We start from the raw sequence: 144179 nt of genomic DNA on the forward strand, positions 1-144179 counted from the left end.
TTGCAGGAAATCACGCACAGAACAAGCAGTATGGCTGGTGGCATTGTCGTGCTGGAGGGTCATGTCAGGATGAGCCTGCAGGATGGGTACCACATGAGGGAGGAGGATGTCTTCCCTGTAACGCACAGCGTTGAGATTGCTTGCAATGACAACAAGCTCAGTCCGATGATGCTGTGACATACCGCCCCAGACCATGACGGACCCTCCACCTCCAAATCAATCCCGCTCCAGAGTACAGGCCTCGGTGTAATGCTCATTCCTTCGACAATAAATGCGAATCCAACCATCACCCCTGGTGAGACAAAACCGCGACTCGTCAGTGAAGAGCACTTTTTGCCAGTTCGGTATGGTCCAGCGACGGTGGGTTTGTGCCCATAGGTGACGTTGTTGCCGGTGATGTCTGGTGAGGGCCTACCTTACAACAGGCCTACAAGCCCTCAGTCCAGCCTCTCTCAGCCTATTGCGGACAGTCTGAGCACTAATGGAGGGATTGTGCGTTCCTGGTGTAACTCGGGCAGTTGTTGTTGCCATCCTGTACCTGTCCAGCAGGTGTGATGTTCGGATGTACCGATCCTGTGTAAGTATTGTTACACATGGCCTGCCACTGCAAGGACGATCAGCTGTCCATCCTGTCTCCCTGTAGCGTTGTCTTAGGCGTCTCACAGTACGGACATTGCAATTTATTGCCCTGGCCACATCTGCAGTCCTCATGCCTCCTTGCAGCAGGCCTAAGACACGTTCACGCAGATGAGCAGGGCATCTTTCTTTTGTGTTTTTCATAGTCAGTAGAAAGGCCTCTTTAGTGTTCTAAAATGTCATAAATGTGACCTTAATTGCATACTGTCTGTAAGCTGTTAGTGTCTTAACGACCGTTCCACAGGTGCATGTTCATTAATTGTTTATGGTTCATTGAACAAGCATGGGAAACCGTGTTTAAACCCTTACAATGAAGATCTGTGATGTTATTTGGATTTTTATGAATTATCTTTAAAAGACAGGGCCCTGAAAAAGGGATTTTTCTTTTTTTGCTGAGTTTATATATATACACAGCTGGCTCCCCAACTGGCTACGAGTTCATTTTCAGCCAAATATGTTAAATTCATAGTTTATGCAGTGACCACCCAGTGGAGAAACAAGTACTCAATTGTCATACTTGAGCAAAAGTAAAGATACCTTAATAGAAAATGACTCAAGTATAAGTGAAAGTCATCCAGTAAAATACACTGCTCAAAAAAATAAAGGGAACACTTAAACAACACAATGTAACTCCAAGTCAATCACACTTCTGTGAAATCAAACTGTCCACTTAGGAAGCAACACTGATTGACAATAAATTTCACATGCAGTTGTGCAAATGGAATAGACAAAAGGTAGAAATTATAGGCAATTAGCAAGACACCCCCCAAAACAGGAGTGATTCTGCAGGTGGTGACCACAGACCACTTCTCAGTTCCTATGCTTCCTGGCTGATGTTTTGGTCACTTTTGAATGCTGGCGGTGCTCTCACTCTAGTGGTAGCATGAGACGGAGTCTACAACCCACACAAGTGGCTCAGGTAGTGCAGTTCATCCAGGATGGCACATCAATGCGAACTGTGGCAAAAAGGTTTGCTGTGTCTGTCAGCGTAGTGTCCAGAGCATGCAGGCGCTACCAGGAGACAGGCCAGTACATCAGGAGACGTGGAGGAGGCCGTAGGAGGGCAACAACCCAGCAGCAGGACCGCTACCTCCGCCTTAGTGCAAGGAGGTGCACTGCCAGAGCCCTGCAAAATTACCTCCAGCAGGTTACAAATGTGCATGTGTCTGCTCAAACGGTCAGAAACAGACTCCATGAGGGTGGTATGAGGGCCCGACGTCCACAGGTGGGGGTTGTGCTTACAGCCCAACACCGTGCAGGACGTTTGGCATTTGCCAGAGAACACCAAGATGGCAAATTCGCCACTGGCGCCCTGTGCTCCTCACAGATGAAAGCAGGTTCACACTGAGCACATGAGCACATGTGACAGAGTCTGGAGATGCCGTGGAGAACGTTCTGCTGCCTGCAACATCCTCCAGCATGACCGGTTTGGCGATGGGTCAGTCATGGTGTGGGGTGGCATTTCTTTGTGGGGCCGCACAGCCCTCCATGAGCTCGCCAGAGGTAGCCTGACTGCCATTAGGTACCGAGATGAGATCCTCAGACCCCTTGTGAGACCATATGCTGACACATCCACATTTGTGGAGGTAGCGGTCCTGCTGCTGGGTTTTCGGCCTCCTACGGCCTCCTCCACGTCTCCTGATGTACTGGCCTGTCTCCTGGTAGCGCCTCCATGCTCTGGACACTACGCTGACAGACACAGCAAACCTTCTTGCCACAGCTCGCATTGATGTGCCATCCTGGATGAGCTGCACTACCTGAGCCACTTGTGTGGGTTGTAGACTCCGTCTCATGCTACCACTAGAGTGAAAGCACCGCCAGCATTCAAAAGTGACCAAAACATCAGCCAGGAAGCATAGGAACTGAGAAGTGGTCTGTGGTCACCACCTGCAGAACCACTCCTTTATTGGGGGTATCTTGCTAATTGCCTATAATTTCCACCTTTTGTCTATTCCATTTGCACAACAGCATGTGAAATTTATTGTCAATCAGTGTTGCTTCCTAAGTGGACAGTTTGATTTCACAGAAGTGTGATTGACTTGGAGTTACATTGTGTTGTTTAAGTGTTCCCTTTATTTTTTTGAGCAGTGTACTACTTGAATAAAAGTCTAAAAGTATTTGGTTTTAAATATACTTAAGTATCAAAAGTAAATGTATAAATCATTTCAAATTCCTTATATTAAGCAAACCAGATGGCGGAATATTTTTTTAAATTTACAGATAGTCAGGGGCACTCAGAGATCATTTACAAACAAAGCATTTGTGTTTAGTGCGTCCGCCAGATCATAGGCAGTATGGATGACCAGGGATGTTCTCTTGATTAGTGTGTGAATTGGACCATTTTCCTGTCAAATATAACAAGTACTTTTGGGTGTCAGGAAAAATGTATGGAGTACAAAGTATATTATTTTCTTTAGGAATGTAGAGTAAAGTAAAAGTAAAAGTTGTCAAAGTAAAGTAAAAGTTGTCAAAAATATAAATAGTAAAGTAAAGTACAGATACCACAACAAACCACGCAGTCATGGGTGAACAGGGAGTACAGAAGGGGGCTGAGCACGCACCCTTATGGGGCCCCAGTGTTGATGATCAGTGGGGTGGAGATGTTGTTTCCTACACTCACCACCTGGGGGCGGCCCGTCAGAAAGTCCAGGACCCAGTTGCACAGGGCGGGGTCGAGACCCAGGGTCTCTAGCTTAATGACGAGTTTGAAGGGTACTATGGTGTTAAATGCTAAGCTGTAGTCGATGAACAGCATTCTTACATAGGTATTGCTCTTGTCCAGATGGGTTAGGGCAGTGTGCAGTGTGATTGCGTCATCTGTGGACCTATTGGGGCAGTAAGCAAATTGGAGTGGGTCTAGGGTGACAGGTAAGGTGGAGGTGATATGATCCTTGACTAGTCTCTCAAAGCACTTCATGATGACGGAAGTGAGTGCTACGGGGCGATAGTCGTTTAGCTCAGTTACCTTCGCTTTCTTGGGAACAGGAACAATGGTGGCCCTCTTGAAGCATGTGGGAACAGCAGACTGGGGATAGGAATTGATTGAATATGTCCGTAAACACACCAGCCAGCTGGTATGCGCATGCTCTGAGGACGCGGCTAGGGATGCCGTCTGGGCTGGCAGCCTTGCGAGGGTTAACACGTTTAAATATTTTACTCATGTTGGCTGCGGTGAAGGAGAGTCCGCAGGTTTTGGTAGCGGCCGTGTCGGTGGCACTGTATTGTCCTCAAAGCGAGCACAGCACAAGGTGAGTCCAAAAATGCATTGTATGCCACTGCATAATTTATGTAATATGCCATGGTGTCACGTTCCTGACCTATTTCTGTTAGTTTGTTGTATGTGTTAGTTGGTCAGGACGTGAGTTTGGGTGGGCATTCTATGTTGTCTGTTTCTATGTTGGTTTAGGGTTGCCTGGTATGGCTCTCAATTAGAGGCAGGTGTTTGGCGTTCCTCTAATTGAGAGTCATATTTAGGTAGGTTGTTTCACAGTGTTCGTTGTGGGTGGTTGTCTCCTGTGTCAGTGTTTGTCGCACCATACGGGACTGTTCGGTTTGTTTGTAAGTTCGGTCTTTTGTGTAGTCATTTTCCTGTTCGTGAGTTCTGCGTTTTATGTAAGTTCGCATGTCCAGGTTTGTCTTCTCCGTTTTGTTGTTTTGTTAGTTATTAGTCAAGTTCGTGTTTTCGTCTTTTCTGTAAATAAATATGTCATCACAACCCGCTGCGCCTTGGTTCAATCACTACTCATCCTCTTCGGTTGAAGAGGAGGAGGAATACCGTTACACATGGATATATGAATACTGTAGCTAAGAAAGTAATACTTACTGTATGTTGTGTAGTAAGATGTTACTAGTCCATGTGCCTCACCTTAATAATTTGGTCTATTTACCGCTCTTAATTTCACCTACTGTTCTGACTTGGTGGTGCACATGTAGCCTATAGCCTGTTTTAGAGAAATGTAATCATCGAATATTGTAAGAGCTTTCATTGTATATATTGTATCACCCTTGTATATATCTTTTTACATCTTTTTCTTCGCATATCTTTTAAAAATACTTTCTTAAACCTCAACTTCTAAATACTCTCCTGCAACCCGCCTCACCCAATGTGGCGTGGATCTGCTTTTTTCTAAAGTATTTCTATTTACTTCTGATCTGGAATCCATCTACTGAAGATAGCCAGCTAACTGCCTACTAGCTATCAGTTAGCAAACCATTGCTAGCGGTCATCAGCTAACCTTTAGCTCGGAAAGCTCTCGCTAGTTCGAACAACGTGACTAAAACCAGAGCATAACGGACCTATTTCTCTCCATATCCCCGGATTCCTACCGCAAACTCTGAACATTTTCATCTGGATCTTCGCAACTAGCTAACCACAATCCCGGGTGACCACTCCTGGCTAGCGTTTCCATCCGGAGCAGGCACCGGAGCAGGCACCAATTAGCCTGAAGCTAATTGGCTAGGGCTCCTGTGCTACCACTGAAGCCCACTCCTGGGCTACAAGACCCGGACCCATTTACTGCCGGTACGGAGCACGGAACCCCGCCTATCCTCTATGACTGGAATACCGACATAATCTGCCCGGGGACTCCAACAGGCCCCTCAGGCGTGACGCCCGCTGAAGGCCCATTCTGCTAACCTACTAGGCCTGTTAGCTACCTAGAGCTACCTGGAACCCTGCTAATTTCACGACTGGTCTATCGACGTCACCGCACGAAGAGGCAAAAACAGACTTCCCCCCCATCACGACGTCCCCCAAAGGCTAACTTGCCTGCCCCGGTCTGCTAACTGCTAGCTTATCTTGCAGCTAGCGCAGCCAGGAAGCTAGCACCAGTTAGCAAACACAATTCTACAATTCACAACCTCTCTTTCGCCATCGCTATCCGGCTTGGATTCTCTGTCGACACGACCACGTCTGGTTTGCAGACGTGCCCTCAACCGGTGCCCTCAACCGGCCTCCGTCTGAGCAGACCCCCTCCGTCTGAGCAGACCACCCCCCCGGGCTACTAACTTTAAACGCGTGCTAGCTTAGTGGAGGCCTCACTACTCCATCTACGGCTGCCCCCTGGACACTATGATCACTTGGCTACATAGCTGATGCCTGCTTGACTGTCCATTAATTCACGGTACTCCATTCTGTTTATTTGTGTTTTATCTGTCGGCTCTGTGCCTTAACTCAGGATCTGTGTGTAGTTAATCCGACCCTCTCTGCCCAGTCGTCGCCATTTTTACCTTCTGTTGCTGTGTTAGCTGACTAGCTGCTGTTATCTCACCTGCTGTTTTAGCTAGCTCTCCCAATCATGACCTGCAATCACTTTATGCCTTATTGTATGTCCCTCTCAAATATCAATATGCCTTGCATACTGTTGTTCAGGCTAGTTATCATTGTTTTGGTTTGCAATGGACCCCGTAGTTCCACTCTCCGTACCTCTGATACCTCCTTTGTCCCACCCCCCACACATGCGGTGACCTCACCCATTGAGACCAGCATGTCCAGAGATACAACCTCTCTTATCATCACCCAGTGCCTGGGCTTGCCTCCGCTGTACCCGTGCCCCACCATACCCTGGTCTGCACATTATGCCCAGAATCTATTCTACCACGCCCATAAATCTGCTCCTTTTATTCCTTGTCCCCAACGCTCTAGGCGACCAGTTTTGATAGCCTTTAGCCGCACCCTCATCCTACTACTACTCTGTTCCTCGGGTGATGTGGAGGTAAACCCAGGCCCTGCATGTCCCCAGTCACCCTCATTTGTTGACTTCTGTGATCGAAAAAGCCTTGGCCTCATGCATGTCAACATCAGAAGCCTCCTCCCTAAGTTTGCCTTACTCACCGCTTTAGCACACTCTGCCAACCCTGATGTCCTTGCCGTGTCTGAATCCTGGCTTAGGAAGGCCACCAAAAACTCTGAGATTTCCATACCCAACTATAACACTTTCCGTCAAGATAGAACTGCCAAAGGGGGAGGAGTTGCAATCTACTGCAGAGATAGCCTGCAAAGTTCTGTCATACTTTCCAAGTCTATGCCCAAACAGTTCGAACTTCTAATTTTAAAAATTAATCTCTCCAGAAATAAGTCTCTCACTGTTGCCGCCTGCTACCGACCCCCCTCAGCTCCCAGCTGTGCCCTGGACACCATCTGTGAATTGATCGCTCCCCATCTAGCTTCAGAGTTTGTTCTGTTAGGTGACCTAAACTGGGATATGCTTAACACCCCGGCAGTCCTACAATCTAAGCTTGATGCCCTCAATCTCACACAAATCATCAAGGAACCCACCAGGTACAATCCTAAATCCGTAAACATGGGCACCCTATTAGACATTATCCTGACCAACTTGCCCTCCAAATACACCTCTGCTGTCTTCAATCAAGAACTCAGCGATCACTGCCTCATTACCTGTATCCGCCACGGGTCCACGGTCAAACGACCACCCCTCATCACTGTCAAACGCTCCCTGAAACACTTCTGCGAGCAGGCCTTTCTAATCGACCTGGCCCGGGTACCCTGGAAGGATATTGACCTCATCCCGTCAGTTGAGGATGCCTGGTCATTCTTTAAAAGTTACTTCCTCACCATATTAGACAAGCATGCTCCGTTCAAAAAATGCAGAACCAAGAACAGATATAGCCCTTGGTTCACTCCAGACCTGACTGCCCTCGACCAGCACAAAAACATCCTGTGGCGAACTGCAATAGCATCGAAGAGCCCCCGTGATATGCAACTGTTCAGGGAAGTCAGGAACCAATACACGCAGTCAGTCAGGAAAGCAAAGGCCAGCTTTTTCAAGCAGAAATTTGCATCCTGTAGCTCTAACTCCAAAAAGTTCTGGGATACTGTAAAGTCCATGGAAAACAAGAGCACCTCCTCCCAGCTGCCCACTGCACTGAGGCTAGATAACACGGTCACCACTGATAAGTCCGTGATAATCGAAAACTTCAACAAACATTTCTCAATGGCTGGCCATGCCTTCCACCTGGCGACTCCAACCTTGGCCAACAGCCCCGCCCCCCCCACTGCTACTCGCCCAAGCCTCCCCAGCTTCTCCTTTACCCATATCCAGATAGCAGATGTTCTGAAAGAGCTGGAAAACCTGGACCCATACAAATCAGCTGGGCTTGACAATCTGGACCCCCTATTTCTGAAACTGTCCGCCGCCATTGTCGCACCCCCTATTACCAGCCTGTTCAACCTCTCCTTCGTATCATCTGAGATCCCCAAGGATTGGAAAGCTGCCGCTGTCATCCCCCTCTTCAAAGGGGGAGACACCCTGGACCCAAACTGTTACAGACCTATATCCATCCTGCCCTGCCTAGCTAAGGTCTTCGAAAGCCAAGTCAACAAACAGATCACTGACCATCTCGAATCCCACCTTACCTTCTCCGCTGTGCAATCCGGTTTCCGAGCCGGTCACGGGTGCACCTCAGCCACGCTCAAGGTACTAAACGATATCATAACCGCCATCGATAAAAGACATTACTGTGCAGCCGTCTTCATCGACCTGGCCAAGGCTTTCGACTCTGTCAATCACCATATTCTTATCGGCAGACTCAATAGCCTCGGTTTTTCTAATGACTGCCTTGCCTGGTTCACCAACTACTTTGCAGACAGAGTTCAGTGTGTCAAATCGGAGGGCATGTTGTCCGGTCCTCTGGCAGTCTCTATGGGGGTACCACAGGGTTCAATTCTTGGGCTGACTCTTTTCTCTGTATACATCAATGATGTTGCTCTTGCTGCGGGCGATTCCCTGATCCACCTCTACGCAGACGACACCATTCTGTATACTTCCGGCCCTTCCCTGGACACTGCTATCTAACCTCCAAACGAGCTTCAATGCCATACAACACTCCTTCCGTGGCCTCCAACTGCTCTTAAACGCTAGTAAAACCAAATGCATGCTTTTCAACCGCTCGCTGCCTGCACCCGCACGCCCGACTAGCATCACCACCCTGGACGGTTCCGACCTAGAATATGTGGACATCTATAAGTACCTAGGTGTGTGGCTAGACTGCAAACTCTCCTTCCAGACTCATATCAAACATCTCCAATCCAAAATCAAATCTAGAGTCGGCTTTCTATTCCGGAACAAAGCCTCCTTCACTCACGCCGCCAAACTTACCCTAGTAAAACTGACTATCCTACCGATCCTCGACTTCGGCGATGTCATCTACAAAATAGCTTCCAATACTCTACTCAGCAAACTGGATGCAGTTTATCACAGTGCCATCCGTTTTGTTACTAAAGCACCTTATACGACCCACCACTGCGACCTGTATGCCCTAGTCGGCTGGCCCTCGCTACATGTTCGTCGTCAGACCCACTGGCTCCAGGTCATCTACAAGGCTATGCTAGGTAAAGTGCCGCCTTATCTCAGTTCACTGGTCACGATGGCTACACCCACCCGTAGCACGCGCTCCAGCAGGTGTATCTCACTGATCATCCCTAAAGCCAAAACCTCATTTGGACGCCTTTCCTTCCAGTTCTCTGCTGCCTGTGACTGGAACGAATTGCAAAAATCTCTGAAGTTGGAGACTTTTATCTCCCTCAACAACTTTAAAAATCTGCTATCCGAGCAGCTAACCGATCGCTGCAGCTGTACATGGTCCATCTGTAAACTACCCACCCAACTTACCTACCTCACCCCCATACTGCTTTTATTTATTTACTTTTCTGCTCTTTTGCACACCAGTATCTCTTCTTGCACATGATCATCTGATGATTTATCACTCCAGTGTTAATCTGCTATATTGTAATTATTCGATTTATTGCCTACCTCATGCCTTTTGCACACATTGTATATAGATTCTCTTTTTTCTACCATGTTATTGACTTGTCTATTGTTTACTCCATGTGTAACTCTGTGTTGTTGTCTGTTCACACTGCTATGCTTTATCTTGGCCAGGTCGCAGTTGCAAATGAGAACTTGTTCTCAACTAGCCTACCTGGTTAAATAAAGGTGAAATAAAATAAATAAAAAAAAAAAAAAATTGTCTGCTTATATGCCCCCTTTATTTATCCTACGGTTCCGACTTGGTGTAAAGGGAGAACACTAAGAACGGCCCATGTTCTGAATTCTGTCGCTGTACATTTCAAAAGTGCTAAACAAATAGTTATATTGACTACGTCTGTCCTAGCTCGCTCAATGGCTTAACCGAAATTATGAACTGCCTCTTATCCGCTTGTCGTCCCCTTATTCCATAGTTTCTACATCTCAATTATCATTAGAAACCACATTTCTTTAAACAAGTCAGCCATATCAGCTGTTTTTTTAAAGGCAATAAATGAGGCTGAATTGAACCATTTCGCTGCCAGATAAGGCTCCGCTGAGAGCCAGGTGTAGCAGCGGTAAGATGTTGGGACATCTTTATGTAGGCCGTTTGTGGACACTGTCACTGTTATAATGAAATGAATGTACTGTTTAGTGGCTTTGCTGGCATGCATCCCACATTTTTGTGCCCCACCAAGATTTACATGCTAAAATCGTCACTGCCTATTTGATAGATTTGGGTTAACTTGCTCATATCAAGCAACACATACCAGTTTGTGGAAAGGTAAAAATAACAAGTGATCGTTTTTTGAATGATCGGACAGCGAAACCAAAATAAATTGGTTGCTAGCTGGTGAGACTTATTTATTTCTCAATTAATTTGGTGATGAAGCTGAAGCTGGTTTCCTAAGTCGTTCAGACGGTGCTAACTGCTCATGCCGGCGACGAACTAGCTAAGCATATGGCTCTGTAGAGCATCTGTGAAGTCACACACTCAAGAAGGCTCAACCAATCACCCAACAGGTACTATGTTGACTGATGAATATTCAGGATATTGACTGCACCCTTCTCATTCAACCAGTTTTCAACCCACTAAAAAGTAAGAAATTCAATACAAATTATTTTGAATGTCATTCCTTTATTACTAAAGTCTCAAAATCACAAATGAACACAAGCATGCTTGAATCATCACTGAACAAGTTTATGGTTTCAGATCAGGTTCAGTTATGTGCTATAGGGTAAAGGTGAGTACATAAGGTCGAAGTACATAAGTATGTCTCTTTGGCTGCACTGCATTAACAAGTATTAAAGGACAGGCATAAGAGCAGCACAATCTTCTGAACGTTCTAAGCAGTGCATTAGATTAGTTTTAGAGCGACATTTTGAAATGAACATTAAAAATAGAAGTCTATTCAATCAACATGCAAAGATTATAAACTTCAGAGCCTTCAATTTTCATTCCATATTTTTTTTTTTAGGAATGTTTGATCTGTAGCGAAGGCAGCGGTAGAAGTCCCAGTACTACAACGTTTCAGAAAAACAGTCTGTCCATGTACATATCAGAATAAAATAGAGACTTGAAGCTTTGCGCCAGTGTATGAAAAAGACATGGACATTGAAGAAAAAAAACTCCTCTTAGCTTGATGAAACACCAAGAGGTACTTAATAACAAAACATTTAAAATATTAAAACATTACTTTAAGTTTCTCAAAATCAAGTGCTTTAAAACATAAATATTCCAGCATATACTACTGCCCACCAAAAGCTCATGAACTGTGGCGCAGCGGTCTAAAGCACTGCATCTCAGTGCTAGAGGTGTCACTACAGATCCTGGTTCGATTCCAGGCTGTATCACAACCGGTCGTGATTGGTAGTCCCATAGAGCAGCGCACAATTGGCCCAGTGTCACCCAGGTTAGGGTTTGGCCGGGGTAGGCCATCAATGTAAATAAGAATTAGTTCTTAACTGACTTGCCTAGCTAAATAAAGATTAAATAAAATAAAAAACTGAAGACAGACCAATAAACTGTGGTGTGCAGAACAGTTCAAGTGCTGTCCAGTAGAGGGAGTCCCAGTGCAGTCATTACTTGCAGTCCTCAGTAGAAGCGAAGCCAAGGACTGACTAACTCCTACAGAAGGCATACATTTCTGTGTACAATTGGCACAATAGTTTCTACAATAACTGTTTTAGTATTTACAATCAGCTTGTTTGCTTTTTTAAATCAAATAGAAGGAATTAAACAAATTGAATGAAGTAACGTTTAACTGTTTTGTCGTTACATTGTTATTAAAGGAAGGATAGGATAAGTAAGCGAGGCCTTGGCGTGGCAGTTGTTATTATCACTGCCTAATTAAATTCTTATCGGAAGAGCCCTTTAATAAATAAATAAGCTAAGAATAGCGTCATGTAAAGTGACAGTGGAAAAAGTAATGTTTATATTATGAAAAACAATGGACATAGTATTTTTTTGGTTATAGTGATGCATATTATACAGTTGGCTTTGTATACAAAGAAATATTAATTCTATATAGGGATACTCTACAGTTGGCCTTCTCAATACGTAGCTATCCATACCCCTTGTGTAATCTATAACATGGCATAAAGGCAGTGTACACAAAAATTCCTCTGAATAACAAGCTGTCCCAACAGAATTTGTTTTAGAAAATCTAATGAAAATGTAGTACACTTGCAACCTTTAGATCAACTACAAAAGACAATAGAATATTGGTTCTTCAGGTAGAGCAGACAGGACATTGACCTGATCACAGATGTGTTGCTCCACCTAAAATACCTATTCCATACCCCTGCACTTGTATCAAGTTTGGCAACAATTTGTAGAACTTTTGCAACAACTCAAACAAGACAAACAAAATCAGCAGACACCTTGGAACTTGGCATTAAAAAAAGAGAACATTAAACATGTATGGCTAAGTAACCATCAATAAAGACCTAAACCCTACATCACCCTCATGAACATGTCAATCAATTGGATAAACACTAAATCACTCTTTTGTAATGAGTACTTTGTAGTGAGTACTGAATATTAAATCTGCTCTCTAATAGTAAACTCTAAGCTATCTTACTGGGAAGTTCAGACTCAGAGTATGATACATGTTATTTTTACATGTGAACTCCCCACTCCTATTTAGAAACTCAAAGAACGTTTTTGGATGTTGTAAACTCAGTTCTGAACATTCTGAGAGCTTTTGGGGAGTTTCTGTCCCGAGATGTCAATAATTCCAAGAGCACATGAGTGCAGCATAACATCTCAAACAGAGAGCTGAACTCTAACTCTAGTCAACTAATGGAAGATTACATCATGTTGAAAAGGGATGCTGGACACGGGACATGCAAAAGTACAGAATTGGCTACATTTATTATGTAACAGGCCTAAAGGGTTTAGGGAAGAAATCTATTGAGTCATTTGTTATGGCTGAGATAAAGGGAGAAATTCAAGAAAGAAATATGCCTCCATTTCAACATCCCCCATTTATATTTTTCTCACCTTATCTGGCTGCAAGTTCTGATGCACACAACAATAGAGCAAGGAACAAGCAGCACAAGAAACAAAACTGCTTCTCTCTCCCAATCTCTCTTACAGCTGTTTAGTTAGGAAATGAGCCATACATTTGGACAGAATTGTAGAAGCCCATAAACCTTAACAGCAACAAGTGCTTTGTTTGAAAAAACACACTCCCCTGCTTGATGCGTGAGTGAAAGGGCAAGGTCTTTCCATACCCATAGCAGATGGCATGATGACCACCACAAGCTTCCTATGGACTAACATTCACCCAGAGCCATCCCAACAGAGTCCCATACACCCAGGTTCGGACATAGAGTTTCCTGCCAGACTCCGTCAACAGCATTGGCAGTGTTAGCCCCCCCAAAAATAGCAGCGATGGCAATGTCTTCATAATACTCAGATGGGACCTTTGACCTTCTCCAGGGAATTTGCCTTTTTTGTCTGGATCCTCAGACTCATAGAAAGTAGTCAACATCCTGTGGAGAAAGAGAAGGTTCATTTTAGAGTTAACACATATTCCCAGTTTGTGTATAAAATTAGCCAATCATACCAATTTATAACTCTAATTGTCAGTTCTAGGTCTGCAAATTTTCACTAATTCTGAGATTTTCCAGAAATTATGGTTGAAAGATTCACGGCATCAAATGAGAATAACCAAGAAGCCCGGAATCCTCCAATCAGGTTTTCCCGTAAAACTGGATATTCTGTGCACACTTTTATTGTGTAGTCAGGGCACTCATATGATTGAATGAGCAATCAAAACAGACCAGCTCTAACATCCTTAAAATTAACATTGCAGTCCACCATTTGAAGTGGTGGCAGCATTTCTGATACATTTTCCTAACATGAACTGAACCTTGACCTACATGTGGAAATTGTGTATAGCAGGTTGGTCAGTGTCGTATAGTCAGACAGGGTTAGAGAGAGGGGGTAAGTAAGAGGATACTCACTGATCCTTGATCTCAAATCGCTTGTGCAGCCACCCACGGAAAATCACGGACTCCGGAGGAATTTCCTTCATGTCCACACGTTCAAAGTGGATGTGAACTCTTGGAGATTCCTTACACAGGAATTCTATCAAACAGAGAAAACATGAATGAGAGACAGAATAACATGAGTAAGAGCATAGGGCTTAGGCCATGTAGTCAGCCATCAAATCAAAAGTGTGTTCAACAGGTTGTTAATGAGGCACCATGTAGGTTCAGAAGATTATGGATGTGACCCTAAATTCTTCCGTCCTCTAACTCCAAATTAAGCGACCACAATTTGCACTCAGGTGGTTTTCCCCATAATTTCCAAAACATTATAATCTGAGCATAATTTGAATGCCCAGTTTAAGAAACTATAGAATCATCAAGAGCCCTGCTGTGTGTTTCTTACAGGCCCTCAGATTAGCCTATAGGCCTATTCTTAATCATAGCACTTATTTGGCATTTTCATATGACTCAACCAATCAGCCAGATCCACGAGGGCAAAGCAATCATTAAAATCATTATTGCACACTACTAGATGGATTGTATCATGAAAACCTCCTGAGATATAAGAAATCCCAAGTCACATCAGCCCAGAAGAGTCAGCCTTTGCTGTGGCCGCACTCCTAGTCTCCTTCACGCTTTTCAGATTACGAACATACCAGTACCGAATCTTTCTCCATGTTTCTTTGATATCGGTGCTCAAATTTCATGATCTCTCTCCAGCTATCGTCTTTTGCTTGCTTGTCCGAATACAACCGCATTGAGGGGTTCTCGTATCGTCTCACCAACTCACACAGACACTCCTCCAAACTGGACAGACAATGGCGCTAAGCAAACCTCAAAATAAACGTCCATCTCTTCTGTGTTTATACCAGAAGGGATACCGGAAAAGATGTGATGTAGACACAGGGCCTGGACTTACTCAATACTGCCGGTCAGTCTTTATAAAGAAAAAAATTACAGTGTGTACACATGCTGCTCCAGGGCCAGTACAGTTCTTCCTTCAAACAAGCATGCATCAACATTTTGTTAATTTGCAATGTCTCTTGTTCACATTCACTTGTAAATGTTAAAACAAAAAAAATGACATTCGGTTGCTCCTACCTACACTACCGTTCAAAAGTTTGGGGTCACTTATAAATATCCTTGTTTTTGAAAGACTCTTTTGTCCATTAAAATAACATCAAATTGATCAGAAATACGGTGTAGACATTGTTAATGCTGGAAACAGCAGATTTATTATGGAATATCTACATATGCGTACAGAGGCACATTATCAGCAACCATCACTCCTGTGTTCCAATGGCACATTGTGTTAGCTAATCCAAGTTGATAATTTTAGAAGGCTAATTGATCATTAGAAAACCATTTTGCAATTATGTTAACACAGCTGAAAACGGTTGTACTGATTAAAGAAGCAATAAAACTGGCCTTCTCCCCAGGTGGCGCAGTGGTCTAAAGGCACTGCATCGCAGTGCTAACTGTGCCACCAGAGATTCTGGGTTCGAGCCCAGGCTCTGCAGCAGCCGACCGGGAGGCTCATGGGGCAACTCACAATTGGCCCAGCGTCATCCGGCTTAGGGAGGGTTTGGCCGGCAAACCCTTGTCTCATCACACACTAGCGACTCCTGTGGCGGGGCGTGCGCAGTGCACGCTGACCAGGTCGCTAGGTGTACGGTGTTTCCTCCGACACATTGGTGCAGCTGGCTTCCGGGTTGGATGTGCGCTGTGTCAAGAAGCAGTGCAGTGCTCAGTCTCAACGTCAACAGTGAAGAGGCGACTCCGAAATGCTGGCCTTCTAGGCAGAGTTGCAAAGAAAAAAAACATATCAGACTGGCCAATAAAAAGAAAAGATTAAGATGGGAAAAATAACACAGACACTGGACAGAGGACTCCAGCATCCCGGAGTCACCTATTCACGTTGAGATTGGTGTTTTGCGGGTACTATTTAATGAAGCTACCAGTTGAGGACTTGTGAGGCGTCTGTTTCTCAAACTAGACACACTAATGTATTTGTCCTTTTGCTCAGTTGTGCACCGGGGCCTCTCACTCCTCTTTCTATTCTGGTTAGAGCCAGTTTGCACTGTTCTGTGAAGGGAGTAAAAGGTTTTTATTTTTATTTGACCCTGCTGGTCATCTATGAAGGTTTGAACATCTGGCCTTAATGGCCATGTACTCTTATAATCTCCACCCGGTACAGCCAGAAGAGGTCTGGCCACCCCTCAGAGCCTTGTTCCTCTACAAGGTTTCTTCCTAGGTTCCTGCCTTTCTAGGGAGCATTTCCTAGCCACTGTGCTTCTACATCTGCATTGCTTGCTGTTAGGGGTTTTAGACTGGGTTTCTGTATGAAGCACTCTGTTACATCTGCTGATTTAAAAAGGGCTTCATAAATACATTTGATAACAGGGCTGCAGTGGAGCAGGTCAAAATCTTCAAGTTCCTCGGCCTCCAAATCACAAAAAAATTACAAATAGTCAAAACACACACTCCTCCCCCTCAGGTCGAAAAAGTTTGGCATGGACTCTCAAATCCTCAAAAAGTTCTACAGCTGTACCATTGAGAGCATCTTGACTGGGCTGCATCACTGCCCGGTATGGCAATAGCACCGCCCTCGATTGCATGGCTCTACAGAGGATGGTACGGACAGCCTAGTACATCACTCGGGCCGAGCTCCCTGCCATCCAGGACATCAATATCAGGCAGTGTGGAAGGAAGGCTCGGAAAATCGTTAACTCCAACCCCCCAACCCATAGACTATTCTCTCTGCTTCCACATGGCAAGCGGTACCGTTACATCAAGTCTGACACCAACAGGCTCTTGAACAGCTTATATCCCCAAGGACTAAGACTGAAAAATAGCTAACAAAATAGCTACACAGACTGAGTTAACCTTGTATCTTTATTGACCTTTTAGTATTGCACTCACTATGCACACTCACAGGACCTTACACACACACCATCATCTCCTCACTCACACATAATATGCGCATACCTTTATACTGACTCTCCACACACGCACACCTACTCACATACAAGCTGCTGTTACTCGGTTTATCTTAAATCCTGTTGCCTAGTCACCTTACCCCTATACATATCTACCTCCATCACTCCAGTATCCCTGCACATTGTAAATATGGTATTGGAACTGATCCTGTATATAGTTGAAGTCGGAAGTTTACATGCACCTTAGCCAAATACATTTTAAACTCAGTTTCACAATTCCTGACATTTAATACAAGTAAAAATTCCTTGTCTTAGATCAGTTAGGATGACCACTTTATTTTAAGAATGTGTAATGTCAGAATAATAGCAGAGAATTATTTATTTTAGCTTTAATTTCTTTCATCACATTCCAAGTCGGTCAGAAGTTTACATACACTCAATTAGTATTTGGTAGCATTGCCTTTAATAGTTTAACTTGGGTCAAACGTTTCAGGTAGCCTTCCACAAGCAATGAGTTGGGTGAATTTTGGCCCATTCCTCCTGACAGAGCTGGAGTAACTGAGTCAGGTTTGTAGGCCTCCTTGCTCGCACACGCTAATTCAGTTCTGCCTACAAATTCTCTAGGATTGAGGTCAGGGCTTTGTGATTGCCACTCCAATACCTTGATTTGTTGTCCCCAAGCCATTTTGCCACAACTTTGGAAGTATGCTTGCGGTCATTTGCGACAAGCTTTAACTTCCTGACTGATGTCTGGAGATGTTGCTTCAATATATCCACATAATTTCCTCATGATGCCATCTATTTTGTGAAGTGCACCAGTCCCTCCTGCAGCACATCAGAATCTTCTACAGCTTCTAAATCCTCTACATCCTTTTCAGGAATTTTCCAAGCTGTTTAAAGGCACAGTCAACTTAGTGTATGTAAACTTCTGACCCACTGGAATTGTGATACAGTGAATTATAAGTGAAATAATCTGTCTGTAAACAATTGTTGGAAAAATTACTTGTCAAGCACGAAGTAGATGTCCTAACCGACTTGCCAAAACCATAGTTTGTTAACAAGAAATTTGTGGAGTGGTTGAAAAATTAGTTTTAATGACTCCAACCTAAGTGTATGTAAACTTACAACTTCAACTATATATATGTGTGTGTGTGTGTGTGTGTGTGTGTGTGTGTGTGTATATATACATACATACACAAACACATACACACACATACACATACAGTACCAGTCAAAAGTTGGCACCTACTCATTCAATGTTTCTTCCTTTACTATTTTCTACATTGTAGAATAATAGTGAAGGTATCAAAACTATGAAATAATACATATGGTATCATGTAGTAACCAAAAACAGTGTTAAATCAAATTACATTTTATATTTGAGATTCTTCAAAGTAGCCACCCTTTGCCTTGATGACAGCTTTGCACACACTTAGTAAATAGTAAAAATAATTTCAAACCCTTGAATACATGTGTCCAAACGCTTGACTGGTACTGTATATATAATACATAAAACGATGCCAGCTGATTCCTGATTTCGACAGGCTGAGAAATGCTGCCTGCCAGTCTGTCTCATCCTGACACATTCATTACATTACAGCTGGAGATCGAATTTGAATACTGAAACAATCTTGCAAATGTCAGAGGCAGACAGCAAGGTTTATATAAATCGCCGCTGTTGAAAACTAAATATTAGTCTAAAAGAAATGTGAAATAATGTATAGATGCTTTTTACAGTGGAGATCAAGTAAATAAATTGGGGTTTTAGGCTGGGTTTCTGTACAGCACTTTGTGACATCAGCTGATGTAAGAAGGGCTTTATAAATACAATTGCCTGGCTGGACTGATGAGACAGTGGATTGCAAAGTCAGATGGAGGTAAATAGGCATTTTAACGTCGTAGATTTAGCTGGTGGTAACTTGTGGAATAGACACTGGTTAAAACCGCATTCCAGCCTATCGGCATTCAGGATCAGAACCACCTTTATAAAAGAGTAAAAACACCAGGAAATCTGCTCCAAGTGATTTTAATTTAAGAAATCTGCTCAAGTATTCCCATACATAATAGAAAGACACGTTAACGTATACAAATGTAAGCAAGGTTTGAAATGATTGTCTTAGTCAAATATATGTTTGGGCTTCTTGGTCAATTTTCAGTCTACAAATGATTTGTAATTATATTGGAGAGATGGTGAGGATACAGCACAAAATACCAGCGGATGGTGGCTGTATTACATACACTCAGCAGTTCCTGTCAGTCTGTCTTGATGGCGATGTATTGGACGTGTCACTTCTTGGTAGAAGAGGTTACTGAAATTTTTCTTGATTATACATTGTTTGAAAGCTAACAGTAGTGGGTAAGTGCTCAACATATATAATAAGTAACCTATAACGATCATTATCACAAGCGCTGTTTGGCGCAATGGTAACGCATTTGAATCGCAGACATGATTCATGAAATCTCATTCTAACCAAAAACAGGGCATGCTAAATATAAATACATTATGATTTAGTTTCCGTATCAGAATCTCTTTTATGATTTTGTTTGCAGTGCATACACTCTGGCAGCTAACCGCCAGTTCACCCTATGAACACAAGGGAGAATTGGACGAGGTGTATGGCGTACCATCCCTGCGCATGCCGTCTCTTCCATAAAGCGCAAGTGGCATTTACATAGGGGTTGAGTTTGAATAAAACCAGTTCATTTAGTAAATCTACCCTGCTCTAATGTTTTCAAGACATAGGCATAATTTGAGAGTGGTTACATTTCTTCAGCCGCATCCCTCAGCTTTTTACCGAAAGAGGAGCAGGAAGAACACTATTGTTATTATTTCAACTGCCGACTGCCGCTTTAAGATAAATTGCAGATTAAATACCAAAATATGTTACAGATACTATAAAAATGTCACATTACTCACTGTTAGTGAATACACAGCATAGCAATTTTACAAATCCCTTTTAACATCAAAATAATAACCAGTGGTTATAGAGGGTGCAGCACTTCACCACCTCAGGAGCAAATGTCAGTTGGCTTTTCATCGCTGAGCATTCATAGGTCCAGACAGCAGGTCCGGGGGTAGGAGGGCGAAAGTGTCGAAACCGCAGGTCCGGGACAAGGTCGCACATCTTTTGAAACAGGTAAAAAAAAAAAAAATCTGTATAAAAACAATTCCACTCAAATTGCCTCTACGGATGGGTGTATCGTTGAATTGGCTGTTGAATGGCCTGCTCCTTCTCCACTTTCAGGAACATCAGCCCGCTTCCCCAAAGTGACCATCACTCTTTCTCTTTGGGCACTCAGGAGAGTCTTCTGGGATGGTCCTAGAGACAGATAAAAGTTACACAAATAATTTTAGCTAATTTCTCTCTCCATGTCTACATCTGACATACAGTCGTGGCCAAAAGTTGAGAATGACACAAATATTATTTTCACAAAGTCTGCTGCCTCAGTTTGTATGATGGCAATTTGCATATACTCCAGAAAGTTATGAAGAGTGATCAGATAAATTACAATTAATTGCAAAGTCCCTCTTTGCCATGCAAATGAACTGAATCCCCAAAAAACATATCCACTGCATTTCAGCCCTGCCACAAAAGGACCAGCTGACATATCAGTGATTCTCTCGTTAACACAGGTGTGAGTGTTGACGAGGACAAGGCTGGAGATCACTGTCATGCTGATAGAGTTCAAATAACAGACTGGAAGCTTCAAAAAGGAGGGTGGTGCTTGGAATCATTGTTCTTCCTTTGCCAATTATGGTTACCTGCAAGGAAACACGTGCTGTAATCATTGCGTTGCACAAAAAGGGCTTCACAGGCAAGGATATTGCTGCCAGTAAGATGGCACCTAAATCAACCATTTATTGGATCATCAAGAACTTCAAGGAGAGCGCTTGATATGTTGTGAAGATGGCTTCAGGGCACCCAAGAAAGTCCAGCAAGCGCCAGGACCGTCTCCTAAAGTTGATTCAGCTGCGGGATCGTGGCACCACCAGTACAGAGCTTGCTCAGGAATGGCAGCAGGCAGGTGTGAGTGCATCTGCACGCACAGTGAGGTGAAGACTTTTGGAGGATGGTCTGGTGTCAAGAAGGGCAGCAAAGAAGCCACTTCTCTCCAGGAAAAACATCAGGGACAGACTGATATTCTGCAAAAGGTACAGGGATTGGACTGCTGAGGACTGGGGTAAAGTCATTTTCTCTGAATCCCCTTTCCGGTTGTTTGGGGCATCCGGAAAAAAGCTTGTCCGGAGAAGACAAGGTGAGCGCTACCATCAGTCCTGTGTCATGCCAACAGTAAAGCATCCTGAGACCATTCATGTGTGGGGTTGCTTCTCAGCCAAGGGAGTGGGCTCACTCACAATTTTGCCTAAGAACACAGCCATGAATAAAGAACGGTACCAACACATCCTCCGATAACAACCTCTCCCAACCACCCAGGAACAGTTTGGTGACGAACAATGCCTTTTCCAGCACCTTGCCATAAGGCAAAAGTGATAACTAAGTGGCACGGGGAACAAAACATCGATATTTTGGGTCCATGGCCAGGAAACTCCCCAGACCTTAGTCCCATTGAGAACTTGTGGTCAATCCTCAAGAGGTGGGTGGACAAACAAAACCCCACAAATTGACAAACTCCATGCATTGATTATGCAAGAATGGGCTGCCATCAGTCAGGATGTGGCCCAGAAGTTAATTGACAGCATGCCAGGGCAGTTTGAGAGGTGTTGAAAAAGAAGGGTCAACACTGCAAATATTGTCTCTTTGCATCAACTTCATGTAATTGCCAATAAAAGCCTTAGACACTTATGAAATGCTTGTAATTATACTTCAGTATTCCATAGTAACATCTGATAAAAAATATCTAAAGACACTGAGGCAGCAAACTTTGTGGAAATGAATATTTGTGTCATTCTCAAAACTTTTGGCCACGACTGTAGGTAGCGGTGAAGTGACTATGCATAGATAATAAACAGTGACTAGCAGCAGTGTTATGGTTTGCAGGTAGAAGATGTTAAGGAGCCTTTTGGTCCTAGACTTGGCGCTCTGGTACCGCTTGCCGTGCGGTAGCAGAGAAAAGTCTATGACATGGGTGGCTGGAGTATGACAATTTTATGGGCTTTCCTCTGACACCGCCTATTATATAGGTCCTGGACTGCAGGAAGCTTGGCCCCAGTGATGTACTGGGTCATACGCACTACCCTCTGTAGAGCCTTGCAGCCGAGCAGTTGTCATACCAGGGCAGTGATGCAACCAGTCAGGATGCTCTCTGGTGTAGAAACCTTTGAGGATCTGATGTCCCATACCAAATATTTTAAGTCTCCTGAGGGGAAATAGGTTTTGTCGTGCCCTCTTCATGACTGTCTTGGTGTGCTTGAATCATGTATTGACACTGCTTGTTTGAAGGTTCGTCGGATGGCATAGCGAGATTTCTTACAGGCATCCAGATTAGTGTCCCGCTCCTTGAAAGCGGCAGCTCGTCTTTAGCTCGATGCAGATGTTGTCTGTAATCCATGGCTTCTGGTTGGGATATGTACGTACGGTCACTGTGGGGACGATGTCATCGATGCACTTATTGATGAAGCCGACGACTGTGGTGGTATACTCCTCAATGTCATTGGATGAATCCCGGAACATTATCCAGTCTGTGCTAGCAAAACAGTCCTGTAGCGTAGCATCAGCGTCATCTGACCTCTTCCGTATTGACGAGACTCTGGTACTTCCTGCTTTAGTTCTTGCTTGTAAGCAGGAATCTAGAGAATATAATTAGGGTCAGATGTGCCAAATGGAGGGCGGGGGAGAGCTTTGTATGCATCTCTGTGTGTGGAGTAAAGGTGGTCTAGAGTTTTTTTCCCTCTGGTTGCACGTGTGACATTTTGGTAAAAGTGTCTGCATTAAAGTCCCCGGCCACTAGGAGCACCGGTTCTGGGTGAGCATTTTCTTGTTTGCTTATGAGCTTATAGAGTTGGTTGAGTGCGGTCTTAGTGCCAGCATCGGTCTGTGGTGGTAAATAGACGGCTACGAGTAATACTAAGTACTTCCCCGCACAAAACACACTGGGCGATCCTCGTTATTTCTCAAAGTTTGTATGAAAATGAGAGAGTAACTCATCACTGTATTTGCGTTCCATGGCGATCGAGCTCAGTCAGAACATGTGGCTAGCTTGAGTCCATTTGATGAGTGGTGAGTGCTGGCAAGAGGGAATGACAAGTCAGTGGCTGACAGCGCATCCTCTGCTGCTGAACGATAGCGCTGCAGCGTGTGGGTAGCGGAGTGATCTTCAAGAAAACTGCCTGGGGGAAAATCTGGTAAAACGCTTAGCGGGCATCTACCTCTCCCGCAGCTGCCAAACTGAGCAGAGAGCGCACTGAACCGTGAGCGCAGTTGCACTTGCCCAAATCAATTAAATAATTATACATTTACTCCGACACATCGCAACCCACCATTAACAGGTCAACGACCCACTTTGGGTCGAGACCCTTACTTTAAGGCTGCCACAGACAATTTGATGATTCCTGCCAGTGACTCACTGGCATCAGTCATTACTAATGCAATTTAAAATGGCGCTGACCATAGCTCAAATAAAAAGGAAAGGGGGATACCTAGTCAGTTGTACAACTGAATGCATTGTGAAATGTGTCTTCCGCACTTAACCCAATCCCTCTGAATCAGCCTTGTCGATAATCAAAATACTAAATATAGAGCGTTTGTTAAATGCACATGTTTAGTATTAGTGGATTGAATACATCGCTTTGCTTAGTTTTGCTTCCTAAAGTGTTTCCATTCCCCTTAAATACCTGAAAGAAATGAATTGTCTCGAACAACTTCATACCTGGCATGGTTGGGGCAGGTTGTCTATCACTGCTTTTGCCCAGTGTTGCCTCATACACAACAGTGATATCATAAACCGCATCCAGGTGATCCCTCATGGTCTCTATGGCAACGTGAGAGGCTTTCATTCTTGGGGTCAGAACATGGTCTAAGGCAGCCAGCCCTGAGGGAAATAAACAGGAGAGCATTGGTTAACTCTGATGTGCCAGGCAACATGCAGTGGTAGTCCTTTACACTCGTACCTGTATACATGTTGAAAATGACAGATTTGGGCACTAATATGTGTCTCAAATGGAACGTAGTAACTGTACAGTAACATGCTATACATGAGGTCAGAGCTCAGGCTCTGTGCTTCACAGTGCTGTATGGTTTTTGATTGACGGCTGTTCTGAACTTGAGCGTGACAAGTAGTCCCCCTCCTCCCTCCCAGTAATTGGGCAACTTTTTTGAGTGAGGGAAATGCTGTAAATTAAGAGGACTCAAAGTATTTTGAAAGATGAGACAATGAGAATTATAATAAATATTGCTTTGATGTCATACAAGCCAAACACCCGTGAGTCCAAATGTGCACTGTACATTTCCAAATCATTAAACCCATGTCATACAGTTGAAGTCAGAAGTTTACATACACCTTAGCCAACTACATTTAAACTCAGTTTCACAATTCCTGACATTTAATCCTAGTAAAAATTGTCTTAGGATCACCACTTTATTTTAAGAATGTGAAATGTCAGAATAATAGGAGAGAGAATGATTTATTTCAGCTTTAATTTCTTTCATTACATGCCCAGTGGGTCAGATGTTTACATACACTCAATTAGTATTTGGTAGCATTGCCTTTAAATTGTTTAACTTGGGTCAAACGTTTTGGGTAGCCTTCCACAAGCTTCCCACAATAAGTTGGGTGAATTTTGGCCCATTCCTCCAGACAGAGCTGGGGTAACTGAGTCAGGTTTGTAGGCCTCCTTGCTCGCACATGTTTTTTCAGTTCTGCCCACACATTTTCTATAGGATTGAGGTCAGGGCTTTGTGATGGCCAATACCTTGACTTTGTTGTCCTTAAGCCATTTTGCCACAACTTTGGAAGTATGCTTGGGGTCATTGTCCATTTGGAAGACCCATTTGCGACCAAGCTTTAACTTCCCAACTGATGTCTGGAGATGTTGCTTCAATATATCCACATAATTTCCTCATGGTGCCATCCATTTTGAAGTGCACCAGTCCCTCCTGTAGCAAAGCACCCCCACAACATGATGCTGCCACCCCCGTGCTTCAGTTGGGATGGTCCTCTTCGGCTTGCAAGCTTCCCCCCTTTTCCTCCAAACATAACCATGGTCATTATGGGGCCAAACAGCTCTATTTTTGTTTCATCAGACCTGAGGGACATTTCTCCAAAAATTACAATCTTTGTCCCCATGTGCAGTTGCAAACCGTAGTCTGGCTTTTTTAAATGGCGGCTTTGGAGCAGTGGCTTCTTCCTTGCTGAGCGGCCTTTCAGATTATGTCGATATAGGACTCGTTTTACTGTGGATATAAATACTTTTGTACCCGTTTCCTCCAGAATCTTCACGAGGTCCTTTGCTGTTGTTCTGGGATTGATTTGCACTTCTCGCACCAAAGTATGTTCATCTCTAGGAGACAGAACACGTCTCCTTTCTGAGCGGATGGCTGCATGGTGTTTATACTTGCGTGCTATTGTTTGTACAGAAGAGCGCGGTACCTTCAGGCGTTTGGAAATTGTTCCCCAGGATGAACCAGACTTGTGGAGGTCTACAAATTTTTTTCTGAGGTCTTGGCTGATTTCTGTTGATTTTCCCATGATGTCAAATAAAGATGCACTAAGTTTGAAGGTAGGCCTTGAAATACAGCCACAGGTACACCTCCAATTGACCCAACTTATGTCAATTAGCCTATCAGAAGCATCTAAAGCCATTACATTATTTTCTGGAATTTTCCAAGCTGTTTAAAAGGCACAGTCAACTTAATGTATGTAAACTTCTGACCCACTGAAATTGGGATACAGTGAATTATAAGTGAAATATTAGTTGTGTCATGCACAAAGTAGATGTTCAAACCGACTTGCCAAAACTATAGTTTGTTAAGAAATTTGCGGAGTGGTTGAAAAACAAGTTAATGACTCCAACCTAAGTGTGTATGTAAACTTCTGACTTCAACTGTATATATTTTCAACATTCAGTTACAAGATATCATGTCATACCCTGGGTTGTTCTGAACATAATTAGCCTGTTCATTGTGAAGAAAACTTGCTGCGGCGCATGCACTGGACTCCTTTCTACGCACATACAAATTACAGAATCGGTTTCTCAATTGCCTAAGATTGTATTTCACAACTTAGCTTTAAAATCATGCACAAGTGACCCAGATTGCGATTTTATAATGGACATTTTTAGATTGCGAAAAAAACAAACAGAAATTGTGTGATTGGGGGGGGGGGGGGGGGGGCAAGGTTGTGTTCCAAACAAAACTACAAGTGTGCTTGTTCTAGTTCCTCAATGGCACAGCTGGGAGACCTAAAAAATGACCTTATAGTTGAAGACTTCTTTGAGTCAAAAGTGCATTGAAATGGCTTAGGAACTGTGCACACTTTGTAGAGGTGCATGGCCACTTGGAGACACCAGTGCTCTCACTCAAACCCTTGTAGTTTGTTTATTTTATTTAACCTTTATTTAACTAGGCAAGTCAGTTAAGAACAAATTCTTATTTACAATGAAGGCCTACCAAAAGGCCTCCTGCGGGGACGGGGGATTGGGATAAAATGATTTAAAAAATAACATACAATATAAATATAGAACAAAACACATCACAACGAGACAACACAACATAAAGAGAGACTTAAGACAACAACATAGCAAGGCAGCAACACATGACAACACAAAACATGGTACAAACATTACTGGGCACAGTCAACAGCACAAAGGTCAATAAGGTAGAGACAATACAACTGTTACGTTCCCCAGTTTCTGTGTTCTGTTTTGTATTTGAGTGTGTGTTTCAGGAGATGGCTTCCTGAAGTACTCTCCAACCAGCTGATTGGTCAACCCCAGGCTAATTGGTGATTGGAGCTGACCCCGCCCCCTCGTCAAGAAGCAGCTGACTCTAATCACCATTGCCACCTGAAGATAAAAGCCAGTGTTCTGCCCAGGAGAGAGATGAGATAAGGAGTAGAGATTTGGAGATTGAGAGAGAGAAAAATTAGATTGTGATATAGTGTGGGTTGTGTATCAGAAAGTGTGGTATGTACTGTTGTTGTTGGTAGCAGTTTTTCTATGTCCTGTGTTTGTGAGTGTTTGTGAAATCATTAATAATTACTCTGTTTCATTTGTTCCCAGGGGGGAAGGAGAAGGCACTTTGGGAGTGCTTAGGCAAGAGGCCCGCGGGCATACATATACCCGTAGTATATTTACTGTCTAGGCACATTAGGTAAGACCTGGGCGGACCACCCCCTGTATTTTGGTTAAGGCACCAGACGGTGCTAAGTGAGTTAAGTTAAGTGGGTAGGCAGGTTAGATAGGAGAGGGGGAACTTTGATATTTACTTTCTTTGCTTTGGTTCCATCCAGCCCCTTTTCCCCATATTACCGTGTAAGAAAATAAATCCAAGTAAACGGTCAAATCTGCTTTTGTGTTATCCTTGCTCGCACCTACAGTCCATACCTCTTGCACTTCAGAGAGTTGAGTTATAGCAGGGAGTTGCGTTCCCTCTTCTCAGAGGCGTGCGTAACAACAACACACAAAGCAGCCACAACTGTCACAAAGTGTCCATGATTGAGTCTTTGTGACTGTCCAGTTTGAGTATGTTGCAGCTCGTTCCAGTTGCAGTGAACTGAAAAGAGGAGCGACCCAGGGATGTTGGTATGTTGCACCTAGAAGAAAAAGAAACGCACATCTATTTAGGTGAGGTGCTGGCTAGCGGAGTAGAAAACTTGAAAATAAAGGAGAGCCGAACACTATGAGCTCAAATGCAAAAATTTAATATCCAACGTTTCGACAGTCTTCATCAGGGTATAATCACAACCACTGCGGGATGACTCGTTTATATAGCATCAAAAGACACACAGGTGTCTGTAATCATGGCCAAGAGTGGCCTAATATCATTGGTTAATTCTCAAATATTAAAATGGCATACAAAGAACAGCATACAAAAAACAAATGGATAGCATACCATCATAGATTCATTTTAGACTACACAAGCTTACAAACAATTACAATGGCAAAGTCACAATAATCACAAGAATGGCTTCAGATCAAAGTCCACGTTGAGACCGAAGGGAGCAAGGGGTCTTTAAGTTAAAGATCCAGGCAGCCTCTCGTTTTAACAATAAATTATCAAGGTCACCCCCTCCTAGGGAGGGTGACATGTTCGAAGCCAATATAACGCAGAGACGAAATTGAGTGGCCTGCCTCCAAAAGTGGGCCGCAACTGGGTAAGTCAAGTTTTCACCTAATGGTGCTACGATGCTCTGATATATGTATTTTTAATTCACGCTTTGTTTTACCCACAATTTTTACCACAAGGACGAGTTATAAGATAAATAACTGCCTTAGTGGAGCACGTAATAACACCTTTGCTTGGGATCAATTTCCCTGTTTGTGGGTGTTTGAAGGATCTGCATTTATAAGTGCCATTGCATTGAGCATAGCCATTACACTAGTAATTTCCATCCAGTAGGGGCGCAAATAGACGTTCTTCAGGAATATCTTGGGGTGGTAAATCAGAGTGTAACAATTGGTCTCTGAGATTTCTGCCCCGCGAGAATACGACCAAGGGAAGGTCCGAAAACACATTACAGAGACTATCATCGGATTTTAGAATGTGCCAATGTTTGTGAACGATTCCCTTAATTTGTTCAGAGCGCTTTGAATAGCGGGTAGTTAGAATGCAAGAATGCGTCTTTTTGCGAGACTGCCCGTGAAAAAGGTAATGTTTTGAATTGTATCCCCGCTCCTTGAATGTTTCTGTCAATCTGATTTTTTTTTGCAAATTCTTTTGATTTGACAGAATTGGCTTTAGGGCAAACTATTTTTCAAGGGAAGTGGGTGACAACTGTCAGCCCTCAACAAACTGTTACGATCAGTAGGTTTCCTGTAAAGATCAGTGTATAGAACATTATTTTCACACAAGATCAGAAGACCAAGAAAACTGATTTGACGTGTATCAGATTGCATAGTAAATCTCAAATGTTCAGAACAGGAGTTAAGAAAAGCATGGAATGCCTGGAGCTGTTTTGCATCACCCCTCCATAGAACAAAAATATCATCAATATACCGTTTCCAAATAATGATGTTAGGCTAGAAAACATGCACCTACCCCACATTTTCCAGGAATATTCCTCATGTATCCAGAGTATTTTCAGATTTTGCTAATGAAAATGAAAAGTACAGTAAATATAATAATTTACCACTACAGTAAATGTAATAATTGTACCACTATCTCCAAACTATTCCCTTTCAATTGCTACCATGGTTATGCATATGCTCTTTGGATCTTTCAATAAAAACTAACAGCAATACAGCACTCCATTTCAATAATCAAGTCACATATCTGAATGGTAGACAGTGGACAAATTGCAGGATCAAAGGACAAACGAGCCCATACTTCACTGAGAGGTGACTAATGTAGTCTTTCAAAATGTCACCCGGTTGTTGTAATCACTAAAATCATTAAGAATGTCGGCTGGACTTGAGACCAGCAATTATCTAAAAACATATACGTAATGGCGCCGGAGGATGGCTGCCGTTTCATGGGCTCTTAACCAACCGTGCTATTTATTTATTATTTTTGCATTTTTGTAACTTATTTTGTACATAATGTTGCTGCTACCGTCTCTTATGACCGAAAAGAGCTTCTGGAAATCAGAACAGTGATTACTCACCTTGAACTGGACGAAGAAACTCTTTAACGAAACGGACGAGAGGGATTTACTCCAGACACCCGAACAGGCCCTCATCTCTGTCATTCGCAGGAGAAAGAGATGGAAAAGATATCGCGGAAAGAGATCAGGGTGCCTTGTGAGGATCTGCCGACGAGTGGCTAATCTTCCCTTGCCATCCGTACTCCTGGCCAATGCACAATCGCTGGAAAATAAACTGGACAAGCTAAATGCACGTTTATCCTACCAGCAGGACATTAAAAACTGTACAACTAATGCACGACGACATGATTAACATACAGCTGGCGGGTTACACACTGCATCGTCAGGATAGAACTGCAGCCTCTGGTAAGACAAGGGGTGGCGGGCTATGCATATTTGTAAACAGTAGGAAGTCTCAAGGTTTTGCTCACCTGAGGTAGAGTATCTCATGATAAGCTGCAGACCACTCTACCTAGAGAGTTTATCTGTATTTTTCGTAGCTGTCTACATACCACCACAGACTGATGCTGGCACTAAGACCGCACTCAATGAGATGTATACCACTGTAAGCAAACCGGAAAAAGAGGCGGCGCTCCTAGTGGCCAGGGACTTTAATGCAGGGAAACAAATCTGTTATACCCAATTTCCATCAGCATGTTACATGTGCAACCAGAGGAGAGAATAAATTAATAAAAACAAAAACTCTAGCGATCCCCTTTACTCCACACACAGATGCTTACCAAGCTCTCCCTCGCCTTCCATTTGGCAAATTTGACCATAATTCTATCCTCCCGATTCCTGCTTACAAGCAAAAACTAAAGCAGGAAACACCAGTGACTAGATCAATAAAAAAAGTGGTCAGATGAAGCAGATGCTAAGCTACAGGACTGTTTTGCTAGCACAGACTGGAATATGTTCCGGGATTCCTCCGATGGCATTGAGGAGTACATCGTATCAGTCATCGGCTTCATCAATAAGTGCATTGACGACGTCGTCCCCACAGTGACTGTACGTACATACCCCAACCAGAAGCCATGGATTACAGGCACTGAGCTAAAGGCTAGAGCTGCCGCTTTCAAGGAGCAGGACTCTAACCCGGAAGCTTATAAGATATCCCGCTATGCCCTCCGACGAACCATCAAACAGGCAAAGCATCAATACAGGACTAAGATTGAATCATACTACACTGGCTCTGATGCTCGTCGGATGTGGCAGGGCTTGCAAACTATTACAGACTACAAAGGGAAGCACAGCCGAGAGCTGCCCATTGACACGAGCCTACCAGACGAGCTAAATTACTTCTATGCTCGCTTCGAGGCAAGTAACACTGAAACATACATGAGCACACCAGCTGTTCCAGATGACTATGTAATCCCGCTCTCCACAGTCGATGTGAGTAAGACCTTTAAACAAGTCAACAATCACAAGGACGCAGGGCCAGACGGATTACCAGGACGTATACACCGAGCATGCGCTGACCAACTGGCAAGTGACTTCATTAACATTTTTAACCTCTCCCTGTCCGAGTCTGTAATACCAACATGTTTCAAGCAGTCCACCATAGTCCCTGTGCCCAAGAACACCAAGGTAACCTGCCTAAATGATTACCGACCCGTAGCACTCACGTCTATAGCCATGAAGTGCTTCGAAAGGCTGGTCATGGCTCACATCAACACAATTATCCCAGAAACCATAGACCCACTCCAATTTACATACCGCCCCATCAGATCCACAGACGCACTCCACACTGCCCTTTCACACCTGGACAAAAGGAACACCTGTGTGAGAATGCTGTTCATTGACAGTAGATCAGCATTCAACAACATAGTGCCCTCAAAGCTCATCACTAAGCTAAGGACCTTGGGATTAAACACCTCACTCTACAACTGGATCCTGGACTTCCTGATGGGACGCCCCCAGGTGGTAAGGGTAGGGAACAACACATCCTCCACGCTGATCCTCAACACGGGGGCCGCCCAGGGGTGCGTGCTCAGTCCCCTCCTGTACTTCTGGTTCACTCATGACTGCACGGCCAGGCACGACTCCAACACCATCATTAAGTTGGCCGATGACAACAGTGGTAGGCCTGATCACCAACAATGACGTGACAGCATATAAGGTGGAGGTCAGAGACCTGGCCGTGTCGTGCCAGGACAACAACCTCTCTCTCTCTCTCAACGTGATCAAGACTAAGGAGATGATTGTGAATTACAGGAAAAGGATGACCGAGCACACCCCCATTCTCATCGACAGGGCTGTAGTGGAGCAGGATCAGCGCTTCAAGTTCCGTGGTGACCACATCACCAACAAACGAACACGGTCCAAGCACACCAAGACAGTCATGAAGAGGGCACGACAAAACCTATTTCCCCTCAGGAGACTTAAAAGATTTGGTATGGGACATCAGATCCTCAAAAGTTTCTACACCAGAGAGCATCCTGACTGGTTGCATCACTGCCCTGGTATGACAACTGCTCGGCTGCAAGGCACTACAGAGGGTAGTGCGTATGGCTCAGTACATCACTGGGGCCAAGCTTCCTGCCATTCAGGACCTCTATACCAGGCAGTGTCAGAGGAAGGCCCCCAAAAAGTTGTCCGACTCCAGCCACGCTAGTCATAGACTGTTCTCTCTGCTACCGCACGGCAAGCGGTACCGGAGCACCAAGTCTAGGTCCAAGAGGCATCTAAACAGCTTCTACCCCCAAGGCACAAGACTACTGAACATTTAATTAAATTGCTACAAAGACTATTTTCATTGTCGTCCACCAGCGGATATTGCTGCAGTCAGCATGCCAATTGCATGCTCCCTCAACTTGAGACATTGTGGCATTGTGTTGTGTGACAAAACTGTAGATTTTAGAGTGGCCTTTCATTGTTCCCAGCACAAGGTGCATCTGCGTAATGATCATGCTGTTTAATCAGCTTCTTGAAATGCCACACCTGTCAGATGGATGGATTATCTTGGCAAAGCAGATATGCTCACTAACAGGTATGTAAACAAATTTGTGCACAACATTTGAGAGAAATAAGCGTTTTGTGTACAAACAATTTCTGGGGTCTTATGTCAACTCATTAAACATGGGACCAACATTTTACATGTTGCGTTAATATTTTTGTTCAGTGTAGTTAAATATGTTGCTATGCAAACATAAGACTGCAGTTTATCGAGTGCCACATTGGGTATATATTGCATTCCATTTCATGGTGATATGGCTGTGATGGCCAAAGCAGTTAATTGAGAAATCAGCAATTGCAAATGTTATAACTTCAGAAGCGGCTCACACAAGGAATTATGATCTAAAAAGACCCAAAGCAGCAGTTTCTCAATATCAAACAATTTCTGGGTAACAAACTAAGTACCTAATTGTTTTCAATTAAAATGGTAAAAAAATAAACAAAAATAGCTTCTTAGCAAAGAGCAATTTCTCAAGCTAGAATTTTGCTAGGACATTCTGGGAGTGGTCCGAAAGGAGAGGAAACCTAGCTGTTATTGGCAGAAGTTTGGAACTCTCGTTCTTATTGGTCTACTAACTAATTAACTGCCTGGTAAGGTCACCAGGCAGGCCAAAACACCATTCCACCAAAACAGACTGAAATTCCAGGCAATCTTTTCAAACAGCTCATACACTTTAAGGGCATTATCATTTTCACAATATTATTAATAAAATTAAGCTAATGCTTAAGATAAAATGCCCTGTGCAGTCAAGTGATATTCTTGTGTTTTAATATTTCCACACTGTGGTTGGAATAATATTGTAAAAATGATAATGCCCTTAAAGTGTATGAGCTGTTTGAAAAGTATTAATATATTTTATAAAAAATAAGTACATTATTGTAAACAAGAAGTATGTGGACACCCCTTCAAATTAGTGGATTTGGCTATTTTAGCCACACCCGTTGCTGACATGTGTGTAAAATAGAGCACCGCCATGCAATCTCCATAGACAAACATTGGCAGTAGAATGGCCTTACTGAAGAGCTCAGTGACTTTCAACATGGCACCGTTATAAGTTGCCAACAAGTCAGTTCGACAAATTTCTGCCCTGCTAGACTGCCCCGGTCAACTGTAAGTGCTGTTATTGTGATGTGGAAACGTCTAGTAGCAATGTTTCAACCGAGAAGTGGTAGGCCACAAACGCTCACATAATAATGGGACCGCCGAGTGCTTCAGCGCATAAAAATCGTCTGTCCTCAGTTGCAACACTCACTACAGAGTTCCAAACTGCCCCTGAAAGCAACGGCAGCACAATAACTGTTCATCGTGAGCTTCATGAAATGGGTTTCCATGGCCGAGCAGCTGCACACAAGGCTCAGATTAACATGCACAATGCCAAGCGTCGGCTGGAGCAGCGGAATCGCGTTCTCTGGAGTGATGAATCACGCTTCACCATTTAGCAGTCCAACTGACAAATCTGGGTTTGCCGGATGCCAGGAGAACACTACCTGCCCCAATGCATAGCGCCATCTGTAAAGTTTGGTGGAGGAATAATGGTCTGGGGCTGTTTTTCATGGTTCGGGCTAGACGCATTAGTTCCAGTGAAGGGAAATCTTAAAGCTACAGCATACAATAACATTCTAGACAATTCTGTGCTTCCAACTTTGTGGCAACAGTTTGGGGAAGGCCCTTTCTTGTTTCAGCATGACAATGCCCCCGTACACAAAGTGAGGTCCATACAGAAATGGTTTGTCGAGATTGGTGTGGAAGAACTTGACTGGCCTGCACAGAGCCCTGACCTCAAACATTTCGGAATAAATTGGAACGCCGACTGCGAGCCAGACGTAGTCGCCCAACATCAGTAGCCAACCTCACTAATTCTTGTGGCTGAATAGAAGCAAGGTCCCGCAGCAATGTTCCAACATCTACTGGAAAGCCTTTCCAGAAGTGGGGAGGCTTTTATAGCAGTTAAAGGGGGACCAACTCCATATTAATGCCCATGATTTTGGAATGAGATGTTAGACGAGCAGGTGTCCACATACATTTGTCCATGTAGTGTGGAAGTCGGCTACCAAACGAAAATATCTTACTTTATGAAACAAAAGGTCTTAAACAAGAAGCCATTTCAAACCTTTCAACTTGCTCTTGCGAGTTAGGTCTAGCAACATAAATCACTTATAAGTCAGCAGTAACATACTTTTGTAATCACAAATGAACATTTTGCCCAATTTATAAGCTACAGCCTCTGAAATATTTAATTAAAAGGAGCTCACTGGTCCAAGCTGCCAAGCTCTTAGCACTGTACCAGCAATCCACTGACGAGGATAAAAAAAATAGAACAGCCAGGTGGCGTTTCATTTTGTCTAAGGTTCCACTCTCATGCGGTCAACAAACATTTGGGTTGTGAGATTTTGACAAGAGATTGCAAAAAGTTAGTTGGGAGGGTGGGTAGATTGTATCCGCTGTCACGGTAAATGTATCTTGCTTTAAAAAGTTGCAAGTTGTATTTTTCAAAACCTTATTACCAAATACCTCATGATCCAAAAACCATTATACAGTTAAAAAAAAAGTTTGGGATCGAGTCCTCCTCTGTATTCTGCCACTGAACATGGTCAATGCGAAGTTGCTGAGTTTCAGAGATTAAAGGTTGAAAAAGAAAGCAGTGCTACAACAATCACTTTCAATGTGGGATAAGGAATCCATTAAGCATGGGAGTGGAAGGTGAAGTACCCGTTCCAATGCATTACCCCTACATGACCCCCATTCGTTAATCCTCCCCAAAGCTTTGCTATTAGTCATGAAAGAATACACTAGCGTGGAATTTATAAATCAATGTGAAAGTATGAAAGAGCACCTTCTTTAGTGGCAAAAGCCTGACTGTCGCTGATCATCTTCTTGAGTTCAGGGTTGTATCGGGTTCCTTCTGGGAAGATGACAAGATACATCTGCACAGAAATCAAAACAAACGGGGGTTGAGTTACAGCAAGTGAAGTCTTGCAGGGGAGATCAGCACATCATTTCTCGTAAGGTAAGTAGTCTAAGACTATGTTTCTACACTCTACATACAGAGCATTCGGAAAGTATTCAGAGCCCTTGACTTTTTCCACTTTGTTACGTTACAGCCTTATTCTAAAATGGATTAATCTACAGCCTTGAGTCTTCTTGGGTATCACACTACTAGCTTGGCACACCTGCAGATCCTCAAGCTCTGTCAGGTTGGATGGGGAGCGTCGCTGAACAGCTATTTTCAGGTCTCTCCAGAGATGTTCGATCGGTTTCAAGTCCGGGCTCTGGCCACTCAAGCACATTCAGAAACTTGTCCCGAAGCCACTCCTGCGTTGTCTTCACCGTTTGCTTAAGGTCGTTGTCCTGTTAGAAGGTTAACCTTCGCCTAAGTCTGAGCACTCTGGAGCAGGCTTTCATCAAGGATCTCTGTATTTTGCGCTGTTCATCTTTCCCTCAATCAAGACTAGTCTCCCAGTCCCTGCCACTGAAAAACATCCCCACAGCATGATGCTGCCACACCATGCTTCACTGTAGGGATGGTGCCAGGATTCCTCCTGACGTGATGCTTGGCATTCAGGCCAAGTTAAATCTTGATTGTATCAGACAAGAGAATCTTATTTTTCATGGTCAGAGTCATTTAGGTGCCTTTTAGCAAACTCCAAATGGGCTGTCATGTGCCTTTTACTGAGTGGCTTCCATCTGGCCACTACCATAAAAGACCTGATTGGGTGAGTGCTGCAGAGATGGGATAACCTTCCAGAAGGACAACCATCTCCACAGAGGCAATATAGAGCCTTTTCAGAGTGGCCATCGGGTTCTTGGTCACCTCCCTGACCAAGGCCCTTCTCCCCTGATTGCTCCGTTTGGGCGGGCGGCCAGCTCTAGGAAGAGACTTGATGGTTCCAAACTTCTTCCATTAAAGAATGATGCAGGCCAGTGTTCTTAGGGACCTTCAATGCTGCAGAAATGTTTTGCTACTCTTCCCCAGATATGTACCTCGACACAATCCTGTCTCGGAGCTGTACAGACAATTCCTTCGACCTCATGGCTTGGTTTTTGCTCAGACATGCACGGTCAACTGTGGGACCTTATATAGACAGATGTGTGCATTTCCAAATCATGTCCAATCAATTTATTTAACAAAGGTGGACTCCAGTCAAGTTCTAGAAACATCTCAACGATAATCAACGAAAACAGGATGCACCTGAGATCAATTTTTAGTCTCAATTCAAAGGGTCAGAATACTTATGTAAATAAGCTGTTTTTCAATTAACAAATGTGCTAAAATTTCTAAAAACCTGTTTTCGCTTTGCCATTATGGGGTATTGTGTGTAGCTTGATGAGGAACAGGCTGTAACATAACAAAATGTGGAAAAAGGTCTTAATACTTTCCGAATGCACTGTACCCATGCACATATGAAAACCTGGGTGTCATGAAGACAAGACTAGTCAGAAAATCATGACAAAATGCAAGAACAGAAGCCCAGGGACAAAGGGTAGCCCAAAAGCTCAAACAACAAGCTGTGGATCTTAGTGTCCTGGGAATAAGTTATTTGGCAACAGCAGTCCTTCCTGATATAGACTAGGCACAGGGAAACATTTAGAGCGGACATGCCAGTGACCAAAACAGCCTTTATAGATATTTATTTCAGTTGGTTTCATGTATATTTTAGAATAGCAATGCTCTTCAAAGAATGACAAATTGGGATAAAGTAAGAGCACTTTCATGGTATTTCACTGACAGCCTCACAGCCCATCAATAGAATCCATTGAATGAAGTGACAGTATTAAACATCAGTTTTGTTGGCAGCCATGTAAAAAGTTATTGGCTGCGATGCAAGAAATAACATGCTTATCACCAAAAATGCTTTTGGGAGTAAATAACATTCACAAAATCAGACAGTTTCTGTCAGTGTGCTCCTTAAATACTTACTGGTGTTCCCAACACTGTTTGTGAAGAGAGCTTCTTTTTCATTGCATTCTCGTCAAACTTTGCGCTTCGCTTCACGTAGACACCGCCATGCTAAAAATGAACATTTGATTAAAAAATTGATACCAAATAGGATTAAATCGCTCTTACCAATAAGCACAATATATATTATAGCATCTAACAGTCCAAAACTTTTAGATAAATATATTACCTGAGAGAAATACCATCCGTATAATGGGAGCCATTTCAGCCCATCTTTTAGGACGTATCTCACATGTCCAAGTGCTTCCTGCCTAATGGCTAACATGTCAGCAATGATCCAGTCCGCTGTATGACAAGAGAAAGCAAGGGTTTTAGTCCAACTGCATCATGTGCCAAACTTGAACTAACAAATTATTCTCGCTCAGAATGAACAGAAATTAATTAGTTAAGCATTTTGTTGAAAAGGAACAGCTCACCTGTGCATTGATGGTTGGAAAGGTAGACTACATTCTCTTTCATCTTTGGCACGTCTCCATAAATAACAATCTAAAGAAGAATGAACATCGTTTTACTAGGCCTAAAAGACTTAAGGGCATAATGACAAACAGAAACAAAATGGAAGAAATTTGGGTGGCAACCAAACTGAAATTATTTGTGCGAATGTTTGTAATTAGACATACACCCAGGATTTTGTGGAAAATCCACAGTGTTGAGGACGCCAATGGCAAGCCAACTGTGTCTTAAGTGTTTTGTTCATAAAAACGGGTCTCATCATCTTAACCTTTTAGAAGCTGTTAATGAACCAACTTCGCCACTTGTTAAAACACCACAACTCAGAAGTGTTGGTGTGCTTCATAAAACAAAGGGTGTTTCTCAATATGCATACTAATCTCAATATGCATACTAATCTCAATATGCATACTAATCTCAATATGCATACTAATCTCAATATGCATACTAATCTCAATATGCATACTAACATACTCATGCTCCGAGTTAGTTCGCCAATGACGTTCTTGTGAGGACGAGAGGGTTGAGAATGCATTAACATTAGAATTTGTGAAGCGAGCTATATGTGAATCGTATTAATATAGCTAGCTTGACAGTTTGATTTGGAGTCATTCTCTGACCGTTGCATGCTCCAATTTGCTTGCTTGGAGCACGGTATAATGCATATTGAGAAACACCCCAAAATGTTTGAAAATAGTAGGGAATTCCAGGTCTTCAACGTGTCTACTGGTATTCCTACTGTCGGCCTATGTGAAATATCATTTAGAAAGCCATATCCAAGAACACCCATAATAAATAAAGTCATCACCAGACTAGGCCTAAATAGCAAACAAAGCTGAACCACAAAAGAATGTCTTAGAAGTTAAGTCATACATAAATCAGATAACATTGGCAATAGGCTAGATTTGTTCCTACCAACCTAAGGATTCATTTCATAACCCGCATGTAGCAATAGCTCAAACACAGACCAAATCGAAGCTTACTTTGTAAGTTGTTTGGTGAAAACGTTGTGTAAGATAAACCTGGGCGGTATACCGTATTTTACTATAACGGTATTGATGCACGGACTGGTTTGGGTTTTTACTTTACCTTCTATAATAGTATTTAAATGTTTGTTAAATGTGATACGCTATGTGTAATGGTCAATGCAGCACAAGCAACAAAGTTGTTTCCACTTTAACCTTAATATAAATCCACAAGCTTTCTATAATTACAATATTAGTTTGTGTTTCTTACATCAGCAAACTCGTGTTAGCCACTAATGCTAATCGCTAGTCAGCTGGCTAAAAGTCAGAGCAAATGTAGCTAGCTAACCAGTGCTGGTGGAGGCCTAAATCAGCATGTTTGTGCAACAGTATCGTCTAAATCAAAGAGGAATAGGCGAAGCATGACCATGTTGGCTACATGAATAAAGATTTAATGTAGCCAAAGATTATAGGGTCCCCTAGGCAACACTGAACATCACTTTGGTTCCTACCCTGTCACAATAACTCATCCATAGCATTTTTCATTCGTTGTCATGTTAAACACTGTATTCAAAGTGCCCACTATTATTAGTATTCTAACTATAGAATTATAATAAACATTCTATTTCCATAATGCCAACAGTTCACCCAAGTGTTTTGATCTAAATCGCAACATTTGGTTAAAAATAAGGCCTAGTTTTTTTGCCCATATCGTGGCAGTGTGGAAATGAGTGCAGGAAATGCAGAAATTGATGGAAATGCAGGAAATTATGTTAAAGTTGAACAGTATAAAACAATCAGAATGCAGAAAGACCCATTGAAATAATTTAGAATATATATGTTGCCTAGGGTCACGCACTACTCAAAGCAAATGTAGAACTTTTATTAATCAAAAACATAAAATACCGTTGAATTTGAAAAATACCATATGATGTTTTGGCCATATCGCCAAGCCCTAGTGTAAAATATTTTTTTGACTCTGGTGGTGGTCAATAGCGGTAGGTCACAGACGGACAAATAAGACATCCCCCATGATCTGTGGAGTCCCGGATTTCGATGTGATTCAACGTATTCTGTGTTTATTTTGTTTATGCTTTCGCAATCCTAACCGGAAAGTAGGTAGCAGCAATCTTGAAATGAGGTCATCGGCTCGGCCTGCTCTTAACTACCATATATGGGAATATGAATGTAAGTCACACCAACGATTTTAAGGCACAGATCAATAGCCAAGATACTCAGCTTTTTGCAGATAGGGGCTACTGTTCTCATACCAGACGGAATTGAATAAAAACAAATCTAACATGGGGACTTTAAATTTAAGAGGCGTGGTGCCACATAAAATAAACAAATAAATAAAACAGCATACCACAGGTAAAACTGGATGCCTAATGCAATGTTCCAGACTCATAAAGCACTAAAACGTATACAGACCACATTCACACGTTTTTAACTAGCCATTATTTTGCTCCCTAGAGGACTGGTGAAGTAGTCCAACACTAATGACAACCGGTTCGGTTTCAGTTAGATTCTTCAAAATAACCCGTTTTCGAGAAGAAGAAAAACGATAGTGTCCAAACCGTTTGGGCTACACACTAATATGACCCCTCTGTGCAAAGGTGAGACTCTCACGAACACTGTTGTTTTGCTCTAAGACGCCTACAGGCCTCACAAGACTCGTCTGATGGACACCCAGTAACAGTTGAAAAATTAATGGAGGTATATATGGAGACTGTTTAGTTCCAAAAATGTGTCCTGATCTTATCTCTCAGATATAGGTCAGACACTCAGAACAAACTGCCTTAATTTTGAGGGGGGATTATCTGTTGTTCCATGTAGTGAATATGTTATTCAATGAGTTTGCATGGGCTAATAGCAGTAAGGCCAAATAAAATGTTTAATCAAAAACTTTTATATATTTTATACTTCAAGGGGTCTTCAAATTGATCCATTTTTGGAATGACCTTTAACACAGAATAAAACTATTAAAGGGTAGTTACCATAAAATGTAACTACATGTAACATATGGATTTGCATTAGTATACACATCAAAAGTCCCAAAGCAAAGCCACACCTCATTTTTCAATTTTTCAAGGTATTACTTAAACCAATCAGAATTCCCAAAGCCATGTCGGGAATTGTTTGAGGTGATATAATATTTCCTGTAATGTAAACTCCAACTGAAATAATATCAAATATATAACTTCATTTTCAGCCAACAAGCAAATAAATTCATAAAGTATTGTTACAAATCAACTTTACATTAGCAATTGCCTGACTTGTGCAGTGCAATCAACCCCTGGCTTACAGCTACATTAAAGTAAACCAAAGTTTGGGAAATACATAACACTATCTAACCAGTTAGCTATATGCAGTAATCCTAGCCAGCTAGCTAATTTTAGCCATTTAACCAAATAGCTATTAGCCTCGCCAATCACCACAGTTATGGTCAGCAAGCCAGAGCCCAACAACTGGAGACCAGCTAGACCACCACAACTAAAACATAACCACAGATCAAAAGCAAAGAGAGCAGAGACTTACAGATTGTTGGCTGGGGCTCAGCCGATGATAAAACCTTTCAAAGAGTGCAGGTTGAGTTAGCTACAAAAGCAAGGGGGAGGCGGGCACTTCACCAAGCTGAGTGAAATCTAATAGCAAGAAAATCTAAATTAGATAGATCCCAGATGTCAGTCAGCTAGCGTGCTAGCACTAAGCCAAAGAGGGAAAAGTTACAAAACTCCCATAGCCAACTCAACAGAGAACATGGTGAAAAGGTGACCAAAAAAGAGAACAGACAAAGTGCTACACAATTAAAGCAATTGGTTGGAGCCCACGGCAAGAAGGCACCAGAGCCTGCCATGCAAACGGGTTCCGACTAGATAACACAGCCACAAAGTCTGAAGAGTATGAGGATGCTAACCGTAGCCAGCTACAGAGCTAGCATACAAACTTGGTAGCACAGAGTAGATCCTCCATTTGACGTTGATAAATACTGCAGTGGGTAGTCAAGATACCCGAAAATAAGTTAATACATTTGTAATAACCCAAAAACCAGATCGTGACTACAACTAAGTTACTAACTCTGACCACATTGTTGTTACTTTGGTGAGTAAAAACTCATGCTTCCTACCCTTTAATAAGAGCCCCATAATGGTAGTGACTGCCCATTACTGCTTATCACTTATTAACCATAATTTGTAAGCATTACTTTAAGTAATATACTGAAATATTGTTATTTTTACTTTGAAGCAAGGTAAGACTTTACATAAATGAGCAAAGTAGCCTAGCCAAACTCCAACCACAGAAAGGGAGGCAATTATTTTATAAAGACTTCCTATTGGTTTTCATAACTTTCTTTCATTGTCCAGAAGCCAAAGGCACAATCCTAGTCATTATCAACCAATCCTAGTTGTTACTATTAGATCCCCTCTCTTAACTGAGATTCTCATCTCTGTCACATATGGAACTACTCGCATTAGGTGCGCTGTTTAGAACAGTGGTTTCCCGCGAATTGCATTTTGGCAAATGTTTGAAAATGACTTAATAGCTGCTTCATTACACAGGAGTAGCATGTTCAATAATAGGCTATAGCCTTTTGACCAATATGATAGGCTTGCTATTGTTGCATGTTCAAGATGGCTTTGCTACACAGAAAGCAGCAATTGGCTACTCCATTGTCACTGACTAAATCAGCAGACCTATAGTGCATTCGGAAATTATTCAGAACCCTAGACATTGTCCACATTTTGTTTTGTTACAACTTTAGTCTAAAATTGATTCAATAGTTTTTTTTCTCATCGATCTACACGAAATCTTACGCTATAGCACACAATGACATTCTAGACAATTCTGTGCTTCAAACTTTGTGGCAACAGTTAGGCCCTTTCCTGTTTCAGCATGACAATGCCCCATGCACAAAGCGAGGTCCATACAGAAATGGTTTGTAGAGATCGGTGTGGAAGAACTTCACTGGCCTGCATTGAGCCCTGACCTCAACCCTTTCTTAAACCCTGGGGATGAATTGGAAAGCCAAATGTGAGCCAGGCCTAATCTCCCAACATCAGTGCCCGACCTCACTAATGCTCGTGGCTGAATGGAAGCAAGTCCCTGCAGCAATGTTCCAACATCTAGTGGAAAGCCTTCCCAGAAGAGTGGAGGCTGTTTTAGCAGCAAAGGGGGACCAACTCCATTTAATGTCCATGATTTCTTAATGAAATGATCGACAAGCAGGTGTCCACATACATTTTGTATGTAGTGTAAGTAGTTTGGAGGTGCATTTTCAAAATGGTACAGTATAAATGCTTTTAGTACATAAAATCGATAGTGGAGTAGTTGTAATACTTTATGTAAACTCAATTGATTCATGTATTTGAAACAGTATTTTAATTGAGTCTTTAATAGGGATGAATGGCATTATCGCTTATGTGATGCAAGTATGTTTGGAGGGGTGCATTTCCAAAATGGTAAAGTAAAAATGCTTCTTGTGCATAACAGATAGTGGAGTATTTGGAACACTGACCTGTTCACTGGATGTGCTACTTTGTCCCGGACCTGCCGTTTCTACCCCTCTCTACCTCTGAATGCTCGGCTATGAAAGGCAAACTGACATTTACTCCTGAGGTGCTAACCTGTTGCACCCTCGTTAACCACTGGTATTATTATTTGACCCTGCTAGTCATCTCTGAATGTTAGAAAATCTTGAAGAACGATCTGACCTTAAAACCTCTTGATGCTAGGGGTCTGATTATTATTATTATTATTTTTAAAATAACGTTCCCAAGGTAAACTGACTTTCTCAGGTCCAGATCGTAGAATATGCATATAATTTACAGATTGGGATAGAAAACACTCCAAAGTTTCCAAAACTGTCAAAATATTGTCTGTGAGTATAACAAAACTGATTCTGCAGACGAAAACTTGAGAAAATCTAACCCGGAAGTGATATATACACTGCTCAAAAAAATAAAGGGAACACTTAAACAACACAAAGTAACTCCAAGTCAATCACACTTCTGTGAAATCAAACTGTCCACTTAGGAAGCAACACTGATCGACAATAAATTTCACATGCTGTTGTGCAAATGGAATAGACAACAGGTGGAAAGTAGAGGCAATTAGCAAGACACCCCCAATAAAGGAGTGGTTCTGCAGGTGGTGACCACAGACCACTTCTCAGTTCCTATGCTTCCTGGCTGATGTTTTGGTCACTTTTGAATGCTGGCGGTGCTTTCACTCTAGTGGTAGCATGAGACTGAGTCTACAACCCACATAAGTGGCTCAGATAGTGCAGCTCATCCAGGATGGCACATCAATACGAGCTGTGGCAAGAAGGTTTGCTGTGTCTGTCAGCGTAGTGTCCAGAGCATGGAGGCGCTACCAGGAGACAGCCCAGTACATCAGGAGACGTGGAGGAGGCCGTAGGAGGGCAACAACCCAGCAGCAGGACCGCTACCTCCGCCTTTGTGCAAGGAGGAGCACTGCCAGAGCCCTGCAAAATGACCTCCAGCAGGCCACAAATGTGCATGTGTCTGCTCAAACGGTCAGAAACAGACTCCATGAGGGTGGTATGAGGGCCCGACGTCCACAGGTGGGGGATGTGCTTACAGCCCAACACCGTGCAGGACGTTTGGCATTTGCCAGAGAACACCAAGATTGGCAAATTCGCCACTGGCGCCCTGTGCTCTTCACAGATGAAAGCAGGTTCACACTGAGCACGTGACAGACGTGACAGAGTCTGGAGACGCCGTGGATAACGTTCTGCTGCCTGCAACATCCTCCAGCATGACCGGTTTGGCGGTGGGTCAGTCATGGTGTGGGGTGGCATTTCTTTGGGGGGCCGCACAGCCCTCCATGTGCTCGTCAGAGGTAGCCTGACTGCCATTAGGTACCGAGATGAGATCCTCAGACCCCTTGTGAGACCATATGCTGGTGCGGTTGGCCCTGGGTTCCTCCTAATGCAAGACAATGCTAGACCTCATGTGGTTGGAGTGTGTCAGCAGTTCCTGCAAGAGGATGGCATTGATGCTATGGACTGGCCCGCCCGTTCCACAGACCTGAATCCAATTGAGCACATCTGGGACATCATGTCTCGCTCCATCCACCAACGCTACGTTGCACCACAGACTGTCCAGGAGTTGGCGGATGCTTTAGTCCAGGTCTGGGAGGAGATCCCTCAGGAGACCATCCGCCACCTCATCAGGAGCATGCCCAGGCGTTGCAGGGAGGTCATACAGGCACGTGGAGGCCACACACACTACTGAGCCTCATTTTGACTTGTTTAAAGGACATTACATCAAAGTTGGATCAGCCTGTAGTGTGGTTTTCAACTTTAATTTTGAGTGTGACTCCAACTCCAGACCTCCATGGGTTGATAAATCTGATTTCCATTGATAATTTTTGTGTGATTTTGTAGTCAGCACATTCAACTATGTAAAGAAAAAAGTATTTAATAAGAATATTTCATTCATTCAGATCTAGGATGTGTTATTTTAGTGTTCCCTTTATTTTTTTGAGCAGTATATATATATATATATTTATCTTTGTTTCCTGGCCTGTCTTTCTTCCATTTAAAGGGGTATCAACCAGATTGCTTTTCCAATGGCTTCCTCAGGCTGTGACCAGGCTTTAGACAGTTTCAGGCTTTTATTTTGAAAAATGAGCTAGATTTTTCAGAAGTAGTCAGGTGTCCTCTGAATAGTTCCTGCGCGCGAGAGGAGAGTTCTCCATTTTCTTTTTCTCTCTTATTGAATAGGTTACGGTCCGGTTGAAATATTATCGATTATGTTTGCTAAAAACAACCTGAGGATTGATTATAAAAAACAGTTGACATGTTTCTACGACCATTACGGATACTTTTTGGAATGTTCGAACGGAACGAGGCTGTGGTTTTCTGAACATAACGCGCAACCCAAACGGCGTTTTTTTCTTATAAAAGTAATATTTATCGAACAAAAAGAACATTTGTTGTGTAACTGGGAGTCTCGTGAGTGCAAATATCCGGGGATTATCAAAGGTAAGCGATTAATTTTATTGCTTTTCTGACTTTCGTGACCATGCTAATTTGGGGCTAGATGTTCTAGCATTGATTGATACACTCACAAAAGTTTGGATTTCTTTCTCTGTAAAGCATATTTTCAAAATCTGACACGATAGGTGGATTAACAACAAGCTAAGCTGTGTTTTGGTATATTTCACTTGTGATTGCATGATTATAAATATTTTTTGTAATATTTTGCACCCTGCAATTCAGTGGTTGTTTAGGAAAATGATCCCGTAAAAGGGATCCGTGCGCAGAGAAGTTAATGGCCATGTACTCTTATAATCTCCACTCCGTCCAGTCAGAAGAGGACTGGCCACTCCTCGGAGCCTTGTTTCACTCTGTCTTCCTAGGTTCCTGCCTTTCTAGGGGAATTTTTACTAGCCACTGCTTCTACATCGGCATTACTTGCTCTTTGGGGTTTAACCTCCCTTGGGTACGTGAGACGTTAGCGTCCCACCTCTTCAACAGCCAGTGAAACTGCTGGGCGCCAAATTCAAATACAGAAATACTCATTATAAAAATTCAGAAAACAAAACATATTTTACATAGGTTTAAAGATGAACTTCTTGTGAATCCAACCGCGGTGTCAGATTTTTAAAATGCTTTACGGCGAAAGCATACCTTACCATTATTTGAGAACATAGCCCAGCAGACAAATCATTACAAATAGTAACCAGCCAAGTAGAAGAGTTACACAAGTCAGAAATAGAGATAAAATTAGTCCCTTACCTTTGATGATCTTCATATGGTTGCACTCAGCAGACATTCATTTACTCAATAAATGTTCCTTATGTTCGATAAAGTCTCTTTATATCCATAAACATCAGTTTTCTTCACGCTTTTTCTTCAGTAATCCACAGGCTCAAACGCAGTCAAAACAGGCAGACAAAAAATCCAAATTGTATCCGTAAAGTTCATAGAAACATGTCAAACGATGTTTATATTCAATCCTCAGGTTGTTTTTGCCTAAATAATGGATAATATTTCAACCGGACAATAACATCGTCAATATAAAAGGTAAACAAGAATTACACTCTCTCAGTCGTGCGCATGAAAAAGCTCTGTGACACTTTAGGGTCCACTCAGACTGCTCTTACTTCCTCATTTTTCAGAATACAACCCTGAAACAATTTCTAAAGACTGTTGACATCTAGTGGAAGGCATAGGAACTGCAATTTGAGTCCTAAGTCAATGGATACTGTAATGTAAATGCCATAATTACAAATGCAATGTATGTATATTTTCAAAATGGTACATACCGTATTTGAAAGAGTATGTTAAACTTTCACTGAGTCTCAAATACAGGATACATATTTTTGGAATATGAGATGAAACTAACCCGGTAATTACTTGTATTGGCAATCTATTTGAATTAGCTCTTCAATAAAAAAATAACCATTCAAATATTATACATGCTGATATTTGACAATAGGATATGATTAGAAATTCCAATCGTGGCTATACTAATCCGAATGATTTTAAAATCAGACCCGTGCCTTTATAAAGTAGTTAGATGTTTCTTTGCAGCAAGACTATTCCTGACCTAACTTATGTGATGACATCCAATTGCAATCATAGTTAAGTGCAATCTCAATCACTAAAGATGGTCTACCCGAACTACCGTGTGTTGTTTACGAAGCGAAACTAAAAAAAGGTGAATAATGTACCAAGGTAAAGACAGTTTCAGGTTGGATATTCAAAAGATATACTCGCCTGTAGTTTTCCTTACGTCCACCAACAGCAGTTAGGGACCGTAAACATGGTGACAAATCACATTTTTTAAATTTCAATAGCTCTTTAACCATCACTCCAAACACTTTGAAAACTGGTTGTAGCTAACCCGATGGCATAGACACACATTGCATAGATGGCATAGACACACATTGCACACCCTTTAGTTTGTCCATTTTTATTTCACATGGTTTTACATGAATTTTTCAAAATGTAGAATTTCAATAGCTCCTTGGTCATGTGACCTAATGACTTCAAACAAGGTTCAGAATGTCCACTGACTATGCCTTCATATTGCACACTCTGATGTTTGTCTACTTTCATCTCATGCTATTAGACTTAAATCTGTTAAGCTTTGCAGGCCTTCATTTTACATGGGCGTTTAAAAAAAAAACTTTTAAGTCAACAAATGTTCCATCCTCGCAATAACTATCGTTCACATGGACACTGAAAAGATCCGCAAATGGCTGTATGTGGAATGGATCAAGGACAGGAGAGGTGTTCAAACAGAGGTGCTTAAAGGAAGGCGCTCAGGTAGGCCTCATGGAAAACAATGTTTCATATGCTCTTTATAATCACAGTAATAGGCAGGGATTTGTCAGTCACAGTGAGCTTGATAACGTGAAATAATCCTTTTTATAGCATCACTTTCATATACTGTACATTAAGACAAATCCTTCTACGTTGAGAATTAGAACGCAGTTTATATAACCTGAAAATGACTTGATATTTGAGTGCATTCACAACATACCACCTGCAGACAACTTACAAAATGCAATATTGCATTTGAGGGTTTGTTTTTCTGATGAAAATAGTTATTTGATGCATGGCCTACTATTTCTAACTGGGAAAATAAATTCCTATGTCTTTTGTGAGTAAAATCCTTTTTCCAAAATTGATTTACGTCATTTTTGTGAAGAGGTATGAGGGTTGTGATACGGGTCATTTAATAGTAAAATCATTTAAGGAATCAATACATTTCTATATTGCTTCCTTAGTATCTGCATGAACCATCAGGCCAAGTGTTTTTGGTTGACCTTGTTGGACAGAAAGAGAAGGAGGAATTGGAACACGCTGCATTCAAATTCTGGTCTTAGTTATTCCATTGTACTGGATCTAATATTAATATAATATCTAATATTAGCATTTTACATACATTCATAAGTGTAATACTTTTTTATGACATACTGTGAAAAACTTGGCTGCTGGCTCTGTCACTTTCAGACATGCGCAGAGCAGACATGAACCACAGGGGTTCTGTGTAAAGAGAGAGTAATCCAAAAGGAACAGACACACCCCTTGACTTTCAATTGGCACCGTTGACCTGTATGTATTTTCTCCTGATTGGCTCTGTGGTGCACAGTCTGTCAAAGTACCAGAGGTATGAGGAGAGACATCCTCCTTTGTATTTATGATAACAAATATTTCCTAACACTGTGGATCCTATTTTTGGACAGTTAGAAGACACAATGCATCAATGCAAAAAAAATGTATTACTAATTACTGTCCATGAGTAACCTCAACCTTGTGGGTCTATGGGTGTTTGGGCCAATAAAGTGCCAACTCAATTCTACCACTGACTAGTCTCTCATGACCCTATGAACGGGGACACAGGAAAATAGTAAACCAGCACTTTTTTTACTCGAGTACACTAACCAGCACTTTTTTTTACTCGAGCACACTAACCAGCATAAACCAGCACTTTTTTTACTCGAGTACACTAACCCCTAATTGGGTCTCTTTTCTTGACACATAGTAGCAGTTTACCAGATAAGTCAAGAAGAACAAAAAATAGATTATTGTAAGGGTGTATTACATCCTGTGCTGGCCCCATTGTCACGTCCATTCTGGATTCTGAGTGGTAAAAGCATAGCTGAAAAATGCCTTTATGCATGTGTATACATTTTCCACCAAGACAGAACTGTCAAAGGGGGTGGAGTTGCAATCTACTGCAGAGACAGCCTGCAGAGTTCTGTCATGCTATCCAGGTCTGTGCCCAAACAGTTCGAGCTTCAACTTTTAAAAATCCACCTTTAATAAGTCTCTTACTGTTGCTACTTGTTACAGACCCCCTCGGCCCCCAGCTGCGCCCTGGACACCATATGCGAATTAATTGCCCCCCATTTATCTTCAGAGTTTGTAATGTTAGGTGACCTAAACTGGGACATGCTTAACACCTCAGCCGTCCTACAATCTAAGCTAGATGTCCTCAATCTCACCCAAATTAACCTACCAGGTACAACCCCAAATCTGTAAACTCAGGCACCCTCATAGATATCATCCTGACCAACCTGCCCTCTAAATACACCTTGGCTGTCTTCAACCAGTTTCTCAGCGATCACGGCCTCATTTCCTGCGTCAGTAATGGGTCCGCGGTCAAACAACCACCCCTCATCACAGTCAAACGCTCCCTAAAACACTTCAGCGAGCAGGCCTTTCTAATCGACCTGGCCCGGGTATCCTGGAAGGATATTGACCTCATTCCGTCAGTAGAGGATGCCTGGTTATTCTTTAAAGGTGCTTTCCTCACCATCTTAAATAAGCATGCACCGTTAAAAAAATGTAGACCCAGGAACAGATATAGCCCTTGGTTCACTTCAGACCTGACTGCCCTTGACCAGCACAAAATCTTCCTGTGGCGTACTACATTAGCATCGAATGGCCCCCACGATATGCAACTTTTCAGGGAAGTTAAGAACCAATATACACAGGCAGTTTGAAAAAGCTAGCCTTAGCTTTCCTAACAGAAATGTACATCCTGTAGCACAAACTCCAAAAAGTTCTGGAACACTAAAGTCCATGGAGAATAAGAGCACCTCCTCCCAGCTGCCCACTGCACTGAGGCTAGAAAACACTGTCACCACCGATAAATCTACAATTATCGAGAATTTCAATAAGAATTTTTCTAAGACTGGGATTGGTTTCCACCTGGCTACCCCTACCCCGGTCAACAGCTCTGCACCCCTCACAGCAACTTGCCCAAACCTCCCCCATTTCTCCTTCACCCAAATAGCTGATGTTCTGAAAGAGCTGCAAAATCTGGACCCCTACAATTCAGCTGGGCTAGACAATCAGGACACTCTTTCTAAAATGATCTGCCGCAATTGTTGCAACCCCTATTATTAGCCTGTTCAACCTTTCGCATCGTCTTGAGATCCCCAAAGATTGGAAAGCTGCCGCAGTCATCCCCCTCTTCAAAGGGGGAGGACTCTCTAGACCCAAACTGTTACAGACCTATATCTATCCTACCCTGTCTTTCTAAGGTCTTAGAAAGCCAAGATAACAAAACAGATCACCGACCATTTCGAATCCCACCGTACCTTCTCCGCTATGCAATCTGGTTTCCAAGCTGGTCATGCGTGCACCTCAGCCACGCTCAAGGTCTTAAACAATATCATAATCGCCATCGACAAAAGACAATACTGTGCAGCCGTATACTTCGACCTGGCCAAGGCTTTTGACTCTGTCAATCACAGCATTCTTATCAGCAGACTGAACAGCCTTGGTTTCTCAAATGACTGTCTCGCCTGGTTCACCAACTACATCTCAGAGCTCAGTGTGTCAAATGGGAGGGCCTGTTGTCCGTACCTCTGCCAGTCTCTATGGGGGTGCCACAAGATACAATTCTCGGGCTGACTCTCTTCTCTGTATACATCAATGATGTAGCTCTTGCGGCTGGTGATTCTCTGATCCACCTCTACGCAAATGACACCATTCTGTATACTTTTGGCCCTTCTTTGGAAAGTGTTAACTAACCTCCAAACGAGCTTCATGCCATACAACTCTTCTTCCGTGGCCTCCAACTGCTCTTAAATGCAAGTAAAACTAAATGTATGCTCTTCAACCGATCGCTGCCCGCATCTGCCCACCCGCCTATCATCACTACTCTGGACGGTTCTGACTTAGAATGTGTGGACTAGAGGTCGACCGATTATGATTTTTCAACGCCGATACCGATTATTGGAGGACCAAAAAAAGCCGATTTTTAAAATGTATTTGTAATAATGACAATTACAACAATACTGAATGAACACTTATTTTAACTTAATATAATACATCAATAAAATCAATTTAGCCTCAAATAAATAATGAAACATGTTCAATTTTTGGTTTAAATAATGCAAAAACGAAGTGTTGGAGAAGAAAGTAAAAGTGCAATATGTGCCATGTAAAAAAGCTACCGTTTAAGTTCCTTGCTCAGAACATGAGAACATATGAAAGCTGGTGGTTCCTTTTAACATGATTCTTCAATATTCCCAGGCAAGAAGTTTTAGGTTATAGTTATTATAGGACTATTTCTCTCTATACGGTTTGAATTTCATATACCTTTGACTATTGGATGTTCTTATAGGCACTTTAGTATTGCCAGTGTAACAGTATAGCTTCCGTCCCTCTCCTCGCACCCTACCTGGGCTCGAACCAGGAACACCTCGACAACAGCCACCCTCGAAACATCGTTACCCATCGCTCCACAAAAGCCACGGCCCTTGCAGAGCAAGGGGAACAACTACTTCAAGTCTCAGAGCGAGTGACGTCAACGATTGAAAAGCTATTAGCGCGCACCCCGCTAACTAGCTAGCCATTTCACATCGGTTACACCCGCCTAATCTTGGGAGTTGATAGGCTTGAAGTCATAAACAGCTCAATGCTTTAAGCATTGCGAAGATCTGCTGGCAAAACGCACGAAAGTGCTGTTTGAATGAATGCGTACGAGCCTGCTGCTGCCTACCATCGCTCAGTCAGACTGCTCTATCAAATCATAGACTTAATTATAACACACAGAAATACGAGCATCCGAGAATCCGGAAATTATCATTTCGAAAAACAAAACGTTTATTCTTTCAGTGAAATACGGAACCGTTACATATTTTATCTAACGGCTGGCATCCCTAAGTCTAAATATTGCTGTTACATTGTACAACCTTTAATGTTATGTCAAAATTATGTACAATTCTGGCAAATTAATTACGGTCTTTGTTAAGAATAAATGGACTTCATACAGTTCGCAACGAGCCAGGCGGCCCAAACCGCTGCATATACCCTGACTGCTTGCACAGAACGCAAGAGAAGTTACACAATTTTAAGAAATGCATGTTAGCAGGAAATATTAACTAAATAGGCAGGTTTAAAAATATATACTTGTGTATTATTTTAAAGAAAGGCATTGATATTTATGGTTTGGTGCAACGACAGCGCTAAATCATCACCCGTTTGTCGAAGTAGGCTGTGATTCCATGAGAAATTAACAGGCACCGCATCGATTATATGCAACGCAGGACACGCTAGATAAACTAGTAATATCATCAACCGTGTGTAGTTAACTAGTGATTATGTGAAGATTGATTGTTTTTTATAAGATAAGTTTAATGCTAGCTAGCAACTTACCTTGGCTTCTTGCTGCCCTCGCGTAACAGTTAGTCAGCCTGCCATGCAGGCTCCTCGTGAAGTGCAATGTAAGGTAGGTGGTTAGAGCATTGGACTAGTAACCGGAAGGTTGCAAAAACAAACCCCCGAGCTGACAAGGTAAAAATCTGTCGATCTGCCCCTGAACAAGGCAGTTAACCCACCGTTCCTAGGCCGTCATTGAAAATAATGTGTTAACTGACTTGCCTAGTTAAATAAAGGTGTAAAAAAAAAAAAATAAATAAAAAAAAATAAAAAAAAAAATAAAAAAAAAATCGGTGTCCAAAAATACCGATTTCCGATTGTTATGAAAACTTGAAATCGGCCCTAAATAATCGGCCATTCCGATTAATCGGTCAAGCTCTAATTTGGACAACTACCTAGGTGTCTGATTAGACTGAACTCTCCTTCCAGACTCATTAAGCATCTCCAATCCAAAATTAAATCTAGAATCGGATTCCTATTCCGCAACAAAGCATCCTTCACTCAGGCTGCCAAACATACCCTCGTAAAACTGACTATCCTTGACTTCGGCAATGTAATTTACAAAAAGCCTCCAACACTCTTCTCAGCAAACTGGATGCAGTCTATCACAGTGCCATCCGTTTCATCAACAAAGCCCCACATACTACCCACCACTGCGACCTGTATGCTCTCGTTGGCTGGCCCTCGCTTCATATTCGTCGCCAAACTTACTGGCTCCAGGTCATCTATAAGTCTTTGCTAGGTAAAGCCCCGCCTTATCTCAGCTCACTGGTCACCATAGCAGCAACCAACCGTAGCACACGCTCCAGCAGGTATATTTCACTGGTTACCCACAAAGCCAATTCCTCCTTTGGCCGCCTTTCCTTCCAGTTCTCTGCTGCTAATGACTGGAATGAATTGCAAAAATCACTGAAGCTGGAGACTAATGTCTCCCTCACTATCTTTAAGCGTCAGCTGTCAGAGCCGTTTACAGATCATTGCACCTGTACGTAGCCCATCTGTAAATAGCCCATCCAACTACCTCATCCCCATATTGTTATTTATTTATATATTATTTGCCCCTTTGCACCACAGTATCTCTACTTGCACATTCATCTTCTGCACATCTCACTCCAGTGTTTATTTGCGAAATTGTAATTATTTCACCACTACAGCTTATTTATTCCCTTACCTCCGTAATCTTACTTAATTTGCACACACTGTATATAGACTTTTGTATTGTGTTATTGACTGTACATTTGTTTATTCCATGTGTAACTCTGTGTTGTTTGTCACACTGCTTTACTTTATCTCGGCAAAGGTTGCAGTTGTACATGAACACTTGTTCTCAACTGGCTTACCTGGTTGAATAAAGGTGAAATAAAAAAATATTGTATGTGGGAATGTCTTATGTCCGTCCTACATGTAGTGTTGGTACATGGAGTATTCCTCAACTGCACATATCATAAATTGCTATTACAAATAGAAGTATTATGTTCAACAACTGACATATTCAGATATTATTTTGACAAACACACTTTGGTGCTTACAATTCGTTCTCTATTGTTTTGGGCACTGTCATCTGTGATATGACTTTCTTTAAGCATGCACTGATGAAACTGTCACTTAATATTTTTTTCTTAAAGTCTACAAAACACTCTACAGTCGTGGCCAAAAGTTTTGAGAATGACAAATATTAATTTCCACAAAGTTTGCTGCTTCAGTGTCTTTAGATATTTTTATCAATGTTACTATGGAATACTGAAGTATAATTACAAGCATTTCATAAGTGTCGAAGGCTTTTAACAATTACATGAAGTTGATGCAAAGAGACAATATTTGCAGTGTTGACCCTTCTTTTTCAACACCTCTCAAACTGCCCTGGCATGCTGTCAATTAACTTCTGGGCCACATCCTGACTGATGGCAGCCCATTCTTGCATAATCAATGCTTGGAGTTTGTCAGAATCTGTGGGGTTTTGTTTGTCCACCCACCTCTTGAGGATTGACCACAAGTTCTCAATGGGATTAAGGTCTGGGGAGTTTCCTGGCCATGGACCCAAAATATCGATGTTTTGTTCCCCGAGCCACTTAGTTATCACTTTTGCCTTATGGCAAGGTGCTCCATCATGCTGGAAAAGGCATTGTTCATCACCAAACTGTTCCTGGATGGTTGGGAGAAGTTGCTCTCGGAGGATGTGTTGGTACCATTCTTTATTCATGGCTGTGTTCTTAGGCAAAATTGAGTGAGTGAGCCCACTCCCTTGGCTGAGAAGCAACCCCACACATGAATGGTCTCAGGATGCTTTACTGTTGGCATGACACAGGACTGATGGTAGCACTCACCTTGTCTTCTCTGGACAAGCTTTTTTCCGGATGCTCCAAACAATCGGAAAGGGGATTCATCAGAGAAAGTGACTTAACCCCAGTCCTCAGCAGTCCAATCCCTGTACCGTTTGCAGAATATCAGTCGGTCCCTGATGTTTTTCCTGGAGAGAAGTGGCTTCTTTGCTGCCCTTCTTGACACCAGACCATCCTCCAAAAGTCTTTGCCTCACTGTGCGTGCAGATGCACTCACACCTGGCTGCTGCCATTCCTGAGCAAGCTCTGTACTGGTGGTGCCACGATCCCGCAGCTGAATCAACTTTAGGAGACGGTCCTGGCGCTTGCTGGACTTTCTTGGGCGCCCTGAAGCCATCTTCACAACAATTGAACCGCTCTCCTTGAATTTCTTGATGATCGAATAAATGGTTGATTTAGGTGCAATCTTACTGGCAGCAATATCCTTGACTGTGAAGCCCTTTTTGTGCAAAGCAATGATGATGGCACGTGTTTCCTTGCAGGTAACCATGATTGACAGAGGAAGAACAATGATTCCAAGCATCACTCTCCTTTTGAAGCTTCCAGTCTGTTATTCGAACTCAATCAGCATGACAGAGTGATCTCCAGCCTTGTTCTAGTCAACACTCACACCTGTGTTAACAAAAGAATCACTGACATGTCAGCTGGTCCTTTTGTGGCAGGGCTGAAATGTAGTGGATTTTTTTTTTTTGCCGATTCAGTTCATTTGCATGGCAAAGAGGGACTTTGCAATGAATTGCACTTCATCTGATCACTCTTCATAACATTCTGGAGTATATGCAAATTGCCATCATACAAACTGAGGCAGCAGACTGAGAAAAGTAATATTTGTGTCATTCTCAATACAGTCGTGGCAAAAAGTTCATTTATTCACTATGTGATAGGGTTGGATCCTATATGCTACTTTTATTGTCCTGTAAATGGTTCAGTGCCTATCATTTAGGCTGTGGGTAGAATAGGGCATTAAGGAAATTACATCTACTATTAAATTACTACTAGATTATAGTGATAAGGAAAACAGCATACAAATGTGGCTTGTGTATTCATTTGCCTATAACTAACCATAATTCCATTATTTTTACATAAAAATAAGAAGATCCCGCCATGGAAAAGACTGGCCGGACATAAAGTGTAAAGGAGGGGAAATAACTCACACCATGCAGCAGGACACCTTCAGCTGTGGGGTCTTTGTCATGCAGGTTTGATAGTTATATTTTCAATAATGAATGGTTAGCTGTTATGTGACAATTAGGTAAAAAACTATTTTTAATTTTGTAGATGGCCAAGGAAGTTGCACAGAACTTCCAACATCCCCTCCCAAAATGATATGGAACCTAAAAGAACACATGGAGCAACTGCGAAAAGAAATGGCTGAGGATATGCTAAAAATGTCTGGAATGTAAATACATTTAATTCAAAGTAAATGTAAATTCTTTATTTCTATGTAGTTGTGTGGGACAGCCATATGTTCAGTTCATACCTATGATTTCAGAGTTCAACAAAGCCAACAACTGCTTCATGTGTGCCACTGATAAAGAACCTGGATGTGGCCCAAAGACTGACTGGGTTAGTAACTTTATTTAACATGTTTATAATCTTCTGACAACAGTGGCGGTATGTAAGACAATTTATGGCTAATATTTGATATTATTTATAACGTGTTACACTTTATTTGGTTTTGATTGAATGTTTTGCATGCCAACTGAGGTTCCATGTGCTGTGCCTAGGAATGAAGACAAAAGAGTTCAGAGTAAAGAACACAAACTGGAAGTGCAGTCTTTGTTGTTGAAAATGTATGCTATACCCCATCCACACTGAAGAGGCTCTGAAATATACATCAACCAGGGATAAAGAGAACCAGGGATAAAGAGAAAGTTAACACTGAAATGTTTCATACTTAATTGAAGTTAAGTGTCTGTTGACATGTTGGAAAATATTAAAGGTATACAATTTCTTTAATTTGTCAATATTACATTTTTTATTCATCGATTTACTTGCCACAATTACTGTGGTTACTTACCTGTTCAGCATATGTATTGACCAGCAAACCACTGCAGTCTACCTCACTAGCTCACTCTCCATCCCTGCTTTGGACAATTAATAGCATGACTCTCGTACTTTGCCCTTTTCCTTTATGGTTGATATTAACGACAAAAGGAGATATCTGTCTCTCTCCTATTGTGTACCACTGTTAAATACTGTGGGAAAATAAAGAACAGGGAAAATAAATACTTAGAACTACCAATTATTGTAGATAAATATTAAAGAAAAGGGTAAACACTGGACCCCGTAATTGTCATACTAATAATAATGAAAAATTCATATAAAACCACGTGAGATGAAAATTGACAAACTAAACGGTGTGCAATGTGTAGGCCCACTGAGTGGACATTCTGAACCTTGTTTGAAGTCACCAGGTCACATGACCAAGGAGCTATTGAAATTCTAAATTTAAAAAATTAATGTAAAACTATGTGAGATAAAAATGGACAAACTAAAGGGTGTGCAATATGTAGGCCCACTCAGTGGACATTCTGAACCTTGTTTAAAGTCACTAGGTCACACGACCTATGAGCTATTGAAACTTTACATTTGGAAAAATTAATGTAAAATCTTGTGAGATGAAAATTGACAAACTAAAGGGTGTGCAATATAGAAGAGTAGTCAGTGGACATTCTGAACCTTGTTTGAAGTAAGTATGTCACATGACCCACGGGGGGACCAGGATGAATATGTATGAACTTTCCCATTTGTAAGTCGCTCTGGATAAGAGCGTCTGCTAAATGACTTAAATGTAAATGTTATGACCAAGGAGCTATTGATATTTGAATGTAAAAAAGTTTGTACTTTGTTCACACTCCCTAACTAGTTCAACTAGGAATACAAAACACTGCTCACAATACCACATGTTTATTAGCTTTGGAAAGCAAATTAATGTCTAAATCGTAAAAATAAGACCTGTGCAATGTTGTGCGCAATTTTTCCAACACCATGACACTTATTTGGAGTCTTGAGGTTTGAAAGCGATATACGTCGAATATCGAACTTGAAACTGTCTTTACCTCGGTGAATAAAGTCAATACAAATTCACCTCACTTTTTGAATCAAGTAACTGGATGTAAACATCACGTCATCATACAATTCACTGGCAACACTAAATATGAGGTTCAGAAGAGGTTCATAGATCGGAGATTCTCTCCTTTCAAGCATATTCCGCGTGATACCATAATGTGTAGTACATGCGCGCACTTAAATTCTACAGGTCGTATAGCTTGACCGATCATTTCCAGGATAGGTTGACTGCAGTGAGGATTCACCACGTGCAATCAGCTATCGTATAGCAAGCCAGGAGGCAATACAGGTTGCATGTATTTCCATTTAGGACCTAACAGTTCAATGTGAGTCCTTCAAATGAAATACAGGCCTACTCACCTCCACCCCGGTATAGTTTTCGAAGAAAAATAGGACGAGGCTCTGGTAGATGTTATAGAGGTGGTCGTCCATCCTGCGATATAGTCTTGATGGTAAGACAGCGGTAAGCACACGACATGCACCCCATGACAGCACATAAGCCGGAGCTGTGCCTAGCATTACCACTGCAGGAAACCAGTACCGCAACGAGTATGTGTGCACAACCAGGGAGAGCAGCATTCTGTACTACTGCACACTTATAGCTAGTTCAATTAGCTATAACTATAAGATATCTGCACGTTCACTTCTCGGTTGACTGTTTCCTGTTGAAAGTAAGCTAGGATGAGAAGTTGCAAATATAGCTTATACAACGGCCACATAGTAACACCACATGTCAACGTTATGCATATCGCAAACGACCTCGAATCTCCGATAGCTAGCTAACTTTACCTAGCTAAGCTAATTTACTTTGTGGCTAAACACTGCTCAACCGGCACATGACCCAAACGAATGGTTTCGTACAAAACCACGGTTAAAACAGCAGTGGTAAATCACTATATGCTTTGCATATAAATTCTCCTCGGTTTAACAGTGGAAGTTTTAGTTCAAAAACTACCTCTACCAAAGTCACACACACGCCTCCTCATGGACTCAATGGGGAATCGCATTCTCCTCGCCTCCTCAAAACCCATTGGAGGAGTAGGTCGGAGGGGCGGGACTTCTGTCTTTCTTATCCAATGGAGTTTGAGGAAGCAATTGCGATTGGTCCGTGCTATCCGGGATCATTGGGACCCCTCCACCCCACTGAAGTTAACATTTTAAATTACATTTTAAATGAATACGGTAGGGGTTAAGGTAGGGACATCCCAATGATCCCGCATAGCACTGGCTATTGAAATTCTATCCATGTTTAATAATGTTTCATGCTATCTGAGGTCATTGGGGCTTCTGTACCCTAAACTTAACCCGCACATGGGTAACCCGTACTACGCTGCAGTATAGAACGACCAGTTGAAACACCGGAAGGGTCGCTACTTCCCTTTAAATACGTAATTCATTGCTTAAAGCCATACCCACCAAACGGGAGCAAACGTACCTCAAACGCCTTGTTCACACTGACAGGGTATTGGGACACCAGAAGTACATTACACATGATCACACCGACAGCATCATTGCATTTTGGTACACTAGTACATTCAATTCCAATGGAATGCTGAGTTTGCCTTGCAGCATTGTGTTGCAGAGGCAGTTGCAGTATGTTCTGTGGTGCATATGTTGAATTTGTCTTCTTTCTTTTTTTGCATCAAACTATGCATAGAAATGGTAGCAGAACGTGAATGTTGAACTTCTGTTGCAGGCATATCCAGATGATGCTGCATACTATTTTGCGCAAAGACACTGTAGGTGTGATCAAGGTGTTTGCCTTCCAGCATTGAGTTGCAGAGGCAGGTGCAGTGCATTCTTTGTGCCACTTACCTTGTATTTATCAAACATATATATATATATATAATTGTATGCTGTAGACAGCTTGATGTTGCGTACCAATTTGCGCAATGATGCTGTAGGTGTGATCAAGGCGAAAGTCTGTTCAAGAAAGTACAAGAACGTTTTGGGGAAACTTGTCATACAGTCCAAACCGGTCCCGCAAAGTAGCAAACTGAACGCACCTCTAGTGTCATGTCAGACGGCGTCACTCATATGCTACGCTCGTCCCTCATCATCATCATGCACTACTCGAAACTAGGAAACTCAGAAAATGTCCGACTTGCTAACTGGTTGAAAGTGGCAGTGGCACCTGTATAACTACAATCATTTGGCAAGTCGGAAAAGTCAGTTTCCTAGTTCCAACTACCACATAAATGCGGAATCTGTGTAGACTGCGGTCACGCTATCTGACTGAAGACAATGACCCTAAACCCTACCCTTAAGCCTCGATCACACCTACAGTGTTTTGCGCAAAATGGTACGCAGCATCATCTGGATATGTGTGCAACAAAAGTCCAACATTCACCTTCTGCTACCATTTCTGTCAAGCTGCCGATTTATACAATTTGATGCATACTTCGATAAAATCCAACATATGCACCACACAGAACGCACTGCAGCTGCCTCTGCAATGCAATGCTGCAAGGTAAACGGAACGGAGCATTCCATTGGAAATGAATGTACATCTGGTGTACCAAAATGCAATGACACTGTTGGTGTGATGGAGGCTGGAGGCGTAAGCCATTGGCCAACATTGTGCAAGCTGATTGGTTTAAAGAAGAGTTCTGAGACTGGGGGGTTGCTAAGGGTGGATGACAGTTGCTAATGTGCTGGTGTCAGGGACAAGTCTAAACGGGATACTTGGGACATCACATCTCTGACATCACCCCCATTTAAGTTGACATTTAAAACGTTATAAAGGTTCCAATGCAATCATTTTTTTTATTTTTTTTATCTCAATTTCAAATAATTTCTGGGTAACAATTAAGTACCTTACTGTGATTGTTTTCAATAAAAAAATGGTAAATAAAATAGCTTCTTAGCAATAATTTTGCAAGATGTCTGGGAGGGGTCTGAGTGGGGAGGAGAAAATGGAAAATGATGTTATTGTCCGAGAGGTTTGGAACTGTTATTTGTAACTAATTCCCCAGGCAGGCAAAAACTATACCCACCAAAACAGGCTGACATTTCAGGCTGTCTTTTCAAACAACTCTTACACGAAAAGGGCATTATAATTTTCACAATTATTCTAACCTCACTGTGGAAATAAAAAAAATAGGGAAATCACATTTTTTGGCTGCACTGGGCCTTTAAGGTTAGGGTAAGAATGTCCCAAGGACCCGGCATTGAACTAACCCTGGTGTCAGTGCCAGCAGCAGTAAAGCAAGATCTGCCGAAAACTAAGGCTGAGTTTTAAAGTTATTTAGATAGTAGTGTGTGTCTGATGAAACCTGACAAGTGTGTGACCTGTGCTATCCAGTATAACTTAACAGTAAATTACTGAGTGAATTGTTAAATAGACACTGTATAAGCACTAGCCTAGTCCCAGATGAGTTTGTCGTATAACCAGCTATCTTTGATGCATAGTAAACTCCTAAGACATTAAAGCACTGCTTTGACAATAGACTCATCTTTGAATTGGAACTGTGATGAGTGGATGGACTGACATGACTAGTTTTGTGACAAATAATCACAAATAGAGATGTCCTTATACTTCAGTCTATATCAAACAAAAACCGGCAAAGTTATGCTGCGATGAACATTCTTACAAGGTAAACGTTTTATTAAATAGAATGCAAAAACAGTAGAATGTCAATTCACATTCAAGGGGGAAAAAAGCCAAAACGATTTCCATGTGTGTTCTCTCCATGTTTGAGTCCAACTTCAAATTACCCGGACTTCCATTCCAAGTCATACTTCTCATATGGAAGTTGCTTGAGATGTGTGATACAATCTAGAAGAAAAAGGAAGTCAATGAATGCCATTGTTAAAGAAACATAATGAGACAGAGGGTAAAAACTTCAATTTACATAAATATTCTAAGCTAAAGCCAAATGTAACACCACACAATCCAAAAACAAATCACAACATTTAGTAACATAATACAAATATTCATGAACATTTGGGGTAGGTGCAACATGAGAAACTGAAAATGTCAAGGGTTTGAGTGAGAGTTGTCTCCAAGTGGCTATACAGCTATTCAAAGTGTGCACAGTTCCTAAGTAATTTCAATGCACTTTTATAACTCAAGGAAAGAGCCTTCAACTATTATTAGATGCTTTCTGGAGCTCTCCTAGCTGTTCCATTGAGGAACTGAATGAGCACAGTTTTTTGTTTGGAATGCAGCCATGCACCCCACCTTCACGCAATTACTGTTGTTACGCAATCCAAAACCAGCCCATCACAAATCGCAATCTGGGTCAGATGGGCATCATTTGAAAGCGTATTCTATTGCCAACATGACTAGTGAAGTTATAAAATACGACCTTGCAGTGTTAGGCTTCCCAAGGTACTTCAGAGAACAATACAATTTTGGTGCCTATGGAATGTCATGAGTGCATTCAGGTGAGTCTTCCATGGCCATTTTCTTCACAACACAGAGAACATAGGCCCATTTTGTTCAGAATAACCTGGGGTATGACGCAATGTCATTCTTGTAACTGTAAAGCATCATTGCGATCATACATTTCGATGCTGTAAATGACATGAGTTGGAAATGTGAAGTGCACATTTGGACTCATGGGTGTGTGGTTTGCTTGTGTGACAGACATATTTATAATTTTCGACTTCTCATCTTTCTGAACACATCGAGTGCTCTTGATTTACAGCACTCCCCTTACTGAGACAACACTACAATGTGCAAATGTAACCCAGTTTGCGGGAAGGATGGGGGCATCTTGTTGCGGGTGATGCTCCGGCCTAGAACTTGAACTCCCATACATCGCAGTAAAGCGGTGACCCAGAGCCTGACAGCCACTGTGTTCCAATTTAAGTGCTTATCAGTGACGTAATCTACATTTTTCAACCTGTATATGGGATGGAGAGTAAAAGGGCTACACATGAATTAACACTGGGCTGACATCTTACCCAGCACCCACTGCTCGGAGAGAATCCTGCTCCCTTCTGGTCTCTTGCCGTTGTACTCCCCTATGCAGAGGCCTGTCTGCCGGACCGTTTTACAGACTGTGCCCCCACACAGCTGGATGAGCTCCACCAGGCTGTGGGTGGGGGGCTGGGTGTTCCGGGAGACAAACATTGCAGGCTGACCCAGGAAGAGGTCCTGCTGGTGCTCCCCTGCAGACAGGTGCTGCTGCAGACGGCAGATCTGGGAGGAGAGACATGGTATGGTCTTAGATGGGATGTATTTTCAGGAAGAGTGGAGTTGCTTGCAGCGGTGTTTTAAAAGAGCTCATCTTAATATAGCTAAATGAGTAGTTATTCAGAAATGTACATTTTGTATATGTATTGTGCGTTTGCCTGACCATTAGTTGTCACAACTCAAGTGTGTTGCAGTGTTCTCTTTTCACAAGGAGAGGGCAGAAAAACACCTTGAATTTGTAAATACATTGAACAAAAATATAAACAATATTATCCAAGATAATCCATCCACCTGACTGGTGTGGCATATCAAGAAGTTGATGAAACAATATGATCATTATACAGGTGCACCTTGTGCTGGGGGCCATAAAATGCCACAAAAAATGTGCAGTTTTGTCAACATAATGCCACAAATGTCTCAAGTTTTGACGGAGCGTGCAATTGGCATGGTGACTGCAGGAATATCCACCAGAGCTTTGCCAGATAATTTTATATTAATTTCACGACCATTAGCTGCCTCCAACGTTGTTTTAGAGAATTCAGCATTATGTCCAACCAGCTTCACAACCACAGACCAGGTGTATGGCATTGCGTGGGTGAGCGGTTTACTGATTTCAACGTTGTGAACAGAGTGGCGGTGGGGTTATGGTTTGTGCAGGCATAAGTTACAGACAACAAACACAATGGCATTTTATCGATAGCAATTTGAATGCACAGAGATACCGTGATGAGAACCTGTGGCCCATGGCGAGGCCCATATTTTAAAAAGTATCTGTAATCAACAGTTGCATATCTGTATTCCCATTCATGTGAAATCCATAGATTAGTGCCGAATGAATTTATTTCAATTGACTGATTTCCTTATATGAACTGTAACTCAGTAAAATCTTTGAAATTGTTGCATGTTAAGTTTATTTTAGCCACATTTCATACAAACAGAGTTGCTGTTGTCATTATCTGTACAATCAAATGCCCCCCAAAAAGCTTAACCGAATCTGACTCCAAATCACACACCATCTACCATTTCCCCACTTGAAGAACAATTTACTAACTTGGTATCTTGACAAGTGCAGAATTAAAATAAAATGTGTGTGAAATACAACACAATATGAGGTTAGAATTATAAATAAATGTGTCTGCCAGAGTGAACCATAACAACCCTTAGCAGTATAACATTCACTACCAGTCAAAAGTTTTAGAACATTTTTAGATCACACTCATTCAACGTTTTTTCTTAATTTGTACTATTTTCTACGTTGTAGAATTATAGTGAAGACATCAAAACTATTAAAATAACACATATGGAATCATGTAGTAACCAAAAAAAGTGTTCAACAAATCAAAATATATTTTATATTTGAGATTCTTCAAAGTAGCCACCCTTTGCCTTGATGACAGCTTTGCACACTCTTGGCAGTCTCTCAACCAGCTTCATGAGGTAGTCACCTGGAATGCATTTCAATTAACAGGTGTGCATTGTTAAAAGTTAATTTGTGAAATTTCTTTCCTTCTTAACGTGTTTGAGCGAATCAGTTGTGTTGTGACAAGGTGGGGGGTATACAGAATATAGCCTTATTTGGTAAAAGACCAAGTCCATATTATGGCAAGAACAGCTCAAATAAGCAAAGAGAAATGACAGTCCATTACTTTAAGACATGAAGGTCAGTCAACACGGAAAATTTCAAGAACTGAACGATTCTTCAAGTGCAGTCGCAAAAACTATCAAGCGCTATGATGAAACTGGCTCTCATGAGGACCGCCAAAGGAATGGAAGACCCAGAGTTACCTCTGCTGCAGAGGATAAGTTCATTAGAGTTACCAGCCTCAGAAATTGCAACCCAAATAAATTCTTCAGAGTTCAAGTAACAGACACATCTCAAATTCAACTGTTCAGAGGAGACTGTGTGAATCAGGCCATCATGGTCGAATTGCTGCAAATAAACCACTACTAAAGGACACCAATAATAAGAAGAGACTTGCTTGGGCCAAGAAACAGAGTCAATGGACATTAGACCGATGGAAATTTGTCCTTTGGTCTGGAGTCCAAATTTGAGATTTTTGGTTCCAACCGCCGTGTCTTTGTGAGATACGGTGTGGGTGATCGGATGATCTCTGCATATGTATTTCCCACAGTAAAGCATGGAGGAGGTGGTGTTATGGTTTGGGGGTGCTTTGCTGGTGACACTGTCTGTGATTTATTTAGAATTCAAGGCACACTTAACCAGCATGGCTACAACAGCATTCTGCAGCGATATGCCATCCCATCTGGTTTGGGCTTAGTGGGACTATCATTTGTTTTTCAACAGGACAATGTCCCAAAACACACCTCCAGGCTGTGTAAGGGCTATTTTACCAAGAAGGAGAGTGATGGAGTACTGCATCAGATGACCTGGCCTCCACAATCCCCCAACCTCAACCAAATTGAGATGGTTTGGGATGAGTCGGATCGCAGAGAGAAGGAAAAGCAGCCAACAAGTGCTCAGCATATGTGGGAATTCTTTTAAGACGGTTGGAAAAGCATTCCAGGTGAATCTGGTTGAGAGAATGCCAGGAGTGTGCAAAGCTGTCAAGGCAAAGTGTGGCTATTTAAAGAATCTCAAATATAAAATATAAAATATATTTTGATTTGTTTAACACTTTTTTGGTTATTACATGATTCCATATGTGTTATTTCATAGTTTTGATGTCTTCACTATTATTCTACGATGTAGAAAATAGTTACAAAAAATAAGAAAATCCTTGAATGAGTAGGTGTTCTAAAACCTTTGACCGGTAGTGCATATGTTATAACAGGAGTCATGATGAATGATTACATGTAATTTTTGTAATCTGGGCCCATGCTTATTTACTTGTAATGATTGAAAATACAAAAGGAAAAAGAAAAGAAAAGCGAACCACATGGAAAGAACTCATTCCACTCATTTTGTTTACTGCTTTCCATTGTGTAATTTTGGCAATGGATTTAATGTCTTAGGTTCAAAACAGTGCACATTTTGGAGGTTGGACAAGGGGTAGAGCATTGTACCTTATACTAAGCTTGATCTAAAGGTGATCCCCTACTCAGACCAGGTAGACAATTACTTTTCACTTTGAGGATACATGTTGGTTACCTCGGACTCCAATCCACATCTCTGTGTGAGTAATACCCCTTTATCCACAGCCTCTAAGAGTGGATGATGGGAAGTAAGCCTTATTGTGCTGAGAAGCTAAGCGATAACAAAAGTCCTATGACATTGGCTGACAAAGCTCATAGCTTGTAGTAATACATCAAAGATGCAATACAATGCCATCAAAATTTGAGTAACTTTCCCCAAATTCCCTGGTTTTCCAAAAATTCAGGTTGAAATTTTCCTTGAATCATACAGGAATAAGCACAAAACCCGGAATCCTCAAACCAAGTTTTCTAGAAAACCTGGGAATTTGGGGGGAAATTACTGGATTTTGCAACCCTAGTCCAGCATGGGTCGGTTGCAAGGCTGAAAGTGACAATCTGCTCCTTTTTGAATGAGTGCCAGAAAACAGGCTGTAAAGCATTTTGGTCCTCCTCTGTACATAGCAGCAGCCTTTTTATCACTATTTTATCAAGGGTTTGTCAAATGGTTCAGATGGAGAGTGAACTGAGCATTGAACGTACATTGTTCACTTCATGGGGCGTGATACTAGTGGTGGATTCATATTTAAGACATGAGGATTATCAGTGTCTTTTAATCAGGGAACACTGATTTGGACTGGGACAAGAAGTCAGCCCTGGCATTTTATTATTTGAACTGGCTAGCCAGCTAGCTAACTAGCTAGCAACGGACACAAAGCATTGTTTAGAAAATTGCTTGTAGTTGCTTTGCTTGCTAGGCTGACATTTACTGAATTCATTTTAAACAGATTAGTGTTAAAATAGAGAACATATGCTATTTGGAGCACCGGGCCGCTGATGTCATGCAGAGGCTGCCGTTTGGTGTACTTTTTCATAATGACAAGTTTAATGTCAGACGACAATAGCACGTTCATGATATCGCTACGACAATTGTCTACAGACATATCAATAGACAGACTGTAAACAAGCCATTAGGCTATATTGCAAATTAGTGCTGGTCATATGTGTTCTCTGAATCAACACCTACCCTGAGTGTTTATTACTACAGGATTCCAGCCTAACATTTTCCCCAGGTGTCACTGGTGCCTCTAACTTTTACAGTTGGTGGCACTAGTGCATGATTTGGTGGGATCCAAGTTTTTCGAGTGGTGTAAAGTACTTAAGTAAAAATACTTAAGTCGTTTTGGGGGGTATCTGTACTTAAAAGAAAATAATGTACTTTTTCACTCCATACATTTCCCTGACACTCAAAATTACTTACATTTACATTTTGACAGGAAAATGGTCAAATTCATACACTTAAGAGAACACCCCTGGCCATCCCTACTGCCTCTGATCTGGTGGACTCAAACAAATGCTTTGTTTGTAAATTATGTCAGTGTTGGAGTGTGCCCCTGGCTATCCATCAATTTAAAAAATAAAAAAAGTTAAATGGTGCCATCTGGTTTGCTTAATATAAGGAATTTGAAATGATTTATACTTTTACTTTTGATACTGAAGTACATTTTAACAATTCCATTTACTTTTGATACTTAAGTATATTTAAAACCAACGACTTTCTCTAGTATTTTATTGGGTGACTAACTTGATTAATTTTCTATTAAGGTATCTTTATTTTTACTCAAGTATGACAATTGAGTACTTTTTCCACCAATTGCATTTTGAAATGTTATACGATCAGCATGCATCTCTCTGAAGCACATGGGGCAGAGAGGACAGTGGTTCGCTCATCACAGCAGAATACCCCAGCGAAACAAGCACTGCGGCAGGGCAGACACTTTCATCAGAAAAATCATGAGGATAATGCACTTTACCGTTTGACCAAATCATGGTTTTAGCCGCCACAAAAATAGGAAGTTTTGAGTGAGGTGATAACGTAGAATGTGCTTCTACGTTTATAGGCACGATTTCCATTTTTTACAATCAATGATCTTGGCAGTCTAACTGATGACGAGTCAGAGCAGGTATCTTTCCCGATGCTGCGTTTGACTTTGAATGTGAGGTTGAGTAACCTCAGCTCAGCCTATCAGAAAACCGGGCTGGTCTATCTTGGTAGGGGGGCTGGCCTTTGCCCACTAGTCAGGCAACGGTTCATTATAGAGTAGTATAACAGAAACATTTAGCAAAAAATCAAAACAAAAAACTATAGACCTCCCGGGTGGCGCAGTGGTCTAGGGCACTGCATCGCAGTGCTAGCTGCGCCACCAGAGTCTCTGGGTTCGCGCCCAGGCTCTGTCGCAGCCGGCCGCAACCGGGAGGTCCGTGGGGCGACGCACAATTGGCATAGCGTCGTCCGGGTTAGGGAGGGTTTGGCCGGTAGGGATATCCTTGTCTCAGTATGTAATGACAAATGACAAATGACAAAGCAAAAACAGTTTTTTAGAAATTTTTGCAAATTTATATAAAAAATATCACATTTACATGAGTATTCAGACCTTTTACACAGTACTTTATTGACGTTCCTTTGGCAGCGATTACAGCCTTGAGTCTTTTTGGGTATGATGCTACAAGCTGAGTTTCTCCCATTCTTCTCTGCAGATCCTATCAAGTTCCGTCAGGTTGGATGGGGAGCGTCGCTGCATAGCCATTTTCAGGTCTCTCCAGATATGTTAGATCGTGTTCAAGTCCGGACTCTGGCTGAGCCATTCAAGAACATTCAGAGACTTGTCCCGAAGCCACTTTTGCGTTGTCTTGGCTGTGTGCTTAGGGTCATTGTCCTGTTGGAAGGTGAACCATCACCCCAGTCAGAGTGCTCTGAAGCAGGTTTTCATCAAGGATCTCTATACTTTACTCCATTCATCTTTGTCTTGATCCAGACTATTTCCCAATCCCTGCCGCTGAAAAACATCCCCACAACATGATGCTGCCACCACGCTTCACCGTAGGAATGGTGCCAGGTTCCCTCCGGACGTGATGCTTCTCATTCAGGCAAAATAGTTCAGTCTTGGTTTCATCAGACCAGAAAATCTTGTTTCTCATGGTCTGAGTCCTTTAGGTGCACTTTGGCAAAATCCAAGCGGGCTGTCATGTGCCTTTTACTGAGGAGTGTCTTCTTTCTGGCCACTCTACCATAAAAGGACTGAATGGTGGAGTGCTGCAGAGATGGTTGTCCTTCTGGAAGATTCTCCCATCTCCACAGAGGAACTATGGAGCACTGTCAGTGACCATCAGGTTCTTGGTCACCTCCCTGACCAAGGTCCTTCTCTCTTGATTGCTCAGTTTGGCTGGGAGGACAGCTCTAGAAAGAGTGCTAGTGGTTTCAAACTTCTTCCATTTAAGAATGATGGAGGCCACTGTGTTCTTGGGGACCTTCAATGTTGCAGAAATGTTTTGGTTACCATTCCCCAGATATGTGCCTCGACACAATCCTGTCTCAGGGCTCTATGGACAGTTTCTTCGACCCCATGGCTTGGTTTTTGCTCTGACATGCATTGTCAACTGTGGGACCTTATATAGACAGGTGTGTGCCTTTCCAAATCATGTCCAATCAATTGAATTTACCACATGGACTCCAATCAATCTGTAAAAGCATCAAGGATGATCAATGGAAACAGAATGCACCAATTTCGAGTCTCATGGCGAAGGGTCTGAATAGTTATGTAAATAAGGTATTTCTGTTTTTTAAATTTTTATAAACTATCAATTCCTATAACGTTGTTTCAATATGGCTGCGGCCACATTTCTAAGCTTGTGCTAGGCTCTTGAAAACGTTTAATATTATGTTCAAAGCATTTTCATAACATCACATTCAACAAGGTTACCTAACATCGACATGTAAAACAATGTAGATTGATTTGAGCATTTCAGTGCCACTTAGGTCCAACCAAAATGTTACTTCCGCTTTCTCCCACCCGCTTTATCCCAACCCCTTCCGAAAGATACAATATACAGGTTGGAGAGGATGGAGCAGTGGGCTGCCACACTGGGCGATTGTGGAGCAGTTTTGCATCTTTGAAAATAAGTTGTTTTAATGATCTTAAAATGTGTCCCAAGAAAAAACTACTATTGAATTAACTAAACATATCCTCTACACCAGGTATTCCCAAACTGGGGTACGTGCAATGCTGTCGGGAGTACGCCAAATATAAATGTGATTCACATTTAAAAAACAAAAAGAAAATTGTTTTATTTTTATTCACATTTTCAAACAGTACATTCATATTTTCCAACGGGGCTATACATTTGGGAGAGGTTTTTTTCTCGCCCGAGTAGCCTCGTTTCACTGCCAAAAATAAAATTCAACCATCTAAACAACAACACAATGTCAAATACAGGTAGCCTAGTAAAAAAATTAACCTCCAATCACATTAACCGTTACTCTCTCATGGGAATTCCACTAACGGTCCGTATTATAGCCAAACGTAGCTGCTGCTCATTCCGTTTGCTCGAAAATTGATAAATGGTTAACAAAAGTAAGGCCCGCATCCAAAGACGCATATACCAGCTCTACTGGTAGTACTGCTACTACCAACAGTACTACACCTGTCGACGACACAACCTGTTCCGCTTCCACGAGCACATCCAATGCTAGCATCAGTAATTCTACACTTGTTGTTAGCCCAGCTAGCATGGACATTGACAGTTGTGGAACTGATGCAGCCAAAGAGCTGCTGCCCCCTCACCCGGGAAAGCACCGAACAATAGACAGGGACGTTGGACCATCGAAAAGGTGCAAATATGATGAGAACTACATTGATTTGGGGTTCACTATGATTGGGAGTAGTGCCTTTCCTCAGTTACAGTGCATTATATTTGCAAAAGTACTATCTCATCACTCGATGAAACCGTCAGTCTTGCGTGGACATTTAGAAACAAAAACATGCCAATTTGAAAAATAAGCCACAGGAGTTTTTTGAGCGAGAATTAAGATGACTTTCGAGTATTAAGACATGTATAAATGCAACAGATACCATTAATAAGAAGGGTCTAGAAGCGTCTTATATGGTGAGCTACCGAGTGGCTAGCACAGGCAAGCCCCATACTATTGTGGAGGTTCTTAATTCTTCCTGCTGCAGCGGATATGGCTGGGACAATGCTGAGGGAAAAGGCCCCCAAAAAATATACAGACAATGCCTTCATCAAACAACACTGTTTCACGACGCATCAGTGACATGGCAGGAGATGTTTTGAAACAATTACTTCTTTGCATACAAGCCAGTGGATTCTATGCGTTACAGCTGGATGAGTCAACAGAGGTGGCGGGCCTGGGACAGCTCCTGGTATATGTCCGTTACGTTTATGGGGGGTCAATTAAGGAAGACATCCTCTTCTGCAAACCAGGACAACAGGAGAGGATATTTTTAAAGTATTGGACAGCTTTGTGACATCAAATGAACTATGGTGGTCAAGATGTGTTGGTATCTGTACTGATAGCGCAAAAGCCATGACAGGGAGACATAGTGGAGTGGTAACGCGCGTGCAAGCAGTTGCTCCCAATGCCACTTGGGTACACTGCAGCATCCACAGAGGCGCTCTTGCTGCCAAGGGAATGCCTGACAGCTTGAAAGACATTTGACACTACAGTGAAAATGGTTAACTATGTTAAAGCAAGGCCGCTGAACTCTCATGTACAGTGCCGTGAAAAAGTATTTGCCCCCTTCCTGATTTCTTTTTTTTTTTTTGCAGGTCACACTTAAATGTTTCAGATCATTAAACAAATTTAAATATTACACAAAGATAACGGCATTTTGTGTTAACTTGGGTTAAGTGATGATTTTATTTATTAACGGAAAAAAGCTATTTGAACCTTCATGGCCCTATGTGACAAAGTAATTGCCCCCTAAACATAATAACTGGTTGTGCCACCCTCAGCAGCAACAACTGCAATCAAGCGTTTGCGATAACTGGCAATGAGTCTTTCACATCGCTGTGGAGGAATTTTGGCCCACTCTTCTTTGCAGAATTGTTTTAATTCAGCCACATTGGAGGGTTTGAGCCGCCTTTTTAAGGTCACGCCACAGCATCTCAATCGGATTCAAGTCCGGACTTTGACTAGGCCACTCCAAAACCTTCATTTTGTTTTTTTAGCCATTCAGAGGTGGACTTGCTGGTGTGTTTTGGATCATTGTCCTGCTGCAGAACCCAAGTGCGCTTCAGCTTGAGGTCACGAGCTGATGGCCGGACATTCTCCTTCAGGAATATTTGGTAGAGAGCAGAATTCATGGTTCCATCAATCACAGCAAGTCGTCCAGGTCCTGCAGCAGCAAAGCAGCCCCAGACCATCACACTACCACCACCATATATGACTTTTGGTATGATGTTCTTTTTCTGAAATGCTGTGTTACTTTTACGCCAGATGTAACAGGACGCACACCTTCCAAACAGTTCAACTTTTGTCTCGTCAGTCCACAGAATATTTTCCCAAAAGTCTTGGGGATCATCAAGATGGTTTTTTTGCCAAAAGTGAGACGAGCCTTTATGTTCTTTTTGGTCAGCAGTGGTTTTCGCCTTGGAACTCTGCCATGGATGCATTTTTGCCCAGTCTCTTTCTTATGGTTGAGTCATGGACACTGACCTTAACTGAGGCAAGTGAGGCCTGCAGTTCTTTAAATGTTGTTGTGGGTTCTTTTGTGACCTCTTGGATGAGTTGTCGCTGCGCTCTTGGGGTAATTTTGGTAGGCCGGCCACTCCTGGGAAGGTTCACCACTATTCAAAATTTTCTCCATTTGTGGATAATGGCTCTCACCGTGGTTCGCTGGAGTCCCAAAACGTTAGAAATGGCTTTGTAACCCTTTCCAGACTGATAGATGTACAATTACTTTGTTTCTCATCTGTTCCTGAATTTCTTTGGATCGTGGCATGATGTCTTGCTTTTTGAGATCTTTTGGCCTACTTCACCTTGTCAGACAGGTTGTATTTAAGGGATTTCTTGATTCAACAGGTCTGGCAGTAATCAGGCCTGGGTGTGGCTAGTGAAATTGAACTCAGCTTTCCAAAAAATGTGATTAACCACAGTAAATTCATGATTTAACAAGGGAGGGGCAATTACTTTATCACATAGGACCATGAAGGTTCGGATAGCTTTTTCCCCCTAATAAGTACAATTATCACTTAAAAACTGCATTGTGTGTTTACTTGGGTTATTTTTGTGTAATATTAAAATTTGTTTGATGATCTGAAACATTTAAGTGTGACAAATGTGCAAAAAAATAAGAAATCAGGAAGGGGTCAAATACTTTTTCACAGCACTGTATTTTCTGCACTATGCAATGATATGGGCAGCGACCATGTAACGCTTTAACAACATACAGAATGCACTGGTTATCAAGGGGCAAAGTATTGACACATTTTTTTAAATTGAAAGATGAGCTTGGTTTTTGTTTGTTTTTTTAATCGCCTGAATGATCTGAATCTAGGATTACAGGGACTCTCCACAACTATATTCAACATATTCAATGTGTGGGACAAAATTGAGGCTATGATTTAAGAAGTTTGAGCTCTCCTGTGTCTGCAATAACAAGGACAACACACAGGTCTTTCCATCAAATGAACTCAAGCTTACGGACAATGTCAAATGTGATATAGCGAAGCACCTGAGTGAGTTTGGTGCGCAATTACGCAGGTACTTTCCCGAAACGGATGACAAACAACGAATTCATTATCCCTTTCATGCCCTGCCTCCTGTCCACTTACCAATATCTGAACAAGAGAGCCTCACTGAAATTGCAACAAGCGGTTCTGTGAAAGTTTTATTTAAATCAGAAGCCAGTGCCAGATTTCTGGATTGGGCTGCGCTCAGAGTATCCTGCATTGACAAATCGCACTGTTAAGACACTGATGTGCTTTACAACCACGTACCTATGTGAGAGTGGATTCTCGGCCCTCACTAGCATGAAAACTAAATACAGGCCCAGACTGTGTGTGGAAAATGATTTAAGACAGACTCTCTCCAATACAACCCAACATTTCAGAGTTATGTACATCCTTTCAAGCACACCCTTCTCATTAACCTGTGGTGATTTATTCAACATTTTCGATTAACAAATAAAGTGTTATATGGAAGATGGCTAAATAAAGATAAAAATGATTGAGTATATTATTATTTGTGCCCTGGTCCTATAAGAGCTCTTTGTCACTTCCCACGAGCCAGGTTGTGACAGAAACTCACACTCATTCTTATGTTTAATAAATGTATCGTATAACGTGTGTGTTAAAGGTCGACCGATTAATCGGAATGGCCGATTAATTAGGGCCGATTTCAAGTTTTCATAACAATGGGAAATCTGTATTTCTGGACACCTGTATTTTTTTTTTTTTTTTTTTACACCTTTATTTAACTAGGCAAGTCAGTTAACACATTCTTATTTTTAATGACGGCCTAGGAACAGTTGGTTAACTGCCTTGTTCAGGGGCAGAACGACAGATTTTTACCTTGTCACCTCGTGATTCAATCTTTCAACCTTACGGTTAACTAGTCCAACGCTCTAACCACCTGCTTTACATTGCACTTCATGAGGAGCCTGCCTGTTATGTGAATGCAGTAAGAAGGCAAGGTAAGTTGCTAGCTAGCATTAAACTTAAATTATAAAAATCAATCAATCAATCATAAATCACTAGTTAACTACGCATGGTTGATGATATTACTAGTTTATCTAGTGTGTCCTGCGTTGCATATAATCAATGTGGTGCGCATTCGCGAAACAGGACTGTCATTGCTCCAACGTGTACCTAATCATAAACATCAATGCCTTTCTTAAAATCAATACACAAGTATATATTTTTAACCTGCATATTTAGCTAAAAGAAATCCAGGTTAGCAGGCAATATTAACCAGGTAAAATTGTGTCACTTCTCTTGCGTTCCTTGCATGCAGAGTCAGGGTATATGCAACAGTTTGGGCCTCCTGGCTCGTTGCGAACTAATTTGCCAGAATGTTACGTAATTATGACATAACATTGAAGGTTGTGCAATGTAACAAGAATATTTAAACTTATGGATGCCACCCGTTAGATAAAATAAAATACGAAGTCTATGATTTGATAGAGCATTCTGACTGAGCGGTGGTAGGCAGTAGCAGGCTCGTAAGCATTCATTCAAACAGCACTTTCGTGCGTTTTGCCAGCAGCTCTTCGCAATGCTTCAAGCATTGAGCTGTTTATGATTTCAAGCCTATCAACTCCCGAGATTAGGCTGGTGTAACCGATGTGAAATGGCTAGCTAGTTAGCGGGGTGCGCGCTAATAGCGTTTCAAACGTCACTCGCTCTGAGACTTGGAGTAGTTGTTCCCCTTTCTCTGCATGGGTAACACTGCTTGGAGGGTGGCTGTTGTCGATGTGTTCCTGGTTCGAGCCCAGGTAGGAGCGAGGAGAGGGACGGAAGCTATACTGTTACACTGGCAATACTAAAGTGCCTATAAGAACATCCAATAGTCAAAGGTATATGAAATACAAATCGTATAGAGTGAAATAGTCCTATAATTCCTATAATAACTACAACCTAAAACTTCTTACCTGGGAATATTGAAGACTCATGTTAAAAGGAACCACCAGCTTTCATATGTTCTCATGTTCTGAGCAAGGAACTTAAACATTAGCTGTCTTACATGGCACATATTGCACTTTTACTTTCTTCTCCAACACTTCGTTTTTGCATTATTTAAACCAAAAATTGAACATGTTTCATTATTTATTTGAGGCTAAATTGATTTTATTGATGTATTATATTAAGTTAAAATAAGTGTTCATTCAGTATTGTTGTAATTGTCATTATTACAAATAAATAAAAAAATATAAAAAAATTGTCCGATTAATCGGTATTGGCTTTTCTTGGTCCTCCAATAAATCGGTATCGCTGTTGAAAAATCATAATAGGTCGACCTCTAGTGTGTGTGGCAAGCTTACAATGATGGCAAAAAAACAACATTTAAGAGTGCGCTGACCCTGGTGCTAGAGAGAGTACGCAGCTGGAGGTTGAATGTTTGAAGGGGTACGGGACTATAAAACATTTGGGAACCACTGCTCTACACTATACACCAGATGTAGCCTATTGTGTCTATAGAGCCTTGTAGCATCCACAAAGGGGCATGAAGCAGATTGGATTTTGAATGTCAATTCCGGCAACAACAAAAAAGGCTAGGTCATTGTGCGACACTTCCTTCCCCCTGATGCTCTTCCTCCCGACATGAAACGACTGACAGACAAACATCCACGCCCACACATCTATGGTGTAGCGATTCAACCAGAACACCTGAATCATTCCGTGTTCTGTGTTTCTGGAATGAACAGCCTTCCTCTGTGGTCATCTGCCTAAAACGTGCCGCATTTCCTTCACATTCTATTACATCACTTCACTTCCTGTAGTTCAGCTTCTTGTGTGTGCTGGGAACTAAAGAGAGAGTGTGAGTAGAAGGCAAATGCAATGCGTTCATGAATCGCCTCAATAACGGAGGATGTTGGTTATTGTGTGGTAGGCCTATATGATGATGGTCAATGCATTGTAATAGGAACTGATGCTTAGAAATAGACAGAATATACCTAAAAAGGGACAAGACTAACAGACCTTTGGAATAATGTAAGACCTTTGGCTATGTTGATAATTTTCTCAAAGTACAAAACTGTCACTCAAAAGGCTTCCGTATTCTTCGGTTTGGCTAGGTGAAAGAGTGTGCTCGCATACCTTTGACCTTCACTTGAAAAATGAGAAAAAAAGTGTCAATTTTGAGATGCCATAGCCAGCATACACTACCTAAAAAGTCTGAATTAATAGATAACTCAAGATATCGGTCATTAATTTTGATGTTTTTGCATAGGAGAGCTTAGGTCGCGCAATTTTACATCTATACTAAACAAAAATATAAACGCAACATGCAACAATTTCAACGGTTTTACTGAGTTACAATTCATAAAAGGAAATCAGTCAATTCAAATAAATTCATTAGGCCCTAATCTATGGATTTCACATAACTGGGCAGAGGCGCAGCCATGGGTGGGCCCCAGGAGGGAAAAGGCTCACCCACTGGGGAGCCAGGCCCAGCCAATCAGAATGTGTTTTTCTCCCACAAAAGGGCTTTATTACAGACAGAAATACTCTTCAGTTTCATCAGCTGTCCGGGTGGCTGGTCTCAGACGATCCCACAGGTTAAGAAGCCAGATGTGGAGGTCCTGGGCTGGCACGGTCACACATGGTCTGTGGCTGTGAGGCCGGTTGGACATACTGCCAAATTCTCTAAAATGATGTTGGAGGAGGCTTATGGTAGAGAAATTAACATTCAATTCTCTGGCAACAGCTCTGGTGGACATTCCTGCAGTCAGCATACTAATTGCAGGCTCCCTCAAAACATAATGCCACAGATGTCAAGTTATGTGACAAAACTGCACATTTTAGATTGGCCTTTTGTCCCCAGCACAAGGTGCACCTGTGTAATGATTATGCTATTTAATCAGCTTCTTGATATGCCACACCTGTCCAGTGGATGGATTATCTTGGCAAAGGAGAAATGTTCACGAACAGGGATGTAACCAAATTTACGCACACAATTGGAGAGACATAAGCTTTTAGTGCGTATGGAACATTTCTGGGATCCTTTATTTCAACTTTTAAACATAAGATTAACACTTTACATGTTGCATTTATATTTTTGTTCAGTATATTTTGGATGTTTGGTGCAGTATTTCTGAAGTGAAAAATGTGCATGAAAATTAGTCTATCGTTGAATGATAAACACTTAATTGAAGAATCCCTACTGTTGACCAATCACCAACGAAGTGGCGTAGACTTCGGCTTCCAAACTTCAGCTTCCCCCGAGAAAATATTACGCGCAAAAAAAAATCTGAAAAAAAAAAACCCTTGCTGAAGGCAAAAACGTTGTCGTAATATATGCAAAATGTTCCGTACTGTTTAGATGGGATGCATGCGGACACCTAAGAGAGACTCAAGCAGTTTCACTCAGAGGTGAAATATGTTCAGCTTTAGTGTTAAAGGAAATGAAGAATGAAGCCAGTGGAGCAATAGGAAGATGATCATGATTGAGAAACATCCCTAGGGTTTAAGACAAAACATCCTCCAAGCGGACTCACTTCCTGTACAGACCACCTCCATCGCACCGTGTGTGATATCAGCTGTTTGATATAGCTCACATCATTGGAATAGACAATGACTGAAAAACAACTTTACTATACATCACAGGCTGGCTCATTATCTTGAAGATAATAAATGCAATACACTCTCCATAAATCTTATGTTTGATGTTAATTGTATAAACTGAGCGATAAGCAGCCCGATTAGTAGTTTTGACATTAAACTTATTTATGTCGGTTTTTACAAAAAGCCATAAACTAGGAATTTGATATTCCTGTGTTTTATATACAATTCCACACCGAGTTTGTAATAACGGGAAATGTGAAAATTGTCCTTTTAGTGCGAGAGCGGTTTGAAAAGACCACTTTAAATTTCTGCCTGTTTTGGTGGGATGTTTTGGCCCACCTGGTGACCTCACCAGGCGGTAAATTAGTTAATAGATTAATAAGAGAGTTCCAAACCTCTCTGCTAATAACAGCTAGTTTTCAGTTTCCACTCCCAACTCTGACCACTCCCAGACAGTCCTAGCTAAATTCTTGCTTCAGAAATTGCTCTTCGCTAAGAAGCTATTGTTTCTTTTTGACCATTGTAATTGAAAACAATCGCAGTAAGGTACTTAATTGTTACCCAGAAATTATTTGATAGAGATAAAAACAGCTGCATTGGACCTTTAATGTGTGACCCTCACCTTGCACCGACCCAACTTGATCTCTCATCCATTTAAGCCAAAGGTTAATGTAAATTAGTTATGTTTGCCAAGTGTGTCAGTTGGACATCTAGATACACAGCAGACAAACCATTAACATTCCGGAGCTTGGTTGGCACCTTTGAAATTAAGCGTCTGCTTTCCTCAAGAGGCACAAGTCTCCTTGGAAGACAGTTTCCCAGCAAAATGTATTGCCTATACCCCCTCCCTAAGAATAAATAATTATCAAACCATGCTTGAACTCCTGAATAATCACAATATTTGATCAGTATGGACAAAAAGGCTCCTTTTTTTATTTTTTATAAATATGATTTGAACCTAGGTCCGGGCTCAAATGTCTAGGCTATTTGGGGACGTTTTTTCCTCATGCTACTCCATGATAGTCTGAGAAGGATTGAGACAGGATGCAGGGAACACAGCCGCCCTGACCTGAAACATCCTCTAAAATCAAAGGTGGGAAAATCGTGAGGGGAACGTGGTCTGGCGACAGCCAGGCACCACTGAAGATTGTAATCGAAAGTTAACTACAGCACAATAAGCTAATATTCAGGCTACATTACCTTAGCTTCAGACATGGCTACTGTGTAGTGTGATTCTGATGGTTCCCCAGCTGCTTGTCTACAGTTGCCAGGATCAGAGGATGGAAAAAATATACTTAAAAAAAAGGACTAGATGAAGAACCTTGACTACTTCATTCCCACACAGGGGAAAAAAAGCAGGCAATCTGGACAACAGGGCTCTGTGAAGCCAAGATCAGTCTATTTTAAGTCACATTAAAATTGAGATTTAGCATCTTATCATGATGACATGAAGTGGAAGGATGAGCTTTATTAATGTCCCCAGAACCCCAGCCAGATACTCGTCACCCTCTGTAAACATACTGGATCTCACCCCTACATGTGTAACAAGATCCAGATACAACCCAGAGTTGGAGAATGACAGGAAATAAGAGCTAATGTTTTTTATGACTGAGCAAAGAGATCGGAATGGGATGTGACAGAGAAAAGGCTCTCCTTCCTTGAACATTCTCACTTAAACAAATGCCTGTGCTTTGTCGTGGGGAGAAAAATATTTACCACGGTTGAGGATGGGCATTGCAATTCCAGACTTTACTTGATGGAAGCTGCATCCTGAATAGATGTTCGGCCATCGGCTTGTGAGAACACACAAATATGGGCATTGTTGTTTTATCCTCTCTGCCCTTCTCCCTGACCTGTTGATGAAGCTCTATCCCAGGCAAAGATGAGGATATGGTGGGAAGTGTTTAATTAGTGCATCTGCTCCTGTGTGTGTGTGTGTGTGTAACAAGTAGTTTACACATTGCTTCTTCCAGCCTAGCAGCTCTTCATGGTGACTGGCTACAGGGATATAGTGGGAGGGGCCTTGCCATTACTCCCATAGCTAGTAACCAGAGGGCCAACTACAGCTGAAATCAAGAGGCTGGAGGCTTAGTGAAAAAGGGGGAAACGTGCAGTCTAGGAATGACACCATCTACCCGGCGTACCCACTGACTGTATCCCCTCCTCCTGCCTATAAAAGAACCTGAAGAATTGGACTGTGTGCACTTCGATATTCCAGAGGATAGCAATACAACAATATTTAACCTCGAAAAACATTCAACTGAAAAGGCAGTGACCCAAAAGGAGATCTTTGGGTAACATTTTTACAATAACATTTTTGTTTTAATTCTTATAAATGTTTTATGTTGGCTTACTGGTGGTCTTGAGTGGCTGCCTGGCCCTGGGGGCAGGCTACAGGAAAACTACAGACCCAACAGCTGCTAAGAGACAGTACCAGATCCAAAATGGCCCGTGCAGCTACACCTTCCTGCTGCCTGAACAGGACAACTGCAAGACCCCAAGCAGCACCTACACCAACCTGGTCCAGAAGGACGATCCGGCAGAGTATGATGAGTCGGTCCAGAGGCTAGAGCAGCTGGAGAACATCATTGAGAACAACACACAGTGGCTCCTCAAGGTAAAGTCTTCTGCTTGACGTCACACAGCAACTTCTCTACTGGGAGTGCAGGTCTGTGTTCAATGCCGTCTCACACCTATTCCCATGGTATTACACTTTTTTGGGGTCCCTCTATTTTGTATGATATTTTACATCCCTCCAATTTGTATGTTGTGTGTTACTTGCATGTCCAGGTACACTCTGGTATAGTGCCTGCATTTAAAACGTAACAAGGAACTTGGTTCCGGATAACCCGTTGGGTGCTGTGAACCTTTCAGAGATTAAAAAGTAAATTAATGGTTCTGCTGCTCTGCCGTCATGTTACATCAACTTGAGATGATAAAGAGATTTTGCAGTTTTTGCAGCCTTTGGTATAGAGGTATAATTTGGAGGGGAGTGGGGGGGACAAACTGAGCTCATTATGTAGCCTACTGTGCAGAGGTGATGTTATGTAGTGTCATGATTTCCCACTCTGCACAATATTATTAAGAAGCTGCTTTCTATAGGAATGTCTCATTTCCCACCCCATCAGAAAAGATGAGTATACACACTAACTTTTCAGTGATGTGCAGACGCGTTATACTCCAGTCACCTTCGTTACTGCAAAGAAGGCTTTGAAAGACTAATTCAGATTTTTTAAATCCTCCTTGTAAGGAAGCAGGCAAGTGAATTGTGACATTGTCCTACTATTTGAAGGGGGCATCTTCACATGGATTCAGTCTTGAGCAATAAGAAAGCGAATGTGAGCCGAAGTAGGGAGAAAGTAGCCTGTGTCACAGAAGCAGGGCTGTGGTGGCTCTAAGTGGGTGAGAAGGGCCGAGTAGTGACAAAGCCTCTACACAGGTGCCCAGATGAAGGAGCTGCGCATCCCTTTCAGCGCTACTGAGCCATCACTTGTGTGAAAGGAACGAGCTCAGGCTACCTACATTCTTTCCCACTCTTTAGAGTTTGATTAATGATGAGGTCTATAGAGCTCTGACAAGACAAGCACAACTCATTGCCTGATCACACAGCTCACAACCAAAAAAAACAGACCCTGGCCTGAATCATTCCACCAGCTCAGTCAGCTGCTACTAAGCATTGGGGTACCTAGACCTTTTGTCATTGCCGTTTTATCAGAGCAGAGCCACTGCTTAAGAACACTTTATTTAGAATAATGTAGGCTTTGATGCTTTGAATTTGGCACTGAACATAATTTAGCTTTAAAGTAAAGACAGCAACTTTTAAGCTAAGGACAGTGATTGAGCTACTGTTTTAATAAGATGTCCTCACACCGGAAGAATACCTAGAAATGAAGCGGTTCAAATAGTGAATCTCTAGTCTTTAGACTCCATAATGATCCTTCATTCAGTTCATTAAGCATTTACTGCCTCACAGGCTTTTATCCTCCAAGGACAGATTTGTTACATGAGATACATTTGCGTAACTGTACTAAAATCTCAAATCAATTGACATGTATGATTTATGCTGCATAAAAGTCAGCGTAACGTGTGTTTGCGGTTAGGATTCGTCCCAAAGTGACTACTCCGGAAGGATTAAGAACTTTGTCATTAATATCTGTCAAGGAAAGAATTGCAATACATAATTGATTGATGTAAAACCAACATTAAGTGAGGGGAACTAATTTATAGGAGCTCTGCAAAGGTTAAGAGACTCCTGGTAAAAATTTGGTTGACTCAACGCATCCAGAATTCTGGAGGCATTGTAAAGGAAAAAGTAAGCTAGGGTCCTTTCATGTAATAGGGTCCTTTCATGCACATTACTACTACTAACAATTAACAAGCCTTATCCAAAATATAAGTATACATTTTCCTAATATAGTGCTAATGAACAAACACTTGAAATTGCCCTTTAAACATATAAATAATTTCTTGTCGTATATTGGCATTATACGTAATAACAGAGGAAAAGGTCTTCCTTTGAACTTCCCCATGTAAGACCGAGTCGAAGACAGAGGAAATCGTTGTACATCAACTGACGAAAAGACAATTTGTGAGAGCCAAGGTAATATCTCAAAATCTTGCACTGTCTCACTCTCAAAATTGGAAGACAGGATGAGGGACTTTGCTGTCGTGCCGGTAAAATAAAATGTCAGTTTGCCGTCACGCTTTTCATGTAAACCGGGTGTACAAACAAGAATTCCTCGTGGAATACTTAGAGGCAGGAGTGGAGTAAACAACTGATTAGATCATTTGCCGTCAATGGAATGTCCCGCTCGCAGTTCCGATGACACTCTTCCAGCCTCCACGTGCCTGTGTCCAGGAACACAGACAAGATGTAAGTGGAGAAAGGAAGACAAACAAAATTAGCACTGATTGCAGCACTTGTCATGGCAAAAAGCAAAATATACTTCCCGTTTTAAAATTGTCCCAATAGTTTACCTTTTTGGCAGATGGGTATACAGCCTAATTGTTTACGCAAACAAAGATCAGAACGACTAGGCCTACTAACGCTACTAATATCCTCTTGCAGTGTAAGACGCAGTGTCGTAGAGGATGCAACTCGTCACTCATCATTTCCATCCTGTTTACAAGACTTTCAGGCCTGATTGCCACTCAGGAACTCAATGCAGGAAAGAGCTTTATGATTGGGTTTGTTTTAAATCTGGCAGTTTCATTTTGACAGGTGGCTACTGGATAGGGGTACAAGACTCCTATTTAAAGCTCTTATTTGCTCTAAAGAAAATTATACAGTGTGGGACAGACAAGAGAGAAAAAATCTTATTTCAAACTTTTCTACAGGTAGGAATGTTACAATTATGAGTTTGCTTTCACGATGACTTAACCAAACTCATGTGAAGGCTCAGTCAGCAGTACCATTTAACAAAAAAAGAGCCTTAGAGGTTGAAAGGGCATTCCAGTGCAGTCCCCATTGACAGTGATACAATTTGATATGACCAAAAATGACCATATTAAAACGTTTTAATTTTTGGGAAGCTATTAATCCCTTGTGTAGATCAAATATGAATCAGCAGGGATGCTGGGAAAATATTCTCAGTCTTTCATTTTTGACCCCTCTGAAAAACAGAAGCACATGAACTTCCTGCCCCAATTTTTAGAGGCTTCAACATCATGTAATCTAAACACTTGTCAAAAATCCCTGGCCTGTCACCAGATAATTCTGCCCACTTGTACCGCTCAAGAGACTTCTAGGTCAGACACAAGGGGGAAAGCCATGAACTCCATGACAAGGCGGTAGTGCTTAAAAATAGTAATTCTAAAGAAAAACAGCCTATACTTCACTGTGACATCCATATGGTAAACGACAGTTTCGTACACAATTAATTTGAACCCATCACAATGGCCCAATAACTCTGCCAGGGGACAAGGCAGTACGCTCCAATCTTTATGCCCTGTACGAAATATAACCACTCCTTTTCCAGCTCCCCTACCATTGCTGAGAAAACATGGACAAAGGCCCAATATCATGGTAAATCACTTAAACCATCTCACTAACCTGCCATCATCAACTTTTCTTCATCCTTACTGCAGCTGGAGAACTACATACAGGAAAACATGAAACAGGAGATGTTCCAGATCCAGCAGAATGCAGTGCACAACCACACGGCAGCCATGATAGAGTTTGGATCTAACCTGCTGAGTCAGACCGTTGAACAAACACGGAAGCTTACTAACGTAGAGGCGCAGGTGAGGACCTTTTACTTAATATAGTTTTGAAAATATATGCTAAATGAATAAAACATTCAAAACCCAATAGCCTACACCAAACAAAAGTTATAAAAATGTGTAAAATATGAAAAAAATCAAATGCTGTCCAACAGGGCCAGGATTTGCTGTAGAAAGTCATTGACCTTTTGTGAACGAACTACACAGCATTTCCTGTTATTAACGGCATTGTATTCCCACAAGGGTCTATCAATTTGTCACAATCAGACATCCGTTTGTTCAAAGCCACCAACACCAGGTCCAATAGTAGCCCGACACATACCCAACATTCATGTAAACAACAAATTGGCACAGGATTTTGCTGAGTTCAGTTCCTCAAACTGGAAAATAAGAGGGGGCTTTCTAGAACCAGGAGTTCAATACGTCTGTGAGGAGACTTTCATTACATTATACAGCCACTTTCACAGTAGACCCTACATCCCCTGACCCCTTTCCAACATATCTGTCCTTTATTGGAATTTGATTGTTCTGTTTTTTCCTGTTACGAAACAGATTTTTCCGACCATCTAGGCCTATGCACATTGTGCTCTTTAGAAAGTGAAGCGAACCACAAAACCGTGTTTGCACATGAAGTGAGATAGGACTGTTACAAATCGAGTTTGGACTGAAATTGTAATCAAGTTAAGCGCTACTATTACAAGATAAGTGTATTGAGGCCCTGTATTGTATTTAGTGTACTGTAAATGTTTTCAGTGAAAGGGAAAAAATCTAAACTGATGGCGGGCTGTGCACAATTTATTTTTAACTGTAGCTGATCCAAAAGTATTGCAGTGAACTGTGGAATTGTTTGTGAAACAAATTACTCAAGAGAAAAACAGGGAGATGTCAGAGTCCATCCATTACATTATACCAATTTGAGATTTTTTCTAACCAGGAAAGACCAAGTTTTCATTTAATCATACCACATCCCTAATTGAGAGAGTACCTCAAGGACAGGTTGTGAAATTACAGAAGTAAAATGACTTGTTCATTTGGTTCTTGCCAAATATTCAACATAATGACAAATCAAAATGGTGTTTACTTAATTTAATCTGTAAAGGGCTTGCAGCAATTACTAGCTCCATCTAATCTAAAATTTCTAATTAATCTTTAGGTAATAAATCATACAACTCGGCTCGAACGTCAGCTTCTTGAGAACTCTCTATCAACGAGTAAGTTGGAAAAACAGCTCATTTTCCAAACAAATGAAATAACCAAGCTGAATGACAAAAACAGGTAAGGATATTTGTTTGCATTAACAAACTTCACTTTCATTCAGGTGCCCCATCTCTAAATCATGCTTCAACTAAAACAAGGCTACAAACACTAGACAGTAGCCTAAATAGTTAGGCTAATATTTCCTGTGTTTTCTGTTAAACACATTTTTGCCTAATTGTAGGCTTATATGTTCTGTTCCCGTAAAACAATTTGCTTCTTGATATGAAATACTACAAGACCAGTAATGCCAACCAGCTCTGCTACGGGTTTCTGAGCGTGTACCTTGCCCTTGTTCCTCCCCAGCTACCTGGAGAAGAGGGTGGGGGAGATGGAGGAGCAGAGGCAGGTGGAGCTGAAGACGCTGAAGGAGGAGAAGGAGCAGCTCTCTACACTGGTACTGAGACAGACGGCTGTCATCGAGGAGCTGGAACAACAGCTGCTGCGGGCCACCACCAATAACTCTGCCCTGCAGCGGCAGCAACAGGAGCTGCTTGAGACCGTCAACAACCTCATCTACACAATCTCTATCCCCACAGGTGGAGGTGGGTGACACTATGACAGCGTCTGGTAGACTTAGGAGGGGGCTACATTGGCATCACTGATTAAGACCAGAATGCTATGGGCAATTCAATTTTTGTAGCGTAACTAATAAGCCACAGTTTAGTAAAATATAGAATGTCAATTGTTGATCAAATCACAACCTTTGAAAAGTCACAGTATACTAGTATGTATTTACAGTGCCTTCTCAAAGTATTCAGACCCCTTGACTTTTCCACATTTTGTTAGGTTACAGCCTGCTTTTCCCCCCTCATCAATCTATACACAATACCCCATAATGACAAAGCAGAAACAGGTTTAGACATTTGGGCTAATTTATTAAAAATAAATAACAGAAATATCATATTTACAAAAGTATTCAGACCCTTTACTCAGTACTTTGTTGAAGCATCTTTGGCAGCGATTACAACCTCGAGTCTTCTTGGGTATGACGCTACAAGCTTGGCATACCTGTATTTGGGGAGTTTCTCCCATTCTTCTCTGCAGATCCTCTCAAGCTCTGTCAGGTCTCTGCAGAGATGTTCGATCGGGTTCAAGTCTGGGCTCTGGCTGGGCCACTCCAGGACATTGAGACTTGTCCCGAAGCCACTCCTGCGTTGTCTTGGCTGTGTGCTTAGGGTTGTTGTCCTGTTGGAAGGTGAACCTTTGCCCCAGAGTCTTTAGGTGCCTTTTGGCAAACTCCAAGCGGGCTGTCATGTACCTTTTACTAAGGAGTGGCTTCTGTCTGGCCACTTTACCATAAAAGCCTGATTGGTGGAGTGCTGCAGAGATGGTTGTCCTTCTGGAAGGTTCTCCCATCTCCACTGAGGAATTCTAGAGCTCTGTCAGAGTGACCATCGGGTTCTTGGTCACCTCCCTGACCAAGGCCCTTCTCCCTCAATTGCTCAGTTTGGTCGGGCGGCCAGCTCTAGGGAGAGTCTTGGTGGTTCGAAACTTCTTCCATTTAAGAGTTATGGACGTCACTGTGTTCTTGGGGACTTTCAATATTGCAGACATTTTTTGGTACCCTTCCCCAGATCTCTGCCACGACACAATCCTGTCTCGGAGCTCTACGGACAATTCCTTCGACCCCATGGCTTGGTTTATGCTCTGACATGCATTGTCAACTATGGGACCTTATATAGACAGGTGTGTGCCTTTCCAAATCAATTGAATTTACCACAAGTGGACTCCAATGATGTTGTAGAAACATCTCAAGGATGATCAATGGAAACAGGATGCACCTGAGCTCGATTGTGAGTCGCATAGCAAAGGGTCTGAATAGTTTAGTAAATAAGACATCAGTATTTTATTTGTAATAAATGTGCAAAAATGTCTAAAAAACAGTTTTTGCTTTGTCATTATGGGGTATTGTGTCTAGATTGCTGAGGATAAAAAAAAAGCATCAATTTTAAAATAAGGATGTAATGTAACAAAATGTGGAAAAAGTCAAGGGTTCTGAATACTTTCCGAAGGCACTGTATGTTAAAGTACATGTACAACTTTGCTGTATTATCAATTTGATCGGCCCTCCACTTTTTGCAGGGAACAAGCCTACCATGATGCAGGACACACCAACCACATACCCAGACTGTGCTGCTGTCTACAAGTCAGGAAACACAGACAGTGGAGTCTACTCACTGACCCTTCCCAATACTACACAGGAGATTAAGGTAGAATTAAACTTTTATGTTAATATTGGTCCTATTCAAGCTATAAGCTCCCAACATTAAATCAAAAGTACAATCACATGGAGACTAGTTAAGAAATAAGTAAAACATTTCTAACACCACAGCCAATCCGTTAATTCAGAGTAAATTCAAATGTTCTCAGCCTTTGGTTTGTTTTGTGCATGCCCGAGCTCAAGTAGGGATCTCCTTAGATACTTTTCAGTGGTTAGAGTTAGACTCTGGCACATCACTTGTTTTAAGAAACCTCCCATTCCATTCAACTAGACTGAGAAGGCACTGCTTTTGTCAAGTTTGCTGCTGAAGTCAAAAGTCCCTCAGTGTAGTCAAAAATCTGAATTTATTATCATTGATAGTTGGAGTAATCTATGTTTTTTGTTTGAAGGCTTACTGTGACATGGAGACAGAGGGGGGTGGATGGACAGTACTACAAAAACGATTTGATGGCCGTGTTGACTTTCACCGTACGTGGAAAGAGTACAAAATGGTGAGAGCTAAAGGAAATTATCCAAGTTCCACAGCACAAAGATTAGATAACACTGCCAAGTGTCAACAAACAGTGAAAAATGTTTTGTTAAAATATCTCAGAATGCAACTCAACTGTGACATTGTGATCATGCTAAAGGTGAATCATTGTTTTATGTTCTTTCAAAGGGCTTTGGAAACCCTTCAGGTGAATACTGGTTGGGAAATGAGTTTGTTTCGATACTGACCAATCAGCACCCATACGTCTTGAGAATACAGATGATGGATTGGGAGGAAAACGCAGGATTCTCACTATATGACCAGTTCTCTCTAGGCAGTGAAGCAGAAAACTACAGGTAGGCCTACGTTTCCCAGGTGTGGTGTCTAAATATAGGCTACATATGTAATGTAAAAACAATGTTGGGGGAGTCTGTGTGTGTGGAGGACCATTGAATATAGGTGATAGCTTTTATTACTTTGCGATGTGGACTGAAATACATCATAGCTGCATAAGAGTCCATTAACATTACTATATCAAAACATTTTGTGTAAACTATTATAATGAAATGGTGTGCAAGTCATGTTCTTGAAAATCAACAAATGACAAACAAAACATTTAACTTGCCTGAAAATACACATAAATACATGGGGTGGAAGGGTCACCAGTACAAAACAAATGTGTTGCCATCTAGAAAATGTTTTGGATCTGTGACACAGAAGGCTAAAATGAATCAGTCTCCTAAACCTTCAATCTGTACCCCTAGACATCACCAGCGCCTGCTAGAACATAAGCTGATTTCAAGGAGAGAGCCGATACTTCCTTTCTATTTGAGCAGCACACCTCAACTCAAGCACACTCCTGTTACATTAATTCCTTTAGTCTCAAAGTATATCCAATGACAATTCTAGAGCCAGACAAAGCTGATTTCCATATAAATTATTTTTATACTGGAATTGAGAGGCCACAAAACAATGTAGGTCAGCATTGACATCAATATCTCATCACCTGCGTTAAAATTTTGTACAGAATGAATGACAACCAAACCATTACAGGGCACTTCTTTCAGAAAACCATGCTGCAGCTTTCATGAGTCACTTAACATCTAAATGACTAGTGTGTAGACATAGCCTATAGATTCTCATGGAGCACAAGAAAGGTTAAAAAGTCAGTAAAAAAATAAATAAATAAAAAGTCAGTAAAAAAAAAACGCATCTACAAATACACCCTCTCCTGTACATAGTTTACTGCTAGCAGAGTAAGGAATACATGGCGGACTCAATTCCAGCATTTCCCGTATATTGTAAAAAGATTCATAAAAAATAAACAGCACCAGTGAAAGTTTGGACACAGCTACTCTTCATTTTTACTATTTTCTAAATTGTGGAATAATAGTGAAGACATCAAAACTATGAAATAACACATGGAATCATGTAGTAAACAAAATCAAAATATATTTGAGATTCTCCAAAGTATCCACCCTTTGCCTTGACAGCTTTGCACAATCTAGGCACTCTCTCAACCAGCTTCATGAGGTAGTCACCTGGAATGCATATTAACTAACAGGTGTGCCTTGTTAAAAGTTCATTTGTGGAATTTCTTTCCTTCTTAATGTGCTTGGGCCAATCAGTTGTGACAAGGTAGTGGTGGTATACACAAGATAGCCCTATTTGGTAAAAGACCAAGTCCATATTATGGCAAGAACAGCTTAAATAAGCAAAGAGAAATGACAGTTCATCATGACTTTAAAACATGAAGTCAATACGGAACGTTTCAAGAACTTTTAAAGTTTCTTCAAGTGTAGTCGCAAAAAGCATCAAGCGCTATGAAACTGGCTCTCATGAGGACCGCCACAGGAAAGGAAGACCCCGAGTTACCTCTGCTGCAGAGGATAAGTTCATTAGAGTTACCAGCCTCAGAAACTGCAGCCCAAATAAATGCTTCACAGAGTTCAAGTAACAGACACATCTCAACACCAACTGTTCAGGGGAGACAGCATTAAACAGGCCATGTTCGAATTGCTGCAAAGAAACTACTACTAAAGGACACCAATAACAAGAAGAGACTTGCTTGGGCCAAGAAACAAGAGCAATGGACATTAGACCAGTGGAAATCTGTCCTTTGTCGGAAGAGTCCAAATTTGAGATTTTTGGATCCAACCGCTATGTCTTTGTGAGATGCAGAGTAGGTGAACGGATGTGTGGATCCCACCGTGAAACATGGATGTGGTGTGATGGTGCTTTGCAGGTGACACTATTATTTATTAAAATTCAAGGCACCACAGCATTCTGCAGAGATATGCCATCCCATCTGGTTTGCGTTTAGTGGGACTATCATTTGTTTTTCAACAGGACAATGACCCAACACACCTCCAGGCTGTGTAAGGGCTATTTAAACAAGGAGAGTGATGGAGTCATGCATCAGATGACCTGGCCTCCACAAATCACCCGACCTCAACCCAATTGAGATGGTTTGGGATGAGTTGGACTGCAGAGTGAAGGAAAAGCAGCCAACAAGTGCTCAGCATATGTGGGAACTACATGATTCCATATGTGTTATTTCATAGTTTTGATGTCTTCACTATTGTTTGACAACGTAGAAAATAGTCAAAATAAAAACCCTTGAATGAGTAGGTGTGCCCAAACTTTTGACTGGTACTGTATATAATATATTTAATTTTCGGGATGGTAAAACGTTTTCATTGTAAACTTAGACTAAAACCATATATAATGAAGATAATGGAGGCATTCTTTTTGTATAAGATCATCTTTGCTGAAAAAAAACCCAGAAAAAAAACACATAATTCCTTCCCTAAACTTGGGTCTTTTGAGGAATGTCAATCACGTACTTCCTCCTCACAGTGTATTTCTCCGTTTTCATTTCACAGAATACACCTTAAAGGCTACAGTGGCACAGCAGGCAAAATTAGTAGCCTTGGTCAGCCGGGAAGTGATTTCAGCACAAAAGATGCAGACAATGACAAATGTGTTTGCAAATGCTCACAACTGACAACAGGAGGTAAGGAACAGGTTCATTTGCAAATCACCTTTGAGTTTTCACTGGCCTTTATTAAGAAGATCACTTATTCCCTTCATTATTCCCTCCACTTGACCCCCCCCCCCCACAAGCTTTGGTACTTCTCCCAGAAATCTACAAGAAAGTTAAAAGACCTCTTGTTTTTTCTTTCTGTTGCGGGGTCAAGGTTCTTGAGCAAAATTAGCTCAGAGTTAATCACTGATGAGCTCATTTGGGAATTCTGCCCCTGCAACTGCTGACATTAATAGTCTGGGAACTGAGGAGTTTTTCCCCTCCCTCTCTTGGAGCTCAGAATAGAGGTCCTGCTCCATGTCACTGACATTTGGACTGCTTTGGGGCCAGACTTGGACTCCTTCAGTGTATCAGTGTCTGCTTACTTGACATATGAGAGGGTCTTCTCCAAATGAGAGGGTCCCCTCAGAGGTCTTGCACAGAGGAATCCCTCTACCTCAGGGAATTGTTGGGGATAACCAGCTGCATATTAACGAAATAGGACTAAGATGACAGACACCCGGGGGGAATGACCTAGACTAGCTTGCACTCCATGTGATAACAATCCAGACCTTCCCATTTAACTCAACAAAGAGGTACAAAAGTGTGCAAGTTTGTTGTAATGTGATAATTCAAAGCATCAATGTTAGAAGGAGAAGCACAGTTACTTATTGGGCATGTTGTCTTATAGACAATGCACATTCTGAAAACCCTCAGACTGACAATCTCGTTTTCTGCTTTCCTAGGCTGGTGGTTTGACGCCTGCGGCCCCTCCAACTTGAACGGAATATTTTTCCAGCAGGGCCAGAACTCAAATCGATTCAATGGAATCAAATGGTACTACTGGAAAGGCTCAGGCTACTCACTGAAGTCCACGACAATGATGATCAGACCAGTAGACTTCTGAGGCTGTGACAGAGACATGCCTCTCACAGACATGCATAGAATGGAGAGCAGAGCTCTGTCACTCTGGGAAACAACTACACAGACAAACAAAAAGACCAAACAGACCAAAGTGCTCCATAACAGCAACCTCATCACTTCCGAACATTCCACAAGGGAAGGAACAATTTGCTTTGCTCCAACAAGTCACTTTTTTTATTTTTTATTAACTTTTGTACAAAATGGACAGGTGAAGACTAGCAGAAAAGTCTATGAACTATCTATACTCAGAAATATATGGGCTTTGGACTGCATAACCAACCAGAACAAGGCAGTCAAAAGATGACCAGTTGGAAATCTTGTATTTATAGCAAACTGGAACTGTGGTAGAGATAACAGTATTGTTTTCTATTAATAAGCAATACTAGGGGAAATGTCAGTGTGTAACACATTGCAAGGTTGACAAAGTTAATTTTGTAATAACGATATTTCACCCCATTACCATTTGATACAATGAATTGGAAAATAAGTTAAATTTATAATGTAAAATAAAAATGTAACAATAGCCCTAATTTTAAAAGCCAAGAAAACTAGGGTACAAAGCACAATACTTCATACATATCAAATATGAACATAATGCAAAAAGGCAATCTGTAATGAATCTACGGCTTTTCTTCCTTAGAGAAATTGTACATACTCCGTGCCTTCAGAAAGTACTCATACCTCCCTGGTCTTTGTGGTTGAATGTGTTTGAAATTCACTGCTCAACTGAGCATCCTTACAGATAATTGTATGAATGGGGTACAGAGATGAAAGTCATTAAAAAATCAACACTATTATTGCAACTTACTACGTGACTTGTTAAGCACATTTTTACTTCTGAACTTATTTAGGCTTGCCATAACAAAGAGGTTGAATACTTATTGACTCAAGACATTTCAGCTTTTCATTTCTAATTCATTTGTAAAAACATCATTACATTTTGACATGAAGTATTGTGTGTTGGCCAGTGACACAAAATCTCAATTTAATCAATTTTAAATTCGCACTAAGACAACAAAATGTGGAAAAAGTCAAGGGGTGTGAATACTTTCTGAAGGCACTGTACATTATTTAATTCAAATGTATAGATGGTTCACAAAATGTATTAAAATCAATGTGATAACTTTGATCGGCATGTTACTCAAAACATGTCATCAATGTCAATTAACCTAATTATGCAAGCACACGTGATATCAATTGCAAATCCTAAAGTGTGTTAAACTTTTTCCATGATTACTTCGACTTCCACCTCTTTTGCCTGACTTAGACTACATACTCTCATGACTCCAATCTGTACAATCTATCCAGTACTATGGAGCATATCTGCTTATATTTATCAATCTAATTTAATTGTTTTATTGTAGAAATGCGATTTATGGTCATAACTTATTCATGTAATATACTTCACCCATTGTTTTGTGAACATTCGGGATCACAAGTTAATTTCACTTAATTCTTCTAAGTGACTTGTGGTATGAGTAAGATTAGTCTATTTGGGACTTTTTCTATGTGGAGTATGGATAATGGTTTTGTCAACGGCAGGAATGCAAACAAAGACTTTAGAACTTAATTCCAATCATGTTGAAAGTACAACCTACAGTTCTTATGTGTTCATTCTGCTTTAACACAAAACATAAAATATTTGTTTTAATGTCTGATGTGTCATATGCCTTTGCTTTAAAAATGCCTTTAACTTTCAATTCAGTTAGATTTTCTGCAAATATCAGACATTTTTAAGGAACGGCCAGGAAGCTATTTACCTCAACACAATCCACAAGACAGAGGAATCAGCACAGATGGAGTATGTGTCAGGTAAAAATGCTGATTGGCCCCCCATCAAAAAAGCCTTTAGGGAATGTGTGGATTGTTATGGCCACCACAACAGAACTGTGTGTGATTTCAAGAGGAAATGTGATGAGACATATTCTATACCAAAACACCCCTTCCCCTTCACAGATGCAGGACAAAGATTCATGAATGAAGGAGGACAGGAAGAGGCAACATCCACATCTGACACAGGATGCCGGAGTAAAAAACAACCGCCTTAAGTTAATGAATGGCAATAAAATTAGCAGGTTTCCAACCCACTTCCTTCTGTTTGGAATTCCAGGTCTATGATAGTCAAAAAGATGGTAAACTGACCAGGCTATTTCATTATAAAAGCATAGATTTAACCAATTTGACCCCAAGGGCTATGCGTTTAGATATGAATGGTATACAATATTAGCAGAATCTTCAGTTACTTACAGATGCTGCTGGAAACTGATCTGAAAGTTCATATGGTTCTTCTGGAATCCATTGTCTTTGCTCCAAACACCACAAAATCTGTTTAGGGGAAAATTACTAGAGTTTACCATTGGCCAGAATTTTTGAGCTGTGGAGTTTATGGATGGCAAAATCATGTGTAATGTACAATCTACTGTACAATGTGTGCTAAACAGTGTTGTGTTCTTCAACTAACACTCAAACCATCTAAAATCAGCGAATTCACGTTGCCAAAGACCCACAAAAATAACATACATACCCACTCAAAAGAGAGGATCCAACAGCCACGGGCGATGCCCAGGAGAATGTTGAGGGTCCGCCGGTGGCCCCCTGACACCACGTGGGTAGTGCTCTCACACACCTGGGCCACCACTGAGAACCCACCCAGAGCTCTGACCACCTGGGCCACTGTGTGCTGCTTTCTGAGGAACCAGAGGAGAAAAGAGGAAAACCTGAAATGGGATTTCTAAATACCTAGGTTAGTAGGTTGAGAAGGCAAAGCATTAGAGTCAACAAGATACTATCAAATGTTAATCTGTTCAAAAGGTGGATGTGTCATACAGCTGGATATACTTACTCGGTGGGCATGCTTGTCATAACTAACGTCCTTAGAGTCTGAAATGAAAAATCAACCAAATGTAAACCAATTATATGCACTTGAGAGTACATTAGCATGGAGTGAGGTTCAATACAAAGTATTCACCCAAAAATTACAATGGAATAATAGCATTGTTAAAGGCTTTATCAGTTTTCTATTTCCTTATTGCTTTCCATTGTTGATATTGAGGGACAACACAGTGGTACAGCTCTGGATAGGTAAACAGTATCTCGCTCATTTTCACAAAAAAACACCACATGCCGGATATCTGCATATTTGATGTGTGAAAAGGAAATGAAACCCAAGGCCATGAACAGTGATAAACAGGCTGGAGAGCACCGGTATTGAAATAGAATTGTAGGTTAGTGTGGTTCTGTCCCATCCATATCATGTACTGACGCAGTGCCGTGGTCCCCCACACAGCAGGCCATCAGCACTGAACACCTGAGTGCCAGTTAGAGAGACTGACAGGGCGACCAGGCTCTTTCCTGTCAGGAACAGCTCTCCAGTCCCCGAGCAGGAAGTCTGGGGTGAAGGCCTCCTGAGCAGAGGGCAGCCAAAACAGCCCACCAGTACACAGCCCCATATACGACTGCTTTACAGGCATAACAGGGTGTACGTGACATCAATATGTGGCCAGGTGTGATCACTAATAAAAAGGTTCCTTGTTGCATATTAGCAATGCGGGGGTTGGAAACTGGCAGCATACGGCAGGGGCTGAGGTAGTTTAAAACAGGCATTAGGATGAGAAGAAGCTAACACAGTATATTGAATGAGCTGAGGATTGTTTGTCCGAGGGCTGTCATGACTCAAATAAATAAGTTAGAAATACTAAATAATTCACCCTGCCCAACCCCTCTACAGAGAAGTCCTTGCTTTTCATTTGAAGGTTTTCAACAAGAACACCTAGAGCCTCCGTGACAAAATAACCCTTTTAATCTACCATACCCAATACACTCAGCAAAAAAAGAAAGTCCTCTCACTGTCAACTGCATTTAATTTCAGCAAACTTAACATGTGTAAATATTTGTATGAACATAACAAGATTCAACAACAGACAAACTGAACAAGTTCCACAGACATGTGACTAACAGAAATGGAATAATGTGTCCCTGAACAAAAGGGTGGGGGGTGGGGTCAAAATCAAAAGTAACAGTCAGTATCTGGTGTGGCCACCAGCAGCATTAAGTACTGCAGTGCATCTCCTCCTCACGGACTGCACCAGATTTGCCCGTTCTTGCTGTGAGATGTTACCCCACTCTTCCACCATGGCACCTGCAAGTTCCCGGACATTTCTGGGGAGAATGGCCCTAGCCTTCAACCCCCCAATCTCAGCCTATTGTCTCTCTCAGCCTATTGTGGACAGTATGAGAACTGATGGAGGGGTTGTGCGTTCCTGGTGTAACGCAGGACAGTTGTTGTTGCCATTCTGAACCTGTCCAGCATGGATGATGTTCTGATGTACCGATCCTGTGCAGGCGTTGTTACACGTGGTCTGCTACTGCGAGGGCAATCAGCTGTCCGTCCCGTCTCCCTGTAGCGCTGTCTTAGGCGTCTCACAGTACGGACATTGCAATTTATTGCCCTGGCCACATCTGCAGTCCTCATGCCTCCTTGCAGCATGCCTAAGGCAGGGTCACACAGAGGAGCAGGGACCCTGGGCATCTTTCTTTTGGTGTTTTTCAGAGTCAGTAGAAAGGCCTCTTTAGTGTTCTAAAATGTCATAACTATGACCTTAATTGCCTACCGTCTGTAAGCTGTTAGTGTCTTAATGACTGTTCCACAGGTGCATGTTCATTAATTGTTTATGGTTCATTGAAAAGCATGGGAAACAGTGTTTAAACCCTTTACAATGAAGATCTGTGAAGTTATTTGGATTTTTACGAATTATCTTTGAAAGACAGGGTCCTGAAAAAGGGACGAGTCTTTTTTTGCTGAGTTTAAAACACACCACAAATCTCTATACGAATGCACATAAAGGGATTAATTGGTGAAAAAGTTCTCAGCTTTCTTTAGGAAAGCATGGTATGCTGATTAAGTGACATGGAAAATAACGCAGCTGCTGGTAATACCAAAGAAAGGTATTTATCAGGGGGAAAACAATGTTTTCAGTAGTAATTTTGTGTGCTACTGAGCAAGAGAATGCTTTTCAGACTTCAAAACAAGGCCACGAGGATTTTGTTAGAGGGGACAACCCTAAAGCACTAGCAGTTCTATTCACTTTTCACTTATTCAACAAGAAACAAACTACAAGGAATTTCAGCAGCTACGTTTTAATGGTTCCTCAAGGGGAATTTTTGGCTTCACTTATGCAATGGACATGTTCTTGCAGCAGTTGAAGAATGGGTCCACACTAAATAAACATGAGACAAAGAGTTGGTGAACTGTTGCACCAGGCTCCATTTCAATGTGCTTCACACAAATGAAGGAAATTCTTTTGGGTATGACAAGGTCCCCTTGATGGCCGGTCTATGCAAACTGAAATGACTCAGGCCCTATTCATACAGTGAAAGAGGTCAACTTCCATAGGCCCTTGTCCTAATCCATCTGGGGGTCTGGGATGGCCAATTATAACAGAAAAATCACCTTTGAGAGTACAAAAATCTGATTACAACTTGTCACAATTGAACAGTGAGTTAATTTGCAAAGGCCGTGCATAGAAAACTTAAATCACATGGTTAGGCTATATGCTATGAATAAAGTGGTTATGACATATTTCCTGAAGTTCTTTAAGGACACATACACAATGCCATCGTATAGAGCCAAGTACTAAGGTAAAATTAACTAATTTCTACTTTAGGGCATCATACACATGCTGCGTGATACACATACAGGACAACTCCCCTAGCTGCTAAGGGTACAAAGTACACATCAGATGCCATGCTTCATCAACCCAAACAACTTTTCACCAAATATGAGTTATTTTAAAATTACTTTTAGTGAGTATTAAAATCACTATGCTGTAATGCCTCAGTAAACTACTTTACAAAACCATAGATTGCCTAAATTTGGTACGTATGATACTGTCTAAAGAACAAAGAGGCTAAAAATGGTTTCTGTCATGGCTGTTGCACTTGCACATGACTTCTTTCCACTTTTGGTAAGACTACCTTTGTCCAGATGCTGAGGGGGATGGAGTCTAATCCAAACAAAGCACTCCATAACCTCATAATGAGTGCTCTTCTTACGTGGGCTGTTCTGTGAAGGTTGCACCTGCAACCTAGCACAGAAAACCAATACCATCTTTCACAGTTGTAAAACAGGTGGCCAGTTTTCCAGACAATGCTAAGTAAACTATTTCCTAGAATTAAAAATAAACTAATTTGGGGGTAAAAGTAACATGACAGCGTTATAGTCAAATCACAATTAATAATTTAAATTAATATTTAATCTCGATCATGTAACGATGAAAGAATATTATGCATTCTGCGATACAGTTCACATGGGAATTCAAACAAGGTTCCTAGGGAAGATGAAAGCCATTTTCACCATAGTGTTAAAAGCTGAAGTTTTGTTCAGGTTGAGAGAACACAAAGACTGAGCCAGGTGCATTTTCACAGACAAGGATGTTGTGCTACCAACATGGAGGTAACACACAGGAACCCCTGAAGACTACACAGACAGAGCCCCCGTGGCAGCAGCTTCAAAGACTACCCATTAATACTCATGCGTGTACTGCTCACTTTCTGAGCAGCTGTATTCAAAAGGAATGGAACACAAAGGCAAAAAGATGCCACTGTTCCTCCACGGCTTGGTTTTACCAAGAGATTGAGGACAAGTTAATAAAGTTTAGGTTTCGTATTTAATTCGCAAACTGTCAGGTTAATCAATATCTAAGATTTGTTTTAAAACCATAACATTGTTGAAAATGCTATTGTATGTTTATAGTCTGTTTAAATGCTGGGCTATAACAATTACAGCAAACACCACAACAACTTAGATGGTTACCTTTGTATTTTTGTCCATGCTCTTCTCCACCACATTGACTTGTCCTTTCTGTTTGCTTAAATTGTCAGAAATTGTGTCCGTGACACCAGCTGTTGCAGCATATGCAGTTCCTCTGCCTACAACTGAAAACGTTGAAAATGTTACAAAACAACACACACAGGTGCATTTTCTTCCTGCTGAATGCTGATTCACTTGTGTTTATGTGTTTACGGCTATCATGCGAACAGATATTGTCAGTAAGGTTAATCTGGAACGAAAGGTTAACATCTGTTTATTAGAAAATGTACCATCACATCAGTATTAAAACAGTTAATTTAATCAATTTTCCAATTGTGCTGGAATGACACAGCCATACTAAAACTTAAATTCACAGTATGATTAACTTACATGGCTAAACATTTTCCAATATGAAAGTACATATTTTCAGCTTTTGCTTCACAAAATACTGATCAAGGTAATAATTCTGATGTGGCTAATAAGTGCTATGCCGTTGCTGTGATAAAACCCCAGTTTGGGACACTTGCAGAGAAAGGATTGTAAACATTCATGTGGATAATGAAACCATGAACAACTACAGTACCAATTTCACAGCACATTATTACTACCCGAGAGTCTAAGGTGTTTTATGTTGATCAGTTATATTGATTAGTAAAACAATCTCTTAAATGCTATTGCATTGATGACATGGTAACATCCCAACATTTTGTAATATTTAGGTTTTAGAATTCACATACTTTCCAAACGTGGGCTACTTTTCCCTTTATTGTCCTTGTGCCGAGGTAGGATATATGAACTGGTTGGCTTATCTTGTGATTTTTTGGCCGCTGTCAAATTTGGTTTTGAAAGTTGTGTGGGATCTGTTGACGCGCTCTGCTTCTCAGGGGCACAAGTCAGATCATCGGTTGAGTCTTTAGGCAATCTGGAGAACGGCAATGTGCATTGTGCACTTCTTTTAGTCACAGTTTGTTTTGTATTATTGTCCTCTGAGGATGCAAGTCCTTTTGTATCCTGGTGTGGGTGCTCGTGTTGAGACAACATGCTGCTTACACTGCTGGACTCTTTTACACTTGGCACCCCATGTTTTCTCTTTTTGGCACTGGCTGACTCAGACCCTGTGGTTTCACTCTTGCCCCTCTTCCTCTTCCCAGGGCTAGGCTGAGGCTCCAGTTCAAAGGGAACAAGAACCTTCGAATCTGAGGGCAAGCAGGGCAAAAGGAGACTTTGTTGTCTCCGCGGGTTGTTAGCTGGAGAGAAGAAGTCCTCAAATACCCCATCATCATCATCATCATCATATGCACAGGAGGAGGCATGAGAGTCATTTGAGACAGTGCAAGATCTTGCCAAAGCAGGAAGCAAGGATTTTCTACATTGGCTCACTTTTGATTTCAGTGTGGTCATCTTTACGGATGTTTGATGAGGCACATTGGGGTTTTCTGGTAAAATTTTTGAAGAACGGCGACTAGAAATGCTAGAAATGTCCAGATTAACAGTTGGCTTACTTTCTGGAAGAGACTGTGGTGTTCTGCTTTTTCTAACAGGTGGTGTGACTTTTGACATGTTACTTCTGCTGGTTAATCGTCTATTTTTTCCCACTACAAAACTGTCAAACGTAAACACTGATTGCACACTCTTGCTACCCTCCGGTTGGTCATCCAGGCATGGACTCTCTAAAGACCTGTGTTTCTTGATGCCATCACTTTTGACTGAGGTCCTTTTAGGATTTTTGTCTTGTTTATTTGCTTTTTCTTTAGCCGGTGAATTGGGTAACGGACTTGTCTTTTGTCTCGGCACAACACTGCAAGGTGACATCCAAGGTTTCTGAAAGTCTTTCTTGTGCTCTATTTCTATGGTGTCTTCATGTTGCTTCTCTCCATCTGTCTTATTTGAGCCAACAGATGCATTAAAATCCTCATCCGGTTCTTCATCTGCATAGGGAAAGATATGCCATTATGAGAATTAGAAAAGATACTGAAACTTATAGCATTATATAAATGACAGCGTCAATGCATCTTATGTCCAAGTACTTACACAGTTGTTGCAAAAAAGAGCGGGATGGTGTATTCCCAAGAGGAGGCTTGAGCTCAGGTGATAACCTAGATTGTATCTGTGAAGCTGAGAGAAATCATTGAAGCTGAGAAAAATCATTAACTAGAGTTGCCACATATCTCAGCTCTTTCACAGACTCTGGCCCATGTTTTGCAGGTGCTAAACATACTATACACATCAAACAATTGGCCATAGACACATAAAACATACCTGTCGGGGAGAGGTTTTCCCTTTTTTCTCTCATTTCTTTCAGGCGCTGTGCCATGGACTCAGACCTTTTCATAGAAGGACTGTAAACTATTCCATTCTCTTCGTCGATAATGTAAGGGGACACATCTGTAACTATACAGAAATACATTTCAATATGAAACCACATCCACGCACAAAATGTCAGACATGAGGACAGATTTCTTACTAGGAGGTGATTTTGGCACTAGGTCTTTGATCATCTTGTCCAGTTTTTTTTTCATGCGCCTGTCATTCTCAGGGGTCCTCTGAGGGGTGTCTCTTGGCTGCATACAACGATGCTGTATGAAAGAAAATATATAATATTATTTTGGATTTGGATGAATCTCATAAAAAAACACGTTAAGGCCCTTTCAATAAATACACTTAATTAAAGCAATAAACAAATTATTCATGTTCTTTGGTAAAAAAGTCCTTGCTCAACTATTACAATTTTTAAGAAATAAAATAAATATAGTTTAACTCCAGACAGCCAAGGAGTTGACAGTGATCAAAGAAAAGTTATGTACAGTAATTATTTAAACCTAGCAAAGATTTGTACATTTGCTTACCACCCTTTTCTTGAGTGCTGGATTGACTTCCTCATTTAATGCCGGACACAACTCTTCATTAACATGTTCACCATCATCTTTACATCTGCATTAATAAACAGAAACAACATGAGTGATAGGATAACAGAGCGCCCAACTATTTTATTTGTCAGTCAGTGACACCTTGTGGCTGGTGTAATAATTGCAAAAACAAAATGGCCATATCACTGACTTGTCAACACACAGACCAAAATATATTGAAGATACATTGTTGCCATTGCTATGATGGTGCACTTTAAAGAAAATAAAGAATATACACAGAAATTAAGCTTGAGGTTTACCTGGCCACCCAAAGGACAGACACAAGTTTCACACCCGTCTTCTTGGCTTTATTCCAGGTGGCTTGATGGCCATTTTTAAAGACTACGTGGGTGACTTGTTTATTGAAGGTTTTTGATACCTGGAATTATACAGGGAAAATCACATGTGAAACTGCACATAGTAAAAACAAACTTCTGTGTAGTTAGTTAGCAGTGTAGCTATTAAAGGGTAACTCACCTCAACTCCCATATCCTGCAGCTGCTGGATGAATGGTTTAGAGTAATTCTCTGTTTTACTTGATGACCACACGTCAACATAGGCAACAACATCTAGAGAAAAGATCAAACCCCCATACTTAATTCACAGAAAAATTTGAAAATACATGAAAAAGCTGTAGCTAGTTAGGCAAGCTATTCAAAGCATGAAAGATGTACACATAATTTACCTTTTAAAATAGCAGCACAGTTAGGCCTACTGTTTGAGGTCATTTGAATCTCTTACTGAAGGATTTCCCTACAACCAGAGAAAAATAAGTAAACAAGTTAAATTTAGGGAAAGAAAGTGCAGTCAGTTAGTTGGTGAAATGCAGCGGGGGATGTGCTTCTGGCAAGCAACAAACCATCTTATGACATGTAACGTTAAGGCTACACCCACATGCAAACTGAAACTCATAGCTAGCTAGCTTGCTCTCCAGAATCTAAGGCATTAACAAGTCATTCTGTTTAATCCCAAAGGTTCTCAGCTATAAGCACCGGCGGGTAAGGCCCACCGACTATGATTTTAGCGGTCTTATGCCACGATTTTGCCGTCCCAAACGCTTAGGTAGTAAATGGTTGTCGGACGACTTGGCTTGTTCAGTGTGACAGGGTCTAGGTCTGCCGATTAAGTACAACTACGTGTGGCCGTAGGCTCCGACAAAGTTCTGGCAGGGTCAGAAATGTTGAGCCTTTATTGTGTATGCCCTAGTGTGGTCGGTGTTATGAGCGGACCCCGTGACTGACCAACAGGAACACGGCCCTAATTATCTTGTTCAGCCTACAACATGACATCTTAATTCTTATGGCTGAGATCCCGTTAACGGGATCGATATGACAACAGCCAGTGAAAGTGCAGGGCGCCAAATTCAAACAACAAAAATCTCATAATTAAAATTCCTCAAACATACAAGTATCTAATACCATTTTAAAGGTCATCTTGTTGTTAATCCCACCACAGTGTCCGATTTCAAAAAGGCTCTACAGCGAAAGCACCACAAACCATTATGTTAGGTCACCGCCAAATCACAGAAAAACACAGCCATTTTTCCAGCCAAAGACAAGAGTCACAAAAAGCAGAAAGAGATAAAATTAATCACTAACCTTTGATGATCTTCATCAGATAACACTCATAGGACTTCACGTTACACAATACATGTATGTTTTGTTCGGTAAAGTTCATATTTATATCCAAAAATCTGAGTTTAGGCGGGACGCTACTGTCTCACTTGGCCAAAAGCCAGAAAAAATGCAGAGCGCCAAATTATACTATAAAAATAACTATAAAAATCCAACTTTCATTAAATCACACATGAAAGATACCAAATTAAAGCTACACTGGTTGTGAATCCAGCCAACATGTCAGAATTCAAATAGGCTTTTCGGCGAAAGCAAACAATGCTATTATCTGAGTTAGCACCATTGTAAACAAAGAGAAAGAAGCATATTTCAACCCTGCAGGCACGACACAAAAAGCAGAAATAAAAATATAATTCATGCCTTACCTTTGACGAGCTTCTGTTGTTGGCACTCCAATATGTCCCATAAACATCACAAATGGTCCTTTTGTTCGATTAAATCCGTCAATATATATCCAAAATGTCCATTTATTTGACGTGTTTGATCCAGAAAAACACTGGTTCCAACTCGTGAAATATGACTACAAATTATCTCAAAAGTTACCTGTAAACTTTGCCAAAACATTTCAAACTACTTTTGTAATACAACTTTAGGTATTTTTTTAACGTAAATAATCGATAAAATTGAAGACGGGATGATCTGTGTTCAATACAGGATAAAAACAATCTGTAGCATGCTTTCTGGTCATGCGCCTCTAAGAGGACACTTCAAGTGACCCTGATTCAAAATGGCCGTACTTCTTCATTACACAACTGAAAAACCCTCAACTAATTTCTGAAGACTGTTGACATCCAGTGGAAGCGGTAGGAACTGCAAGAAGGTCAATTAGAAATCTGTATTCCCAATGAAAATCCATTGAAAAGAGAGTGACCTCAAAAATAAAAGACCTGAATGGTTTGTCCTCGGGGTTTCGCCTGCTAAATAAGTTCTGTTATACTCACAGACATGATTCAAACAGTTTTAGAAACTTCAGAGTGTTTTCTATCCAAATCTACTAACAATATCCATATCTTATCTTCTGGGGATGAGTAGCTGGCAGTTGAATTTGGGTATGCTTTTCATCCAAACGTGAAAATGCTGCCCCCGGTCCTAGAGAAGTTAACACACTACAGTTTTGGCAAGTTGGTTAGGACATCTACTTTGTGCATGACACAAGTAATTTTTCCAACAATTGTTTACAGACAGACTATTTCACTGTATCACAATTCCAATGGGTCAGAAGTTTACATACACTAAGTTGACTGTGCCTTTCAACAGCTTGGAAAATACCAGAAAATGTTATGGCTTTAAAGCTTCTGATAGGCGAATTTACATCATTTGAGTCAATTGGAGATGTACCTGTGGATGTATTTCAAGGCCTACCTTCAAACTCAGTATCTATTTTCTTGACATCATGGGAAAATCAAAAGAAATCAGCCATGACCTCAGAAAAAAAATTGTAGACCTCCACAAGTCTGGTTCATCCTTGGGAGCATTTTTCAAATGCCTGAAGGTACCACGTTCATCTGTACAAACAATAGTATGCAAGTATAAACACCATGGGGCAACGCAGCTGCCATACCGCTCAGGAAGGAGACGCGTTCTGTCTCCTAGAGATGAACGTACTCTGGTGCGAAAAGTGCAAGTCAATCCCAGAACAACAGCAAAAGAACCTTGTGAAGATGCTGGAGGAAACAGATACAAAGTATCTATATCCACAGTACAATGAGTCCTATATTGACATAACCTGAAAGGCAACTCAGCAAGGATGAAGCCACTGCTCCAAAACCACCATTAAACAGCCAGACTACTGTTTGCAACTGCGCATGGGGACAAAGATCGTACTTTTTGGAGAAATGTCCTCTGGTCTGATGAAACAAAAATTTAATTGTTTGGCCATAATGACCATGGTTATGTTTGGAGGAAAAAAGGGGATGCTTGCAAGCCGAAGAACACCATCCAACCGTGATGCACGGGGGTGGCAGCATCATGTTGTGGGGGTGCTTTGCTGCAGGAGGGACTGGTGCACTTCACAAAATAGATGGCATCATGAGGAAATTATGTGGATATATTGAAGCAACATCTCAAGACATCAGTCAGGAAGTTAAAGCTTGGACGCAAATGGGTCTTCCAAATGGACAATGACCCCAAGCATACGTCCAAAGTTGTGGCAAAATGGCTTGAGGACAACAAAGTCAAGGTATTGGAGTGGCCATCACAAAGCCCTGACCTCAATCCTATAGAAAATTTGAGGGCAGAACTGAAAAAGTGTGTGCGAGCAAGGAGGCTGACAAACCTGACTCAGTTACACCAGCTCGGTCAGGAGGAATGGGCCAAAATTCACCCAAATTATTGTGGGAAGCGGTGGAAGGCTACCTGAAACGTTTGACCCAAGTTAAACAATTTAAAAGCAATGCTACCAAATACTAATTGAGTGTATGTAAACTTCTGACCCACTGGGAATGTGATGAAAGAAATAAAAGCTGAAAGAAATCCTTCTCTACTATTATTCTGACATTTCACACTCTGAAAATAAAGTGATGATTTAACTGACCTAAGACATGGAATTTTTACTAGGATCAAATGTCAGGAATTGTGAAAAACTGAGTTTAAATGTTTTGGCTAAGGTGTATATAAACTTCCGACTTCAACTGTAAGCAATTACATATTGCTTACAGTTGAGTTTGAGATCAAAGCAAGCCGCATTTGCTGACAATTTCCATTGAGTCACTTGCAAATTTGTTGATGAAATGAAAATCCTGGAAAAGTAATGGTGTGTGTATCACCTGCGTGTGTGCCAGTGGGCAGTTGCGGGGGGGTAGCCAATTCAAAACATTGTGTCGCTTGGCTGTTTAACCTGTCTAGGATCAGCGTGGCGCTAGCGGCACACCCCCCCCCCCCCCACTGAAAAACCAGTGCCGCGAAATTCAAAAAAAATATATTTTTTAAATATTTAACTTTCACACATTAAAGTCCAATACAGCTAATGAAAGACACAGATCTTGTGAATCCAGTCAACATTTCCGATTTTTAAAATGTTTTACAGGGAAGACACAATATGTAAAGATGTACATCTATTACCTAAAAACACATTAGCATAATCCACCATCTTTTATTTGTCCACCAACACCAGTAGCCATCACCAATTCGACTAAACTAAGATATTTATAGCCCCTAACCAACAAAAAAACTCATCAGATGACAGTCTGATAACATATTTATGGTATGGGATAGGTTTTGTTAGAAAAAAGTGCATATTTCAGGTATATGGCATAGTTTACAATTGCACCCACCATCACAAATGGACTAGAATAATTACAATGAGCAACGTGTTTACCTAACTACTAATCATCAAACATTTCGTAAAAATACACAGCATACACGAATCGAAAGACACAGATCCTGTGAATACAGACAATATTTCAGATTTTCTAAGTGTCTTACAGCGAAAACACAATAAATCGTTATATTAGCTTAGCACATAGCAATTAGCAGCCCAGCATTGATTCTAGCCAAAGTGAGCGATAAAAGTCAACATCGCCAAAAGATATTAATTTTTTCACTAACCTTCTCAGAATTCTTCCGATGACACTCCTGTAACATCATATTACACAATCCATATAGAGTTTGATCGAAAATGTTTATATTTAGCCACCAAAATCATGGTTAGACAATGTGAAATGTAGCTCAGCTGGTCAGAAAATGTCCTTGCGCCACTTAGACAGTGATCTACTCTTATACATAAATACTCATAAACGTGACTAAAAAATATAGGGTGGACAGGGATTGATAGACAATTTAATTCTTAATACAATTGCGTTATTACATTTTTTAATTTATCCTTACTTTTCAATACAGTTTGCGCCAAGCGAAGCTACGTCAAAAAACATGGCGTCCTAAGCCACTAAAATGTTTCGACAGAAACACGATTTATCATAATAAAAATGTCCTACCTTGAGCTGTTCTTCCATCAGTATCTTGGGCAAAGGATCCTTTCTTGGGAGAAATCGTCTTTTGGTGGAAAGCTGTCCTCTTGCCATGTGGAAATGTCAACTGCGTTCGGGATGAACTGAAAAGCGTGCCCAACTTTTCACATCGTTGCAAAAATAAATGTCCCAAAATCGCACTAAACGGATATAAATTGCTATAAAACGCTTTAAATTAACTACTTTATGATGTTTTTAACTCCTATAACGAGTGAAAAGATGACCGGAGAAATATAACAGGCTAAACTAACGCTTGGAACAGGTGCGCGCCGGTGTCCTCTAGGCTCATGACGCAGCTCCCAAAGAATGACTAGCTTCAGGGTTTTTTCATTTGTAGGGCCTGTGAACGCGCAATCGACCCCGTTGGAATCGTCATCACGTAAAGGCATCCAGGGGAAGACGTAAGAAGTGTCCGTATAGTCATAGCAACGACAGTGCCCTTTTAACTGACTTCAGAAAAGTGGCCAACATTTCTCAAATCTGACTCCATGTCAGGGAAATTGCTGTAGAATGGGCTCTGTTCCACTTAGAGACAAAATTTCAACTCCTATAGAAACTATAGACTGTTTTCTATCCAATAATAATAATAATATGCATATTGTACGATCAAGGATTTTGTGGGAAGCCGTTTAAAAAATTAGCCAAATTAGCATAAATAGTCTAAACAGCGCCCCCATCCCCAACAGGTTAAAAAATATATATGTATTATGAACACACTTTTATTATGAACACTTGGCTGGTTATCTCGCTAGTTAACTATTTAGCATTAACATTAATGCATCATTGTTATGTCCGATGTCCTAAAATAACTTCACACAGGCACTTGTGTATAACCGCAAATGACCAACACTCAGTTGATACGGGTGCCTTCTATTGTCAATACCAGTCATAATAATTGTTATTTTGTTTAAGTCGTTATTTGCATAACTTTTCATTCACCTTTTTGGGCATTGTGTTACAGACCATTTTTTATTTTTGGACAAGTGACTTGAGCTATTGGACAAAAATAAATAAAATCTGTCCTACTTGTCTGAAGGACAAGAGGCAAAAAAAAAGCCCTGTTACAACAACCTAAAGCTACCTTTTTTGTTATTTGAAGTTATTAAATACTTTGATTAGGGTCGCAGCATATTATGCACATCTGCAAGCATAGCAGCAAAGACTGGACAAATATTACTTATCTTTTGTTTTAATATGTTAAAATGCTAGTACATTGTGGGCATTATAAAGGTACATATTCTTTCTAAAAGAACAATGGCCAGTTTGGGTCCCCCGCAAATTCGTTGTGGTTTTTAATATGGCCCGTGTGCTGATCGAGTTTGACACCCCTGTGCTAGGGAATCTATTTATGTAGCTAGATATTTATTAAGCAAGCTAAAAACCCAGACTCAAGTTAGCTAGCTAGCTGCTAGGAGGATGTCATGTCATTGGAGGAGTGGCTGAGTGATTTAATTTCCCCCATATCATTTTTGGGTGGCTACAGCTAGAGATGCAGGTGTCATTTGGTTAGCTAGCAAGAAATGTGAATCACTTTGCTAGCTAGGCTGAACTTGTGTATCTCCTAGTTATCAATCAAATGTATTTGGCATTGATCAAATGGGCAGGTAGGCAGGCAAGTTCCCATTCAGTTGACAAAACGTGGGTTGAGAAAAAGCATGCATTATGCAGGCAAACTGCAGAAGGACGAGCAGGCTACTATTCCCCATCGTTTATCTAGCTGAAAAAGTTTAAGAGGGTTTATCTAATGTTCCCTAATTAGATTTTTTAGCTCATCTCACTCTGGCTAGCATTAGTCGTTGATCTTGTTGATGGGCATAGGCAACTGAGGGAGAGTCTACCTTTTCATGGTTGTTTTGATCAGTAGGACTGAAGTTCCCAAAATGTAAGAAGACTCCCGTGGTATTTACATTTGTAGAAATCCATTAAGGTGTATTTTGTGGTTCAGGGCAAACGTTTTCTAATGATCTAAAGTCACGCTGTTGCTAATGCCTGTAAAAACACAGTCAACTTCAAAGTGAATTTATGGCAGGCCCGTGTGGAAAATAGCTTATTTTTTATATAGGCTTACTGTAGCTCTGATTGGCTATGGCACATCTGTCTGTGTTGACTCAGGTCCTGGACAAGACAGATGTTTTTATTTACTGCAGTGTCTATTACAACGTCCAAACGCACGGCCGCTTTTCCCACTATATTACAATCTAATTTTCTTAAATGCCTTACTATATTCCCAAACGTTCTATGAATTTATGAATAAAAATAAATGTTATTCTTCCTGGGGGTGTATATGAACATATTTTAATAAGACTTCAAAGGGACTACAAAGGGAAACCCAGACATGAGCTGACCAATAACGTGAGCCTACCAGACGAACTAAATGCCCTTTATGATCACTTCGAGGCAAGAAACACTAAAGCATGCACGAGAGCACCAGCTGTTCTGGATGACTGTGTGATAACGCACTCGATAGCCGACGTGAGTAAGACCTTTAAACAAGTCAACATTCACAAAACCACGTGGCCAGATGGATTACCAGGACATGTACTCAAAGCATGCACAGACCAACTGGCAAGTGTCTTCACCTGACATTTTCAACCTCTTCCTGACTGAGTCTGTACTTATTTGGCTTCTATCCCCAAGCCATAAGACTGCTGAACAATTACTCAAATTGCCAACGGACTATTGACCCCCCCATTTGTTTTGTACACTGTTGCTACTCGCTGTTTATTATCTATACATTGTCACTTCACCCCTACCTACATGTACACATTACTGCTAACTTGTACCCCCGCACACTGACTCGGTACCGGTGTTGTGACAGAATTCTCCCCCTTTCTCGTTCTTCATTGCTGCGACTTGCTTGCTAGTTGAGATTTCATTGTCAGTTTAGCCTACGTCTCACTGATCTTAGTAGCAGAAAGCATTTGTCTGCAGTTTTCAGTTTGGCTATTTGTTTCATGTGGTTACACTTTGGTGTAATGTTTAATATAACACACATACATTCATTATTAATTTCGGTTGCCTATCCTGACGTGAAATTTGTTCTATATTAAGTATTTGACTCTGTGTGCCACAGAAAGTATTTGACTCTAGCCACAAAATTGAGGAAATTAGAAGGGAGGGAAATTCTGTCAGGAGGGGGATTTTCGCCACAACACCGGTATATAGCCTCGTTATTGTGTTACTTTTGATTGTTTGTTACTTTAGTTTATTTGGTAAATATTTTCTTAACTGTTCTTGAACTGCACTGTTGGTTAGGGTCTTGTAAGTAAGAATTTCACGATAAGGTCTACACTTGTTGTATTCGGCGCATGCGACATACAGTTTGATTTGTTGCTAAAACGCGTTCAGTTCCACGTTAATCTTAGCATGTTCTAATCAAAAACCAATGTAATTCAGTCTCCCCCAGATAGCATACTCTAAATGTCATGCCCAAATAGTATCTTCAAACCAAGAACTCGAAAGTGTAACCAAAGATTTGTATAACTCATTCTGTCTTTGGTGTAACGTTAACGTTTAGGTATTTCTTTGACGGCTAGCAAATTCACATAACCTTGAGTCCGAAGATTTCTAGCAAAGTAGCTAACTTCCTAGCTTGTGAATGTAAATCGTACCATAATGATACTTAGCAACTTGACAAAAAGGTATGAGTGCTAACGTTGGCTAACTACTCTAGCTAAACAAAGCAATTTAGCTAGTATATTCCGACTGAGTGTGTGTCGACAAGTTCAAACAGATCCAGTACTGTGATCCAGCCAGTTACTTTTATAAAGCGTGTACTAAAACTGTATGGCTTTAAAAAACACTTTTCTCTACTTACAATCTTGAGACTTTCCGCGGGTGTAACTTTATGACACAAGGCATGCTGGGAAATAGAAGACGTACGAACCTGTCATTGGTTGGTCTGAAATATACAGTAATACAGTATTATACATTATTAGCTAGCGAGATTTGTGGGTCTTTTAACAAGATCACGATAGAGCAATTATGAGAACAATAGCTTTTGAAGCCATAGCCTACCCCTCTGGATATAATCTCCTCTCCTCATTCTAGCTTTCACTTATCGGATGTCCCCAGACCTCCTGACAAGCTGTTTTATGTTTCAACTAATATCTCTGCTAAGCAATGCATTTTTCGTTGATAAAACAGTGAGGACGACAAGAGTGACTGACGCATATTATTTTGGTATGCTGATGCTGCTGAATAAAAACATTTTCCACAATGCTTCTGACTGGAACCAGGGCCCTTCAGAAGTAAGAATAGGCATGCATGTTAATTTTGTTAAAAAATGTATTTGGTTGGCACGTCTCAAAAGCATGCTATGAAAGGCTGGTGAGGCTGGGTGATGGAGTTGGTTGTTCTAAGTTATCCATGCAACACTGGCATCTGGAATCACAATACCTGCCTGACTATCATTCTAATTCATCATTATTTTGGATATGAATGCACTCATTTGCATAAATAGTTGCCACATTTGTGCTCATACTGTGCTGTGCTTGTTGGTTGGTGAGACATTTTTACTCTCTTGCTCCAATTAAGCAAATTGCATTTCAGGTGTGAAATTCCAATTGTACCTGTTATCTCTAATGAGAATAATGAGAAACAGTGGAACATTTTTAGAAAGTAACTAATCTATTCAGTGCAGTCTCTCTGTGAAAAAAAAAAAAGAATTATGAGAGTTCATATAAAGCTAAGTAATGTGCAGGGGACACAACCATCAAAAGGTTGACTGTCAATCCAATAATCATTATTATATTTCCCTCTCCATACAAAAACACAACAATTTGGACAAAGAGCCATGGAGAAAAGTCTCAAAATGTATTAGCTCAGATTGATTGATCATTTAGATGTGATGCAATCACAGGTCCATGGCACTGAGAAGCTTTCCATCACTCATACTCATTAGCAGGGGTAATGCTAAATTGATTTTCAACTACTCTATCTGATTCATAGACCCTAACATAGAGCAGCACATTTTCAGCTCTTGCTCAAGCAAACAGCAAGACAGTACATACATAAAACGTTTTTTATACAGTTTATCATATTTTTATAATCATCTATTTTGAATGTTTTTTGAATGACCCTCTATGTAAAGGTTTACTAACCTAATGTAACCTCTTACCAGTGGAGGTCTCTATGTCGCCAGATTGCCTCAACATTCTGCAGTGAATGCTTGCTGTGTGTGTATTTTTATACACTGAGTTTTGAGGTGTGATTTTATTTAGCAGTTTATCAAGGTGATACCATACCTAATATGCTGTAACCTCTTGCCAGTAGAGGTCTCTGTCTCCAGCTTGCCTCAACATTCTGCAGTGGATGATTGCTGTGTGTGTATTTTGCAGTTCATCAAGGTGATACCATACAGTGTACCAAAGACACATTGTCTTTTTCATAAATATGAATAAATCAAATATTAATAAAACATTTTAGCTTGATTTAGCTTTTGCACTTCTGGGACTATTTTATTTGTTCCAGAATACCAGGCAAATTAAATCAGAACATGTATTTATTTGACCTATGTCTGGAGTCTTTTGAGTAGAAATACAGTACCTCTGGTATTGTGCTTAGGCCAACATCTACCTGTTTCATGGAGAGAAGAATGACATTATCTTTATAAATCCCAAAAATGGTCAGTGTATAAAATAAATAAAGATGGTTGCCTGAATGTGCTACCACCAACAGCATGCAGTTATCTCCTCATGCACAATTCACCTTGACATGATGAAAACACAACTAATAGCATTTTTGTTTAGAGCCCTTTGAAAAAGAAAGCTAATTGACAAAGAGTTCCATTGTAACAGAGACTGAGTTGGATGACATCAACGAGGATCTTCTTCAACGCCAGAGATGGAAATAACTTATCCCAGCTATGAAAGCTGCCATAGAGTGTGGGGACATTGCTTACATCTGCAATTACAAGCTCATTGTCCAGAGTTTCCAGGTCAGTAGCTTCAGCCCAACATCATACACACACAGTGGTGTAAAGTACTTTAAAGTAAAACTACTTTAAATTACTACTTAAGTCATTTGGATGGGTATCTGTACTGTACTTTACCATTTATATTTTGGACTACTTTTACTTCACTACATTCCTTAAGAAAATATTGTACTTTACTCCATACATTTTCCTTGACACCCAAAAGTACTTCTTACATTTTGAATGCTTAGCAGGACAGGAAAATAGTCAAATTCACGCACTTATCAACCGAACATCCCTGGTCATCCCTACTGCCTCTGATCTGGTGGACTCACTAAACACAAATGCTTTGTTTGTAAATTATGTCTGAGTGTTGGTGTACATAACATGTCTATCACTGCTAAGCTAGGCTTTCCGTAAATAAAAAAATACAAGATTTTTTGGGGTTTGCTTAATAAAGGAATTTGAACAAATGTATACTTTTACTTTTGATACTGTAACGGCTGTCTTCGGGTGAAAGAGAGGAGGACCAAAATGCAGCGTGATGATAATCCATATTTTAATAAGGTTATTTAAACGACGAACAAAAACAACAAACTGACAGAAGGAACCGAAAACGCTACAGTCCTGAACATGGGAACACAGAACAGATGAACACACAAACAGGAACAATCACCCACAAACAAACAGTGAAAACAGGATACCTTAATATGGTTTCCAATCAGAGACAATGACAAACACCTGCCTCTGATTGAGAACCATACTAGGCCAAACAACAAACCCAACATAGAAACACAAAACATAGAATGCCCACCCAGCTCACGTCCTGACCAACTAAACAAAGACTAAACAAAGGAAATAAGGTCAGGAACGTGACAGTCCCCCCCCCCCCCCCCCCCCAAGGTGCGGACTCCGGCCGCAAAACCTGAACCTATAGGGGAGGGTCTGGTTGGGCATCTGTCCACGGTGGCGGCTCTGGCGCTGGACGTGGCCCCCACCCCACCATAGTTCATCCTCGCTTCCGTGGCCTCCTCTTAACGGCGACCCTCCAAATTAACCCCACTGGACGGAGAGGCAGCTCCGGACTGAGGGGCAGCTCCGGACTGAGGGGCAATTCCGGCATCGCCGGCGTGACAGGCAGCTCTGGCAGCTCCTGGCTGACTGACGACTCTGGCAGGTCCTGGCTGAATGACGACTCTGGCAGCTCCTGGCTGACTGACGGCTCTGGCAGCTCCTGACTGGCGGGCGGCTCTGGCAGCTCCTGACTGGCTGGCGGCTCCTGATTGGCGGGCGGCTCTGGCGGCTCCTGACTGGCGGGCGGCTCTGGCGGCTCCTGACTGGCGGGCGGCTCTGGCGGCTCCTGACTGGCGGGCGGCTCTGGCGGCTCCTGACTGGCGGGCGGCACTGGCGGCTCCTGACTGGCGGACGGCTCTAGCGGCTCCTGACTGACGGACGGCTCTGGCGGCTCCTGACTGACGGACGGCTCTGGCGGCTCCTGACTGACGGACGGCTCTGGCGGCTCCTGACTGACGGACTGCTCTAGCGGCTCCTGACTGACGGGCGGCTCAGATGGCAGCTCAGACGGCGCTGGGCAGACGGCAGACTCTGGCCTGCTGAGGCGCACAGTATGCCTGGTGCGTGCCTGGTGCGCAAAACCTGAACCTATAGGGGAGGGTCTGGTTGGGCATCTGTCCACGGTGGCGGCTCTGGCGCTGGACGTGGCCCCCACCCCACCATAGTTCATCCTCGCTTCCGTGGCCTCCTCTTAACGGCGACCCTCCAAATTAACCCCACTGGACGGAGAGGCAGCTCCGGACTGAGGGGCAGCTCCGGACTGAGGGGCAATTCCGGCATCGCCGGCGTGACAGGCAGCTCTGGCAGCTCCTGGCTGACTGACGACTCTGGCAGGTCCTGGCTGAATGACGACTCTGGCAGCTCCTGGCTGACTGACGGCTCTGGCAGCTCCTGACTGGCGGGCGGCTCTGGCAGCTCCTGACTGGCTGGCGGCTCCTGATTGGCGGGCGGCTCTGGCGGCTCCTGACTGGCGGGCGGCTCTGGCGGCTCCTGACTGGCGGGCGGCTCTGGCGGCTCCTGACTGGCGGGCGGCTCTGGCGGCTCCTGACTGGCGGGCGGCTCTGGCGGCTCCTGACTGGCGGGCGGCACTGGCGGCTCCTGACTGGCGGGCGGCACTGGCGGCTCCTGACTGGCGGACGGCTCTAGCGGCTCCTGACTGACGGACGGCTCTGGCGGCTCCTGACTGACGGACTGCTCTGGCGGCTCCTGACTGACGGACGGCTCTGGCGGCTCCTGACTGACGGACTGCTCTAGCGGCTCCTGACTGACGGGCGGCTCAGATGGCAGCTCAGACGGCGCTGGGCAGACGGCAGACTCTGGCCTGCTGAGGCGCACAGTATGCCTGGTGCGTGGTGCCGGAACTGGTGGTACCGGGCTAGGGACACGCACCTCAAGGCTAGTGCGGGGAGCAGCAACAGGGCGTACAGGGCTCTGGAGACGCACAGGAGGCTTAGTGCGTGGTGCCGGAACTGGTGGTACCGGGCTGGAGGCACGCACCACAGGACGAGTGCGTGGAGGAGGAACAGGGCTCTGAAGATGCACATGAAGCTTGGTGCGTGGTGTTGGCACTGGTGGTACTGGACTGGGGCTAGGAGGTGGCACCGGATATACCGGACCGTGAAGGCGTACTGGAGCTCTTAAGCACCAAGCCTGCCCAACCTTACCTGGTTGAATGCTCCCCGTAGCCAGGCCAGAGCGGCGAGGTGGAATAGCCCGCACTGGACTGTGCTGGCGAACCGGGGACACCATGCGTAAGGCTGGTACCATGTACACCGGCCCGAGGAGACTCACTGGAGACCAGATGCGTTGAGCCGGCTTCATGACACCTGGCTCGATGCCCACTCTAGCCCAGCCGATACGTGGAGCTGGGATGTACCGCACCGGGCTAAGCACACGTACAGGAGACACCGTGCACTTTTCTGCATAACACGGTGTCTGCCCGTACTCTCACTCCGTCCTGACTGACGGACGGCTCTACCGGCTTCTGACTGACGGATGGCTCTGAAGGCTCATATTAATATACTGTATGTAGCCTTTGAAATAAGGTTCGTGAAATCAATAACTTCCTAACATCAGATAACATTCATGTACTGGCCATCTCTGAAACGCACTTAGATAATTAATTTGATGATACAGCAGTAGCAATACAAGGATGTAACATCTGTAGAAAAGACAGGAATGCCTATGGGCGAGGTGTTGCTGTATATGTTCAGAGCCATTATTCCTGTAAAGCTTAGACTGGATCTCATGTCAAATGTTTTTGAAGGGTTGTAAGTTCACTTGCCTCATCTAAAGCCTCTTCTTTTGGGGTGCTGCTATAGGCCACCAAATGCTAACAGTCAGTATTTGGATAATATGTGTGCAACGCTTGATAGTGCATGTAATGTTAACAGAGAGCTCTATTTTCTGGGTGACCTGAACATTGACTGGGTTAGCAACTATCTGTCCTCTCAAGAGGAAGCTTCTAACTGTGACGAATGCTTGTAATATGACCCAGGTTATCACTCAACCAGTTGGAGTGCATACCAATAGTGTTGGATCTGTGACATACACTTGTATTGATCAAATCAAAATAAAATAAAATGTTATTGGTCACATACACGTATTTAGCAGATGTTACTGTGGGTGTAGCGCAATGCTTGTGTTCCTAGTTCCAACAGTGCAGTAGTATCTAACAATTCACAACAATACACAAATCTAAAAAGTAAAAGAATGGAATTAAGAAACATATAAATATTAGAACGAGCAATGTTGGAGTGGCATTGACTAAAATACAGTTGAATAGAATACAGTATATACATATGAGATGAGTAAAGCAGTATGTAAACATTATTAGAGTGACGAGTGTCCCATTATTAGTGGCCAGTGATTCAATGTCCACGTATATAAGGCAGCAGCCTCTAAAGTGCAGGGTTGAGTAACCGGGTGGTATCCAGTTAGTAATGGCTATTTAACAGTCTGATGGCCTTGAGATAGAAGCTGTTTTATAGTCACTCTGTCCCAGGTTTAATGCACCTGTACTGACCTCGACTTCTGGATGATAGCGGGGTGAACAGGCCATGGTTTGGGTGGTTAATGTCCTTGATGATCTTTTTGGCCTTGCTGTGACATCGGGTGCTGTAGGTGTCCTGGAGGTCAGGCAGTGTGCCCCCGGTGATGCATTGGGCAGACCCCATCAACCTTTGGGGAGCCCTGCGGTTGCGGGCGGTGCAGTTGCCGTACCAGGCGGTGATATAGCCCAATAGGATGCTATCAATTTTGCATCTGTAAAAGTTTCTGAGGGTCTTAGGAGCCAAGCCGAATTTCTTCAGCTTCCTGAGGTTAAAGAGGCGCTGTTGCGCCTTCTTCAACACACACACTCTGTTTGGGTGGACCATTTCACATTGTCAGTGATGAATACGCCGAAGAACATGAAGCTTTCCACCTTCTCTACTGCGGCCCAGTCGATGTGGATAGGGGCGTGCTCATTCTGCTGTTTCCTGAAGTCCACTATCAGCTCTTTTGTTTTGTTGACGTTGAGGTAGAGGTTACTTTCCTGGCACCACTCTGCCAGGGTCCTTCCTCCTCCCTGTAGGCTGTCTTGTCATTGTTGGTTATCAGGCCTACTACTGGTGTGTCGTCTGCAAACTTGATGATTTGAGTTGGAGGCGTGCGTGGCCATGCAGTCATGTGTGAACAGGGAATACAAGAGGGGGCTGTGGGGCCCCTGTGTTGCGAAATGGAGGTGTTGTTTCCTGCCTTCACCACATGGGGGCGGACCTTCAGGAAGTCCAGGACCCAGTTCCACAGGACGGGATTCAGTCCCAGGGCCCCGAGCTTAATGATGAGCTTGGAGGGTACTATTTTGAAGGCTTAGCTATAGTCAATGAACAGCATTCTGACGTAGATATTCCTCTTGTCCAGATGGGATAGGGCAGTGTGCAGTACGATTTCACTGTATGTGGATCTATTAGGGCAGTAAGCAAATTGGGTCTAGGTGGGTCTAGGGTGTCAGGTAAGGTAGAGGTGATATGATCCTTAACTAGCCTCTCAAAGCACTTCATGATGACAGAAGTGAGTGCTACGGGGCCGTTGTCATTTAGTTCAGTTACCTTTGCTTTCTTGGGTATAAGAACAATGGTGGACATCTTGAAGAAAGTGTGGACAGCAGACTGGGATAGGGAGAGCTTGAATATGCCGCAAACACTCCAGCCAGCTGGTCTGTGCATGCTCTGAGGACGCAGCCTTGCGAGGGTTAACACGCTTAAATGTCTTACTCACATTGGCCACGAAGAGCGAGAGACCACAGTCCTTGGGAGCAGGCCACGGCAGTGGCACTGTGTTAGCCTCAAAGCGGGAGAAGAAGGTGTTTAGCTTGTCTGGGAGTAAGATGTCAGTGTCTGCGACGTGGATGGGTTTCCCTTTGTAATCCGTGATTGTCTGTAGACCATGCCACATACGTCTCATGTCTGAGCCGTTGAATTGCGACTCCACTAGACTCCTCTATACTGACTCTATACTGACTTTTTGCCTGTTTGATTATGTTACAGAGGGAATAACTACACTGTTTGTATTCAACCATATTCCCAGTCACCTTGTCATGGTTAAATGTGATGGTTCACGCTTTCAGTTTTGTGTGAATGCTGCCATCTATCCACGGTTTCTGGTATGGGTAGGTTTTAATAGTCACCGTGGGAACAACATCCCCTATACACTTCCTGATGAACTCAGTCACCGTGTCCGTGTAAGCATCAATGTTATTCTCAGAGGCTACCCGGAACATATCCCAGTCCGCATGATCAAAACAATCTTGAAGCATGGATTCCGATTGGTCAGACCATTGTTGAATAGACCTTAGCACGGGTACTTCCTGTTTGAGTTTCTGCCAATAGGAATGGAGGAGCAAAATGGAGTCGTGATCTGATTTGCCGAAGGGAGGGCGGAGGAGGGCCTTGTAGCCATCTTGAAAAGGCAAGTAGCAGTGGTCTAGTGTTTTTCCTAAGCGAGTACTACAGTCAATGTGTTGATAGAACTTTGGTAGCGTCTTCCTTAATTTGCTTTGTTAAAATCCCCGGCTATAAATGCGACCTCAGGATATGTGGTTTCCAGTTTGCATAAAGTCCAGTGTAGTTCCTTGAGGGCCAACCATGGTATCAGCTTGATGGGGAATATACACGGCTGTGACTATAACTGAAAATAATTCTCTTGGGAGGTAATACAGTCACCATTTGATTGTGAGGTGTTCTAGGTCAGGTGAACAAAGGGACTTTAGTTCCTGTATATTATCACAATCACACCATGAGTAATCATGAATCATGAAATATACACCCCCGCCTTTCTTCTTCGCGGAGAGTTCTTTATTTCTGTCTGCGCGATGAACTGAGAACCCAGCTGGCTGTATTTACAGGGACAGTATATCCCAAGAGAGCCATGATTCCATTGTATGTTACAGTCCCTGATGTCTCTTTGGAAGCAGATCCTCGCTCTGAGCTCGTCTATTTTAATGTCTAGAGACTGAACATTAGCAAGTAATATACTCGAAGTGGTGGATGCTGTGCTCGCCTCCTGAGTCGGACTAGAAGTCCACTCCGAACACCTCTTCTCCACCGTTGGCGTCTCGGAGCAGCTTCTGGGATAAGTTCAATTGCCCTGGGGGGTAAGAACAAACATGTGGAATGATCTACAATGCACTTAAAAATTGGAGGAATTGGTGTCTAGGGCATTTCAGACAGTTTCTAGGGGACCTTTTTACTGAAAAATGTGTCTGTTTTTTATGTTTGTGTTTTGCTTTTCATGTATTGTTGTGTATCATAACATGTATTTTATTGATTATATGAATGTGTAGCTTAATGTGTTTATTGTATTTTGATGTGTGTTGTGGTGCTGTACAGGGCTCATCTGGAAAAGAGACCTTGGTCTCAGCATTGACTCCCTGTCAAAATGTTAAATAAAAAGTCACATTGACAAATATGTTGTGAAATTGGGGAGGGGTATGTCTGTTAGAAAAATATTATTTCAGACACCCATACATACCCCACAAGACATGCCACCTGAGGTCTAGTTACAGTCCCCAATTTCAAAACGAATTCACGTAAACGCACTGTATTATACCATGATCGCATGGAACTCCCATTTCCAATTACTCAAGCAAACAGCAAAATTACCTTTACAAAACCAATTCAACAACATCTCATGGAACAGCAGGGACTGTGAGGGGACAGACACTAACACACGCACACATTCTAACATACATAATTTTTTAGTTGTATAGTTTGTTGTATTGTTTGTATATCGTTGTATTTTACATTTGTGTGACTGTCTTTGACTATCAGTGTATCAGTGTTTTGTTACTTGTCATCTTTAGTTGTTTTTGTGGACCCCAGGAAGAGTAGGTGCTGCTTCTGTAAAAGCTAATGGGGATCCTAATATAGAAATAGGCCCACAGAGAGTATGGTAAAGAGATTTGCCACTTGTGAGGCTTGCAATTTGCGAGGAGAAATAGATTTTTCAGCATCTGTCTGTCTGTCTGTCTGTCTGTCTGTCTGTATCACAAATAGTTATCTACCTTTATAAACAATGCATCCCACTAAGCAGAGGCGTCAGTTCAATGTCTAGTTTTGGTTGAGTTGTCAACTAATGTGAGTTCAACATGAAATGGTTGAAATTACTTGATTCAGACCAGTTTTTGCCCAGTGGGTTGGCATTGTCCATGATCAAACTTTCATACAAATATGGCTCTAATTTGTTCTTTATTCATAGATATACTGGGACATTTTCAGAGCAAGACCTGTGGTTATTTTGCATTGAGGCTACAATACCTTTAATTTCTGACGCCTTCGATTAAGCTCTGAAGCTAGAATTCTCAAGATTTGGCAGCTGCTTTTGTCAGAAGGTGGGTGTAGCTGGTGCATGAAGTCAGGCGCAGGAGAGCAGAATGAGTGAGCAACGTACTTTACTCAAAATAAAGGCACAAGGTAACAATACACTTGACCAACAATAAACGGTAATCAATTACGCACGGGTGAAAACAGCACCCGTCGACATCCAGCCATAACCTACCGAATGAACATAGAAACAATCCTGCACAAAAACATGGGGGAAACAGAGGGTAAATACATGAACATGTAATTGGGGAATGAAACCAGGTGTGTATAAAACAAAGACAAAACAAATGTAAAATGAAAGGTGGATCAGCGATGGCTAGAAGACCGGGGACGTTGACCGCTGAACGCCGCCCGAACAAGGTGAGGGACCGACTTCGGCGGAAGTCGTGACAGCTTTCCTGTACTTGTCAGTGTGTATTGGCATCTACCTTTATTCCAATTCATTCTAGGGAGAGGTGGCGCTACAATACCAGAGAGCAGATGCACTGGGCCCAGCTGCACTGAGACAGCTTGACACTGGTACTTAGGTGGATGGCTCCAGGGCTAATATAAAAGGAGGAACGGGACCACTGTTTGCTTTTTTCACTCCACCACATAGTTGGCAAAGAAGACAGAAAGAGGGAAAACAAACATCAGACCCAATTTAACAGTGAACAAAGCAACAAGAGAATGCTCTTGCCATCAGCCCAATGCTCTCCTGCACAGCTGTACTCTCACCAGCATTAGACACAGCCACTCTGTGCTCAGTCACTTTTTGAACAAGTGGATTCCAAAGAGGGTATCATTCATGCTTCTCCTCCAAAGATGTGCACTTGGAGAATGGGAACAAAAGGAGGACAGACCTTAAATGGATCCTTGGACAAAGGTCTGCAACTTCTGCATGTGTACCAGAGCTATCTGGCTCACAGTTTTTACGAATACTTTGTCTTCCTGCTGGAAAATCCAGCTTAACCCCTGAGCTGGTCAGTTGATGGAAGACGAGCTTCAAGCTGGTGGAAACATGGTTGAGCTGGTAGATCATAGCTTGGCTAAGCTGGTGGAAATATGCTTTAACTGGCCATGTTGGTCAAGATGGTATGGTAATATAATTGCTTGAGCTGATATTGACATTGGCATTGATGTTTATTTCTTTTCCTACAGAAAACGAATATATGGTGGACATATATATATTTTTTTACAGAATATAAACATAGCCTATCCATGATTTTCATACACAAATGAACATTGAACATTTTAAGGTAGACTCAGCAAAATGTCATTGCCACGAGCAGCACCACAAATATTGCGATGATTGAGATGCAAGACTTCGCTCCCACACAGTCACAGACAGTATCTACGCACGTGCATGGGTTTGCTTCACGCTGTTCGAGTGTGGTAGGTATGGGACCAAAACAGTATTTACAGTTTATTAGTCACATGCACAGGGTTGCAGATGTAATTGCAGGGTACAGTTACATTCTTAAGCTCCAACGGTACAGGTCAAAGCGAAGTGAATGACACAATTATACAAATACAATTAATAATATATACAGTACCAGTCAAAAGTTTGGACACACCTACTCATTCACAGCAATTTTGATTTGTTTCAGACTTTTTTGGTTACTTCATGATTCCATATGTGTTTTTTCATAGTTTTGATGTCTTCACTATTATACTACAATGTAGAAAATAGTAAAAATAAAGCAAAACTCTTGAATGAGTAGGTGTGTCCAAACTTTTGACTGGCATTGTACATATTTACAACTGTAACAATGACAAATGTCCATTGGGGGTGGGGGCAGGGAAAATGTCCATTGAGAAGGGGGGTGGGGGGGGGGGGCGTAAAATGACCAAAGGGGGATTAGCAGGGGGGTGGGGGGAGGGGTAGAAAGTCTGGAGGACAGGAGGGGGACAGGGGAGCAGGTAGCTGACTAGTGGTGGCTGTTCTGCAGCCTGATGGTCTGGGGGTAGAAACTATTGGCCAGTCTGTCAGTTTTTGCCATGATGCTCTTATATTGCGTGATGAGTGATGGAAGCGGGGAGAACACGCCGTGGCTTGAGTGCCCTGTCTTCATAATAGAAATACCTGTGAGAATGCTGTTTATTCACTACAGCTCAGCGTTCAACACCATTGTCCCCTCCAAGCTCGTCACCAAGCTTAGGACCCTGGGACTGAACATCTCACTCTGCAACTGGATCATGGACTTCCTGACAGGCCGAACAATGGTGGTGAGGGTAGGCCGAGCTCCATGCCATCCAGGACCTCTATATCAGGCGATGTGAAGGGAAGGCCCGGAAAATCGTTACAGACTCCAGCCAGACTGTTCTATCTGCTTCCGCACGGTAAGCGGTACTGGTGCATCAAGTCTGACACCAACAGGCTCCTGAACAGCTTCTATCCCCATGCTATAAGACTGCTAAATAGCTAACAAAATGGCTACACAAACTGTCTGAGCTGACCCTTGTATTTTTTTTTATTATGCACACTCACAGGGTTCTACACACTCACCCATAAAAACACTCCAACACACACACAAAGATAGCTTTGAAGTTTATAGTGATGTTGACTAGGTCTGGGTTTCTCTGACAGCAGATATTTAGAGCTGGCTAGCTAGATAGATCAATACTATTTAAATAATTAACTCTCCCGTAGTGGATCCTCCTGTTCTGGAGCCTCGGCTGCCTATAAGACCCAAAGTCTTTCCCAATTACTAAAAATGAGTGTTCTCAAAACATTTACGCCTACCCCTAAGTGTGCTTTGTTTCACTGCGTCTGTCATCTATCTATTTTTGTAGGTAATTGCAACTAATTCTAGCGGTGCAACAGAGCTCAAGAATGAGAAGCATCATGCTTAGATGTAGTTCTCGTCAGATCCCTGTATTTTGGATGAATGGATGTCCTCCATATAGGGTTCTAGCGTAGGAAAGAATATGGATAGGGGACACATATACAACCTACCTTTACTTGGCAATGTTAATAAAACAGCAGTGCATGTACTAACTGTGCTCAACAGTTGCACATTGTCATAGCTGTAATTGAGACATATTGAATCACTACCAATGGTCAGGCCAGGGAGAGTCAGAGAGGATGAAAAGCTCACTCCCTCACTGTGCTGCCCCTGTAGCAGATTATCTTTTCTTCAGTGGGCCTCTGTCTGGAGGTCCCTCACAGCTGTCCACAAATCCTCCACCACTTATGCATGCCAATCATTAATTATTGATATGCCTGACCACTGTGTCCAAGCTGTCAGACGTAATGAGATAGACAGGAAAAAAATCATCATTTGGTTCAGTTCCAAAAGGTGCTCTTTAGGGTTTGTGTGCCATGTGTGCCATGTGTCACAACACATCTCATCACATAAATTCCTCTTGACATAGGATAGGCACATTGACATTTTCTTTTTACATATTGTCTTTAATTCTAAGTCCCCAAAACCCATTTAGAAATAGCCATGTTTGTCCTCTTTAACTGAATACTGTTGAATTGATTGACGGATATTCAAATGTATATATTCAGACTATATTTCAATTGTGTGATTGCTTTTCTCAAAAGCACTTCTGTTTCTAGCTCTAGGCCATGGCTATCTGTTCAAAAAATAAAAGTGTGGATTCAGAGGATGGACCTACAGCCCTACCTGTAGAGGTGTCCATAGATTCAATACATGCTCAGAATCATGTAGAATAGCTTTAGGCAACTCAAACAGCCAGCTCAAGTTCACATGTCCCCCTGAGTTCAAGGGCTCATAACAAACACAAAAAGCTCCGGTTGATAGGAGGGAAACAATAAATTAAGAGACAGATTGATGCATTCTAGACCACAGCGCTCTACAGTCCACACACCTTAGTCCCTTCCAACCCAGATACTGTATGTCATAAAAAATCAGAAAGCAAGCAACTTCTGTCAATCTAGTCTGAGCATGGTTGTTGAGCGTGGTTGAGCTTGGACAAGCAGACTCATTGTCAAGGTGGGAAATGAACAGGGTTCAATGTTGTAGTGTTCTGTGAAATTGTTGAATAATGTTCCACTTGACTTCCTTTAGGGCACTTCCTATACTGTATCTTGAGCTACGTATGCGTAACTTGAACTTTTCCATACAATATGCATTGAAGTTTATTGAGTAGCCTCACTTGTGTAAAAATAGAATTACACAGATTTACTCTAGAAAAACACTACTGTAAGCAACCAACAGCAGCTCATGGCAAGTAGCAGCTGTGCAGAGTGAGATCTCTACTGTCGATGCACAGCAGCACTGACTCACTGTTAGCCTGACCCCTGAGACCTTCTGGAGAATGCTGCAGAGCATGCCCACAAGCCCAGGCTTGAGTGTGTTACAATATAGAATCTTGATGGGGACAGATAAAAAAATCCTCTACTTTCAAACTCTTTCCTTGGTGTGTTTAGGCCAAAGCTTATGTTCAGTGTGCCTGTTGACTGATTCAATCACCTATACTCTGCAGCACTGTTTAACATCCCACATTTTAGGTAGCTACCTATCTTTGAAGCAACATTTAGCTAAGAGACAGGAAAAATAACTAGGGAAGATACTGTAATTTGGAATTGTCTGTAGCCTTAAGTACTTCCATAATGTCATATTGTAGCCTAAAAAATGAATTTAATAACGGATGAATATGATGTGATGCGTTTGGACTTCCTCCCACAGATGCTCCCAGAGAGTTGTTTTCCTCAGACATGAAGAGGCACAATCATTTAAAGTCCACATAAGGTGAAATAAACAGATGTTTGTATATATATATATATTGATGTGTCACCATGGAGTCACAAAGTCATGTCCTGTTCTCTTCTTCGTCTTTGCACCATCTGAGTTTCTCTTCAAAGAGTCTGGTAATAGAGTGCAACGGTCGGGAACCAATGGGATGCTCGAGCAGGGGTGTTCATGAAAGAACCAACAGAATGCTCGAGAGGGGCATTCGTGCAGAAGCAGGAATGCCCCGATTTGCGGGCTGCAGTTGCACACTAGTGGAGATTTCTGTTAAAAATAGAATCACATGGTTTATTGTGTCTCTGTGACCGCTGATAACTTCAGAACAAAGTTGACTACAAATACATATAAGTTGCCAATGTCTTTGCAATTGATACAAACAAGCTTCAAATATAAAATGCTTCAAATTAAAACCAAGATGACTGCATTCAGATATAAACAGTAGGATATAGTCCTATTTCAATCATATTTAAATTCATTTAATGTTCAATCAATTGAAATCCACGTGCTACTTGTAGGCTACTGTCTGTAATTTGTCTTAATATGTTTGATGTGTAACCTAATGTGCGTAATTTGCCAAATCTTTGATTTAGTGAATTTCTATTGGGTAAGCAACATTGCACATGGTAGGTCAGGTGCATTTTTTTCCTAAATCTTTCCCTCTGGACAGTTTGATGGAATCTTATTCGTGTTTTTGTCTCAGCAGCCATAATAAAAGTAGAACTGTGAAGTTAGACTTGATTCCCAATGTTGGGAAAATATGTTGGGAAAATATTCAGACCCCTTGCCATTTGTTTACGTACAGCATTATTCTAAAATGGATTAAAAAATAATATTTTCTCATCAATCTACACACAATACCCCATAACGACAAAGAAACAAATGTTTATTAGAAATGTTTGCAAATGTATTAAAAATTAAAATATAAAACCTTATTTACATAGGTATTCAGAACCTTTGCTTTGAGACTCGAAATTGAGCTCAGGTGCATCCTGTTTCCATTGATCATCCTTGAGATGTTTCTACAATTTGATTGGAGTACACCTGTGGTATATTCAATTGATTGGATATGATTTGGAAAGGCACACACCTGTCTATAAAAGGTCCCACAGTTGACAGTGCACGTCAGAGCAATTGTCTGTCGAGCTCCGAGATATGATTGTGTCGAGGCATAGATCTGGGGAAGGGTACAAAAACATTTCTGCAGCATTGAAGGTCCCCAAGAACACAGTGGCCTCTGACATTCTTAAATGGAAGAAGTTTGGAACCACCAAGACTCTTCCTAGAGCTGGCCGCCCGGCCAAACTGAGCAATCAGGGGAGAAGGGCCTTGGCCAGGGAGGTGACCAAGAACCCGATGGTTCCTCTGTAGAGATGGGAGAACCTTCCAGAAGGACAATCATCTCTGCAGCACTCCACCAATCAGGTCTTTATGGTAGAGTGGCCAGACGGAAGCCACTCCTCAGTAAAAGGCACATGACAGCCCACTTGGAGTTTGCCAAAGGGCATCTAAAAGACTCTCAGACCGTGAGACACAAGATTCTCTGGTCTTATGAAATCAAGATTGAACTCTTTGGCCTGAATGCCAAGCGGCACGTCTGGAGGAAACCTGACACCATCCCTACGGTGAAGCATGGTGGTGGCACAGTCATGCTGTGAGGATGTTTTTCAGTGGCAGGGACTGGGAGACTAGTCAGGATCGAGGAAAAGATGAATGGAGCAAAGTACATAGAGATCCTTGATAAAAACATTCTCAAGGGTGCTCAGGACCTCGGACTGGGGCGAAGGTTCACCTTTCAACAGGACAATGACAGCAAAATGCACACAGCCAAGACAAAGCAGGAGTGGCTTTGGGACAAGTCTCTCAATGTCCTTGAGTGGCCCAGCCAGAGCCGGGACTTGAACATGATCAAACATCTCTGGATTGACCTAAAAATAGCTGTGCCGTGAGGCTCCCCATCCAACCTGACAAAGCTTGAAAGAAACTGCAGAGAAGAATGTGAGAAACTCTTCAAATACAGGTGTGTCAAGCTTGTAGCGTCATCCCCAAGAATACTTGAGGCTGTAACCGCTGCCAAAGGTGCTTCAACAAAGTACTGAGTAAAGGGTCTGAATACTTAAGTAAATGTGATATTTCAGTATTATATGGAGTATTGTGTGTATATTGATGAGGAAAAAACAAACATTTAACACATTTTAGATTAATTAGGCTGTAGCGTAACAAAATGTGGAAAAAATCAAGGGATCTGAATACTTTCCGAATGCACTGTATGTTTGCACGTGTGTGGTCATGTGAAAATATCCAGTATGCATTGGTCATTAGAAAAGGGAAAATATTAGTTGTATTTCTTTGAAAGTTCAAAGATCAATGAACAGTGGAAAAGGCATTGCCATACTGTGGTACTCCTGGATAAAAAAAATGTTTTAACCATTTTTATGAGAAATGCTTGATGCTCATTTCTCATGCTTTGCTTCATGTCTGCACAATGGAATTAGTAAATAATGCTAGGGAGGTGGGTGCTGGATAAACCAACAGAGGTTAAATCAGGGAGATTTTTTTTTAACTTTCTTTACTTGTCCAGTCATGTAGAAACAAAGGAAGCTGGCTCTTGATCCACAAGCAATTGGACTCCATAGCCTTTTTCATCTAGATGCAACCAGCTGAGTAAATTAATTCACAGAAGATGCATCTCAAACTTATCAAGGTACGGGGGAAAATGATATGCATGATCTTTCCTTAAACAGCGTGAAACATCATAACAATATCAAGAATGTGAAAAAACAATACCGTTAGATACTGTGAACCATCAACTTTCAGTAACAAAACTGTGGGTGTAACTGTAACAGATGTGATTGTACTTTGTTTGTAACTCTCTTGCGTTGTGTTTTTGAAGAAAGGACTGCCCAGCCAGTGGTCCCAGTTGGTGTTTATTCTGACGGTAGACAGAAGGAAGCACATTAGATGTGTAGGACAACAGTATGTTGATGGCTGTAGATTTATGATTTGTCGCTTGCATGTCAATATCAGACTGGGTATTTTGTAATCAAACATCTTAACAATGACAAATTGTACAAAATACAATAAATGTAAGTGCCTGACGATAGACACAAGAAAGCACATTAGATGGGCAGGACAACAGGATGTTGATGGCTGTAGATTTGTCTGTGAGTATGGAAGTAATTGTGAATTAGCAGGGACCACTACAATTAGCGCATGCTAGCTAACTCGCTCTTACATTCAAAAGCACATCCCAGGAAGCCCCCAAAATCTAACAGGTACCTTAAACACACACACCCCCACACACACACACACACACACACACACACACACTAAGGACACCTGCTCTTTAAATGTCATAGACGGACCAGGTGAAAGCTTTGATCCCTTATTGATGTCACTTGTTAATTCCACTTCAAACAGTGTAGATGAATGGGAGGAGAGGTTAAATAAGGATTTTTAAGCCTTGAGACAATTAAGACATGGATTTTGCGTGTTATTCAGAGGGTGAATGGAGAAGACAAAATATTTCAGTGCCTTTGAACGGGGTATGGTAGTAGATGCCAGGTGCACCGGTTTGTATCAAGAACTGAAATGCTGCTTGGATACACACAGTTTCTTGTGTGTATCAAGAATGGTCCACCACCCAAAGGACATCCAGCTAACTTGACACAACTGTGGGAAGAATTTCAGTCAACATGGGCCAGCATCCCTGTGGAACGCTTTCGAAACCTTGTAGAGTCCAATAATACAGATATTTATGCAGTGGCAAGTGGCAACATAACCAATCCTGTTATATGGGTATAAGATTGATGTATGTTATACACAAAGCGGCAGTTTCTCAGACACAGATTAAGCTTTACTAAAAAACATTCTTAATGGAGTCTCCATTGAGTTTGCTTGTTAGTCCAGAACTAGGCTTAATCTGTGTACAGGAAACTGCCCCATTATGTTGACATGCTTGTACTTGTCATGTGTATTGGTACTGATTTGCTTTACAATACAGGTTGTGTGTCATGCCAGTATGATTCAAGCATTTGATTTGATACCGCATCACATTTCTTGAAGAATCACTTTCTTAAAGTAAACATATTTTTACTTTTGTTCCTCGGAGCACTTGTCAGTAAATATTACTGTGGCTTCATGGGAGAAAATATTAAAGCAACAGGACTTTTTAACAGCTGATGATGGAATTGAAGCATCTGACATTTTTGACAGCTCTTTCTAGCGAAACATAATATTGACCAGACCCAACTCTCTTTCAAATACCAGACAGCACAACTTAGTAGTATAACAGTCATCTAATCTACATCATATTATTACAGTGCCCTGTTAAATCAAAGGCGGTAACTGAGTTATATAAGAGCCACCTGTAGGGTTAATTTAGTTGAATACTTATCATTACTTTATTGAAATCATGAATCTAAATATATTTTCTGGAAGCAGTTGAAGATAACTTGTGGGAAATAGGAATCCATTTACCAGTTTTCATACAGTAAGGCCTTAGATTTATTTTTGAACAGCCTGTGTAGACTAGTTCCCTTGGAACCATGAGACTATATACTGTATGTAGTGTCATGTAACAGAAACTTTCAAAGTCCATTTTTGAGAACAAGTTGAACCAAAGTGTTTAATGAATACAGTCCTCGACACTGGAAGAATCTGTCTTTTAACTCTCTAAAGTGGGGTCTTGGCAGTGTGTACAATATTTTATTGAATCCAAAAGGACATGACCCATACTGTCTGCTCTATCTAAAATCCAATACAAAACGTCTGCTACTTACAGACAAAATCGCATCGCAGGAACTTATTAGTTAATAGCCTTATGTACAGAGCCGACCCCTTCTCAAGGGTACTGGTGAATAAAAACAAGGTAATTAAACACAACTTAATTTCCTCTCCCCTATCATCTGTTTCAAAGCTGGATACCCACTTTCAGTCCAACACACTGTAGATCTCATAATGCAATCTTCTCTTCTGCTTATTATAAATATTTCATTGGGGCTTCCAGCTTTGCATTTAACCGTTCAAAGTCGCAGAGCTGGGCTAAAGACCCGGGAGTGCCTGTGGGATAGAACTGACTCGAAAGTGCTGGATATGTGCTGCAGCAACAGAGTGTTTTTCATAATACACCATAAGATTTTGATATTTTACTTTGACACTATTCTGTCCTGAAATTCTATACAGACACATCTACCTTAACAAACACCCCTCACCTCGACCCACTGACAATGCATGCATCAGCATCTCTCATGTTCTGATCCCAATGGTGAAGGGATCAATAAAATAACAAGGTTATCACCCGTCTCTATGCTATAAAATACATTATATGATTTCAAAGACATACCATCATAGGCTTAACTTTGTAAATGAACATGATGTACTGATCAACTCACACCTTTAAGGGCCCAGTGCAGCCCCAAACATTTATATATATATCCACACTGATGTTTGAATAATATAGTAAAATTGGGGAAATTATGATAAGGCCCTTTTAGTGTAAGAGCTGTTTGACAAGACCGCCTGAAATTTCAGGCTGTTTTGGTGGGATGGAGTTTTGGCCTGCCTGGTGGCATCACCAAGTAGTACATTTAGTTAATAGACCAATAAGAAAAAATTCCAAACCCATGTTTTTGTTCTCCCATGAAATGTAATGTGCTGCAATGCAATCAATGCCATTTCTAGGAAAAAGCACATTTGGTTCCAGGGGAAGTTGTGGGAAAGTACGTTTTTGTTTTCCCATTTTTATGGGAATGAAGCCATATGTTTCCTGACTGGTAAAACTGAACGTTTTTTAAAAACATTCTCAGAACAGAAGTGAAATTTTGCCTGTTCTGGGAACATACATTTTTAGGTTGCAGGGAGGTTTTGATAATGTTTTATGGTAGCCAAGTTTCCATTTAAAAAAAATATGCGCATTTTCCCCACCAGAGATGTTTTCCCATCAAATTGGCAGATAAAGGCTGCGTGTGATGACACATGGCACATAATAATAACCTTTGCATTAAGTTAAATGGGTTTCCATTGCATTTTCAACTCTACTGATAGTTCTCACAAGCGTTTGCGTTATATAGCCAGTGTGCCCACTCTGGTATTGATACGTGCGCTCTAGCCAACAGGGCTACCGTATCTGCGCGCTGTTGGCAAGAGCACACGTATAGCCTACATTATGAGATTATGATTATGCCCAAAAATGCGACATTATTTTTATTTGTTAAACGACTAAGGAGCATCAAGCTCTTCACCTTGCTCTTTCACCACCCACATTTATTTAATATGTAGCCTAATAAACGGCATGCTTCCCAGAGAGTTGGAGGACCACACAACATCGCCTGACTCCACGTTTACTTCGACATGGATATTATATATCCTACCTTACCCAGCATTTTTTTTTTTACATTGTTTTGTTTCCATCAGACCTCTAATGACTTTTTTAAAAATCAGACATGTACTTTATTTCCATTAAAAAGGCTGGATGTAACGGCTTTGGAGGAGCAGGGATTCGACCAAAACGCAGCGTTTTGAAATGACATGATTTTAATGAACAAGACGAAAAAAACACGAAACGAAATACACTTGAATAATTAACAAAATAACAAAACGGAGTAGACAGACCTGGACATGGAACTTACATAAATACACGAAGAACTCACGAACAGGAACAGACTACATCAACCGAGACAGTTCCATGTGGCACGACAAACACTGACACAGGAGACAACCACCCACAAACAAACAGTGTGAAAACACCTACCTTAATATGAGCTGAGGGGCAGCTCATGGCTGGCTGACGGCTCTGGACGCTCATGGCTGGCTGACGGCTCTGGACGCTCATGGCTGGCTGACGGCTCTGGACGCTCATGGCTGGCTGACGGCTCTGGACGCTCATGGCTGGCTGACGGCTCTGGACGCTCATGGCTGGCTGACGGCTCTGGACGCTCATGGCTGGCTGACGGCTCTGGACGCTCATGGCTGGCTGACGGCTCTGGACGCTCATGGCTGGCTGACGGCTCTGGACGCTCATGGCTGGCTGGCGGCTCTGGCAGATCCTGTTTGGCTGGCGGCTCTGGCAGATCCTGTCTGGCTGGCGGCTCTGGCAGATCCTGTCTGGCTGGCGGCTCTGGCAGATCCTGTCTGGCTGGCGGCTCTGGCAGATCCTGTCTGACGAATGGCTCTAGCGGCTCCTGACTGACTAACGGCTCTGACGGCTCGGGACAGACGGATGGCTCAGACGGCACTGGGCAGACGGATGGCTCAGACGGCACTGGGCAGACGGATGGCTCAGACGGCACTGGGCAGACGGATGGCTCAGACGGCACTGGGCAGACGGATGGCTCAGACGGCACTGGGCAGACGGATGGCTCAGACGGCACTGGGCAGACGGATGGCTCAGACGGCACTGGGCAGACGGATGGCTCAGACGGCACTGGGCAGACGGATGGCTCAGACGGCACTGGGCAGACGGATGGCTCAGGCGGCACTGGGGAGACGGATGGCTCAGACGGCGCTGGGGAGACGGATGGCTCTGGCCGGATGAGACGCACTGTAGGCCTGGTGCGTGGTACCGGAACTGGAGGTACCGGGCTAAGGACACACACCTTCAGGCTAGTGCGGGGAACAACAACAGGGCACACTGGACTCTCAATGCGCACTATAGGCCTGGTGCGTGGTACCGGAACTGGAGTTACCGTGCTGAGGGCACGCACATCAGGGCGAGTGTGGGGAGAAGGAACAGTGCGTACAGGGCTCTGGAGACGCACAGGTGGCTTAGTGCGTGGTGCCGGAACTGGAGGCACTGGACTGGAGACACGCACCATAGGGAGAGTGCGGGGAGGAGGAACAGGGCTCTGGAAACGCACTGGAAGCCTGGTGCGTGGTGTAGGCACTGGTGGTACTGGGCTGGGGCGGGGAGGTGGCACCGTGCAGATGTATTGGCTCCCTTGAGCACTGAGCCTGCCCAACCTTACCTGGCTGAATGCTCCCCGTCGGGGAGGTGGAATAACCCGCACCGGGCTATGTAGGCGAACCGGGGACACCATGCGTAAGGCTGGTGCCATGTATGCCGGCCGAGGAGACGTACTGGTGGCCAAATATGTAGGGCCGGCTTCATGACATCCGGCTCAATGCTCAATCTAGCCCTACCAGTGTGGGGAGGTGGAATAACCCGCACCGGGCTATGCACACGTACAGGAGACACCGTGCGCTCTACTGCGTAACACGGTGTCTGCCCGTATGCTCTCCACGGTTAGCCTGGGAAGTGGGCGCAGGTCTCCTACCTGCCCTTGGCCCACTACCTCTTAGCCACCCCCCAAGAAATTTTTGGGGTTTCTTCACGGGCTTCCGTGCTAGCCGAGTACCTTCATATCTCCGGTCTTGAAGCTCCGGCTTCCAGCCACATCTCATTGCTGCCTCCTCATACCACCGCTCCTGGGCTGTGGCTGCCTCCTTCCACTCACTAGAGCGGCAATATTCTCCAGTTTGCGCCCAGGGTCCCTTTCCGTTCAATATTTCCTCCCATGTCCACGAGTCCTGGTTCTTTTGTTGCGCTCTCCCACGCCGCTTGGTCGTATTGTGGTGGGTGGTTCTGTAACGGCTTTCTTCCTCCTCTTCATCCAAAGAGGAGGAGCAGGGATTCGACCAAAACGCAGCGTTTTGAAATGACATGATTTTAATGAACAAGACGAAAAAAACACGAAACGAAATACACTTGAATAATTAACAAAATAACAAAACGGAGTAGACAGACCTGGACATGGAACTTACATAAATACACGAAGAACTCACGAACAGGAACAGACTACATCAACCGAGACAGTCATGTGTGGCGCGACAAACACTGACACAGGAGACAACCACCCACAAACAAAGTGTGAAAACACCTACCTTAATATGACTCTCAATCAGAGGAAATGAAAACCACCTGCCTCTAATTGAGAGCCATATCAGGTCACCCTTATATAAACATAGAAACACATAACATAGACTACCCACCCAAACTCACGCCCTGACCGTCAAACACATACAAAATAACAGAAAACCGGTCAGGAACGTGACACTGGATGGAAACCTGGTTAGTAGTTCCCTGAAAGTTTTCCTGGGAGAATTTATTAAAGTTCTGAGAACCAAACTGATAGGTTATTTGAAGTTAATTACACAGAAAAAAGTCCCATCTTCCATTAGCTGAATTCGTTTTTATCCCAGACATTTTTCATAAGCACAAAACGCTTATTTCTCTCAAATTTTGTGCACAAATTGGTTTACAACAATGTTAGTGAGCATTACTCATTTGCCAATATAATCTATCCACCTCACAGGTGTGGCATATCAAGAAGCTGATTAAACAGCATGATCATTACACAGGTGCACCTTGTGCTGCGGACAATAAAAGGCCACTCTAAAATGTGCAGTTTTGTCACACAACACAATGCCACAGATGTCTAAAGTTTTGAGGGAGTGTGCAATTAGTATGCTGACTGCAGGAATGTCCATCACATCTGTTGCCAGAGAATTAAATGTTCATTTCTCTACTATAAGCCTCCACTGTCATTTTGGCAATACGTCCACAACCGCAGACCATGCGTAACCACGCCAGACCAGGACCTACACATCCGGCTTCTTCCCTTGCAAGATTGTCTGAGACCAGACACCTGGACAGCTGATGAAACTGTGGGTGTGCACAACTGAAAAAGTTCAGCACAAACTGTCATAAACCGTCTCAGGGAAGCTAATCTGCGTGCACGTTGTCCTCACCAGGGTCTTGACTGGACTGCAGTTCGGCATCGTAACCGACTTCAGTGGGCAAATGGTAACCTTCGATGGCCACTGGCATGCTGGGGTAGTGTGATCTTCATGGATGAATCTCGGTTTCAACTGTACCCGGGCAGATGGCAGACAGCATGTATGGCGTCATCTGGGCGAGTAGTTTGCTGATGTAAACGTTGCGGACAGAGTGCCCCATAGTGGTGGTGAGGTTACGGTATGGCATATGGGCAAGCATGAGCTACGGACAACGAACATAATTGCATTTTATCGATGGCAATTTGAATGCACAGCGATACCGTGACGAGATCCTGAGGCCCATTGTCGTGCCATTCATTTGCCGCCGTCACCTTATGATTCAGCATCATAATGCACAGCCCCCCATGTGGCAAGGATCTGTACACAATTCCTTGAACAATCCCAATTCTTCCATATCCTGCATGCTCACCAGACATGTCACCCATTGATCTGTTTGGGATGCTCTGGATCGATGTGCACAACAGCATGTTCCAGTTCACGCCAATATCCAGAAACTTCGCACAGCCATTGAAAAGAATTGGGACAACATTCCACATGCCATAATCAACAGCCTGATCAACTCTATGCGAAGGAGATGTGTAGCGTTTCATGAGGCAAATGGTGGTTACACCAGATACCGACTGGTTTTATGATCCATGCCCCTACTTTTTTTTTTACTGTTTTGATCTGCAAGCACATATGGAATCTGATTTGCTTAGGCGTTAATCATGCAAGGACATTAATTTATTTATTGTGGTATGGCATCAGTGAGATTCAAACCTATGATCTTCTTTATCCACGGAATTAGTCCACTGCCCCACCAGGATAGAGCTATCATGCCATGTTTTTTAAGTCATACAAAGCTGTTCCTTTAGGCTATTCAAACAGACCACATTTAAAAGGAAACAAGCACTCTAAAATCAGGTGTGGCCAATTGGTGGGTGTGGCCAACACACTTAACTCTCTCAATCCTCTCTTGTTATGTTGACGCTGAGAACGGAATGGATATGTTTTTAAATATTTGTGTATTGTATTTTTATTATTTTTAAAATATATTTTCACACCAAATACAAACAAACATACACATAGCAACAACAACTTACAGACAACAACTACATCTCTGCCAAGAACAGCATGCTCGCACCTCCAACCCTAGTGCCTGCATTATTGTTTAATTGTACCAATTTGTTTTTCTCGGTGGCCCATGCTATTTCAATAATAAATCATTACATTTTCGATTGTGTTAATGACGCCGGATTAATTGATTTCCACGTTTTTAATATACGGTTTTTCAAGATGAGTGTTGAGAAGAGAATCGTCCAGCCCATTGGGTATCTCCCTACACCCCCATATGCCATGTCTTGAAATATGCTATAATAACACACAGATTAAAAGTATGTTTACATTGTAGTACATCTGACAGCCAACTTTCTAGCTCCGCCCATAACTTTTGGACATTATAGCGTTCCCAGACAGCATGGATTATTGAATCTTTGACAAAAACTCTAGTATGAACTCGGACCCAGGCGCAGAGAAACACAGCATGCAGAGGTGAGGGTAAATCCAGAATGTTTACTGAAGTATTCACAGGAAAAACAACAAAGAAAGTGCTCATGAGTACAACACAAGGCAAGAGACCTGAGCAACCGGTCCAGTTCAATAGAGGAACCTAAATAGTAGTCCTAAACCATGTGAACCCAATAATCCCAATCAGGCTCACCTGGACAGTAGAAACATAAGGGTGCCCTCTAGTGGCACCCTCAGGGATAACACTCCATGATGACCTCTAACCTGTGACAGAATCATTGTTAGTTTTACACTTAAGACATTACTCCGCTGTTGTGCTTTACAATTCTGAATTGTGTCTCTTGTATAATAAATTCTATACATTAGTTTATACTGGATTAAGTTTAAACTTTCATAATCATATAAGCCAAATATGCCTATTACATACATGCCCTTATATCAGTCATCTGTCAAAAAGAGGGTGTCTTGTCCTGCTCCTGAAATCTGCTCCTGCATTCATCCCAGTTATCAGCAACAGAGCATTGGCGTAGGTGCATGTCTGACATCAATGTGTGCGCAATTACAATGATAATTTAATATGGTACATTTTTTAAATATATATTTAACATGAATATACTGTTGACATGTAGGCTATAGTGTAATGGAATGTTTGCCTTATCTGGTAGGTGTTATGGGTTTTGGCTCTCTTATGTAGATGTCATAACCAGCCATAAAATAACACAATATATGTCACAACAGGTCTAAATATGTGTCATGACAGTGTTATGACAATTTGTCAGCTGTTATGACATATGACATGGTTATGACCTGTCATAACGTTTTATGACGCTGGGTGTCAAGTAAAGTGCTACCCTTACCTATCACATGAACATCTGACTCAAATAAGATCCCCTCAAGGTTGCTCTGATGCCCAAAAGATTTCAAACTGAAATTCCTGAAATGTAACTTTTAAGTTGCATGTATTTAAAACTATCTACATTTGTCATTCCAAAATTACTTTTTAATTCTGGCATTGAAATAAAGGTATTTTCTGTTACCAAGTCATTTACTGTTTCTATGCCTTTAGTTTTCCTTGGGGACCAATTTATCTGTGAATTCTGAAAAGCTATCCAAGGATTGTTCCATAAGGTTGTTTTTTTTGTGAGTGATATTGGTTCTTGTAGAATATGTTTCATTTTCTTCCATATTGTTATTGTAACGGCAGTCTATTTCTTCCTCCTCCTCGGACGAGGAGAGGCGAGAAGGATCGGAGGACCAATGTGCAGAGTGGTAAGTTTAAATGATATTTAATATACACGAAAACAATACACGATACAAAATAACAAACAAACTAACCGTAACAGTCCCGTGTGGCACAAACACTGACACAGGAAACAAACACCCACAAACCAAACGTGAAACCCCGGCTGCCTAAGTATGATTCTCAATCAGGGACAACGATAGACAGCTGCCTCTGATTGAGAATCATACCAGGCCGAACACAAAATCCCAACATAGAAAAACACACATAGACAACCCAGCCCAACTCACGCCCTGACCATACTAAATAAATACAAAACAAGGGAAATAAGGTCAGGAACGTGACAGTTATAGTGTTCTTACCAGTGAAGTTGCTCATTTTCTAAGCTTTATCCCTTGAAAATAGACACATAAAAAGATTCTGGGGATGAGCATGAACATCTTCAATATGTACCAATTGTTCCTACTTAGCGCATTTAACTATGTTCCATGTTGCAAGTAAAAGCCTTGAGAGTTGATACCATTCAAAATCTCAAAGGTTAAAACCACTTTCAGACTTAGAATAATTCCTTAAGAATAAAAAGGAAAGTTTTACAACTTCCTATGATTTTTATCAGCCCCAAAAAGTCTGTTATGACTGAGTAATTGGTATTACCAAAAATAAATAAAAACTTTGTGAGCCATGCCATTCTAAAAGAGGCTTATTGTGCCTGTAAGATTTATGGGAAGATTGTTCCATTTAATTAGATCTGCTTTAATATTGTTGAGTAATGGAATAAAGATATCTTTATGTATTTGTTGTCACTTATTAAGCATCCTAAGTATTTCATATTTTTTGTGGTCCACTTAAATGATTGCTGTAGATGTTATTATTTTTATTATATTTGTATTTTTCCTGTTGCCATTATTTCTTTTTCTTCAACGTAAATGTTATAGTAAAATATTGTATTCCTGCTTAAATTCAAAATGTGTATTTTCTTCTTTACCTTGTAAAGATTTTTCATGGTGTAAGGGGTGCGTAACTGATGGCAGGGAAGTCAGACGCAGGAGAGCAGAACTGGGTAATAACCGGAGCAGTTTAATTATCAAAACCAATATGGGTACAAAACCCGTCGCGCACGAGTCCCAATGTGCACAAGCACTTACAACAAACAATTTCACACACAGACATGGGGGGAACAGAGGGTTAAATACACAACAAGTAATGAGGGAAATGTGAACCAGGTGTGTGGGAAAACAAGACAAAACAAATGGAAAATGAAAGGTGGATCGGCGATGGCTAGAAGACCGGTGACGTCGACCGCCGAACGCTGTCCGAACAAGGAGAGGAACCGACTTCGGCGGAAGTCGTGACACATGAGCTTTATCTAAGATAGTGATTCATTTTCATTTTCTATTTAATTTTCTAAATCAGATTTACCTTTTGCAGTGTATAAGATTATTATTCCCTTAATGTATGTCTTAATCGCAGTGGTGGAAAAAGTAACCAATTGTCATACTTGAGTAAAAGTAAAGATACCTTTATAGAAAATGACTCAAGTAAAAGTGAAAGTCCCCCAGTAAAATCCTACTTGAGGAAAAGTCAAAGTATTTGGTTTTAAATATACTTAAGTATCAAAAGTAATTGTAATTGCTCAAATATACATAAGTATCAAAAGTAAAAGTATTAATAATTTCAAATTAAGCAAACCAGACGGCACCATTTTCTATTTATTTTTTTATTTACCGATAGCCAGGGGCACGCTCCAACACTCAGACATAATTTACAAACGAAGCATATGTTTAGTGAGTCCGCCAGATCAGAAGCAGTAGGGATGACAAGGGATGTTCTCTTGTTAACTGTGAATTAGACAATCGTCCTGTCCTGCTAAGCATTCAAAATGTAACGAGTACTTTTGGGTGTCAGGGAAAATGTATGGAGTAAAAAGTACATCATTTTCTTTAGAATTGCAGTGAAGCAAAAGTTAAAAATATAAATAGTAAAGTTAAGCACAGATACCCAAAAAACGACTTAAGTAGTACTTTAAAGTAGTTTTACTTAAGTACTTTACACCACTGATTAACGGCATCCAACATTTAATCGGGGGTTGGGTTCTCTGTCCTCAATGTCTACATTTGTAATGGTAAAGGATTTAAACTTTTAATATATGTATTTCATATATTTCAGGTCTAGAATATGCACTCGGTTCATTCTCCAAGTTTTGTTGCTAAGTGTATTTTCTGTTGGTGTATTAAGCATGATCCCAGACAATTATCTATACCGAACAAAAATATAAATGCAACATGCAACAATTTCAATGATTTTACTGAGTTACAGTTCATATAAGAAAATCAGTCAATTTAAATACATTCATTAGGCCCTAATCTATGGATTTCACATGACTGGGCAGGGGTGCAGCCATGGGTGGGCCTGGGAGGGCATAGGCCCACCCACTAGGGAGCCAGGACTTGCCAATCAGAATTAGTTTTTCCCCCACAAAAGGGCTTTATTAAGGCAGAAATACATCTCAGTTTCATCAATTGTCCGGGTGGCTGGTCTCAGACAACCCCGCAGGTGAAGAAGCTGGATGTGGAGGTCCTTGGCTGTTGTGGTTACTTGTGGTCTGCTGTTGTGAGGCCGGTTGGACATACTGCCAAATTCTCTAAAACGAAATTGGAGGTGGCTTGTGTGTCACGATCGTGTGGCGGATTGACGGACCAAAACGCAGCATTTGGAAAATAAGCCATCTTCTTTTATTTTAAAGACGACGAAAAATAAACACGAAACACTTAATACAAACTAACAAAAACAACAAACGATCGTGAAGCTAATAAACGTCGTGCACACACACAGGCTACAAACGTTCTGACATAGACAACTACTCACAACCAATGAAAGCCTATGGCTACCCTAAATAAGGCTCCCAATCAGAGACAACCGAAATCAGCTGTCTCTTATTGGGAACTCATTCAGGTAACCATAGACTCTCCTAGACAACTAAACATACATAGATAACACTAGACACATGTACTCAACACAAACCCATATACTATACCCAACAACCCCTTTACCATAAAAACACCCAAAACCAACAAAACACAAACATTCCCCATGGCACACCCTGACCTAACTAAAATAATAAAGAAAACAAAGAATACTAAGGCCAGGGCGTGACATAACCCCCCCCTTAAGGTGCGAACTCCGGGCGCACCATTACACAGTCTAGGGGAGGGTCTGGGTGGGCTTCCATCCACGGTGGCGGCTCCGGCTCTGGTTGTGGTCCCCACGTCACCACAGTCCCTAACCACCTCCTAGGCTTCCTCCAAATGACCCCCCTCCACATAACCCCATTGCATTAAGGGGCAGTTCCGGACTAAGGGGCAGCTCCGGACTAAGGGGCAGTACCAGGGTAAGGGGCAGTACCAGGGTCAGGGGCAGTACCAGGGTCAGGGGCAGCACCAGGGTAAGGGGCAGCACCAGGGTAAGGGGCAGCACCAGGGTAAGGGGCAGCACCAGGGTAAGGGGCAGCACCAGGGTAAGGGGCAGCACCAGGGTAAGGGGCAGCACCAGGGTAAGGGGCAGCTCCGGACTGAGGAATGGCAGCTCCGGACTGAGGAATGGCAGCTCCGGACTGAGGGACTGCAGCTCCGGACTGAGGGACGGCCCATGGCTGGCTGACAGATCTGGCTGCTCATGGCTGGCTAACGGATCTGGCTGCTCATGGCTGGCTGACGGATCTGGCTGCTCATGGCTAGCTGACGGATCTGGCTGCTCATGGCTAGCTGACGGATCTGGCTGCTCATGGCTAGCTGACGGATCTGGCTGCTCATGGCTGGCCGACGGATCTGGCTGCTCATGGCTGGCCGACGGATCTGGCTGCTCATGGCTGGCCGACGGATCTGGCTGCTCATGGCTAGCCGACGGATCTGGCTGCTCATGGCTAGCCGACGGATCTGGCTGCTCATGGCTAGCTGACGGATCTGGCTGCTCATGGCTAGCTGACGGATCTGGCTGCTCATGGCTAGCTGACGGATCTGGCTGCTCATGGCTAGCTGACGGATCTGGCTGCTCATGGCTAGCTGACGGATCTGGCTGCTCATGGCTAGCTGACGGATCTGGCTGCTCATGGCTAGCTGACGGATCTGGCTGCTCATGGCTAGCTGACGGATCTGGCTGCTCATGGCTGGCTGACGGATCTGGCTGCTCATGGCTGGCTGACTGATCTGGCTGCTCATGGCTGGCTGACTGATCTGGCTGCTCATGGCTGGCTGACTGATCTGGCTGCTCCTGTCTGATTGGCGGCTCTGGCAGATCCTGTCTGGTTGGCGGCTCTGGCAGATCCTGTCTGACGGACGGCTCTGGCAGATCCTGTCTGACGGACGGCTCTGGCAGATCCTGTCTGACGGACGGCTCTGGCAGATCCTGTCTGACGGACGGCTCTAGCGGCTCCTGTCTGACGGACGGCTCTAACGGCTCCTGTCTGGCTGGCGGCTCTAGCGGCTCCTGTCTGGCGGACGGCTCAGTGGGCTCATGGCAGACGGGCGGCTTTGCAGGCTCATGGCAGACGGGCGGCTTTGCAGGCTCATTGCAGACGGATGGCTCAGATGGCGCTGGGGAGACGGATGGCTCAGATGGCGCTGGGGAGACGGATGGCTCAGATGGCGCTTGGCAGACGGGCAGTTCAGTCATCGCTGTGCAGACGGCAGACTCCTGCCGGCTGAGGCGCACTGTAGGCCTGGTGCGTGGTGCCGGGACTGGTGGCACCGGGCTGGGGACACGCATCTCAGGGCTAGTGCGGGGAGCAGCAACAGGACGCACAGGACTCTGGGGACACACAGGAGGCTTGGTGCGTGGTTTAGACACTGGTGGTAAAGGGCTGGAGACACGCACCATATAGCTAGTGCGTGGAGGAGGCACTGGTGGTACTGGG

The 144179-nt window shown here is 42.1% G+C and overlaps 3 protein-coding genes across 5 annotated transcripts; 1 reads left to right on the top strand and 2 right to left on the bottom strand.

The window, feature by feature from the left end:
- Window positions 1–10519: 10519 nt before the first annotated feature.
- Window positions 10520–59422, bottom strand: LOC129860163 (1-acyl-sn-glycerol-3-phosphate acyltransferase epsilon-like). Of its 3 annotated transcripts, XM_055930527.1 has the most exons (8): window positions 58794–59422; window positions 37869–37938; window positions 37622–37737; window positions 37414–37503; window positions 35329–35419; window positions 23669–23830; window positions 13875–13998; window positions 10520–13400 (listed from the first exon to the last, which is right to left on the bottom strand). In XM_055930527.1, the coding sequence occupies exons 1-8, from the start codon at window positions 59010–59012 to the stop codon at window positions 13175–13177; spliced, it is 1098 nt and encodes a 365-aa protein (XP_055786502.1). In that variant the 5' UTR covers window positions 59013–59422; the 3' UTR covers window positions 10520–13174. The 3 variants fall into 3 exon arrangements, with proteins under 3 accessions (XP_055786502.1, XP_055786511.1, XP_055786520.1); XM_055930536.1 differs by lacking the exon at window positions 23669–23830; XM_055930545.1 differs by lacking the exons at window positions 10520–13400; window positions 13875–13998 and adding an exon at window positions 17157–20160.
- Window positions 59423–62008: 2586 nt separating this feature from the next.
- Window positions 62009–112051, bottom strand: LOC129860177 (microcephalin-like). The gene is made up of 15 exons (XM_055930558.1): window positions 111996–112051; window positions 103265–103332; window positions 103057–103148; window positions 102840–102958; window positions 102520–102604; window positions 102138–102249; window positions 101933–102064; window positions 101705–101788; window positions 100411–101601; window positions 99677–99798; window positions 95708–95745; window positions 95390–95552; window positions 95113–95190; window positions 63345–63582; window positions 62009–62211 (listed from the first exon to the last, which is right to left on the bottom strand). The coding sequence occupies exons 2-15, from the start codon at window positions 103305–103307 to the stop codon at window positions 62147–62149; spliced, it is 2562 nt and encodes an 853-aa protein (XP_055786533.1). The 5' UTR covers window positions 103308–103332; window positions 111996–112051; the 3' UTR covers window positions 62009–62146.
- angpt2a (angiopoietin 2a) lies at window positions 76861–94520 on the top strand. Its single transcript, XM_055930570.1, has 9 exons — window positions 76861–81364; window positions 84835–84990; window positions 86123–86244; window positions 86530–86768; window positions 88309–88436; window positions 88837–88938; window positions 89106–89272; window positions 91802–91932; window positions 92688–94520. The coding sequence occupies exons 1-9, from the start codon at window positions 81083–81085 to the stop codon at window positions 92846–92848; spliced, it is 1488 nt and encodes a 495-aa protein (XP_055786545.1). The 5' UTR covers window positions 76861–81082; the 3' UTR covers window positions 92849–94520.
- Window positions 112052–144179: the final 32128 nt, after the last annotated feature.

The sequence above is a fragment of the Salvelinus fontinalis genome, chromosome 1, assembly GCF_029448725.1.
Source record: "Salvelinus fontinalis isolate EN_2023a chromosome 1, ASM2944872v1, whole genome shotgun sequence".
NCBI classification, from domain to species: Eukaryota; Metazoa; Chordata; class Actinopteri; order Salmoniformes; family Salmonidae; genus Salvelinus; species Salvelinus fontinalis.

Coding starts and splice junctions, on each gene's coding strand:
- LOC129860177 (XM_055930558.1), bottom strand. CDS start 103,307: ATGACCTCAAACAGTAGGCCTAACTGTGCTGCTATTTTAAAAG. Junction 95,746..99,676: donor GCATGGACAAAAATACAAAG/GTAACCATCTAA, acceptor TTTTCATTTCAG/ACTCTAAGGACGTTAGTTAT. Junction 62,212..63,344: donor CTCCGAGCAGTGGGTGCTGG/GTAAGATGTCAG, acceptor TTTTTCTTCTAG/ATTGTATCACACATCTCAAG.
- angpt2a (XM_055930570.1), top strand. CDS start 81,083: ATGTTTTATGTTGGCTTACTGGTGGTCTTGAGTGGCTGCCTGGCCCTG. Junction 86,769..88,308: donor CTCTATCCCCACAGGTGGAG/GTGGGTGACACT, acceptor CACTTTTTGCAG/GGAACAAGCCTACCATGATG. Junction 88,939..89,105: donor CGTGGAAAGAGTACAAAATG/GTGAGAGCTAAA, acceptor GTTCTTTCAAAG/GGCTTTGGAAACCCTTCAGG.
- LOC129860163 (XM_055930527.1), bottom strand. CDS start 59,012: ATGCTGCTCTCCCTGGTTGTGCACACATACTCGTTGCGGTACTGGTTT. Junction 35,420..37,413: donor AAACAGTGTTGGGAACACCA/GTAAGTATTTAA, acceptor ATTTCTGTGCAG/ATGTATCTTGTCATCTTCCC. Junction 13,401..13,874: donor CGATTTGAGATCAAGGATCA/GTGAGTATCCTC, acceptor CTTTCTCCACAG/GATGTTGACTACTTTCTATG.